Below are 144,179 nucleotides of genomic sequence, written 5' to 3'. Positions count from 1 at the left end.
TAACAGATAGTAGATACTGACAGTGTGTTCCCTATGTCCCACAGGTCTCCCACAAGACACCCCCACCAGCCCAAGCAGCCAGGGGCCACTGGTCAGCCAGCAGACACACGAGGGAACAGGACCAGCCACCACTGCGACCTGCACCACCAACACCATGTCCCCTCACGAGACACCAGTTGCAATATTGGTGTGTGAGCCTGCACCAGGTCCCAGCCAAAGTGCCACGGGAGACGTCACAGGGCATCCACCGCGTCGCAGGCTGTAGGAGGCTGGACTGGCTTGTAGTGAGTACCAAGGGGTACTTACACCTTGCACCAGGCCCAGTTATCCCTTATTAGTGTATAGGGTGTCTAGCAGCATAGGCTGATAGATAATGGTAGCTTAGCAGAGCAGCTTAGGCTGAACTAGGAGACGAGTGAAGCTCCTACAGTACCACTTAGTGTCATATGCACAATATCATAAGAAAACACAATACACAGATATACTAAAAATAAAGGTACTTTATTTTTATGACAATATGCCAAAAGTATCTCAGTGAGTACCCTCAGTAGGAGGATAGCAAATATACACAAGATATATGTACACAATACCAAAATATGCAGTAATAGTATTAGAAAACAGTGCAAACAATGTATAGTTACAATAGGATGCAATGGAGACACATAGGGATAGGGGCAACACAAACCATATACTCCAAAAGTGGAATGCGAACCACAAATGGACCCCAAACCTATGTGACCTTGTAGAGGGTCGCTGGGACTATTAGAAAATAGTAAGGGTTAGAAAAATAGCCCAGCCCAAGACCCTGAAAAGTGAGTGCAGAGTGCACTAAAGTTCCCCAAAGGACATAGAAGTCGTGATAGGGGAATTCTGCAGGAAAGACACAAACCAACAATGCAACAACGATGGATTTCCAGTCGAGGGTACCTGTGGAACAAGGGGACCAAGTCCAAAAGTCACAAGCAAGTCGGAGATGGGCAGATGCCCAGGAAATGCCAGCTGTGGGTGCAAAGATGCTGCGACTGGACAGTAGAAGCGTAGGTTTCTGCAAGAACGACAAGGGCTAGAGACTTCCCCTTTGGAGAACGGATCCCTCACGCCGTGGAGAGTTGTGCAGAAGTATTTTCCCGCCGAAAGACCGCCAACAAGCCTTGCTAGCTGCAAATCATGCGGTAAGGGTTTTTGGATGCTGCTGTGGCCCAGGAGGGACCAGGATGTCGCCAATTGCGTCAGGGGACAGAGGGGGTGTCGAGCAAGACAAGGAGCCCTCTCAGCAGCAGGCAGCACCCGCAGAAGTGCCAGAAACAGGCACTACGAGGATGCGTGGAACGGTGCTCACCCGAAGTCGCACAAAGGAGTCCCACGTAGCCGGAGAACAACTTAGGAGGTCATGCAATGCAGGTTAGAGTGCCGTGGACCCAGGCTGGACTGTGCACAAAGGATTTCCGCCGGAAGTGCACGGAGGCCAGAGTAGCTGCAAAAGTCGTAGTTCCCAGCAATGCAGTCTGGCGTGGGGAGGCAAGGACTTACCTCCACCAAACTTGGACTAAAGAGTCACTGGACTGTGGAAGTCACTTGGACAGAGTTGCTGGATTCAAGGGACCTCGCTCGTCGTGCTGAGAGGAGACCCAAGGTACCGGTGATGCAGTTCTTTGGTGCCTGCGGTTGCAGGGGGACGATTCCGTCGACCCACGGGAGATTTCTTCGGAGCTTCTAGTGCAGAGAGGAGGCAGACTACCCCCACAGCATGCACCACCAGGAAAGCAGTCGAGAAGGCGGCTGGATCAGCGTTACAGAGTTGCAGTAGTCGTCTTTGCTACTATGTTGCAGTTTTGCAGTTTTGCAGGCTTCCAGCGCGGTCAGCAGTCGATTCCTTGGCAGAAGGTGAAGAGAGAGATGCAGAGGAACTCGGATGAGCTCTTGCATTCGTTATCTAAGGAATCCCAAGAGACAGAGACCCTAAATAGCCAGAAAAGAGGGTTTGGCTACCTAGGAGAGAGGATAGGCTAGCAACACCTGAAGGAGCCTATCAGAAGGAGTCTCTGACATCACCTGATGGCACTGGCCACTCAGAGCAGTCCAGTGTGCCAGCAGCACCTCTGTTTCCAAGATGGCAGAGGTCTGGAGCACACTGGAGGAGCTCTGGACACCTCCCAGGGGAGGTGCAGGTCAGGGGAGTGGTCACTCCCCTTTCCTTTGTCCAGTTTCGCGCCAGAGCAGGGCTAAGGGGGTCCCTGAACCGGTGTAGACTGGCTTATGCAGAAATGGGTACCATGTGTGCCGATGAAAGCATTTCCAGAGGCTGGGGGAGGCTACTCCTCCCCTGCCTTCACACCATTTTCCAAAGGGAGAGGGCGTAACACCCTCTCTCAGAGGAAGTCCTTTGTTCTGCCATCCTGGGCCAGGCCTGGCTGGACCCCAGGAGGGCAGATGCCTGTCTGAGGGGTTGGCAGCAGCAGCAGCTGCGGTGAAACCCCAGGAAAGGCAGTTTGGCAGTACCAGGGTCTGTGCTACAGACCACTGGGATCATGGGATTGTGCCAACTATGCCAGGATGGCATAGAGGGGGCAATTCCATGATCATAGACATATTACATGGCCATATTCGGAGTTACCATTGTGAAGCTACATATAGGTAGTGACCTATATGTAGTTCACGCGTGTTATGGTGTCCCCGCACTCACAAAGTCCGGGGAATTGGCCCTGAACAATGTGGGGGCACCTTGGCTAGTGCCAGGGTGCCCTCACACTAAGTAACTTTGCACCTAACCTTTACCAGGTAAAGGTTAGACATATAGGTGACTTATAAGTTACTTAAGTGCAGTGGAAAATGGCTGTGAAATAACGTGGACGTTATTTCACTCAGGCTGCTGTGGCAGGCCTGTGTAAGAATTGTCAGAGCTCCCTATGGGTGGCAAAAGAAATGCTGCAGCCTATAGGGATCTCCTGGAACCCCAATACCCTGGGTACCTCAGTACCATATACTAGGGGATTATAAGGGTGTTCCAGTAAGCCAATGTAAATTGGTAAAATTGGTCACTAGCCTGTTAGTGACAATTTGAAAGAAATGAGAGAGCATAACCACTGAGGTTCTGGTTAGCAGAGCCTCAGTGAGACAGTTAGGCATCACACAGGGAACACATACCTATAGGTCACAAACTTATGAGCACTGGGGTCCTGACTAGCAGGGTCCCAGTGACACATAACAAACATACTGAAAACATAGAGTTTTCACTATGAGCACTGGGCCCTGGCTAACAGGATCCCAGTGAGACAGTGAAAACACCCTTTCATACACTCACAAACAGGCCAAAAGTGGGGGTAACAAGGCTAGAAAGAGGCTACTTTCTCACACAACCCCCCGCAAACGAAGGACAATAAGGCTAACCTTGGCCAGTTGAGACTTTATTGTCTAAGTGGTGATAAGTAGAGAGTAGCTCTGCAATAGACTGGTTACTCCCTTTATCATCCACTATATGGTTACTTCCCTGTGGGGATGTAAACCACCCTGTTTGAAGTTTTTTAGCTAAGCAGCAATGTGAAGATGTATTTTCAGAGTTTCTATCAGTAAGTTTTAGTTTAGAGCAGTGGGAATTGTCCACTGAACCTATTTGTAGTGATGAAAATGCCAGACAGGGATGCTGTCTCAGTAAAGCCATAGCTGGGCAAAAACTTTGTCCATATGGCTGGAAGAGAGAACAGGGATGCTGTTTCTCTTGAGTTGGAGCAGGGCAGTGATGCTGTCCTATGAGCTCCACACTAGGGCAGGGATGCTGTCCTAAGTGTTGTGAGGCAGTGCAGAGTTTCTGCACTAACGTTTCTCTGGGAGGGTTGGAGGGATGCTCCATGTTAACTAAAATGGTGCTCTTTTTCTCACCAATGTTAGTTATCCCACAGAGAGGTACTTCTACCTCAGGGAGTCCTGCTTTGCCAGCTGATGATTCCCTTGGCACAGGTGCCACCCCAGGAGAGGTTTCTCCCACCACAGGAATGGTATCCTGAATGGTAGGGTGGTTAGGGGATACTGTGATACCCTTTTTATCTGTTGATGGAGAGGGATCCTGAGTTTTCAGGCCTTCTCTCCTTTGCTTTTTCATTTCAGTAGAAATGAGAGGGAACAATTCCTCAGGGATGCCCAGCATGGCTGCATGGGCATAAAACTCTACATCAGCCCAACCTGAGGCCTCTAGGTCATTACCTAAGAGACAGTCTACAGTTAAGCTAGGTGATACCACCACCTGCTTAGGGCCTGTAACTCCACCCCAACTAAACTGAATTATAGCTAAGGGAAGAAACTTAGTGGAGTTATGGACATCAATAATCTTATACTGTTGTCCAATGATGTGTTGATCAGGGTGCACTAGGTTTTCAGTCACCAAAGTGATACTGGCACCTGTGTCCCTGTAGGCCAAGGCCTCAACACCATTTATTGAAACTGTCTGCCTGTACTTATCCATTGTAAGGGGACAAGCAGCCAGTGTGGCAAGGCCAATGCCACTAGGTGTGACAGAAACTGTCTTGGGACTGACTACCCCAGTTTCTATGATGGACCCATAAGTGAACCCAACTACACCCTTTGCTTGACTGTTGCCAGCAGTCCCAGCACCAGTACCACTACTGCTAGGGGCACTAGAGCTTGATGTATTAGTGGTGGTAGGCTCAGGGGGTTTACCTGGACAGGACGTATCCCCTGGCCTATGACCTCTGTTTTTACACACAAAGCACCAAGGCTTTTTAATGTGTGCAGGTTGAGAAGAAGAGGAAGAATTAGTTTTATCCCCACCCTCTGAAGAGTGTTTAAGATTTGAAGTGGGATCTTTGGTTTTACCCTTATCCCCATGCTTATCTTGAGATTTTTCCCCATCTTTCTTCTTATTGCCATCTTTGTCACCCCCTGTATGAACTTTTCTGTTCACCCTTGTTCTGACCCATTTGTCTGCCTTCTTTCCCAATTCTTGGGGAGAGGTCAGATCAGAGTCTACCAGGTACTGGTGCAACAAATCAGACACACAGTTATTAAGAATATGCTCTCTCAGGATCAAGTTATACAGGCTGTCATAATCAGTAACTTTACTGCCATGTAACCACCCCTCCAAGGCCTTCAGTGAATGGTCAATGAAATCAACCCAATCTTGTGAAGACTCCTTTTTGGTCTCTCTGAACTTTATCCTGTATTGTTCAGTGGTTAAGCCATAACCATCCAGGAGTGCATTCTTAAGAACTGTAAAATTATTGGCATCACTTTCTTTCACAGTAAGGAGCCTATCCCTACCCTTTCCACTAACTGATAGCCATAGGATAGCAGCCCACTGCCTTTGAGGGACATCCTGTACTAAACAGGCCCTCTCAAGTGCAGCAAACCACTTGTTAATGTCATCCCCCTCCTTATAAGGGGGAACTATCTTGTGCAGATTCCTAGAATCATGCTCTTTTGCAGGATGACTATTGGGAATACTGCTGCTGCCACCATGGGTTACTAAACCCAGTTTCTGTCTCTCCTTCTCTACTTCTAAGGACTGTTTATCCAAATCCAGCTGTTGCTTCTTGAGCTTCAGTCTGGTTTGTTCCACTCTCAATCTATTGAGCTCCCTTTCTAACAATCTGTCATCAGGGTGGGTGGGAGGGACATTCCTTGACACAGAAGTGTGGTGAGAATGGACAGAAGGAGACCTGTCCCTTACAGAAGGCACCCTAACAGCTTGGTTAACAGAAACATCAGTTCTACTGTGGTGAGAATGAATGCTCTTGCTATGATGTGAGACAACACTATCTGTATGGTGTGACTCTACATCAGTACCAACTATGCTAGACTGTCTAGTAATGGGCAGGCTTTGAAGTTTCTTTCCTGAATCTTTTCCTAGGGGGGTCCCTGTATCAGATTGGGAACCATTAGCTGCTTTTTCAACAGATGGGGCCCTTCTGGCCTTATCTTGTTCTCTAAGCATGTTAAGCAATAATTCCAAGGAAGGATTCTTCCCTACACTCAAACCTCTTTCTATACAGAGACTCCTTGCTCCTTTCCAGCTAAGGTGGTCATATGCAAGTTTGGACAGATCAACATTTTGGCCTGTGCCAGACATTTTAGAAAGAGTTTAAGTGACAGAAAAAGTGTGAAAACGTTTTTAGAGCTTTTAGAAAGACAGAAAAAAAAAACTTTTTAAACTTTTAAGAACTTTTAGAAAGTTTAGAAATACTTTTCAGCACTTTAGAAAAGAGTGAAAAGAGGAAATGCAAAACCTTTTAGTTATGTGTACATACACTGAACTTGTTTTGTATATTTTTCTCTTATGAAAAGTACAATGACAAGAGTGGTAAGTAGTCTCAAAGCACTTATCCCACCGCTGCACAACCAATGTAGGAGGCTGGACTGGCTTGTAGTGAGTACCAAGGGGTACTTACACCTTGCACCAGGCCCAGTTATCCCTTATTAGTGTATAAGGTGTCTAGCACCATAGGCTGATAGATAATGGTAGTTTAGCAGAGCAGCTTAGGCTGAACTAGGAGACGAGTGAAGCTCCTACAGTACCACTTAGTGTCATATGCACAATATCATAAGAAAACACAATACACAGATATACTAAAAATAAAGGTACTTTATTTTTATGACAATATGCCAAAAGTATCTCAGTGAGTACCCTCAGTAGGAGGATAGCAAATATACACAAGATATATGTACACAATACCAAAATATGCAGTAATAGTATTAGAAAACAGTGCAAACAATGTATAGTTACAATAGGATGCAATGGAGACACATAGGGATAGGGGCAACACAAACCATATACTCCAAAAGTGGAATGCAAACCACGAATGGACCCCAAACCTATGTGACCTTGTAGAGGGTCGCTGGGACTATTAGAAAATAGTAAGGGTTAGAAAAATAGCCCACCCCAAGACCCTGAAAAGTGAGTGCAGAGTGCACTAAAGTTCCCCAAAGGACATAGAAGTCGTGATAGGGGAATTCTGCAGGAAAGACACAAACCAACAATGCAACAACAATGGATTTCCAGTCGAGGGTACCTGTGGAACAAGGGGACCAAGTCCAAAAGTCACAAGCAAGTCGGAGATGGGCAGATGCCCAGGAAATGCCAGCTGTGGGTGCAAAGATGCTGCTATTGGACAGTAGAAGCGTAGGTTTCTGCAAGAACGACAAGGGCTAGAGACTTCCCCATTGGAGGACGGATCTCTCACGCCGTGGAGAGTCGTGCAGAAGTGTTTTCCCGCCGAAAGACCGCCAACAAGCCTTGCTAGCTGCAAATTGTGCGGTAAGCGTTTTTGGATGCTGCTGTGGCCCAGAAGAGACCAGGATGTCGCCAATTGCGTCAGGGGACAGAGGGGGTGTCGAGCAAGACAAGGAGCCCTCTCAGCAGCAGGCAGCACCCGCAGAAGTGCCAGAAACAGGCACTACGAGGATGCGTGGAACGGTGCTCACCCGAAGTCGCACAAAGGAGTCCCACGTAGCCGGAGAACAACTTAGGAGGTCATGCAATGCAGGTTAGAGTGCCGTGGACCCAGGCTGGACTGTGCACAAAGGATTTCCGCCGGAAGTGCACGGAGGCCGGAGTAGCTGCAAAAGTCGTGGTTCCCAGCAATGCAGTCTGGCGTGGGGAGGCAAGGACTTACCTCCACCAAACTTGGACTAAAGAGTCACTGGACTGTGGGAGTCACTTGGACAGAGTTGCTGGATTCAAGGGACCTCGCTCGTCGTGCTGAGAGGAGACCCAAGGTACCGGTAATGCAGTTCTTTGGTGCCTGCGGTTGCAGGGGGACGATTCCGTCGACCCACAGGAGATTTCTTCGGAGTTTCTAGTGCAGAGAGGAGGCAGACTACCCCCACAGCATGCACCACCAGGAAAGCAGTCGAGAAGGACGCTGGATCAGCGTTACAGAGAGACAGTTAGGCATCACACAGGGAACACATACCTATAGGTCACAAACTTATGAGCACTGGGGTCCTGACTAGCAGGGTCCCAGTGACACATAACAAACATACTGAAAACATAGGGTTTTCACTATGAGCACTGAGCCCTGGCTAGCAGGATCCCAGTGAGACAGTGAAAACACCCTTTCATACACTCACAAACAGGCCAAAAGTGGGGGTTACAAGGCTAGAAAGAGACTACTTTCTCACACAGGCGACGTGGAACTCCATCCTCACAGCAGCAGGCAGAGTCAGGGGATGCCTCCATTTCACATACTGAGGCCGCACTCCTACGGGGTCAGCGCCTGCAGACACAAGAAATCAGGAGGATTACCGGGGCATTGCGGCGCATGGAGTGCAATCAAGGAAACAGCACGCAGCTTGTACATTCTGAGTTGCAACTGATAAGTTCACACATGGGCGACCTTGCACTCTCCATGCGTCAACTCGTGGCAGCACTGCTAACGCAGACAGAGAGTGCACGGCGTCAGGACAGGCAGCTGCTGAACCGCCTAGACAGGATGTCATCATCAATTGTAAGGCTGGCCGTGAACACTACAGGTCTTGCTAGGCGCACAGTCAGCCTCCAAGTGGACATGGGCCACTTTGCCAGTGATGTGGCACGTGGACTGGGCCGTCTCAGCCACGCTGTAGACTTAATGGAGGCACAGCAGGTGGCCAGGGGCACAGGCGACACGCCACAAGATAGTGAGGAGGGCTCTACTGTCAGCAGTGTCTCTGCCGGTGACACCAGGGTGCTTCGCAGTGGAAGCACAAGGCAGGGCACTGCTGACCCCCCTAGTACCAGCCATGCTGGCCGAGCCCGCCGTAGGGTTTGAGCTCCACACAGTCCTGGGGTTAGGGCACATGAAGTCAATGTGTCCCATGCCAGGTGGACTTTTAAAGCCCCTGACCTGTTCCAAATGTATATAGTTTTTTTGTTTGCACTTATTAAATCACTTGTTCTTTCCACTTAACACATGGACTCTTTGTGTGTGGCATTGGTGAGTATGGTAAAAGTTAGCACGTACCTTCCAAAATATTGGTTTGCGATGTGTTCCCGTCTCAGTCTGCCTTGATTTGCGATGCTCCTATCCCCATGATGGCAATGTGGTAGCTCTTGCTCTTCATCCTCAGAATCAGGGTCTTCAGGGGTGAGAGATAGCCCACATCTGGTGGCAATGTTGTGCAGTATAGCGCATGCGACAACGATCTTGAAAGCTGTTATTGGGGTATACTGGAGGGCACCTCCACTTCTGTGGAGGCATCTGAACCTTGCTTTCAGCAGTCCAAAGGTACGTTCGATGATATTCCTGGTCCTCTCTGACTCATTGCTGGGTGTTAAGTATGGGGTAAGGATCCATGGTCGTAGTGCATATGCACTGTCACCTGTTTGGCACAAAAAGTACAATGTTAGCTGGGCATGGATGGTTTCCACATTGATCTGTGTGTATGTCTGCAAGGTGTTTTCAGCTCTACCTAGGAGGTATCCGTCTCCAAACTCCCCACGTTCTAGGCGTTGGTGTATCCCACTGTGCCTAAAAATGTAGGAGTCATGAGTACTGCCTGGAAATTTAGCAACCATGTCAGTGATGACATAATGGGCGTCACATACCACCTGAATATTGAGTGAGCGGGTACACTTCCGATTGCGGAACAGATATTCCAGGTTTGCAGGAGGGCATATTTGTATATGTGTCCCGTCTACACACCCTATGACATGGGGGAAGTTGGCAATCCTGTAGAATTCCAACTTGGTGCTGTTGATTTCTGCCTCATTCCTGGGTAGGTAAATGTATCTGGACATGTGTGTGAGTAAGGCGTCTAGGAATGCCCTAAAGAACCGTGAGAGTGAACTTTGGGATACCCCACCTGCCACAGCAATGACCCCCTGATAGCTACCCGAGGCCAAGAAGTGCAGTGAGCATAGCACTTGCACATGCGTAGGGATGGCGCAGCCGCGCACAGTCTGGCGTTGTAGCTGTGGTTTGAGTAATTCTATTAAATCTAGTATAGCTGCACTGCTGAGTCTATATTTATCATAAATCTCCTCCTCAGTTTGTTGGAAAAGTGTCTGCCTTGTTCTGTATATCTTCTCCTGTCTCTGGCTCCTCCTCCTCCTCTGCTGTGCGGCGTGGGCTCTCCTCCTCACTGCTATCACATATATCTCCGCCATCTTGAGTAACCCAGATGCCTTCTGGGTCTCCTTTTATACTTTGGTAATGGTTACCACCTGCTCTGAGTTAGTGGTAAATTGGAAGTGCAAAATGGGCTTTTTGCGACTAGTCGCAATTTGCGAGTTGCTATTGCATATGGTTTGCGACTCGCAAATTGCGACTTCCTATTTGCGGGTCGCAAAATGGGGTCGCATATTTTGCGAGTCCGTAATGGCTCGCGTCGCATTTTGCGAGTCGGAAATGGGATTTTTGCATCCCATTTCCGATTTTGCGGGGTCGCAAATTGCGAATCGGGCCATTTGCGACTCGCAAAAGTATGCTACATGTCACCCTTAGTGTTGCTTTTGTACAGCACACTTCATTAACTCACATATTTGAAGGTGTTCTCGTGTGTGAAAATGAAGAAAACAACAGCATGGTGAAATAAAACATTTGCGAAGGATCACTCAATTTGGTCAGGTGAAGAAGCCGGGATTCATTCATGTTTTATAGTTTCACAGTTTAGCCACAAGCTGAAAATCTTTTTCCCTTATTTTACTTGAAAAGTTAATGCATTGACTGTATTTCTTTGTGAATGAGCCTAAAGCATGGGTTGCAGGCAGAAGCCACTTTAAAAGTGGCCTTGTTTTGAGTTGGAGGGGCTAAGAAGACGCTGAGCTGAGCTAGACCAGGCATCTGGTTTGAAATGTCAGTGTCTCACCAAGCGCTACTTTCTGTTATGTTAAATAATGTATATTTGTCTAGCGCAATACTGACTCCGGAGGGTATGCTTGTTCTGAAGCAGAAGCTGTATTGGCTGAGTCAGGGTCGGGCTGTTGAAGAGCCTGGTCTTCAGTTCTCGTATGATGAAAGAACTTAAGATGAGGATCCGATGTGTCAGACATGTCTTTCCAGACTTTAGAAGTGAGGTAGAAGGTGCGACCACCGGATCTGATTCTGAGTCTGTAGGAAGTTTGTGCGAGTAGGAGTCCAGCTGAGCGGAGGTGTCTGGTAGGTTTGTGTAAGATTATGCGGTTGGTGAAATTCATGGGGTCAATACTGTGAAAGGCTTTGTATGTGTGATTAAGAACTTTAAAGGGCACTTTTTGTGGTTCGGAGGCAAATGTAGCTCTTTGAGGTGTACAGGTATGTGATTGTGAAGTGGAAGAAGGAGGATTCTCCAGGCTTCTAAGTTTTGTAAGGTCTGCAGTCTTCTGGTCAGTTAAGTGTTGATTCCAGCATAGGATGCGTTGACGTAGGTTGCTGGTGATGAGGGCTTAGTTGACGGTTCTGCTAGTGTTTGCGGTGTATCATTTGAAGACCTTGTTGAGCATCTTGAGAGTGTGGAAGCAGGTGATGGAGCCTTCGTTCACTTGGTTGGCCATGGTGAGTTGTCTTGTCTGTGTTGAGCTTGGGCCAGTTGTTTTTCATTCCTACGGTGATTTCATTGTCTTGTTGGAGAGAGAGAAAATGAGTTGGGTGTCCTAGGGATAGGACATGATGTTAATTATTTGGGTGTAGATGATGCTGGTGGGTGAGGTCAGAGGGAGGCTGAGTGAAATGAGGCTGATGGCCGAGTGAGATGAGGCTAACAGTGTCCAAGGTGAAGGGGACCAGGCTGACTGACTAGGTGTGACCTGCCAGGAAGGAGCAAATCCGGTGAAGTGCTGAACTTTGGGTGCCGGCTTCATTCAGTCATTAGATAAGGATAGGGTAAGAGACTGTCAAAGGCTTGCTGAAAGATCCAGTAGCATGATGATGGCAGTGACACCTTTGTCCATGATCATCCAGATGTCTGTGGTAGTGATGAAGTTAGTCACAGTACTGTGATAGTGCCTGATTCCAAATTTAGTGGTGTTGTTGAAGTGTTTGGCCAGGCGTTTGTTCGTTATCTTATCCATAAAATTCTTGGGTAAGGTAGCAAGGAGGAAGCCTGGTTGTTGGCTACCATCTTCATGTCTGCTGAGGGTTTCTTGATGAGGAGAAGCACTATGACATATTTCCAGGCAGATTACTATGATGACTGAGTTGTGCAGGATCGGTGTTAGGGCTGCATTGATGGGGCCCTGTTCTTTTATAAAGCCGTAGTGAGGGCAGGAGTCCAAGGGTGCTCCGGAGTGTATGGACTGCATGATTATTGCAGTTTCTTGAGTGGCGATGGTGGGCAGGGTGGTCCTGTAGGTGTTCGCACAGACAGGAGGGCTGCAAGCGTGGAAAGGTCCAGCTGGGCCTTGAAGTTTTCGTGGATACTGGTGATCTTGTTACTGAAGAATAGCAATAGCTGGATGTACAGCTCCTGGGAGGGGGTTGAACTTGTGAAGCTTGTTGCCTGAGGGGTGAAGTCTTTCACTATTGTCAAGATTTTTTGATGCTACTTTCACTGAGGTTGTTGAGCATGGAGCATTTGGTGGCTCTGATTTGCTGATGTTAGCACCTAAGGGATTTTAGTTTTTTTTGTTTCCATCTTTCTCACCACTATAACTAGAAGGTGTAGGTAGTGTCACTGAGTTGGTTAACCAAGTCCAGTCTAACGATGGCTTGCTCTGCTGCTTGTTAAACTAGCACCATCTTCAAAATGCTCAGAAGCTATTATGTGGTGTGTAGAGTTATACAAGTTTATTAACATTAAGTCTATGCAGTAGGTGAGGGAGGCATTGCTTTAGTATTAGGAGTTTGCCTGTCAGTTGAAGACCGCATTTTATTTATGTTAATTGTAGAATGACCAGATTTTGAAAGCCAAAAACCAGGACATTTTGGTACATGTAGTCCTGGCATTATAATGGTAAAAGCAAGACTAGAAGTAGCAAAATACAAGGAAATAAAATGAGTATGTTCACCTCCACAAATCTATATACAATGTAGAACAAAGCACATACATATGTCTTCTATATTCACCTGGTACTGGCCCTCTTGCCCTCTCAGGTTATAAAATGCCTTTCTAGTTACAACACCCAGTTTCAGGAAATCTAGAATAGGGGGCTCATGAGCATTGATTGCATCCAAAGCTAAGAATCATTTACCAACGCACCCCAGGAGATTGTTGCTTGCTTCCACCTAATTGGCCAACCTGCTGCTGAAACTAGTTGATTGACAAAACATATATTATACCCCAACTGTGGGTTTGTTTGCTAGTGCCAGTACACTTAATTCTGGAGGTAACTGTGCTTCAGAAACTCTGTCATCAATAAATCAATCAATCAATCAATCATGTATCTTTAACTATTCCAATATCAGTGTTTTTGTGTTGGTGCCCCAGTGTCAGTATCCATGTGTCACTGCCCCCAATAGTGCTACTGTGCAATTATTTTTGCCCCAATGAATGGCTCCCCTGATAGTTTCCCTGTGCCAGTTCAGGTGCTCTAGTTCCAGCAACCCACTGTCAATGCCTTCATGCTGCTGCCTGTATCACATTAGTATCCATGTTTTGGGGCATTCCTCGTCATTGTCCCAGTGCTTGTGTCCTTGTGTCTGTGACTCAGCATTAGGGTTTGTGCACTTCTCAGTGTTCCTGGGTAAGTGTTCCTGGGTAAGTGCCCCAATATCAGTGTTGGTACACATGAGCCAGTGTCCTTCTGTTTGTTTCCCCCATCAGTGTTCCAGTGTCAAGGTCAGTGCTCCTATTTCTCTGTCTACCCAGTGTAAGTGCTCTACCATTAGTGTCCTAGGATCAGTGTCCCCATACCAGTTCTTTCAGTTCTTTCTTTAGTTTACTTTATTCGGTGCAAAAAGACCATAAAAGACATAAAATAAATAAATAACATACAGAATTTCACAGTCATAAAAATTTCTAAAAGCATTGTTAATACATTTTCCGAACACCAAAAGCAGCATGTATAAAATTTAGCACAGCCTGGATTATGTCCATATTTCCCAAATCATGTAAGTGGGAGTAAGCAAGTTGGCTAGTTCTAATACTGTTAGACTGGAATAGCGGACGTAAAAACCTTTTTCTTGGAACAGTATATAAAGTGCAGAAAAGCATAAAATGTAATGTACTTTGAGATGTCTTTCCATCGCAGCAACAGGGAGGGAGGATCTTAAACCAGGTTCCAGCAACTGGGAATGCTACCAGATAATGTAAGGTGTTTAGACGTAGTCTTGTGAGTAAAAACCTTTGTCGCTCATGATTAATGATGGTCAAGTACAACTTTGGTTGAGGTTGTTGTGTCTCATAGCTTGTCCGTTGACTCATTAAACTAGAGGCTGGGTCCAGATCCTGATTTTTCTGCCAGAATATGTCTTTAACCTTCTTAATGTCCTGTCTTCTTAAAGTATCTGGTTTAAGGAAAAAATCTCCTAATCCTAATGATAGGAGAGAAAGATAAACATATCTAAGCCAGGGTATATCTAGAAATCGTGACAGAAGGAGACAGTCCTGTATCACCTTTCTACATAGAAGCGTTTCAGGCTTAGTCCAGATTTTTATCCACAATATAAGAGGTTGAAGTTTTATATAGCTAGATATGTATCTTAAACCTACTTCTTTGTGACAGAACTTTATTGGTGTAGATTGGGGGACTGATAGTAGCCTTCTTAGAAATGTATTTTCTATAATCCGGAGCCCTGTACATTCTGCAAGCCCCCAGACTCCAGCTCCAAATGTCGCGACGGAAAGGCATTTAGAAGTGAAGACAGTCATCATTTCCTTAACAGGTTTATGTCGAAGTCTTCTTGCAAACCTAAAAACAGCTTCAATGGTTTTTTGGAATTGTATTGAGCGTGTATTAACTAAAAACTTCCAATTAAAATCTACATCAATAGGGACCCCCAGATACGTAAAATGTGGGACCTGAAGCATCTCATGCCCATTTAAAGTAAATTTTTTCGTTTTTGCTAATTTAGGACCACACTTCATAACAAATGACTTGGTTCTGTTAATTTTAAGACCAAGATTCCTCATAAAGGTATTAAAAGCATTCAATAAAATCTGGAGGCCGTTCGCTGTCCTTGAAATTAGTACTGCATCATCTGCATATAAAAGTACAGGGATTGGAGTGTTATTAATAACTGCGGAGTCTTTTACCTAAATCGCAAAGAAATTTCTCCAACCCATTTATATATAAGAGAAAGAGGAAAGGGGCAAGAACACAACCCTGTCTGACCCCTTTTTGTGAGGGGAATTTCTCTGTCAGGCCTCCCTCCCTAGAGTAACGGACCTGAGCCTCTGTGCAGGCATGAAGTTTACTGAGTGATATAACTATGTGTTTATCCACGCCCATACCCAGCATTACCTTCCACAGTTTCTCCCTGCTGACTGTATCAAAGGCGCAGGAGAGATCCATAAATGCTAAGTGTATACAGCCCCTTTTGGCTTTAGTGTATTTCTGGACTATAAGTGTCAAATTAAGAGTTTGTTCGACTGTGCCCACCCCTCGGCGAAAGCCAAATTGTACCTCTGAGAGGGAGTGAGTATCGGTCGCCCATTCTTCTAGCTTATTGAAGATTACTCGGCCCAAAATTTTGACTGAACTGTCCAGCAAAGAGATTGGGCGGTAGCACAGAGGGTCTGCCCTATCTCCCTTCTTGAAAATCGGGACGATGATCGCTTCTTTCCAAGAATCTACTAAAGGGCCTACCACAGCCGATCTCATGACATTGGTTAACAGTGGGCCCCAGAAGTCTGGAAGTGCTTTATATAAGTCAGCAGGAATTCTGTCTGGACCCGGGGCTTTCTCAGATGGACTATCTTGGATTGCCTGTTTAACATCATCCACACTTATAATGTTACTAAAAGCCAAGCTTAGCTGATCATTTCCTGGAGGTTTTAGACAATTTAGCATTTCTGATTGGGTATTTGTATCTATGGCGAAAGTTTTTTTAAAATAGTCCACCCAGGTCTTGGCTGGAATGACAGTGTCCATGGGCGTCTCAAAGTTATCGCTCAATAGAGTTAACCACACGCCAGAATGCAGTTGTATCTTTGAGTTTGCTTGCAGCCATCAGTTCCTCCCACGCAGATTCACTTAGATCAACTTTCCTTTTGGCAAGAACTTCTTTATAGTTTTTCCTGGCAATCTTAATTGCTTGTAGATCTTTGGGAGATGCATTGATTGTTTTTTTTTAGCTTGGTTAAAGATGAGGTACATGCGTGGTTAAACCATCTTGGGCCATGGACTTTATTAGCTCGTTGAGGCTGTAGTTTCTCCACCATATAATTTGTCAGAGAGGAGAATGCACGAATAATTTCATGTGGGGCCTTATTTTCATCCAGGGATGTCATAACGTCTGCCCATTTATTCAAAAAAACATCTCTAATTTTTTGTTTTATTGTTTATCTTCCCCCATTTGATTGTAAGCCCTTTTTGGGATGAGTGCTTCATGGCAGGGTGTCGCTTCCCTCTTCTTGAATCATTTATCAGATCTAAATTAATCATAATGGATAAGGGATTATGATCACTAAAACAGGTCGGGGTAACCCTGAATTGACCTGTAATAGGGGACAATTCTCTAGAATAAATAATATAATCAATAGTGGTGTGGGTGTCCCCCCTTACAAATGTTGGTATCCCTCTGGTAGCGGGTGTGGGAAAGGAAAGGGAGTTTACTGTTATCAAAGAATTAAGGGCGTTCCCATACGGGGAATGTTTGAAGTGTTGAATGGGAATGTCATTCTCATCCAGGAGTCCACAACAGTCAAGGAGTTCTTGCTCGCAGAGATGGGCATTAAAATCACCAACCCAGACTATTCTTGTGTCCTTTTTACTGGATGCTGTTACCTTATGTATTAGGGTCTCCAAACTACTGACGCTACTACACGCTAGTGTCTGAGTTATCAAAGGTGTTGTTGTAATAGTTTATCAGTAGTATATCGAATGGTTCTTCTAGTGTCAGAGATAGGGCCAGAAAAAAAGGCGATATACCTACAACACGTGCTTCCATCCCTCCAGCCTCCACAGATAAAAAGATGGCCAGACCGCCCTTAGCTCGACCTGCATGGGCCTTAGTTGCAGGGACATAATATGTGGTATAACCATTAATATGTGGTGACTCTGTGAGCCAGGTCTCCTGACAACAAATAATAAAATTTCCCATCACTAAATCTATCCAATCGGGGTTTCCAATTTTTGATTTTAGACCTGCAACGTTCCATGAAATGATCCCTAGGGGTGTCATACCCTGTATATCACGTATATTAGGGACTCCTTTAGATTCTAAGGGGGACTGTGAGAGTACATATGTCTCCAGAGGATCTTGCGAGGATGGCTCAATTAGTGATTGTCAATCTAACTGCTCTAGTGAGGTCAGGGTCTCATACCTATTAGATAATGTCAAAGCAGTGTCAGAGGGGTTAGAGAGACCAAGGGTATTGGGATTCTGAATCCCAGAGTAGGTTGAATCAGGATGGCATGGGTTTTATAACGGATGGATAAACTTAGTCAAACGTTGGACTCTTATAGGCCCTACAGATGATCTCATAGGTGAGAGATGGTGAAACAGAGCATTAACGGTCCGGGGGGTCCTAAAATTTATTATAATACAATCCCCAGGTGATGTTTTAGGGGATGAGCCAACCCAAGGTACCCTTCTTACAGTTAAGATGTCCCTATGGAAGTCAACCCGCCCTCCCGTGTGTTTTCCTACCCAATGAGTCACTTTATTCAGTAGAGACATATGGGATTCGGGGTGGGTGCTTTCCAATATAGGGGCATTTTCCAAGATTAAAACATAGGGGTTACATGCCAAAGGTATCCTTGGGCAGGCTACCTGAGTACTTATAGTTTCCTGGCCCCGGCGGCCTTCCCGTTTATTTGTGCCCCACTGATATTGTGGGTTTGTAGAATGTTGTGAGGCCTCTACATTGAGGGGTTTTTGGATTGGGTTCTGGGCAGGAGATATTCTAAAGTTCTGATGCTGATGAGTAGGTGGAGCTGGTAAATATTCAAGAATGGAATGAATGTTCTGAGATTCTACCTTCGGTGGTTCGGGTTTAGATTCAACCTTGTGTTCAAGAACGGCCACTTTCTCCAGAACTGACGAGCATAGCTTTTTAATGTCTCTAAGTTGGTCTTCAATTTGCAAAAAACAGGTTTTAATTAAATCCAGATTTTTACTGTCTTTTGGTTGTTTCCCTATAGTTTGTTTTATTTTTTGGGTTTTAGAAGGACATTTTCTCTTGGTCTTCTTAGTTCCTGATGAGGACTCTCCAATGCCTTCCCTATCTACAGGAAGTCCGACTTGGTGTATGGGGGTTACTGCCGTTTGGGAGGGGATTATTTGCCTGCTTTTTTTTTAGGGTGGACTCTCTGGAGCTGTAGGAGTAATTAAATAGATTAAATCAATTTCTGTTATTACACAAGGGTTTCTTTTCTGGGTCTTACTCAGCAGCAGTGTTGCCGACGGGTTCCGTCCCCCCTCCCCAACCTTTCCTGCTTTCTCAAGAGACGACTCCAGGGAAGCTTCCACCCTCTCTATCTCTGTCTCAATGGCACCCATTACAGACGTTAGGTAGCTTGTTATTAGCCTGGGTGGGGGGGCCTCCTGGGTGGGTTCCCTTCCCCCATTATCTCCCTTACGTTTTCCCATTTTGACAGGCTAGTCCCTTTATCCAAGATAGGGCACTGTAAATTACTTTAACGGATGTATCAAGCTCAGATCCCCTGACTGGAAGATTATAGTCAGACCCTAGTTGGTTCAGATGTCCAGACACGGCCTTTAACCACACCGAGTCCCCTGCAGTTATGGGGTTATAGGCCTGACTTACGCCTTACGCGTAAACCGCCCATGTCAGTCCTTGCGTGAGAGGGGGCGCGTCCTTCAAACTAGAAATCAGTGCTCCTTCACAGCAGCACCAAAAGCGCGCTTCCTGAAGACCCTCTTTTATTTTAAGGAATAATCACCGACACAGTACCTTTAGGTAGCCCTGTCCATTGGGCTAACTGATCCAGACTTCTTTTGGGTGGATATCAGGGGGGTGGCCCTGCCCTTGGCCCGGGCTTTGCCCGGGTGCCGCCCGCGCAAGTCCCGCGACGGCGGGAGCTCGACCAGTGTTTTAAAGGGCTCCTGCCCCTCCTCTCCACAACAAACGCGCTTCCCGCGACGGCGGGAGCGCGACCAGTGTTTTAAAGGGCTCCTGCCCCTCCTCTCCACAACAAACGTGCTTCCCGCGACGGCGGGAGCGCGACCAGTTTTTTAAAGGGCTCCTGCCCCTCCTCTCCACAACAAACGCGCTTTTTGTGAGTCCTTTAGGCCTGGTGGCTTCCTGCATGGATGTAGGACAGACATTCCATATGAGAACCTCTCAATGAGGGGTGTCAACAGCTATTTTATATTTATGTAGAAAAGCACAGATTCCTGGAACGTAATTAACAGATGGCAATATTGCCAAATGGTTGGCACTCACTTATTCAATCTCTCAACATGTAGAACAGGTGGTAAATTGTCTTTCAGACTTCTAAATGCGCCGCTCCATTGGCGGTAAACCGACAGCACCCACAAGCATGAAGCAAAACGTAGCCTTTTCCAGCTCCCCAACTGAGTGCAAAGCGATCAACGTTTCACTCAGACCGCACCCCGCGCAGAAACAATTTACGAGCCTCTCCTAGACCAGAGCGAAGTTCAATTAACAGGTTCCAAGCCTCTACAACTGGAAACCAAAGAAAAGAGTTGGTCAATGTTCTGATTTTGTTTTCCTCGGCCACTCCTATAGAAAGACAAATTTTCTGGATGTTCTGTTAACTGAAAGGGTGAACAAGACATTCACAGAGAAGAGCTTCTGACTAATGAAACTTACAAAAGAAAATAAAAAAGTTCTTTCAGTTGTATCACTGTGGTACTAACCCTTGACACTATTCGAGGACCCATTGCCAGTATCAATGCTTGTGTACCTATGCTACTGTCTCCCATGTCAGTGTCCTTTTGTCAATTTCTCAGTGTCAGTGACACATGTCAGCTACCAAAGAACAATGCCTCAACACTGTGTCCCTCCAGTGAGTGTCCTGGTGTTGTGTCATAGCATCAGTATTTCAGTGAGTGTCCCAAAATCCCCTTTTCAATATTGCAGTGTCACTTCTCCGCACCTTTCATTGGCCCAGTATCGATGTTTGTGTCCCCGTCAGCATTCTAGTGGCACACCCTGTACCTGTGTTTCAGTGACTGTATCCTTGTATCGGTAAGACTGTGTGATTGATGTGTCTATATGGCAGTGGCTCACAGTGTCATTGTTGGTGCATTGAATTCAGTGTCAGTGTCAAATTTGTGTCCTGTGTCATTGTTCCAGTTTCACTTTTCCTCACCAGAGTCCCTGTGTCAGTGTTGATGTCATTACGTCAGGTTTCTAATATCTGTGTCCTAGTGTCATTGTTTCCATGTTAAAGAGTTGTAGTTAGCGGTCCCTGTCAGCATATACATGTTAGTTCACTAATGTCTTGTCCTTCAAGCCACTGTCCCAGTGCTGTGAACTGGTATTGTGTCCTAGTGTGCACACCTCCATGCCCTTATGTCCCTTTGGCAGTGTCCCAGTAAAACTCCCCCATGAAAGTTTCCCAGCGTTAGTGATTGTGCCCCATGTCCGCAGTCCAGTGTCACTGTTCCTATCATATGTAGTGGTGCTCCTGTTTTGGTGTCTCCTGTGCATGTACTGTCGTAGATTGATTCTTTCTCTAGACAAGACTGCTGGTTTAAGGATGACAGTACTTATGTTTGTAGGTGACTAGGCCAATCATACAAGTCGCCACTGTTGTCCCAACTCTCCTGGCTCACAGGCGTACCTCACCAAAAACCTAAATAGTAAAAGGTGATTTGTGGCAGCCTTTACGCATGGACTCAAGAGTGCGACACCTCAGGAAAGTCGTGGTTAAACGGAGATTACCCTTTTCTCACATTAAAAACATGGCTCAATCAAACAGAGGCAATGAAAGAGATGCAGTAGATTTTTCAATAGGTTTTACTAACAAGACTGCAATAGACCCCCACCATCTTGCAAGAACATAAAGGCCCTCATTATAACCATGGTGGTAAATGCCGCTTACCGCCGTGCAGAAGACCGCCAACATACCGCTGCAGCAGCGGAATTCCGCTACAGCTATTACGACCCACAGCTCGGAATCCGCCATAATCCAGACACCCACACAAGTCCGCCAAACCAAAGGTCAGTGATAAACTGGTGATGACAAAACCTCCACTGTCACATCAACAGGAATACGCCCACACTATCATGACCCACAAATCCACGCAGCAGTCTTTCAACCGCGGTATTCCATTGGCGGTACACACCACCGCGCTCAAAATACACACACATTTATAAAACACAACCACATTGAACAATTCAAAATACACACACCTGACACACATACACACACCACACCCACACACCCAATCCAATATAAAGCACACACCCACCTCACCCACAAACCCTTACTACCAGATTTCTGAAACCACGCCAGAGAGAGACACCACCATAAACAACACCAGCATCCACAGACACACAACACCATCACTTACACAACATCCACACACCTCAAACAACACACAACAACACATCCCCTCACACATCACAACACACACCACCTCACACATCACCCACACCACATCATGGCACCTCAACGACACCCCAGGCTCTCTGAGGAGGAGCTCAGGGTCATGGTGGAGGAAATCGTCCGGGTACAGCCACAGCTATTCGGATCACAGGAGCAGCACACCTCCATTGCAAGGAAGATGGAGCTATGGCGCAGAATTGTCGACAGGGTCAATGCTGTGGGACAGCATCCAAGAACTAGGGATGACATCAGGAAGAGGTGGAACGACTTACGGGGGAAGCTGCGTTCTGTGGTCTCCAGACACCAGATTGCTGTACAGAGGACTAGCGGTGGACCCCCACCTCCTCCCCCACAACTAACAACATGGGAGGAGCAGGTCTTGGAAATACTGCATCCTGAGGGCCTCGCAGGAGTAGCAGGTGGACTGCATTCTGGTAAGTCAAATCTTTACCACCTCATCCCCCCCCTACCTGCAAGCCATCACATACTCCCAGCCACACCCTTACCCCCATCACTCCAACACCTCACGTCTGCCCCACTATCACAACCCACCCATCCCTATACCAAGCCCTGCAAGCAACACCAAAGCATGGACACCCATCACCAAAGCATGTCCACTACAGATACCCACACAGACCCCAAACCAAATATCACACAAGGACCAAGACAAGAATGCAAGCACTGGAGTACAGGGTCACTCACCCATTGCGCACGATGGCACACACAGATGCAATAATCATGCCTTTACACCCCTGCAGGACCTCAACCCAATGTCACCGGACAGGAGGTACCAGACATATCCAGTCCCCCCACAAAAGAGACCCACAGTGATGACAGCAGCTCTGCACAACTGGATCAAGATGACCAGCCCGGCCCATCAGGGACCTCGGGACTGTCGTTTCCCCTGACACTGTCACAAGCCACCACAGAGCCTCCCCCCTCAGGAAACATCAGCACAGCACCCACCCAGCGGGCCCATCCCTCTGTCCCCAGGACACGTCAATCAGCAGTGTGTCCACCACTACAGGGAACCCAGGCAAACACACCAACCCAAGAAAATCAGGGACCTGGGGGCAGTGGCAGTGGGCACACGGGAGGACTGCTGTGCGACAGGGGGAGGACAGGCCCAGGGAACCCACTCTCCACGAGGCCCTCTTCAACATCATGGGAGCTTACCATCATTCCCAGGAGACGATGGCAATGGTACTGGCCAAGTTTCAGGAGATCCAGCGGCTGCAGGAGGAACACTATCTGGGGATCAGGGAGGACCTGAAGTCCATAAACAACACCTTGGTCACCATTGCAGGGGTGCTGCAAGACCTTGTCAACACCAGGAGGGACACTGTGGCACAACAAGGGGCCCTTGACACTAGCCAGGACGATGAACATTGCCAAGACCCCCGCCAGGAATAGAGACCCTCCTAAATGTTACCCTTCTGTCCCACTTTGTCACTCTGTCCATCCTTCAACTGCCATTGCTCCACTTCCTATGCCCCTTTGGACAATGCACCTGTGTAACAAATAGACTGGACTCTGCCATGGACATTCCTCCACCCTCCCCCCTGCCCATTTTACAACCCCCCCTCACTTATTTGCACAGAAATAAACACACTTCAATAACAAAACAATCAGGAGTCAGTCTGTGCTTTCACAAACGTATAATTGCAATAACCATGGAATATAGCAATGTCAATTTACCTGTGCACATACCGATGTAACACAGCTGTAGGCCAGGAGGAAATATAGCAGGGGCCACAAAGTGGGACCCACATCTGTGAAATGGAAAGGCAAAGTGACAAGTCAGGGTCCATACACTGAGTGAAAATGACAGACTTATGCTAGCTCCAATAATAGTATGAGATATGGGAGGCAGTGACATCTTCTTACCTGTGTGTCACTGGAAGTATTGCATGATTATGTTGTTCCTGTTGTCGATATCCTCTTCTTCTGCCTTCTCTTCTTCACTGTCCACAGGCTCCACAGCTGCCACAAGACCACCAGCTGGCCCATCCTCCTGCAGAAAAGGCACCTGGCGTCGCAAAGCCAGGTTGTGCAGCATACAGCAGGCCACGATGATCTGGCACACCTTCTTTGGTGAGTAGTAGAGAGAACCACCTGTCATATGGAGGCACCGGAATCTGGCCTTCAGGAGGCCGAAGGTGCGTTCAATCACCCTCCTAGTTCGCCCATGTGCCTGATTGTAGCGTTCCTCTGCCCTTGTCCTGGGATTTCTCACTGTGGTCAGTAGCCATGACAGGTTGGGGTAACCAGAGTGACCTGCAAATATGGAGGGACAACTGTTAGACACACACTAACCCAAAGGGACAACCCCATACTCAGACACCTATTCACACTGTATAGGGTCCTTGGCCTCACCTATTAGCCACACACGGTGCCTCTGGAGTTGCCCCATCACATAAGGGATGCTGCTATTCCTCAAAATGTAAGCGTCATGCACTGAGCCAGGAAATTTGGCATTCACATGGGAGATGTACTGGTCTGCCAAACACACCATCTGCACATTCATAGAATGGTAGCTCTTCCGGTTTTTGTACACCTGTTCACTCCTGCGGGGGGTACCAAGGCCACATGTGTCCCATCAATGGTACCAGTGATGTTGGGGATATGTCCCAGGGCATGGAAGTCACCTTTCACTGTGGGCAAATCCTCCACCTGAGGGAACACGATGTAGCTGCGCATGTGTTTCAGCAGGGCAGACAACACTCTGGACAACACGTTAGAGAACATTGGCTGGGACATCCCTGATACAATGGCCACTTTTGTTTGAAAGGAACCACTTTCCAGAAAATGGAGTACTGACAGGACCTGCACTAGAGGGGGGATTCCTGTGGGATAGCTGACATCAGGTCTGGCTCCAACTGGGCACACAGTTCATGGATTGTTGCACGATCAAGTCTGTCGGTGACTATTATGTGTCTCTCTTCCATTGTCGGCTGGTCCACCAGCGGTCTGTACACCGGAGGATGCCACCATCTCATCACCTGCCCCAGCAGATGTGCCCTATGGAGGAGAACAGCGAGCAGAGAGTCAGCCAACACTGAGGTATCACAAAATGTCATTTGCACATATTTATTAATCCGCAATGTGCCTGTAACTGTGTGTATTCAAGGCCTACATTGTTGTAACGCAGTTAATATTAATGCCATGTGGCCCCCTGAAATGGCGGCTGCCTGACCTGTAAGGTGGGACAAGGGGATATGAGGCAACTGCGCTGGCATTGTACACCGTTGCGGTGGGCAGTCGAAGACCGCGGCGCAATCCAGCATTGGTTAACATGGGACTCTATGGGTCCGAGGAGCCAATGACGATGAACACCGGCGGTGACGGTACGCACCGCCGCGGACGTGACCGCCATTTTCTGTCTGTTCACTCACTTGATACCTGACCTTCAACAGGAGGGGACCTACACTGCAAGTGCTGCTGTGTCTGGAAGCGACGATGACTCATGTGTCTGGGGAAAGGGCCCCTGCCTTCACTTCGGAGGAGTTGGAGAAACTAGTGGATGGGGTCCTCCCCCAGTACACACAACAGGTGAGTACACTGTGAGCATGCTGCATGGACAATGCCTGTTTGGAGTTGTGTGGATGGAAGATAAATGGGGGGGCTGAGGCCTGCATGTGCGGACAGTGAGTGTATGTGCGTCAGCAAGGGTGGGAACGTGGGTCAATGAGTATGACGGTCCGGACGGGTAATGGTTTTCCTTTCCCCCTGTACTATTCTTCTAGGTCAGCGCCCACCCAAAGAAGGCTATTTGGCGTGCCATCGCCAAGGACTTCTGGACCCTGGGAGTCCACCACAGACGGAGCACCCACTGCCGTAAAAGATGGGACGACCTGCGCTGCTGGAGCAAGAAGATGGCAGAGGCCCAGCTGGGGATGGCCTCCCAACGTGGGAGGGGTGCTCGTCGCACCATGACCCCCCTAATGTTCCGGATCCTGGCGGTGGCGTATCCAGAGTTGGATGGACGCTTGAGGGCATCACAGCAGCCACAAGGGGGTGAGTACACTCTCATTCAGCTGACTCTGCGCGCATTACGAGGTGTCTGGGTGGGGGAGGTGGGCAGTGGGTTCCCCTAGGCCAGGGCGATATTGGTAGGCAAGGTCCCTTGTGAGGCAGGCTCTGTGGCACTCCAACCCCACTAGTGGTTAGTGCCATCTACACCTAGTCAGGCTCCTGTGACTTCCAGGTGTGCAGCAATCGGGCTTAGGCCTTGTACCCCATGGGCATGTGATTAATCTAGGAACTATAAGTGCATGGCGTAGTGCAGAGGGCTGCTGTGTCTGTTGTGTCCGCCAACTGTAGTGGTGTTGCATGCACTGAACATGTCTTTCTCCTGTCTCCCCCCCCCCTTTTTGTGGTCTCCCTGTTCTTGTGTGCAATAGCATCATCAGGCGGAGGAGCATTGGCACCGGAGCAGGAGGGAGCTGCATCCCACTTGGCTCTGGAGGGCGAAACAACCAAGTCTGAAGCCACCAGTGGGAAGGAGGGCAAGGGGAGCTCCACGGCGTGGACAGGAGCAGAGACCAGCGACAGCGACAGCGACTCCTCCTCTGATGGGAGCTCCCTTGCGGTGGGGGCCACCGCATCAACCGGTACAGCCGCCACGCCCCTGCCAGCACCACCCTCCCAGCAGCCCCTCAGCGTGTGTCCCGTGCCCGCTCACCCAGAAGGGTGGGCATCTCCTTCACCCCAGGCACCTCAGGCCCTGCCCCAGTCAGCCCTGCTGCCCTCAGTGAGGAGGCTATTGACCTCCTGAGATCCCCCACTGTTGGGCAGTCTACCATTCTGAATGCCATCCAGGGTGTTGAGAGGCATTTGCAACAAACAAATGCATACATCAAGGGCATTCATTCTGGCCAGGCAGCCCAACAGAGAGCATTTCAGGCTCTGGCCTCAGCACTGATGGCAGCCATTGTCCCTGTGTCCAGCCTCCCCCCTCCAACTTCCTCGACCCAGACCCAATCCCCTGCACCTCAGCCTATCACAAGCACACCGTCAGACCAACATGCACACACATCAACACACAAGAGTGGCTCAGGCAAACATAAGCACCACAAATCTCACAGGCACTCACACAAGCATCATACCCATGCACACATACCAACATCCACTGCCTCCACTGTGTCCCCCTCCTCCACGTCTCCCTCCTCCCTCCCTGTCTCGTCTCCACTCACACCTGCATGCACTACATCCTCAGCCACTACTTCCCTCACCAGCATGCCTATCACCACACACCGCTCACCTGCACTCACCACCCCCACTACCATTCACACATACCCAGTGTCCTCTCCCAGTGTGTCTGTGAGCCCTCCTCACAAAGTACACAAACGCAGGCACACACCCACCCAACAGCCATCCACCTCACAACAGCCTCTAGACCATGCACCTTCACCCAAATTCAGCAGACGTACACCTCCTACAACCACTACCTCTACCTCCACTCCCAAACCCCCTCCATCCACCCGTCCCAGTGTGTATAAAAAACTTTTCCTGGCTAACATTGACCTCTTCCCCCTAGGGCCAGGCTTTCCAGGTCCCAGCCCAGCACCTCAGCCACCACATCCCCAGGCATAGTGGTGCCAGCAACTGCAGGGTCATAGAGTGCGCCAACCATGAGGGCTGCCAGTGTGCCACGGAGCGAGGGCAAGGACATTCCGCCACCTGACAAGGTAAAAAAGGTGCCCACATCCCGGAGGGAGAAGCCGAAAACACCTGCCACCAAGGGGTCACGGAAAACGAAAGGGGATAGTGGCAAGACAGCTGAACCACCATCAAAGGTGGGGAAGGGCCAAAAACTGAAGGGCAGGTCAGAAGAGGGCATGGTGGCACCCACTGAGGGACCAGTGTCACACATTCTGTCCACGTCGACGCCAACCTGTAAGGCGGAGAACACCGCCACCTGCACCGCCACCTGCACCACCACAGACCCCGCCGCCAGCACCGCCGCCACAGACTCCGCAGCCAGCACTGTCGCCACAGACCCCGCAGCCAGCACCGCCGCCACAGACCCCACAGCCAGCACCGCTGCCACAGACCCCGCCGCAAGCACCGCTGCGACTGACACCGCCGCAAGCACCGCCAGCGGCCTCGCAAAGTCCTCAGACGGTGGCACCACCGTTGACATGGCTACCATCCCCAGTGGTCAGTCGTCCGAGGCTGGTGGTGAGTTCCAGGAACCTGGGCAGCTTCCATGGAGGATCACTGTCATCACAGTTGTCAACTGCATATGGAATGTGAAGCTGCAGCAGTGTTGGGTATGTCTCTGCCTCTATGGCGTATCATGCTACCTGTACCTCGGCAATCTTGTGGCACACACACTCAGGCGAGTGTATTGTTCCGGCCACACTGCACGTGGAGCACTCTGGGCCCAAGCCCCCTCCAGAACCCGTGGAGAGATACATCCACTACCTCAGTCTGTGGCAGGATGAAGCACTCTGGGCACCAAGCCCCCTCCAGAACCAGTGGGGAGATACATCCACTACCTCAGTCCTTGGCAGGATGAAGCACTCTGGGCACCATGCCCCCTCCAGAACCAGTGAAGAGACACATCCACTACCTCAGTCCTTGGCAGGATGAAGCACTCTGGACACCATGCCGCCTCCAGAACCAGTGAAGAGATACATCCACTACCTCAGTCCTCAGCAGGATGAAGCACTCTGGGCACAAAGCCCCCTCCAGAACCAGTGGAGACTGTTATCCACTAGAGAGACTGTGGCTTTGCACTCCCCAGGATAAAGTAGTGGGCAACCCACCCACTGGAAAGACTTGAGAGACTGTGGCTTTGCACTCCCCAGGATAAAGCAGTGGGCAACCCACCCACTGGTAAGACTTGAGAGACTGTGGCTTTGCACTCCCCAGGATAAAGCAGTGGGCAAACCACCCACTGGAAAGACTTGAGAGACTGTGGCTTTGCACTCCCCAGGACCAAACTGTGGGCATGGAGCCCCCTCGTGGAGGAGTGGCGTCATGCGTTCATCAGGCTGAGGTGTCCCCCCTCCCCCCGAAGTGCCTGTATATTTTCTATCTGATGCCCCTCCAGTGTTCTCTCCATTTGGAGTCAGGTATCTAGTGTGGGCCTCGCCCATGCATTTTGAGCCCAGTGGTCCACGGACAATGATTGGTGCACTATCCGGACTTGTGTATTTGGTGTACATAATTGTATATACTGGATTTTGCATTTTGATAATTATATTTCACTTGATTACATTCGTTCAAATCATTTCCTTTTGTCTTGGCGTTCTTCCAGGGGGGTGGGGGGGTGTATATGTGATGTTGCTGCATGTGTTTGTGTGTATGGTGTTGTGAGCGACGGTGGGGATGGGGGTATTGCATCTTTCATGTGGGTGTCACTCTCTTTTCCCTCCCCCCTCCCCTGTATTGTAGGAGCAGTACTCACCGTGGTCGTCGCCACCATCGTTGGAGCTCCTGATAGAGGAGCAGGAAGACCATCGTCGGCATTATGTGCAATTTGGGCTCCATGGCGTCCTGGTTCCTCGCGGGATGTGGAGGGGTGAGTGTTTTCCCTTCTGTGTACTGTTTCCACCGTGTTTTTATTCGCGTTGGCTCCACCTCGGAAAAGGTGGCGGATAGGCGTGTTGTGATAGGGTGGGCAGTACATTGTCTCCCGCCTGTCTGTTGGCGGTGTCCGCTGCTCTGTTTGTTTGTACCGCCTTGGCGGTCGGATTGTTAAAGTGGCTGTCTATGTTGGCGGTTTCCGCCACGGGCGTAATCCCATTTTTTTTCCGCCAGCCTGTTGGCGGTATTACCGCTGCTTTAACACCGACCGGCAGGTTGTAATGAGGGCCAAAATGTAGAATAGTTGTGAAATAGGCCCCAATACCCTAGCATGATGAACCTAATCTCTAACTTGAGAAGAGCTAGGTGTGTTAAACCTAATCTCCCAGTACTATGTCCATGAGAAGAGCCCCCAACCCTCGTTACCTTTGAATGAGGTCTCTAGATCAGACTCCGTGGTGACACAAAGCCTGGGTCAGCATCAAGGCGACGTGTAGCAGAGATAGCGTTGATGGAATCTGGTAGGAATCCCTCTGATTATCTTGCCTTTGTGAGATGTATTTATACAGATCTTGTAGGACCCCTGATAAACGTATGTTCCCAAACAATAGATAAAAAGGCATGCTTGGGCCAGCAATTATATAAACAATTCCCTGAAAAGGTACATTATGTTACTGTCACACGAAAGTGGGAAAGTACATGATGTGAATACATACGTATCTCATTTATCTTTGACGTTGATAGTGACGCCTTTACAGAGTGGCACTGATAACGTGAAACTAAAACATCTTCCTAACTATAAACATGGCAGCCATCTTGGAAGAAATAATTCAATAAATGTGCTAAAACAAAGCAAGCTAAGTAGGTTAAAAGTCACTAGGTGACTGGGGCACAGGCCTGCAAGCCAAACGCTACACTAAACTCCTGATTCCCATTAAAACTAAATAGAATCCACTACACTCTCCCCATTGCCGGAACAAGTAGGATGCCATAATCATGACACCAGAGAAAGTGAATTGACCCAAGCTAAAATGCTCTGGACTAAAACCAAGCTAAAACCATATTAAAATATAACTAAAAGCAAATAAAAACTTGTTAAAAATAGCTAAAACATACAAAGAGACATAGACCCTCTTTTTCTCATTGACGTTGAATGCCGAATACCGCTGCAGTGACTGCCGCCAACATACCACCATGGAGGCGAACATCAGTCTGCCAGATTATGACAAATACACACAAAACCGACAGAAACCAGCCACAACCACAAAGCCCCCAGGTCCACTGAACACAATAAACTGTCCGAAACAGCACCCATACCGTTACACCACCAAAACAGCACCCTCCAAATAATGATCCACCAATAACCACAGCTGACATACAACGGCGGTAAACCATTGTTGGTGAACACTGCCAAGTCAGGAATGGCCACCCAAATATAAAACAATACAAGATTGGCCAGAACAAAAAAAAAAAACTTGTCACAAATACACCCACCCCACACACACCCACCAACAGCACTATAAAACACACCCCCACAGCATCTATAAATCTTTGCAAACACAAGAAGACTGCCACACCTTGCCATGTCAATCCCAGAGACAACTGCACACAAATACCACAACTACCCATGCATCTGTCACGCACCACACAACACACACCCCACCACTTCACACATCACCCTCTGCAAAACACACGCCATACAACACCCATATCCCTACAAAGGCATCCCCGTTTCACTGATGAGGAGTTGCGGGTCATGGTGGAGAAAATAGTCAGGGTAAAGGCTCAGCTGTTTGGAGCACAGGTACAGCAGATCTCCATTGCCATGAAGGTAGAGCTATGGTGGAGAATCGTGGACAGGGTGAATGCTGTGGGACAACATCCATGCACAAGGGACAATATAAGGAAGAGGTGGAATGGCCTACGGGGGAAGGTGGGTTCCATTGCAGCAACGCACCAGCTCTCCATCAGGACTGACGGTGGACCTCTACCTCCTCCCCCACAGCTGACAGCATGGGAGAAGAAAGTCTTGGCAATACTGCATCCTGAGGGACTCACTGAAGTAGCCAAAGGACTGGACACTGGTGAGTCGCCATTTACAACCTATCCCCTCCAAACCTGCATGCAATTTCACCCCCTCACCCTGACTCCCTTCACCCCACTCCATCCCACACAGTGCTCCACCCCAATTACCACACCAAAATGTCAACCCCTGTGTGCCATACACACTGCAGGCACATTCCTTCCAGCTATGCATGCACACCCGCCACCAATGCATGCACAGCATGTAGAACTACCAATCCCACAATCCATCACCACACACTACCAAAGATGGGAGGACAACACCAAGAGCATTAGGAAAGCCAGAAATGCGGAATATGTCACAGACAAGTACCCTAACACATCATTTACATCCCCATAGGTGCTACAGCCAATGTCAGTGGCGAGGAAGTGCCACGGCTACCCAGTCCCCCACCAGAAGATGCCCCCAGTGATGACAGCAACTCAGGAGGTCTGGATCTGGATTAACTCAGTGGCCCATCTGGGACCACTGGTCAGTCAGCTACCCCATCCCAAAGCCAGTCAACTACAGCGTCAAACACCACAGCTGCCAGCCAACAACCCCAAACCTCTGTCCTCAGGACACATCAATCAGTAGTGTGCCCACCTGTACAGGGACCCAAGTCCACACCACACAGGCAAGACAATGAGGGTCCTTGTGTCAGTGGGCACACCATTCAGGGGACACAGGCACATGGGGGCAGGGTTAGTTGGTCAGGAGGACAGCTGTGTGCCAGTGGGAGGACAGGCCCAGGGAACCCTCCTGCCCAGGAGGCACTCACAAATGTCCTGGGGGCATACCAACAATCACAGGACATGATGGGTCAGGTGCTCAACATCATGCAGGAGAACCAGCGGCAGCAGGGGTAACACTTCCAGGAGGTCATGCAACAGTTGCAGGCCTTGAATTCCACCATGGCCTCCATTGCAGGGGTGCTGGGTGACATGACCAACATCATGCGGAAGTACACAGCACATCAGCGAGCCCCTACCACTAGCCAGTGTACTGACCAGCCCTCCACATCTGAAGCAGATAGTGGACAGGAGGCCCTGCCACAGGTCTCACAGGCCACCAGCACCCCTCCCCCTGCATAAGGTGAACCACCCCACAAACGTTCCATGTGACCCAGACAGACACCAGGGACAGTTGCCAAGACAAAGACCACCGCCAGGAAATGAGCCCCTTCAGAATGTCCCCCTTGTGTTTCACTTCACCCAGCGCCTTGAGACCCTTGCGGGTGAGTAGCGCACTATACAAATTGTTGATTGACTGTGTCACCTTGTTTACTTTGAACTGCCATTGCTCCTCTTCCTATGGCCCACTGGACCTCTACTGCTAACAGACTGGCCCACTACAGTGGACTTTTCCCAACCATCACCCCACCCTATTACACTTTGCATTGTATACCTAATTTATAAATAAACACCCTTGGACACAACTTGTTTAATAGTGCTTTATCAGAAAGAAATGTACAATGTATTGTGCTGTAATGAACTGCATGATCCTGTGAAATTGTCTTGCAATGTGTGAATCCATGCTACATATGTGTCTTGGTAGTATGTACACATCACAGCATTACATTGTTGTAACCACACCAACATCTGCAATAAGAGAATGCATAGGTGACAGTCAGTTGGGATGCAAAGATAGTGACTGGCATTGTACTACAGCCACATAGCACAACAGTGAAATGGAGAAATGTATAGTTCAACAGTTTTACCTGAGTGTCATTGGAAGTACTGCTGAATGATATGTGTCCTGTTGTCCACATCCTCCTTCTCTTCCTCCTCCTCACTGTCCTCAGTGTCCAATGCTGCCACAGGTGCATTGTCACCCCCTCCTCCTGCAGATAGGGCACATGGCGTCTGAAGGCCAATTATTGCAGCATGCAGCACTCCACAATAATCTTGCAGTGGAGTAGCATAGGGATCCACCTGTCAGATGGAGGCATCTGAATCTGGCCTTCAGGAGACCAAAGGTTCATTCAGCAATCCTCCTGGTACGCTCATGAGCATCATAGTACCTATTCTCAGTCCCTGTTCCCAGATTCCTAACAGGGGTCAAGAGCCAGGACAGGTTTGGGTGACCGGAGTCACCTGGAAAAAGTGAGGGACACACATTAGCCTTGCACAATGCAAGGGGTATGACTCCTGTAGGCATAAACAGACATACATTGGGTGGGGACTCAAGCCCACCTATGAGCCACACTCTGTGCCTCTGTAGTCGTGCCATCACTTGTAGGATGCAGCTATTACCCAGGACATAGGCATCATGCACAGATCCAGGATACTTGGCACTGACACAGGAGATGTACTGACCAGCAAGGCACACCATCTGGACATTAAGAGAGTGGAAACTCTCCCTGTTCCCGTACACCTGTTCATTGGCCCTGGGAGGGACTAAGGCAATATGGGTCCCGTCAATGGCCCCAATCACATGTGGTTTGTGTTCCATTGTGTAGAATCCAGACTTCACTGTGGGCAAATCATCAACCTGGGGGAATGCGATATAGCTGCACATGTGCTTGAGCAAGGCAGCCAAAACCCTTCCAAGCATAATAGAGAACATAGGTTGTGACATTCCTGTAGCCAAGCCCACAGTCAGCTGTAAAGAACCTGTTTCCAGGAAATGGACCACTGATAGTACCTGCAAATGGGGAGGGGATTACTATGGTGCAACGGATAGCAGGTAGCAGATCATGCTCCAATTGTGCACACAGCTCTGTGATTGTGGCCCTGTCCAGACAATAGGTGAGTATGATGTGCCTGTCCTCCAATGTAGCCAAGTCCACAAGGGGTCTGTACACGGGTGCTTGCCTCCTCCTCCTATCCCTCTGCAGTGGTTGGTACCTAAGTGAGCCAAAAGTTAAAAGGGTGTGACAGAAGAACCTATGGAGTACACAGAGCATGTATGTATGTTGGACACTAGCATTGTCTAGGTGTGTACAATCGACACCAATGACCGCATGCAGGGACAGGTGGAAGTGACCTCACTCCACCGGCGTTACGCGTCATGGCGGAAGGCGGTCTGCACCGCTGTGCAATTCCTCATTGGCTACCATGGGGCTCTATGGAGTACAGGAACCAATGACGATCAACTTCGGTGGTGACAGGGTTCACCGCCGTGGAGGTGACCGCCATTTTCTTCCTACTACTTCACTTGATTCCTGACTTTACACTCAACGACATCTGTACTGCGTGTGCTGCTGTGACCTGTGTCTGGAACCTTACATGGCCTATGCAACAGGGGGAAAGGGCCCCAGCCTTCACGTCGGAGGAGTTGGAGAGGTTCGTGGATGGGGTCCTTCTCCTGTATGGTCAGTTATATGGGCCTTCAGACCAACAGGTGCGTACATCATGGGTTTGTTGCATGCAACATTGTGGCATGGAAATGTATGTGTGTGCTGGCAGTGTGTCTTTGGGGGGGTATGACTGCAGGCAAAGTGAATGAAGAGGTACGGGTCATGTGTGTGTTTGATGAGGGGCAAATGCAGTATGTAGGCCATATGTGTGACAGGCTGGATTGTCTGGTTCATGGTGTCCCTCTGTGTTTCCTCTGCAGGTCAGCGCCCATCAAAAGAAGGGGTTGTGGCGTGCCATTGCCAAGGACGTGCAGACCCTGGTGGTCCATAGCCGGCGGAGCACTAACTTCAGGAAACAGTGGTAGGACCTGAGACACTGGGCCTGGAAGCCTGCGGAGGCCCAGCTGCAGACGGCCTCCCAATGAGGGAGGGGCACCCGTTGGATCCTGACCCTTCTAATGGCCTGCATACTGGCGGTGGCCTACCCAAAGCTGGATGGGCACTTGAGGGCATCACAGCAGCCACAAGGGGGTGAGTACAGTGTGTGTAATATTCATCATTTGTTGCCTGGCATGGGATATGGGTGTAGGGTTCTAGTCAGTGGATGCCCCCATATGCCAGTTTGGACATTGCTGCCTGGTCCTGCTTGGGTATGTAGGGTGGAATGCATGTATAGAATTGCCAGGTAGCTAACTTTCCATGGCAGACAGGGCTTAGTTAGTCCCAGTAGGTGTGCAGATGAAAGTGTTTGGGTCCTACCTGCTGTTGTGCCTAGCCAATGGTATGCCACTGTGGTCCATACTGCCCATTCTTAGTCTCAGTGAGTGATAGTGATGTGTATGCCATCTGTGCTGTTGGTGCTGTAATTGACCCTGTGCTCCCTTTCTCTCCTCCCCGCTCTCTCCTTTTGTCATCCTGTCCATGTGTGAATTAACATCATCTGGCGAAGGGCCAGGGGCACCAGTGAGTGCAATGCATTCCTGGAGGGCATTCACGGTGGCTTGGCGGCCCTGCAGAGATTGTTTCAGGCTCTGGCCCCCTCTCTGATGGCAGCAAGTGTCCCTGTTTCTTCTGTCCCCCCTCCAACTACCTCTTCCCAGTCCCTGTCTCCTCTCCCCAACCCATCCCACGGACACATTCTGACAATCATGCACCCAAAACAACAGACAGGACTTGCACAGGCAAACATAGGCACCACACTTCAGTCCACAAGTACACCCACAGCCAACACACAGATGCACACACAACATCAGCCACTGCCTCCACTGTCTCCCCCTCCTCATCCTCCCTCACAGTCACATCAGCACTAACACCTGCATGCACAGCATCAACAGTCCCAGATCCTGCCACCTGCACAGCCTTTCCCACAGTCACAACAGCAGACCTGCAGACATGTACCCCACACATCACATGTGCAGTCACCACCATCACCACCTGATGCAGCACACTCACCTCACTTGCAAACACCACTACAACATCCATACACACGTCCTGTTTGTCCTCCTCCACCCTGTCTGCCCCTCCTCCAAAGACCCACAAACTCTCCCACTCAGACCCCCAACAGCCATCCACCTTACACACGCACACTGTCTATGCACCTGCACCCAAGTCCAGCACACCTCCTCCTCCTACAACCACCCCCTCTACCTCCGCTCCTGTATATCCTCCCAGATCCTACCCCACTGGTCCTAAAAAGCTTTTCCTTTCCCACCTTGACCTCTTCCCTACCCCACCCCCCCATCCTGCCCGTAAAAGGAAAGTCCCACCCCCCAGCACCTCCAGCTCCAAACCGACTCCTGTTCCTCACCCTAAGTGTACTCCTGCCACTAAGTTGAAGAAGGGTGGCACTCCGGCCCCTCATCCCAAGGCCACTCCCCCCCTCAAGCCGGAAGGGCAAGGACCCGCCCCCTCCCAAGCACAAGTACCGCCCTGCAAAAAAGAACCCCCCCACTGCCGACTGTCCTATGAGGTGCCTGCCTACCATGACAATCTCCCTCACAGGAGCTTTTGCTTCATGTTTAACAGGATATTGTGGCTGATGCTGGGGTGGAGACCTAATAGGTATTACATGAAAAGGAGAATCCTTGTCAAAACCTACTGACTGCGGTATAGCACAGGTGCCTGTGCTAAAGCCCAGTTGACAGCGTAGGGTTGTTTTACCGCTTCTGGTCAAGATCTGAGAAAGAAGGCAAAATTACATCTTCTCCATGTGGGAGCTTACAGACGTGCTCAGGGGGCCAGTCCTTCTCGGCCAGCAGGATATCACAACTAAGTTCATGCCAGAATATCACACTAATAGTGCTCTCTATGTTTCTCTCATTTTGGATGTTTAAATCATAAAGCCTGTCGGGTGGGAGAGCGCTCCCATCCGCAGTCTCGACTGTAATAAAGTCGCTAGTTACTGTCGCATCCAGACGATCTTTCAGACTCTAGCGACATATTGTGACCTCTGCCACGCTGTCTAGCAGTGTCACTACACATGTCTTGTTCTTCAGCAATGTTCTCAAGTGTACTGGCATTTTTAATTGACAGTGTGTCACCTTTTTCTTTTTAATCTGTGGCTTTTGTTGTGGGAACTTATCTTCTTTTTGGTCTGAAGACTGCGGTGAGTCATTCTTCTGTTTCACGTAATCAGGACATCGCTCTGACCGGCCCACTCTCTCGCTACGTCTATCTGGTGCATCCTGAAAGGAACAAGAGGGACATGAATCAGTATACTTATCAAGAGCTTTTATATTCTCATTGAGGTATGTTTGCAATTCTGTATGTATGGAATGTGAATGATCTTTGGTCTTCTTGAGGAAAGGTGACCCATTAGTAGAATGTTTCTGTTTGGGAAGCTTCATTAGCTTCTACGATGAATGTGACATCCCCACACTCGTCTGTTAGGCCATGCGCTACTAGGTGTAGTGTTAATGCCTGTCTGGCATTCTCAGGAATGTCAATGGCATTAGCCATATTGTGTAATAGGCAAAGATATGGAACACCGAGTGGGGATTAAGTCCTTTTAATGAGTTGACCTCAAACAACCTACAGCCTAGTTAGGTGCTCCCTGTTGAGCTGAGGAGGATTTTCTGCAAGTCCACGGACGTCTCCGTATAACGGTTCTTAGGGTACCTGTTATGTGTGTGTGACAGTGATAGTCAGGGTATCCATAAATTAGTGCCTAAACACTATCGTTGGTGGCGCCATGTCGTAGTTTGACTCTTGCTCTAGGCAAGACTGCTGGTTTAAGGATGACAGCACTTATGTTTGTAGGTGACTAGGCAAATCCTACAAGAAGTCACAACTGTTGTCCCAACCCTCCCAGCTCACAAGCAGTACTTCACCAAAAAACCAAACAGTAAAAGGTGATTTGTGGCAGCCTTTACGCATCGGCTCAAGATTGCGACATCACAGGGAAGTCGTGGTTAAACGGAGATTGCTCTTTTCTCACATGAACAACATGTCTCAATCAAACACAGGCAATGAAAGAGATGCAGTAGAGTTTTCAATATGTTTTATTAACAGGCTGCAATAGACCCCACCATCTTGCAAGAACATAACATAAAATATGTAGAATAGATGTGAAATAAGCCTTAATACCCTAGCATGATTAACCTAATCCCTAACCTAAAGAGAGCTAGGTGTGTTAAACCTAATCTGCCAGTACCATGTCCATGAGAAGAGCCCCTATCCCTCGTTACCTTGGAATGAGGTCTCTAGACCAGACTCAAAGACTGGGTCAGCATCAAGGCAACGTGTAGCATAGAGTTGATGGCATCTGGTAGGAATCCCTCTGATTATCTTGTCTGTGTGAGATGTATTTATATAGATCTTATAGGATCCCTGATGCACGTATGTTCCCAAACAATAGATAAGAAGGCATGCTTGGGGCAACAATTATATAAACAATTCCCTGAAAGGGAATTTATGTTACTGTCACACAAAAGTGGGAAAGCACATGATGTGAATACCTATGTATCTCATTTATCTTTGACGCTGATAGTGACGCCTTTACAGAGTGGCACTGATAACGTGAAACTAAAACATCTTCCTAACTATAAACATAGCAGCCATCCTGGAAGAAATAATTAAATAAATGTGCTAAAACAGAGCAAGCTAAGTAGGTTAAATGCCACTAGGTGACGGGGGCACAGACCTGCAAGCCAAAGGCTACTCTAAACTCCTGATTCCCATTAAAACTAAATAGGATCCACTACAGTACTTTAGTGTCAATGTTGATTTGCCTGTGACATTAACCTAGTGGCAGCACCTATTTGTGTTTGTGTCCTCCTTTTAGTGTCCTAGTCTCATTCTACTTTTGTCACCATGTCAGTGTTCCAATGTGAATGTTGCGACTCTTGTGATAGTGGTACTCCTGAGTCAGTTTTCTGGTGTTGGTGTGTGCATCTCCTTCCAGCCCCCGAGTCAGAGGTTTACAATAAAGCTGATTTTGTTAAAGCGAACTACCATAAATAAACATAGTTCTCGTGGCATTTGCCTTGTGGTTTAAAATGTCATCAAAAACTCTTGAAAACAATATTTGACCCTATTAAATCCTTGCCAAATATATTTATGTAAATAACTACTTATGTGTGTGTATTTATATACATATATATTTATGTATGTTTGTCTATAGCTCTTGTGTAAGACCCTATATCAATCAATCAATCAATCAATCATAACATTTATGGAGCGCTCTATGTACCCGTTAGGGTTTCAAGGCGCTGAGGGGGGGGTGGAGGGGAGAGCTGCTATTGGTCGAAGAGCCAGGTCTTGAGGAGTCTCCTGAAGGTGAGGAGGTCCTGGGTCTGGCGCAGGGGGGTCAGGAGGGAGTTCCAGGTCTTGGCGGCGAGGTAGGAGAAGGATCTGCCGCCGGAGGTCTTGCGTTGGATTCGGGGAACGATGGCGAGGGAGAGGTTGGCAGAGCGGAGTTGGCCGGAGGGGACGTAGAAGTTGAGTCTGTTGTTCAGGTAGGCGGGTCCGGCGGTGTGTAGTGCTTTGTGCGCGTGGGTGAGTAGTTTAAAGGTGATCCTTTGTTCACGGGGAGCCAGTGGAGGTCTTTCAGGTGGTGGGAGATGTGGCATTGGCGAGGAATGTCGAGGATCAGGCGGGCGGATGCGTTCTGGATGCGTTGGAGTCGTTGGATGTCTTTTGCTGGGATGCCTGTGTAGAGGGCGTTGCCGTAGTCCAGTCTGCTCCCCATGTCTCCCTTTCTCTATCTCACATGCCTCTCCTTGTACACCCCTCACTCTGTCTAACTTTATATAAGTTACCAACTGCCCTAGCGCCTTAGTTCTGGGCACAATCAGATTTCTGTCCCCACCCCAGCAAGGACTGTAATCTTGATCTATTAATATAGATAAGGAAAAGAGGTGAAGTGAGAAGATGACGATCTCCCATGTTTGAAATAAGCTCCTTCCAGTTTAATCTACTGCATGCAGTGCAGTCTGGATTCAGTGTCATGTGCTTAAAGCCCAATCGGGGCAAGTATTTGTTGAGTGTTAAGAGACCACATCTAGCATTTATGTTTCAGTCGTTCAATCAAACCACCTTCCTGTTTTTGTAGTACTCATCTGGCGTGTTGTTTCAAGATATGGGTACACAAATGGAGTTTTTGTCAATTCCTAGACTTACCTAGATTGTGTTTTGTCTGGGGATCCTCTGAAGTCTTGTTTCAAGGGTCTGCTATCGTGCCTGCAGCAACTAAAGAACGGTTAGTGACTATAAATATTTGAGGACGGTTTGTGTGTAGCAAATGAATACTAAATGGTTGGATGCTTAGTCGTGGGTGGTGTGTAGGTGGATTGTGCACAGCCACCTGGAGTAAAGCATGGGCCATTAGTGAGATAGCAATGCTCGAAGCGTGACCAGATATTGCTGATTTGTTTGAATAGTCCCTTTTGCATTACCTATGTCCAGGTGTCCTGGTATTTTTCTTTAAATGAAATACATTGCAGTTTTGCAAGGTCAGATGAGCACAAGCATGATGTGTAAAATGTTGCTTATCCTCACACCTCTATTTTCTCAACTTAGAGACACTGGAATGTGTTTACCTTGCAGGATTTGCTGGGCGGGGTGGGAGATTTCTTGAGGCTGAGGGCTAAAGTGGCTGCTGTGTTTGTAAGATCTGACCTTTGTGGAACATGTGTTTTGGTAATCACTCTAACACAGGGGTCTCCAACTTTTCTGTAGTAAGATCTACTTACAATCAATGTAAATCACCCTGAGCTATTAATATTATTATCGTTGTAATAGCGACCACTTCAGATAAATGACAATAGTGGCTCACCAAATGCAAGATTACCAGCAGTGATCACCTCAGTCCAGCATGCAAAATTACTAGTGGTAATGTAAAAAGACTTTGTCAACATGAAATCCCTCTGCATGTGTGATACATAACCATATCTGCAATTCTCCAGGACCAAGATAATACTATAAAATAATAAATAAAAAAAATGCTGCATGATTCACCTTTCAAATATCAGATTTAAATATACTTTGGAAATTCACCCATTTTTCTACAAACTTCAGCTTCTGAGTTCTGAAAATAGAGACGTGAGTTCTACTACATACTTCAATTTTGGTACACCTATTCTAATTTAACCAAGCAAAAGTGTTTAATTTAGTAGGCTGGTTTGCACACAGGGCAGCTACTTATAGGTAGCTAGAAAGTTACCAGTAGCTCACACGCTACACGTTGGAGACATCTGCTCTAACAGTTGATTCATTCTTCTTGCAATTTTACACAAGGGATTTGCATCATCTATTTGAGAGAGTTCTTAAAATTAAGTGCAGTTTCTTTAGTGTTTTTTGTAGCTTGAGGATAAACTATATATGATCAGCACAACTATGGATGAAAACTCAAAAAGATTCTATGAGGTGACTCAGAGGAGCCATGTATAATTTAAAGGGTGTGGAGTTTAGCATGGAGCCCTGTGGAGCACCAAACAGTATTGGCTTAGGTGATGATCTATAAAAGCCCATCAACATCAGTTGGGTCCAGTTCTATGTAAAGGATGTAAACCATGCCAGGACTGTACCCAAGATTCTGTCTACCTCAAATCTTTGGAGTAAAATGGAGCAAGTGATAGTATCAAGGTTGCTGATATATCTAGTATAATCAAAGCCACCATTCCATTTCTATTCATGGTGTGTCTGATGTCTGCAGTGACTTTGACGAGGACTGTCAATTGTGAAGCCCCGATTGAGCTTTTTGCAATAACTTGTAGTATTTAAGATGGCTAATGAGCTAGTTACAGAACTCTATCTCAGTCATTTTAGCAAACATAGACAGAAGTGAGATCGGCTGATAGTTGGGTAAGATTTCAGGGTCTAGAGAACATTTCTGCAAAAGAGGTAAAAAGAATGCTGTCTTCCATTTGTCTGGTACTATGCCTGAGAGTAATAAATAATTGCAGGTTTGCGTAAGATATGGCAGGATGATAGAGCTGCTGAATTTTTTAAGTTGTATTGGTCAAGCATTAATAAGTGAGGAAGAGACAATTTTGTTAATCTTTTTTGATGATTCTGATTCACCAATGGGGTTAAAAGTGTCTCAAAGAGTCTCATAGGCTGGGGAGTATTTTAACCCCAACAGACTCTGCCTCTAGAGCCTGAGGGATGTTTTTCACAAGGTCAAGACTTTATGTGGAAAAAGGAAGATAAGATGTTGCATAAAAACTGTGATAGGCTGGAAGAGTTGTGTCTGGGTGAGGTTTTTAAAAAGTTTAAAAACTTCTCTTGTGGGGTTTTTAGATTCTAAAATGTGTTTTTGAAAGAACGTTGCCTTTGATTTCTTAATATATTTGGATTTGGGATGTAAATGGGCAGGCTGTATTTCTTTCTGGTGTGATTCGTAGCCTTTCATCCATAATCGTTTAAGTTTTTTGCATTCCTCTTAGAAATGGAGTCTCTAGTTGGCAGTCAGTTTGCACCCTGTCCAAGTAGGGACCCTCACTCTAGTCAGGATAAAGGAGATACCCACTCAGATAACCCCTGCTTACCCCCTTGGTAGCTTGGCACGAGCAGTCAGGCTAATCTCAGAAGCAATGTGTAAAGCATTTGCACATAACACACAGTAATAAATGAAAACACTACAAACGGACACCACACCAGTTTTAGAAAAATAGCCAATATATATCTATATAAAACAAGACCAAATACGATAAAAATCCAACATACAGTAATAAAAATATGAATTCTGCAAGATTTACTCAAAAAAACAATTCCTTGAAGTCGATAGCTCCACCTGGGGCAATCACGGCGTCGTGATCAACAAAACCAACAGTTCAGACCGGCAACTGCATTGCGGGCAAGCTAAGGTGTCGGGAAGACCCGCAAACAGTATCTTGGATTTGCAGGGTGTCGTGATCCTCGGGGTGAGCTCCGGAGAGCAGCGTCTCTGATGTCACGGTGTCAGTTGCGGAGTCGGTGCAGTAGTCGTCGGGCCCTTGAGGTCACACGTGCTGCAGATTGAACTCCAGGCTAATGAAGTCAGGTGCACCGACGTGGATGGCTTCGGGGCTGCGGTGCGAAGTGGGACGATGCGACGTGCAGTGCCCACAGGTCACGGGTCAGGCACCAGCTTGGTCACCGTGTCCAGCGGCGTCGGTGAGACCAGGGCTGCGGTGTGTGAAGCGGGGCAGTGCGACGTGCTGTGTCCCCAGGTCACGGTGCAGGCAGCGTTGTCGTCATTGCTGACGCACTGTCATCGGTAGGCCCGAGCCAGCGGTGTGGGATGGGACAGTGCTTTGTGACCCTCACCAGCGGTGTCCACAGGCCACGGTGCAGGCAGGATGCCTGGTGATGACACAGGAGTCGATGGTGCTGGCGTCGGTAGACCGGGGCTGCGGTGCGGGATGGGACGGTGCTTCGTGTACCTCACGACCGGTGTCCACAGGCCATGGTGCAGGCAGCAGTGCTGGTGTCAGCAGGAGGGGCGTCGTCGGGGATGCCCACGCTGTGGTGTGAGCTGGCATTGCCAGAGCGCGGGGCCCACAGGTCGTGATGTGAGCAGCGGCTCGGTAAAGTCGTCCGATGACGGCGTTGGGGAGACCATAGTTGGCGGTGCGAAGCGGGGCAATGCGACTCCAGGTGGCATCAGCAGATCACGGTGCAGGCCAGCAGCATCATTGGCAGCGTCGCAGTGGTTTCTCCTCTTGAACAGCACAAAACACACAGTTGCCAGTGCTGCAGGTCGAGGAAACTGAAGTCTATGGTGTCCCTGAGACTTCCAACAGGAGGCAAGCTCTACTCCAAGCCCTTGGAGAATTTTCTCAAGCAGGACACTCAGCAAAGTTCACCCTTTGCACTCTTTACAGGCAGAAGCAGCAACTGCAGGCCAGTCCAGCAAAGTAACACAGCAAAGTGACAGTACTCCTCCTCCAGCTTTTCAGCTCTTCTCCTTGCAGAGGTTCCTCTTGATTCCAGAAAGATTCTAAAAGTCTGGGGTTTTGGGTCTTCTTTTTATACCCAGTTTTGCCTTTGAAGTTGGCAAACTTCAAAGCAAAGTCTCAAGTGTTTGCAAGATCCTTCCTTGTTTAGGCCAGGCCCCGGATGCACATCAGGGGGTCAGAGACTGCATTGTGTGAGGGCAGGCACAGTCCTTTAAGTTGTCAACAACCACTCCTCCCTCCTTTCTAGCTCAGACGGCTCATCAGGATATGCAGGCTACACCCCCGCCTCCTTTGGTGTCACTGTTTAGAGAGGTGCAAAACAGCCCAACTGTCAAACTGACCCAGACAGACAATCAAAAACAGACAGAGTCACAGAATGGTATAAGCAAGACAATTCCTACTTTCTAAAAGTGGCATTTTCAAACAGACAATTTAAAAACCAACTTCACTAAACGATGCATTTTTAAATTGTGAGTTCAGAGACCCTAAACTCCAGATTTTAATCTGCTCTCAAAGGGAATCTGCACTTTAAGGATATTTGAAGGCAGCCCCCATGTTAACCTATGAGAGAGATAGGCAGTGCACAGTGAAAACCAAATTTGGCAGTATTTCACTGTTAGCACATATAAAAAACACTAGTATATGTCCTACCTTAAACATACACTGCACCCTGCCCCTGGGGCTACCTAGGGCCTACCTTAGGGGTGCCTGACATGTAGTAGAAGGGAAGGTTTAGGCCTGGCAAGTGGGTACACTTGCCAAGTCAAATTGGCAGTTTAAAACTGCACACACAGACACTGCAGTGGCAGGTCTGAGCCATGTTCACAGGGCTACTGATGTGGGTGGCACAACCAGTGCTGCAGGCCCACTAATAGTATTTTATTTACAGGCCCTGGGCACCTCTAGTGCACTTTAATAGGGACTTACCAGTAAATCAAATATGACAATCATGGCTAAACCAATCAACAGTACACTTTACACAGAGAACATATGCACTTTAGCACTGCTTAGCAGTGGTAAAGTGCCCAGAGTCCTAAGGCCAACAAAAACAGGTCAGAAAAAATAGGATGAAGGAGGCAAAAAGACTGGGGTTGAACCTGCTAAAAGGGCCATTTCCAACAATTCCTATTTTGTGTTTTCAGTTCTTCAGAATACCAGAAGGCTGAGGGTATGGCCAGTCTGGAATTAAATGTTTCTATTGGTATCTTGATCCAGCAAGAATGGTCTCCAGTTCTATATGGCACGAGAGTTGTGTGTGTGATTGTCCTGAGCCATTTGGACAATGATGTGGAGACACTGATATCTGGAGCTTGTGATTGATACTGACATTGGGAGTCACATATCGACTCTGAAATTGGACATGGGGATATAGACACAGAGTGTCACTGAGAAGGGCAGTTAAAAATATACAAGGTCACTGACACTGGGACATGAGGACTGTAGGAAGTTGGCTCTGTATGTGCTATTTCAAAGTAAGGAATAGCATGCACAGAGTCCAAGGGTTCCCCTTAGAGGTAAGATAGTGGCAAAAAGAGATAATACTAATGCTCTATTTTTGTGGTAGTGTGGTCGAGCAGTAGGCTTATCAAAAGAGTAGTGTTAAGCATTTGTTGTACATACACATAGACAATAAATGAGGTACACACACTCAGAGACAAATCCAGCCAATAGGTTTTGTTATAGAAAAATATCTTTTCTTAGTTTATTTTAAGAACCACAGGTTCAAATTTTACATGTAATATCTCATTTGAAAGGTATTTCAGGTAAGTACTCTAGGAACTTTGAATCATTACTTTAGCATGTATACTTTTCACATAAAACACAATAAGCTGTTTTAAAAGTGGACACAGTGCAATTTTCACAGTTCCTGGGGGAGGTAAGTTATTGTTAGTTTTCACAGGTAAGTAAGTCACTTACAGTTTTCAGTTTTTGGTCCAAGGTAGCCCACCGTTGGGGGTTCAGAGCAACCCCAAAGTTATCACACCAGCAGCTCAGGGCCGGTTAGGTGCAAAGGTCAAAGAGGTGCCCAAAACACATAGGCTTCAATGAAGAGAAGGGGGTGCCCCGGTTCCAGTCTGCCAGCAGGTAAGTACCCGCGTCTTCGGAGGGCAGACCAGGGGGGTTTTGTAGGGCACCGGGGGGGACACAAGTCAGCACAGAAAGTACACCCTCAGCAGCGCGGGGGCGGCCGGGTGCAGGGTGCAAACACGCGTCGGGTTTTCAATGGAAGTCAATGAGAGATCAAGGGATCTCTTCAGCGTCGCAGGCAGGCAAGGGGGGGGGCTCCTTGGGGTAGCCACCACCTGGGCAAGGGAGAGGGCCTCCTGGGGGTCACTCCTGCACAGAAGTTCCGTTTCTTTAGGGGCTGGGGGCTGCGGGTGCAGGGTCTTTCCCAGCCGTTGGGAAATGGAGTTCAGACAGTCGCGGTCAGGGGGAGCCTGGGGATTCCCTCTGCAGGCATCGCTGTGGGGGCTCAGGGGGGACAACTTTGGTTACTCACAGTCGTAGAGTCGCCGGAGGGTCCTCCCTGAGTTGGTTGTTCTCCACCAGTCGAGTCGGGGTCGCCGGGTGCAGTGTTGCAAGTCTCACGCTTCTTGCGGGGAGTTGCAGGGGTCTTTAAATCTGCTCCTTGTAACAAAGTTGCAGTTCTTTTGGAGCAGTGCCGCTGTCCTCGGGAGTTTCTTGTCTTTTTCGAAGCAGGGCAGTCCTCAGAGGATTCAGAGGTCGCTGGTCCCTTGGAAAGCGTCGCTGGAGCAGGTTTCTTTGGAAGGCAGGAGACAGGCCGGTAAGTCTGGGGCCAAGGCAGTTGGTGTCTTCTGTTCTTCCTCTGCAGGGGTTTGTTAGCTCAGCAGTCCTTCTTCTTGTAGTTGCAGGAATCTAAATCTTTAGGTTCAGGGAAGCCCTTAAATACTAAATTTAAGGGCGTGTTTAGGTCTGGGGGGTTAGTAGCCAATGGCTACTAGCCCTGAGGGTGGGTACACCCTCTTTGTGCCTCCTCCCAAGGGGAGGGGGTCACATCCCTAATCCTATTGGGGGAATCCTCCATCTGCAAGATGGAGGATTTCTAAAAGTTAGAGTCACCTCAGCTCAGGACATCTTAGGGGCTGTCCTGACTGGCCAGTGACTCCTCCTTGTTATTCTCATTATTTTCTCCGGCCTTGCCGCCAAAAGTGGGGGCCGGGGCCGGAGGGGGCGGGCAACTCCACTAGCTGGAGTGTCCTGCGGTGCTGTGACAAAGGGGTGAGCCTTTGAGGCTCACCGCCAGGTGTTACAGCTCCTGCCTGGGGGAGGTGTTAGCATCTCCACCCAGTGCAGGCTTTGTTACTGGCCTCAGAGTGACAAAGGCACTCTCCCCATGGGGCCAGCAATATGTCTCTAGTGTGGCAGGCTGCTGGAACCAGTCAGCCTACACAGATAGTCGGTTAGGTTTCAGGGGGCACCTCTAAGGTGCCCTCTGTGGTGTATTTTACAATAAAATGTACACTGGCATCAGTGTGCATTTATTGTGCTGAGAAGTTTGATACCAAACTTCCCAGTTTTCAGTGTAGCCATTATGGTGCTGTGGAGTTCGTGTAAAACAGACTCCCAGACCATATACTCTTATGGCTACCCTGCACTTACAATGTCTAAGGTTTTGCTTAGACACTGTAGGGGCACATTGCTCATGCACTGGTACCCTCACCTATGGTATAGTGCACCCTGCCTTAGGGCTGTAAGGCCTGCTAGAGGGGTGTCTTACCTATACTGCATAGGCAGTGAGAGGCTGGCATGGCACCCTGAGGGGAGTGCCATGTCGACTTACTCATTTTGTTCTCACTAGCACACACAAACTGGTAAGCAGTGTGTCTGTGCTGAGTGAGGGATCTCCAGGGTGGCATAATACATGCTGCAGCCCTTAGAGACCTTCCCTGGCATCAGGGCCCTTGGTACCAGAGGTACCAGTTACAAGGGACTTATCTGGATGCCAGGGTGTGCCAATTGTGGAATCAAAAGTACAGGTTAGGGAAAGAACACTGGTGCTGGGGCCTGGTTAGCAGGCCTCAGCACACTTTCAATTCAAAACATAGCATCAGCAAAGGCAAAAAGTCAGGGGGTAACCATGCCAAGGAGGCATTTCCTTACACAACCCCCCCCCCCCCAAACGAAAGAGGATGAGACTAATCTTTCCTAAGAGAGTCTTCATTTTCTAAGTGGAAGAACCTGGAAAGGCCATCTGCATTGGCATGGGCAGTCCCAGGTCTGTGTTCCACTATAAAGTCCATTCCCTGTAGGGAGATGGACCACCTCAACAGTTTTGGATTTTCACCTTTCATTTGCATCAGCCATCTGAGAGGTCTGTGGTCAGTCTGAACTAGGAAGTGAGTACCAAAGAGGTATGGTCTCAACTTCTTCAGGGACCAAACCACAGCAAAGGCCTCCCTCTCAATGGCACTCCAACGCTGCTCCCTGGGGAGTAACCTCTTGCTAATGAAAGCAACAGGCTGGTCAAGGCCATCATCATTTGTTTGGGACAAAACTGCCCCTATCCCATGTTCAGAGGCATCTGTTTGCACAATGAATTGCTTGGAGTAATATGGAGCTTTTAGAACTGGTGCTGTGCACATAGCTTGCTTCAGGGTGTCAAAGGCCTGTTGGCATTCTACAGTCCAGTTTACTTTCTTGGGCATTTTCTTGGAGGTGAGTTCTGTGAGGGCTGTCACAATGGATCCATATCCCTTCACAAACCTCCTATAGTACCCAGTCAAGCCAAGGAATGCCCTGACTTGAGTCTGGGTTTTTGGAGCTGCCCAGTCCAGAATAGTCTGGATCTTAGGCTGGAGTGGCTGAACTTGGCCTCCACCTACAAGGTGTCCCAAGTAAACCACAGTTCCCTGCCCTATCTGGCATTTGGATGCCTTGATAGAGAGGCCTGCAGATTGCAGAGCCTTCAAAACCTTCTTCAGGTGGACCAGGTGATCCTGCCAGGTGGAGCTGAAGACAGCAATATCATCAAGATAAGCTGCACTAAAGGATTCCAACCCAGCAAGGACTTGATTCACCAACCTTTGGAAGGTGGCAGGGGCATTCTTTAAACCAAAGGGCATAACAGTGAACTGATAATGCCCATCAGGTGTGGAGAATGCTGTCTTTTCTTTTGCTCCAGGGGCCATTTTGATTTGCCAGTACCCTGCTGTTAAGTCAAAGGTACTTAAGAATTTGGCAGCCCCTAATTTGTCTATCAGCTCATCAGCTCTAGGAATGGGATGGGCATCTGTCTTGGTGACAGAATTAAGACCTCTGTAGTCCACACAAAACCTCATCTCTTTCTTTCCTTCTTTGGTGTGAGGTTTGGGGACTAAGACCACTGGGCTAGCCCAGGGGCTGTCAGAGTACTCAATTACTCCCAATTCCAGCATCTTGTGGACTTCCACCTTGATGCTTTCCTTAACTTGGTCAGACTGTCTAAATATTTTGTTTTTGACAGGAATGCTGTCTCCTGTGTCCACATCATGGGTACACAGGTGTGTCTGACCAGGGGTTAGGGAAAAGAGTTCAGCAAACTGCTGCAGGACCTTCCTACAGTCAGACTGCTGTTGGCTAGAGAGGGTGTCTGAGTAGATCACTCCATCTACTGAGCCATCTTTAGGGTCTGATGAGAGGAGATCAGGGAGAGGTTCACTCTCAGCTTCCTGGTCCTCATCTGTCACCATCAACAGATTTACATCAGCCCTGTCATGGAAGAGCTTAAGGCGGTTTACATGGATCACCCTCTTGGGGCTCCTGCTTGTGCCCAGGTCTACCAGGTAGGTGACCTGACTCTTCCTTTCTAGTACTGGGTAAGGGCCACTCCATTTGTCCTGGAGTGCCCTGGGAGCCACAGGCTCCAGAACCCAGACTTTCTGCCCTGGTTGAAATTCAACCAGTGCAGCCTTTTGGTCATACCACAACTTCTGGAGTTGTTGGCTGGCCTCAAGGTTTTTACTTGCCTTTTCCATGTACTCTGCCATTCTTGAGCGAAGGCCAAGTACATAGTCCACTATGTCTTGTTTAGGCTCATGAAGAGGTCTCTCCCAGCCTTCTTTAACAAGAGCAAGTGGTCCCCTTACAGGGTGGCCAAACAGAAGTTCAAAGGGTGAGAATCCTACTCCCTTCTGAGGCACCTCTCTGTAAGCGAAAAGCAGACATGGCAGGAGGACATCCCATCTCCTTTTGAGTTTCTCTGGGAGCCCCATGATCATGCCCTTTAATGTCTTGTTGAATCTCTCAACAAGGCCATTAGTTTGTGGATGATATGGTGTAGTGAATTTATAAGTCACCCCACATTCATTCCACATGTGTTTTAGGTATGCTGACATGAAGTTGGTACCTCTGTCAGACACCACCTCCTTAGGGAAGCCCACTCTGGTAAAGATACCAATGAGGGCCTTGGCTACTGCAGGGGCAGTAGTTGAGCTAAGGGGAATAGCTTCAGGATACCTAGTAGCATGATCCACTACTACTAGGATGTACATATTTCCTGAGGCTGTGGGAGGTTCTAGTGGACCAACTATGTCCACACCCACTCTTTCAAAGGGGACCCCCACCACTGGAAGTGGAATGAGGGGGGCCTTTGGATGCCCACCTGTCTTACCACTGGCTTGACAGGTGGGGCAGGAGAGGCAAAACTCCTTAACCTTCTGGGACATATTGGGCCAGTAGAAGTGGTTGACTAACCTCTCCCACGTTTTGGTTTGTCCCAAATGCCCAGCAAGGGGAATATCATGGGCTAAGGTCAGGATAAACTCTCTGAAACTCTGAGGCACTACCACTCTCCTAGTGGCACCAGGTTTGGGATCTCTTGCCTCAGTGTACAGGAGTCCATCTTCCCAATAGACCCTATGTGTTCCATTTTTCTTGCCTTTGGACTCTTCAGCAGCTTGCTGCCTAAGGCCTTCAAGAGAGGGACAGGTTTCTTGTCCCTTACACAACTCTTCCCTTGAGGGTCCCCCTGGGCCTAAGAGCTCAACCTGATAAGGTTCCAGTTCCATAGGCTCAGTTCCCTCAGAGGGCAGAACTTCTTCCTGTGAAGAGAGGTTCTCTTTTTGGTGTTGTGTTGCAGCTGGTTTCCCAGCTGACTTTCCTTTCCTCTTGGTAGGCTGGGCCATTTTTCCAGACTCCAGCTATACTTTTTCACCCTGTGCCTTGCACTGTGCCCTTGTCTTGACACACACCAGTTCAGGGATACCCAGCATGGCTGCATGGGTTTTCAGTTCTACCTCAGCCCATGCTGAGGACTCCAGGTCATTTCCAAGCAAACAGTCTACTGGGATATTTGAGGAGACCACCACCTGTTTCAGGCCATTGACCCCTCCCCACTCTAAAGTTACCATTGCCATGGGATGTACTTTAGTTTGATTGTCAGCATTGGTGACTGGATAAGTTTGTCCAGTCAGGTATTGGCCAGGGGAAACCAGTTTCTCTGTCACCATGGTGACACTGGCACCTGTATCCCTCAGGCCCTCTACACTTGTCCCATTAATTAAGAGCTGCTGCCTGTATTTTTGCATGTTAGGGGGCCAGGCAGCCAGTGTGGCTAAATCCACCCCACCCTCAGAGACTAATGTAGCTTCAGTGTGACACCTGATTTGCTCTGGGCACACTGTTGATCCCACTTGGAGATTGGCCATTCCAGTTTTAGTTGGATGGGAGTTAGAAGGGGTATCTTTCTTGGGACAGGCCTTGTCTCCAGTTTGGTGTCCAGACTGACTACAGCTACGACACCAGGCCTTTTTGGGATCAAAGTTTTTACCCTTGTACCCAGAATTGTTTTGTGAAGAGGCTCTGGGCCCACCCTCCTGTGCAGGTTTTTGGGGGCCTGTAGAAGACTCTTTACTATTTTTGTTTTTGGCTGTCTCACCACCTTTCCCCTGGGGAGGTTTTGTGACCCCTTTCTTTTGGTCACCCCCTGTGGAAGTTTTGGACACCCTAGTCTTGACCCAATGGTCCGCCTTCTTTCCCAATTCTTGGGGAGAAATTGGTCCTAGGTCCACCAGATGCTGATGCAGTTTATCATTGAAACAATTACTTAATAGTTGTTCTTTCACAAATAAATTGTACAGCCCATCATAATCATTTACACCATTGCCTTGAATCCAACCATCTAGTGTTTTTACTGAGTAGTCTACAAAGTCAACCCAGGTCTGGCTCGAGGATTTTTGAGCCCCCCTGAATCTAATCCTATACTCCTCAGTGGAGAATCCAAAGCCCTCAATCAGGGTACCCTTCATGAGGTCATAAGATTCTGCATCTTTTTTAGAGAGTGTGAGGAGTCTATCCCTACACTTTCCTGTGAACATTTCCCAAAGGAGAGCACCCCAGTGAGATTTGTTCACTTTTCTGGTTTCACAAGCCCTCTCAAAAGCTGTGAACCATTTGGTGATGTCATCACCATCTTCATATTTTGTTACAATCCCTTTGGGGATTTTCAACATGTCAGGAGAATCTCTGACCCTATTTATGTTGCTGCCACCATTGATGGGTCCTAGGCCCATCTCTTGTCTTTCCCTTTCTATGGCTAGGATCTGTCTTTCCAAAGCCAATCTTTTGGCCATCCTGGCTAACTGGATGTCCTCTTCACTGGAGTTATCCTCAGTGATTTCAGAGGTGCTGGTCCCTCCTGTGAGGGAGCCAGCATCTCTGACTATTATTGTTGGAGTCAGGGCTTGAGAAGCCCTGTTCTCCCTAGATAGGACTGGTGGGGGGGAATCACCCTCCAAGTCACTATCATCATCCTCTGGGTTGCCATCCACAGAGGGGTTGGCTCTATCATACTCTGCCAACAGCTCCTGGAGCTGTAGTTTGGTAGGTCTGGAGCCCATTGTTATTTTTCTTATTGTACAGAGTGACCTTAACTCTTTCATCTGGAGATGGAGGTAAGGTGTGGTGTCGAGTTCCACCACATTCATATCTGTACTAGACATTATTCTTCTAAAAGTTGGAATACTTTTTAAGAAACTAAAACTAGTTCTAGAATCTAATTCAAACTTTTAACAAACTTTTAAACTTCCAAAAGCAATGCTAACAGGGACTAACACAAGGCCCTAGCAGGACTTTAAAGAATTTAGAAAACTTTTCAAATTGCAAAAATCAATTTCTAATGACAATTTTGGAATTTGTCGTGTGATCAGGTATTGGATGAGTAGTCCAGCAAATGCAAAGTCTTGTACCCCACCGCTGATCCACCAATGTAGGAAGTTGGCTCTGTATGTGCTATTTCAAAGTAAGGAATAGCATGCACAGAGTCCAAGGGTTCCCCTTAGAGGTAAGATAGTGGCAAAAAGAGATAATACTAATGCTCTATTTTTGTGGTAGTGTGGTCGAGCAGTAGGCTTATCAAAGGAGTAGTGTTAAGCATTTGTTGTACATACACATAGACAATAAATGAGGTACACACACTCAGAGACAAATCCAGCCAATAGGTTTTGTTATAGAAAAATATCTTTTCTTAGTTTATTTTAAGAACCACAGGTTAAAATTTTACATGTAATATCTAATTTGAAAGGTATTTCAGGTAAGTACTCTAGGAACTTTGAATCATTACTTTAGCATGTATACTTTTCACATAAAACACAATAAGCTGTTTTAAAAGTGGACACAGTGCAATTTTCACAGTTCCTGGGGGAGGTAAGTTATTGTTAGTTTTCACAGGTAAGTAAGTCACTTACAGTTTTCAGTTTTTGGTCCAAGGTAGCCCACCGTTGGGGGTTCAGAGCAACCCCAAAGTTATCACACCAGCAGCTCAGGGCCGGTCAGGTGCAAAGGTCAAAGAGGTGCCCAAAACATATAGGCTTCAATGGAGAGAAGGGGGTGCCCCGGTTCCAGTCTGCCAGCAGGTAAGTACCCGCGTCTTCGGAGGGCAGACCAGGGGTGTTTTGTAGGGCACCGGGGGGGACACAAGTCAGCACAGAAAGTACACCCTCAGCAGCGCGGGGGCGGCCGGGTGCAGGGTGCAAACACGCGTCGGGTTTTCAATGGAAGTCAATGAGAGATCAAGGGATCTCTTCAGCGTCGCAGGCAGGCAAGGGGGGGGCTCCTCGGGGTAGCCACCACCTGGGAGAGGGCCTCCTGGGGGTCACTCCTGCACAGAAGTTCCGTTTCTTTAGGGGCTGGGGGCTGCGGGTGCAGGGTCTTTCCCAGCCGTCGGGAAATGGAGTTCAGACAGTCGCGGTCAGGGGGAGCCTGGGGATTCCCTCTGCAGGCGTCGCTGTGGGGGCTCAGGGGGGACAACTTTGGTTACTCACAGTCGTAGAGTCACCGGAGGGTCCTCCCTGAGTTGGTTGTTCTCCACCAGTCGAGTCGGGGTCGCCGGGTGCAGTGTTGCAAGTCTCACGCTTCTTGCGGGGAGTTGCAGGGGTCTTTAAATCTGCTCCTTGTAACAAAGTTGCAGTTCTTTTGGAGCAGTGCCGCTGTCCTCGGGAGTTTCTTGTCTTTTTCGAAGCAGGGCAGTCCTCAGAGGATTCAGAGGTCGCTGGTCCCTTGGAAAGCGTCGCTGGAGCAGGTTTCTTTGGAAGGCAGGAGACAGGCCGGTAAGTCTGGGGCCAAGGCAGTTGGTGTCTTCTGTTCTTCCTCTGCAGGGGTTTGTCAGCTCAGCAGTCCTTCTTCTTGTAGTTGCAGGAATCTAAATCTTTAGGTTCAGGGAAGCCCTTAAATACTAAATTTAAGGGCGTGTTTAGGTCTGGGGGGTTAGTAGCCAATGGCTACTAGCCCTGAGGGTGGGTACACCCTCTTTGTGCCTCCTCCCAAGGGGAGGGGGTCACATCCCTAATCCTATTGGGGGAATCCTCCATCTGCAAGATGGAGGATTTCTAAAAGTTAGAGTCACCTCAGCTCAGGACACCTTAGGGGCTGTCCTGACTGGCCAGTGACCACTCCTTGTTATTCTCATTATTTTCTCCGGCCTTGCCGCCAAAAGTGGGGGCCGGGGCCGTAGGGGGCGGGCAACTCCACTAGCTGGAGTGTCCTGCGGTGCTGTGACAAAGGGGTGAGCCTTTGAGGCTCACCGCCAGGTGTTACAGCTCCTGCCTGGGGGAGGTGTTAGCATCTCCACCCAGTGCAGGCTTTGTTACTGGCCTCAGAGTGACAAAGGCACTCTCCCCATGGGGCCAGCAATATGTCTCTAGTGTGGCAGGCTGCTGGAACCAGTCAGCCTACACAGATAGTCGGTTAGGTTTCAGGGGGCACCTCTAAGGTGCCCTCTGTGGTGTATTTTACAATAAAATGTACACTGGCATCAGTGTGCATTTATTGTGCTGAGAAGTTTGATACCAAACTTCCCAGTTTTCAGTGTAGCCATTATGGTGCTGTGGAGTTCGTGTAAAACAGACTCCCAGACCATATACTCTTATGGCTACCCTGCACTTACAATGTCTAAGGTTTTGCTTAGACACTGTAGGGGCACAGTGCTCATGCACTGGTACCCTCACCTATGGTATAGTGCACCCTGCCTTAGGGCTGTAAGGCCTGCTAGAGGGGTGTCTTACCTATACTGCATAGGCAGTGAGAGGCTGGCATGGCACCCTGAGGGGAGTGCCATGTCGACTTACTCATTTTGTTCTCACTAGCACACACAAGCTGGTAAGCAGTGTGTCTGTGCTGAGTGAGGGGTCGCCAGGGTGGCATAATACATGCTGCAGCCCTTAGAGACCTTCCCTGGCATCAGGGCCCTTGGTACCAGAGGTACCAGTTACAAGGGACTTATCTGGATGCCAGGGTGTGCCAATTGTGGAATCAAAAGTACAGGTTAGGGAAGGAACACTGGTGCTGGGGCCTGGTTAGCAGGCCTCAGCACACTTTCAATTCAAAACATAGCATCAGCAAAGGCAAAAAGTCAGGGGGTAACCATGCCAAGGAGGCATTTCCTTACAAGGACAAAGAGACATTAAGGCATAAACACAAAGACTAGGCCAGTGCGACAAACTTGAATACCATAGACACTTGGACCGGGGCATAAGAACAAACAAATCTACAGTCCCAACTAAACAACATTGTTCTTTAGCAGTCCTTATGTCAGAACCCCTTTTGGGGGCCACTGGGCACGCAAGGGCTACTTGGCTCAACCGTGGAGGTTGAGAGCATTAACTCTTGATGCTAGGACTACTTACTAGTAATCTTCAATACTCTGAGTCCTAGTATTCTTGGCCACAGGCCTGCAGCCCATCTCTTACCCCAACACCCATGGCATGATCTTTCTATTCTTCATGGGATTGTAACAAGACATGGTGGGAGGGGGAGAGTTATGAACGAGCAACTATAAAGATAAGAGAGAGCCTATCAATTGTGCAATTGTGGCTTATGGTGGGTAAAAGTACTTTAGGGGTATATTTATGATACAGTTGCATCTCTCTTGCACCATGCAACGTGGTGCAAGAGCGACACAACTCTTAAGTGAGATTTATCAAGCTAGGCAAGGCCACCTTGTGTGGCTTGTCTAGTTTGATAAATCTAGAGTAATGCAGGGCTGCACAAATCACTGTTTTGAATTACTCTGCCCTAGGGGGGCGTTACATGGGTGGAGCGTGGGTGTTCCCAAGCATCCACCCATACATTTTGGTGCATGGCCAGATTTCCCATTACTGGTGGAATGGTGTCTGCAGTGGCGCTAGGCAGCATATTGTGCACCAGTGCTGGGAAATGTCAGGAATGTGCTGTGCAGTGTTAAGTACGGCAGATTCGTGCCCTTTTCCTTTCACACATAAAAGAAAAGTGACTTGTTGCGCTGCATGACAGTTTAATAAATGTACCCCTATAATTCCACAGTATAAACTTCTGACCTACGTTCTTTTTATCATGATATTGAACTCCACCTTATTTCACATGCCTTCCTCAATGAATACGAGCATAAGGGACTTATCCAGAAACAAGTTCAAGTTTATTTTTCAGAGATTTATGTTTTTAAATTTCACCAGCTGAATTAAAATATACAGCTTGTTAAATATCCTTTCATGTCCACTGTGTACCTAAAAACTGGAAACGGGTTTGCAATTTAATGAGTTAAGCAAACAATTGTAAGCATACAGCCACAGAAACGCAGCCAACAACATAAGTAGCAATTTGGGGTCACTGACCTTCAGAAGATTAGCCTTAAGGGATAAATATAGATATATTGTGCGTGGGTGTCCACAATTAAGCTTACACATGCTGTGTATAGGTACAAGGTAGCCTCTCAAGTGACAGGCTACCTTATGAAAAGGATTATGGAAGCAATCTATCATGCAGCACTTGATGATATATCACGGTAATTCGTCTTTATTATTCAGAAGTAATTGATTCTTTCTTGTCTTTCCTTTTACTTTGGATGGGGTTCGCTGCACCCACTGTCTATCAATCAGTGTTCATAGGGTTACCAAGATCACTTTTTGTTACAGTTTAAATTACGTCTGTACTACGTACATTTTATGCACTATTAGAATTATTGAGAAAGTGTAGACTTCAGGATGCCATTTCATGCTGCTTCCAACATGATTGGTGATAAACCTCTTCTTTCATTTAAGAATGATGCCTGAGGTGGATATTAGTCCGCCACAAGCAATAATGTCACTATTCTTGCTAGGTTCAGTAAAGGTTTCAGTAAAGTAAACATGAGCTCAAGCCCTGGTAGCTATGGCACAGAGTGGACAGTCTTAATTTAACAAAATGTGTAAAGCATTTAGAAGTAGCAAAATAGTTAAAAATTCCAAAGCATAACACAATTAAAATCCCCCTTCAGAGTATTAAACAGAGAATAATTTAACAAACAAAATAATACCAAAATGACACAATTCCAGTAAGAGAAACCAGATACATGATTCTTAAAGTTTTAAATGAAAATACCTCTATCGGATTGGCTTGGCTGGCTTGTCTGGGTCCTCTGACGGTATTGTGCCAAAAACATCTCTAAAACCCAGGTTTTTTCCAGATGGCAGGAGAAGTTCACTTTGACACAGCCAAGGGTCCCTAAACCTCATTAACTCTATTTGGAGTCAAGACTCACTCCAACCGAAGCGACCAGCAGGGTCGGGGTCAGATCCAGCTGGGACTGTAGAGCTAGACTTTTTAGGTAAAAGGCTTGTAGTAACTTGTGTACCTGTAGTTTAACAGGAGGTCAGCCAATTGACCCTTGGAATCCATTTATTTGTCGTGGGTACAAGTGGGAGTAGATTTAGCTTTTCAGGATCCTCATGAGTGAAGCAGCTTTACCATGTAGTCTTTACATTGTGTTGTGTTTACAACAAAGGGCCTGATTACGACTTTGGCTGTCCGTTGACCGGTATGGCGGCAGTCTGACCTTTTCAGGTTGGCGGTTGGCCCACAGTATTACAATGCATGTGGTTCCATAGACCAAAGACCGCCATGCTCCGGGCAGCACTGCCAGACAGTGCAGACTGACGTGGTGGCGAGATAAGCCAATGAGGCCATCGGAGCCAGTGTATTCGCCAGACAGATTATGATGTTGCCTTCTGCCAACGTGACTGTGGTAGTCCAACCTCCACATCCCAGCTGGCAGAAACTGAGGCATAAAAGGCAAGAACTCAAGTGCAGGCAGCGTCACATGTCCTGTGCTGCCCTGGAACTGATCACACGTTATGCAGTTGCTGCTCATAGATGAAGGCCAAAATACACATTGCCGTGGACGCAACCGATGGTAAGATCACACACCTACCTGTGTTCAGAAACTCCACAACACACCGTCACGCCTCCATAGACCTGGTATTTGGGTTACGCTATGTGGATGAAGTACACTTTTTATGTGTCCCAGATCGGAATTGACAACAATGAATGACCCATACACAGCCACATGACACCCCTTTCAGGCAGGTCACTGACACTGTACTGTACACTTCACAAAATCACACATGTCTACCCATCCTAGTTTCAGGGACAGTGAGGTGTATAAAACATTGTAACACAGCAGTAACACCACATCAACATCACACATTATTAAACTGACACCCTCACATTGCTCACATGCCATGGGCTGTTGTGATATTGAAAACACATATCTATGGATGTGTCATTTCACCCAAACACACCTTCCATGAAACATCCTTGTGATGGACCCACATGTATCACCCACATTGCAACAAAATTGAAGATAAATGGATACACAGTATGGTAGGGGATGAAAATCCAAATCACACAACATAAACAATACCTGCACAGTAGAGATCGGGGCATCAGGGGCACTCCAGGAAGGATGCTGCTTTGGGACATATTTCACTTTGCACATTCCCCTAAACCACCAATTGCACAGGAACTGGCCCTTCATTTATTTCACGAATAACCAATATTAGAGCCAAGTGACTTGCCAATCTGCATAATGAGTAAGTGCAAGTCAGGAAAGCAAACACAACAGCAACAGTATGGGCCACATATTTAGACGAAAAAGCTGGACACACGGTTAGTCAAATGTAAAGGAATATAGCACAATTGAACACCCTCCAGGTGTGGACAAAGAAAACTCTAGCTTGCACACATGAGATGGATCTCCAATCTACATCAGGGGGTCAAATTCCAACACAATACATGCTGACGTTGGCCAACCCAAGATGAAATACTTAGCGTATCAAACAAAACACAATGCAATGACACCCCAATTATTTTACCACCCACATATCCATACAGTGAACATGGGTTTGGGAGAGGTGGGCTTTTTCTTAGGATGGGTGGGCTTCTTCTTAGGAGGGGTGGGCTTCTTTTTCAGGGTGGGAGGGGTATGTGAGCTTGCAGGGGGGCAGGTGTGACAGGGGGGGACTTAAATGTGGAAGGGATGGGCTGGGGTGTGGGTGGGGTCTTCTTGGGTTTGGGAGGGGGTAGAGGTCACAGGAGAAAGGTCAAGGTCAAAAAGGAAACTTTCCTTGGGAAAATGGGTAGGGTCTTCAGAAGGGTTAAGGGAGGTTAAGGGAGTGGTTGTCTGACGTGTGGGTGTTGATGCTACTGGTGTGTGCGTGGCTGAGGCATGCTTGGGTTTGGGTGCTGTCTGTTGTGTGTATGAGTGTGGACATTTACATTTCTTGGGTGGCAGTGAGGTGGAGGTTCTGGGTAATGTGGAAATGGATGCTGTGTTTGTGGGCATTGGAGTAGTGTGTGGGGGTATAGTGGATGTGTTGTCTGTGTTTGTGGGTGTTGCGGTGGTATCTAGGGGTATGGTGGAAGTGGTGTCTGTGTTTGTGAGTGTTGGAGTGGTGTCTGGGGTATGTGGGTGGGTCTTTGCACAGGACTTTGACTTATCCTTGCACAGTAAAAATGGTATTACATTCTTAACCAGGGGGGTATGGTGGATGTGATGGATGCATCATTGGGTGCTGTGGTGGTTTCTGTGGGTATAGTGGTTGTGGTGTGTGGGTCATGGGGGTGGTGTCTGTGGGATTGGTGCTTGTTGTGGTCTGTGTGAGTGACTGTTGAGTGCTTGTGTGCCGGTGTGTCTTGTGGTGCTTGTGTTTATGTGTGCTGCTTGTGTGTGTTTAGGAGGGTCCATGCGAATATGTCTGTGTGCTTGGGACAGGTAGGGGAACACGGAATTTGGATTAGGAAGGGGAAGGTGGTGGGAAAGTGGATTGTAGGGGTTGGATGGCTGCTGTCAGTGAGGAGGCACCAACCTGAAAAGATCTCTGTAGGCCAGACATGGCACTATGAATGCCTCCCAGGCACGCAACCATCTGCTGGAGTTGGCTGCCCTGCACCTGGATGGCATTCAGAATGGCAGTCTGCTCCACAGACATAATCAACAGAAGGTCAATAGCCTCCTTACTCAGGGCAGCAGGGGTAATGGGGGCAGGGCGTGAGGTGCACCCACCCTCTTGGGTGAGCAGGCACGGCCAACTGGGTGGGGAGCAACAGGAAGGGTGGATATGGAACTGGGAGTGGCAGACAGGGATGGAAGAGGAGCAGGTCCTGATGGGTCCACCAACACTAGAAAGTGACCACTGGAGGAAGAATCAGATGATGAAGTCAATCCTGTGTCCTCTATGGCACTACCCTCACCCTCAAGGCCACTGGGTCCCTCCGTGTCAGTCGTCTCATGACTGGAGGTACCGTGGCCAGCTGCTTCCCCACTTCTTTCTTCCCTGTCTCCTCCACTTGCTTGGGATGATGCTGACATTACAAAGACAAATAGGGTCCCTACATGTTCCTGATTACATTGAACAACAGCTGTGATTAGCAAACATTACCATGATGTACAGTAGCCCCCAGCTACTGCAAAGTGGTTCCACCATTTGCCACACCATATGCATGCATGCTACATGAACTGTCAACAGTTGGCCACAGTAAATTCAGAATGACAGGCAACTCCAATTGCATGGGTGAAGTTGTGCAATCCCAGTACCCATTGGACAAGTAGGAGACTGTCAGGGAGACCAGATCCTCGGGGCCTGTGCACGTTCTCAACATGACCACCACAAAACAGCTCCAAAACTCTGATAGGAATATCACAGAGCCTAAGAGAGTCCAATTGGGGAAAGGGGGATTAGGTAGGGAACAGCTGGGAAGGAGACCTGTAGGAAGCAAAAGGTTATACAACACAATATCAGAATCTAATCACATTGACTTTCACTAGACTATGGTTCTAAGCATTGTCTTACTGTAACCATGGATAATCTAAGAAGTGACTTAAATTAGACCTCAAGAACTCTGGGTACTTGGAACAAATCAAGAATGATTAATGCAATGTTTCATATGAGCTTTTCATAAAATGTCACATAATGTCTAGAAATACATGAACCTTCTAGAATACTTTTTCAGAACAAACACTGCTTTTTTAACATGAGAATAAAAGACAATCGGAAATATTCCCTGGCAAACTATTAGAATTGTACTAGGGACCTAATATGCACAAAGAACGTCACATTTTGAATTTAGCATCTTCACAGGAAATCCATAGGCTCAGGATAAATGTGTGCACTTCAACAAACATTACACATCAAAGTTTTTAGTTGCCGTGAAATGATCGCGCACACCTTTGCCGATCTGAACACTAAGTTTACATGCTGGAAATTAATCCCGCACACTGTCGATTCTAACAAGACTATGTAAATGCCATGAAATGATCGCGCAAGCCTTTGCCGATCTGAACATCAAGTTTTACATGCAGGAAATGAATCGTGCACACTGCCGATTCTAACAAGAATATGTAAATGCCATGAAATGATCGCGCAAGCCTTTGCCGATCTGAACACCAAGTTTTACATGCAGGAAGTGAATCGCGCACTCTGCCGATTCGAACAAGAATATACAAATGCCATGAAATGATCGTGCAAGCCTTTGCCGATCTGAACATCAAGTTTTACATGCAGGAAATGAATTTCACACTCTGCGGATTCGAACAAGAATATGCAAATGCCATGAAAGGATCGCGCAAGCCTTTGACGATCTGAACACCAAGATTTACATGCGGTAAATGAATCGCGCACACTGCCGATTCTAACAAGAATATGCAAATGCCATGAAATGATCGTACAAGCCTTTGCTGATCTGAACATCAAGTTCTACATGCGAGAAATGAATCGCACACTCTGCCGATTCGAACAAGAATATGCAAATGCCATGAAATGATCGCGCAAGCCTTTGACGATCTGAACACCAAGATTTACATGCGGTAAATGAATCGCGCACACTGCCGATTCTAACAAGAATATGCAAATGCCATGAAATGATCGTACAAGCCTTTGCCGATCTGAACATCAAGTTCTACATGCGAGAAATGAATCGCACACTCTGCCGATTCGAACAAGAATATGCAAATGCCATGAAATGATCGCACAAGCCTTTGCCGATCTGAACACCAAGATTTACATGCGGCAAATGAATCGCGCACACTGCTGATGCTAACAAGAATATGCAAATGCAATGAAATGATCGCGAAAGCCTTTGCCGATCTGAACATCAAGATTTACATCAGAGCAATGATTTGCGTACTCTGAAAGTTTCAAGAGTAGGCCCAAAAACTCAAGAGACTTTTTAGAACGGTGACGGGGGCCCAGCCCAAACTCCGCCTTACCACCCTGCACAAGGATCACCAAGATAATGCGGTGCAGGCCTGGAATGTCAAGGTAGGCCTCAGGAACAGGAGCTCAAGAAATTGCTGCTGCTCTGCACCGGGACCTCTGAATAGTGAGCACGTGGAGCTGGGCTGGCTCCCTTATATAGAGTCTGGCCCAGCCTACAAACCACACCCAGTCATGCTGCAGAGAAAGCTTCTAGAAGGTCCTAGAAAGGGACCACACCCTAACACATTCAGTCAGTCTGCAGCAATACCTTACAAATGAACAGTTGTTGCAAACATCATTAATAGTGTTTTTCAAGGTTAAAGTCTGCAATTCAAAAGGTTAACATACTGCATATAAACACAATGCATGAATTATGCTCTTGCATAAAGGCTGTTTTTGTGCATTTTTGTCGCCCGTAGAGCGCGCACTGTCGTGATGTTGACAGAGACCTCTTCACCTTCAATGGTTTGCCTCATGCAGCATCCCTCAGTTAGCTGTAGTCATACACTAGAATGCCAATGCCAGTTAAGTTACACAGATCCCAAACAAGGTCATGCATCCAGCTAATCTTCATATACCCAATTTTGTCATGCAAACAGATTTCCTTGTATGAATGGATGTAGACACCCACATATGATTACCACATAACTGCAAGTCAATCCTTGATGCATGTCAACAGTTAGCTATTTCACATGTGCAAAGCACTTTGCCATATGATTCTACATCAATGGCATTGAAATGCACATTGTGGGTGAAAACTGTAGTCCTACCTGTCATTTCCTTCATTGCTACTGCAGTTGTACCTGTTAAATTACATGCAATGACAGGTCAGGGTATGTGTGAGACACACTCCTGTCTGTGGCACAAGAACTGTAGCCCAATCACATATGTTCAGTTCCAAACACATATGCATCACATCATGCACACATATGTGAGGGAAGTCAGACATCATCCCATGAAGACAGGTAGACCTTGCATGAAATAGCAGTGAAAATGATTTGGCAAAAATGAAAGGAACCCATGCTAACATGTAGGCACAAGGAATGATGCAAACAGTGATGTAATTAAGTTCATGTTTATTGACATTCACCACTTACCAAGGGAAAGTATTGTTTTGTGATGCTTGTGATGCAATTTGTGCTTTGTGACAGATATGATGGCCACCTTCACATGACAGACATTAGTGAGGCACCAGAACTTGTGACACACTGAAGACAAGGGGCTTGTGGGGCAGATGCCAATATACTTACTTGAGCAGACACATGGCGGAGGACAGTGAACTGGTATTTCATGTTGTTTGGGCTGTCACACTGAAGAGTAGAGGACCGTTGTGTACAAATTACACTCACAACAACAAACAACATGACCTGATTGACTTGGTTATGGACTGTACCCTCTTGTGTCCTATGTCACTGGGCTAATAGGCAAAGCACATCAGCATGCACCAACTTCCATACCTACACTGTCACTCATCTTATGTGTCACGCATGGCCCATTCCCAATCTTCAGGGGGAGAAGACAGAACCTAACATATCAACTTGGCAATGTTTTTTGCAGGAATATGCCATGGACTTACCCCCTGTACCTGCTGTGCTCACCTCAAATGCCCATCAAGCTCCAGGTAGGCCACCGACAATATACAGGGTCATTAGGGGGGTCACACTCAGACGTGTGCCCTGCCCATGTTGGGAGGACAGCCTCAGCTGGACCCCACCAATCTTCCAGGCCCAGCGTCTCAGCTCCCACTTCTTACAGTGGACACTCTGCCAGGTATAGACCCACAGGGTCCGCACCTTCTGGGCAATGGCTCTCCAAATCCCTTTCTTCTGGTAGGCGATGACCTGCATGTACACAAGAGACAAATCTAAAGGTTACAAACACAAGTATTTGCCCAAATGGTTGTGCCACACCTGTCAGAAACACCAAGTACAAAATATTTAACTTGTCAACACACCACAAGTGTAAAGCACACATGCTGATGAGTACGGGGACACGACTACACTCTTTTGGATTCATCTCAGACTAACCCACTAGCCTGCTCATGTCCTACACTGACTAAGCAAGCCTGCTGACATTAGATAGCCCAGGCTCAAGCAAAATGTACTGTAATGTGAGCCACAATGACCCAGCACACCATTGTGGCCTTCTGAAGGGTAAACATCATGGGCCTGACTGGACAGACACATTTACACCCTGCAACATTGAATCACTGTATACAGTCCCGAAAGGCAACTACCATAGTACAGATTTTACCCTAAGATTTGAGCGACAATGTAAGGGCTGCTATGGTGGGCAGGGAAAGTCTCTACCAGTGCATGTGTGGACATGTGGCCTACCTAATGTAGACTCATGCCACTTCAGGATGGGTTTGTGTGGTATGTACTTGTACCACAGAGGATGATTTTGACCATATGTTGTCAACCTACAGAGATAGCATCTAACAAACAAAGGTATATTTAGTCTATTTTTGGCATGTAACCAAGCTGCTGAGTCACATGCCTTGGCATCCCTGGAATCTACAAACTATATGCACTGTGCGTTTGTCATTTGTGCAATATGCCTGTACTGGACAAATATGACTATTGTTAAGGTGTCAACAGAGCTGTGGGAGTAAAGGACCTGTTATAAGTCAATGATACACATTGACAATGATGTAAAATGCACATATGTACTAGCTCAGGGATTTACTTCAGTACCCATTCCTAATCTAGCCAATGGACTAAGGCATTTAGGTCAAGTCTTGCCATTAGAGCCTCATATTGGCCACATGCCAGGATCTCCAGGTCTTCAGGGAGTGGGCACAGTGCCACAGTTGCATCTCTACAGTAACTCTACCCCAGACTGGGAGATACATCTGACAGGCCCTAGTCTCTGCAGGCTAAGCATATAGAATCTACATGACACTCACATCTCCATCACTTCCATGAATGACAGTACATCAGGTGGCCATCATAAATGTGACTTGTGTGGCACTTTTAAGGGCACAATGAGTCATGATATGCCTCTCATACAACATTTTAGCAAGGCCAGATGTGGGCTAAATGATCTGTGGCACAATAGACATTGCTTAAAAGATCCTCAAATGACTCCAATAAGATGCATACACAGCTCATGCTGTCGTTCACATACATGTTGTTGGACATTTACCACCATCATAGACAAAGAGAAGTCATTGTATGGCTGTAAAGTCTCCTTGCCTGGGTATATGAATGCAACACAAGGAGGATCGAGGCGTCAAATCACACAACACAATGTGAATGTGCAATACATGTAGTACTTTTCTCCAACACCTGAACCATGTACATCCCATTTATGTCACACAAACTGCGACAACAGGGACACAAGAAGTCAAACTGGCACACAGGGGTACATTGTAGCGTGTGAGAAGGAAAAGGATGGTGTTGAACGGAGTCAGTTGTGCCTATGCGGTTCTTACCTGCTCCTCTGGTGAGCCATAGAGCTGTCTATACAGGAGAAGGACCTCGTCCACAAGCTTCTCTAGCTTCTGTGGAGAGAGGGTAGGGGCCCTTTCACCTACTGGCCATGGCATGATTGCTCCCAGAGGCAGCACACAGCAGCTGAAGTGGTGGAGGTGTTGATGGCAGCAGTGTCAGGAGTCAAGTGACTTATTTTGTAAAATGTGGTGCACACGTACGCCACGTATGCAGTCATCAACGCCGACAGGCACAGCTATTTTCACGTGACTGCCGCAGGAAACAACATTAGCCTATGTCTGTGTCTGCTGTGGTTGGTACCACCCACCACATCGATGACTTCTGCTGCCTGCCGCGTGCGGTTCCTAATGTCCAGTGAAGTATGTCAGGCATCCCCTATTTTGGCAGTTGGAAATACAGTATTGGGCCCTGATAAATGTGTCACAACACCAATATATGTGTCTGATCATCACAAACACCCTAAAGCAGCCTTGCTGTGTAGGGTTGTAGTACACAATAACCAGTGTAGTGTGTTGCTGGGCACAGACGGCATATGACAGCGGTGCACTGTCCACCGCCACTGATGGTATTTTGGTCAGTCGGAACTGACTGTTAAATTTGGAGGGGCAATTGAGGAGCGGATAGTTGTGTGTTGCCCAAATCCATGTTGTGGACACCTGTGTTGACAACCATGGGGGTCACACTTGACCATTGTGTAGTTGACAGCTGTGATGTGTACTGGGTGTAGTGAATGTCTAGTCAGAAATGCTTTGTCACATGATTTTGCTGGTATACATCATGTATGTTGGTGTGGACACAGTGTCTAGTGCTCCACCTCATGTATTTTCATACATAGCTACCCTGGGAGAGGGAGGAGGCAACAACCTTCAGTGTAAAATCCATTGCAAGACTTTCAAACCATGGAGGAACTCTACATCATAAAACTGCACCGTCTGACTAGGAATACAATAGTGAATCTATGCCATCAGTTGGAGCCAGATCTGATGCCTGCAAACAGTAATCCACCCTGCGTACGTCCCCACTGTTCATCTCATGTCAGTACTGCACTTCCTGGCCACAGGGCCCTTTCAATATACAGTGGCCATATCTTGTGGTATGTCCCAATCTACGTTCAGTCTTGTGTTGAGAGATTTCCTATCAGCAATGTTGAAACACTTTTACAGCTATATTAGATTCCCCGACGTGAGGAATCAGTCAATATGAAGGCTGATGTCTATGTTTTTGCTCATCTCCCACTTGTGCGGGGAGTCATTGTTTGCACACATGTTGGCTTGGTGCCACCTGTGATCAAGTGAACAAGTCTATCGCTACAGAAAAACCTTCCATTCTATCAGCGTGCACGTTGTCTGTTTGTCGGATATCTGCATCACAAACATCTGTGCTCGGTTCCCTGACTCAGCCCATGTTTTCTTTGTATTGTTGAACAGCACCATACCCCAGCTGATGTCACAACTGCAACCAGAGAGGGTCTGGCTGGTTGGTAAGTCACATCAGTCCTGATTGTGTGTGAGCAATGTCAGGTGCTACAATCATGAAGTGACTGGCTCATTGTTGCACTATTGTCTCATTCCTAAACAGGAGACTCAGCATATCCAAAATGTCCTTGGTTAATGACGCCGCTTAGTAATCCAACTACACCAGGGAAAGTCCACTTCAGTGAGGCCCATGGAAGAATGCGCGGCCAGTGTATCTGGCTTTTGGGCTCCTGAAGACCAGATTTCGCTGTCTGGACAGACTGGTGGAACCCTCCTCTACTCACCCCAGAAAGTGTGTCAGTTTACTGTGGCATGCTGCATGCTCCACAACATCACCCTGCAGAGGAATAGCCCTTACATCCCAGAGGAGGGGGAGCCTGCAGTGCCACTGGTTGAAAATCCTGAAATGCCAAATGAAGATGACAGTGGTGAAGAGAAAGAAGCTGACTTGCATGTGATGTCATGACTTTGACTGTATAAAGTACTGTAGTTGTGATAATGTGAGTAGCAAATATTTAGAAATAGGTAGGTAATACTCAGGCAAAATCAGCCAAAGGCTGTTTGATGAGATAGCTTTTCACACATCCACACCTTGATGATATTGCTTTGTTTGTTTTAGATTTATTGCAATGCACTTTGTTTTCCAGGTGCTTGCTATGTGCCTTGTTTCACATGTATGGTTTCATACCTATACTCCTTCACCATGACATCTTCATGTGGGTATTCCAGAGTTGTGACATTGACAGGTATCTGATGCTGTTGTGACATACGCAGTGGACATGGATTGTTCCAGGGAATGTAGGTCACAGACTTTGGGTGTAGGAGACCTGTGTCAAGACAGCTTGCACGTCGATAGGATGAAAGTTTAGGAGACTCCATTGGACCTATTCCTCATTGAGTGGTGGCCCTGATGCATCATGTGTGTCATCATGTAGTCAGAAAATATGTAGTTGTAGGCCAAAAATCATGTTAGTTACCCTTCACATTGGCTAAACATTCTTTTTTTATAACCGATATTAAGCTGTTGATGTCATCATTGTTGGCCAAAGTGCCTGTGCCATATCACTGACATTTGCTTGTATCATACCACCAGATGCATGCGCACTGGACTGTAATGACCCTGTGATCAGAATTTTTTGTACTGCCATCTGTCTGAGTCTTGCATGATATGATGTTGGATTACTTTTGTGTGGTAGGGGATCAGCTGCTGCAGAATCAGGGGTGTCTGTGGCTGTTGTTGCCTCTGGCAGGGCCTCCCGTCCTGTGTCTGCCACAGTTGTAGTTTGGCATGATGTACTTGCCACACAGAAAGGGGTAGATGTTGGAAGTAAAACCCTGCTCAGGGTTGTGTTAATTTCTCGCACCACCCTTATTAGAGTGCCCATTTCATTATTAAGGGCATGCATGTTGTCAATCATGACCCTCTTTAACTGCTTAATTTCCTGGAGTTGTGTTAACACCTGGCCAATCTCACCTTGGGACTCCTGATAGTCCCCCAAAATGTGGCTGATGGTGCCCTTGCTGACAGCAGCCCCAGTGGCCTCACTCCTCTGGCCCACGGCATCCCTCCCTCACACCCTAGCCCCACGAGCCTATGCCCTTGGCACTGGGTGCCTTCTCCACCTGGGTGTCTGTGGCTGTTGTTGCCTCTTGCAGGGCCTCCCTTCCTGTGTCTGTCACAGATGTAGTTCGGCATGATGTACTTCCCACACAGAAAGGGGTAGATGTAAATAAAACCCTGCTCAGGGTTGTGTTAATTTCCCTCAGCACCCTTAATAGATTGCCCATTTCATTATTAAGGGCATCCATTTTGTCAATCATGGCCCTCTATAACTGCTTCATTTCCCAGAGTTGTGTTAACATCTGGCCAATCTTGCCTTGGGACTCCTGATAGACCCCCAAAACATGGCTGATGGTGCCCTCGCTGACAGCAACCCCAGTGGCCTCACTCCCCTGGCCCACGGCATCCCTCCCTCACACTCTAGCCCCACAAGCCTTTGCCCTTGGCACTGGGTGCCCTCTCCAACTGGGTCATGGACCCACAGTGTCCGGAGTATCGAGTTGCACCTTAGGATCCAGGACTGGGAGGTACAAAATGGTGGAAACTGTGCTAGGTACACAGGTTGGAGGCCACATGGCTGCTTGTGGTGTTGAAGCAACAGGGATGGGAGGTGACGTTATACTCACAGTGAGACTCACACTTGCCATCTGACCAGGTTGCCCAGATGGCCATGACCTTCCTCCTCATCCACAAGTCAAGGAGTGTTGTCATCACTGAGGGCTTCATCCAGGGAGGTAGTGGTAGTCTGTTAAGTGGCCTCTGAGTGCCCAGTGGCAGCTTAACCTGTTGATGAAGGAAGTACACTGTTACTGATTGAAGTATGAAATCTTCCTCCAAAGGTTTTGTTTTAAAGGAAGCAGATACATTGGACATTCTTTTTGTAGGTTAGCCTATTGTGCAATGTAACCATGGTGTTGGAGTATTTGACATGACATGTGCCAAGCTTGCCTAAACTATTTGACACAAGCAGCTCATGAGATGTGCAGATTAGTTGCACTTTTGGATAATGGAATAAAAATGGCATCTTACCAACAGTGAATCCAACACAGTAGAGAGGCAACATAAGCCTTTGACCATTTGGAGGCCTAGTTGAGTGAGCTACAGCAAACACAGAGCTCTGTTGTATATGTGACTGCAGTCAACATGTGTGCAGTGCTGTGTCCATGTGTTTGCTGCCGATACCAATCTGATGATGCAGCTTGAGGCCTTAGGAATACTTATTGTTCATACTTGGTAAGGTGCCATTCTTGTCCTCAGTAGTATCATTTTGGGTTAGCAGTTCAAGATGGAGCTAGGTAGACAGATATGTCCCTGAGTTGAGCATGATCTGTATATTGCTCACTCCCAGGTGAGTACATATCTATCAAGAGTTAACAAACAGGGGTATGTGGGCAAGTGACCACTGGACTTGTGGTTGGAATTACAGACACAGTGCCTCCAAGGAGCTGCAGTCAGGCCACTCCCTCTACTTCCCAACACTTAACAAATAGTATCCTCCCAGGTAAGTGCATTTCATTTGAGAGTCAACAAACAGGGGTCTATGGGCAAGTGAATACTGGGCTGGTGGTTGGAATTATAGACACAGGGCCTCCCGGGAGTTGCAGTCAGGTCGCTCCCTCTACTTCACAACCCTTGGCAAATGGTATCCTCCCGGGTGAGTACACTTTAATTGAGAGTTAACAAACAAGGGTTTATGGGCAAGTGAACACTGGGCATGTGGTTGGAATTAAAGAAACAGGTCCTATTGGGCTTTGCAGTTGGGTCACTCCCTCCACTTCCCAGCACTTGACAAATGGTATCCTCCGAGGTGAGTAAACTTCATTGGAGGTTAACAAACAGGGGTATATGGGCATGTGAACACTGGGCTGGTAGTTGGAGTTAGAGAAACAGGGCCTATTGGGCTTTGCAGTCAGGTCACTCCCTCTGCTTCCCAACACTTGACAAATGGCATCCTCCCAGGTGAGTACATTTCATTTTAGAGTTCACATACAGGGGGATATGAGCAAGTGAACACTGAGCTGGTGGTTGGAATTCTAGACATAGGACCCTCTGGGAGTTGTGGTCCGGCTACTTCCTCTACTTCCCAACACTTGACAAATGATATCCTCCCAGGTGAGTACACTTCAATTGAGAAGTAACACACAGGGGTTGTTGGGCAAATGGACATTGGGCTAGTGGTTGGAGTTAGAGAAATGAGGCCTAATGGGCTTTGCAGTCAGGTCACTCCCTCTACCTCACAACACTTGACAAATGGTATCCTCCCAGGTAAGTACACTTCTTTACAGAGTTAACAAACAGGGGTATATGGGCAGGTGGACACTGGACTGGTGTTGGAATTACAGACACAGGGCCTTCTGGGAGTTGCAGTCAGGTCATTACTTCTACTTCACAGCACTTGACAAATGGTATCCTCCCAGGTGAGTAAACTTCAGTTGAGAATTAAGAAACAGGGGTATATTGACAAGTGAACACTGGGCTGGTGGTTGGAGTTAGAGAAATGGGGCCTAATGGGCTTTGCAGTCAGGTCACTCCCTCTACCTCACAACACTTGACAAATGTTGAGTATTACATATCTGTAGGCAGACTGCATTTAGTTTTGAGCACACATTTACATGTTGAGACATGCCATGAGTCCTGGGATGAATTTATGATATTGAAAGACTTACAGGCACCATTTAAACTTATGGCATGTGATGGGCCTTTGTAGCTGTGATGTTAGGTCCAACATTACACATTGACAGTCTTATTTTCCAGATACTCTGGGCATGGAATGTTGGTGAAGTACATGAACAACACAGTGGCAAAAGCTGAGCTGTGGGCATGCAGGACATTGCATGTTTGTGACAGTTTTTGTGTGGTAACTTACCAGACTCTATTCCTCCAGGAATTCCTGTCAAGCTCTTGGGATGTAGGATGGCCAAGACCTTCTCCTCCCAGGGAAAGAGTCTTAATAGGACACTCAGAGGGCCACCACCAGTCTTGTTGACCTCCATCTGTTGCCTGGAGGCCAGGTCATTCCACCTTGCCCTTCAGGTCATTCCACCTCTTCCTAATGTCCTCCTGTGTATGCAGTGTGGTGCCTACAGCATCCACTTTGTCAACGATCCTTTGCAACATTTCCATTTTCCTACTGAGAGGAGTATGCTGGGCTTGGACTCTAAACAACTGTAGTTCTACTCTTATGATTTCATCCACCATGACTCTCAACTCTTCTGAGAAACTGTTTTTTTTTTTTTGCAACATGACATGGTGGATAACTAAAGTGGGTGACAGGGACTTAATTAACAGAGGAAGTGCAATAGGCAGTGAATGGACAAAAGTGTGTGCAAGGTGTTATATGGGATGTTGAGAAAAGGGGAATATACTCTTTGAGAAATACAAAAAATGCTGTCTGGGGTTCTTCGGCTTCCAGTGGTAATGCAAAAGATTGTGGTCTGTGAAGGGGTGTGTTTTAAACTGTGATTTGCAGGTGTCTCCTCTGGACCAATTTGTGTTGGCTGTGTTTGTTTTAAATACATTTAATGTGCACTTGTCTGTTAGTTTGCTGGAAATATACAGCATTGGTTGACCTCCATTGGCAAACCGCCACAAAGAGACTACCACAGCGACTGTGGGTTTGTAATAGGCTCGGTGGTTGGCTGCGGCACTGACGGCGATGGAGGTCAGACAGCTAGATACAAGACCACTGCACCGATGGCCGTCTGCCTTTTTGCTTGGCGGGCGGCGATTATGCCTGTTCCTGTCATAATACAGTGGGCTAGGAACCGCTGGCGCAGTGGTCCTTTTAGGACACCCAGCATGGCAATCAGGCTGTCTAACAGCCAAACTCGCAATCAGGCACAAAATCCTTACCACACATGCATTTAACACCTATAATGTGAATAATGTAAAGTATAATTAAGTTTAATAGCAGTATTGTTTAGTAATATTATCATATTATTAATATGTTATTATTTAGATTTCTATTTATCTATCTTTCTATATAGAGAAAAGATACAGATAAAGTAGTATATAATAAAAAATGTATGCCAAAAGTATGTATTTCTATTTTTTTAAATACAACAATTAAAATAATTTTAGGAATTAATTTAAATGATATGGGATTAATATATTAGATTATTAATTTAATCATTGATTTAAATTAAAAATATAAACAAAATGAGATATTGATTTTTAAGGGCAGGATGTAAGGGTTATGAGGTTAATGGTTAGGAATGTGTATTAATATTAAGGTATTAATTGAAATACTCAAGTGTTAATATTTTCAATTAATTTATAATTGAAATAAATTGCATATTTTGTTTCAAATTGTACAACAATCTTTTTATGGACAGGATGTAATAGATCTAGGGGTAGTGGGTGAGGAAGTGTCTTAGTACTCAGGTTTTAATTTGAATACTTGTGTGCTATTATGTTCAAATAATATATAATGAATTAAATTATAATGCACTTTTTAGAACTATTTAAAATAAGTGTTAAGGGATAGATGTTAGAGATCTAGATTTAGTGGATGAGGAAGTGTACTACTATTGTTCTTATATTCAGATATTAATTAACATGCTTGTGTATTCATATTTTTAAAGAACTAATCATTGTGTAAAACATGCATGTTTGCAAAATTTGCGAAATAGTTATTTAGGAATGGGATGTAAGGGTTCTAGAGGTAGTGGGTGGGGAAATTTAATAATACTCAGATATTAAATTAAAGATTTGTATGATAATATTTTAAAGTATTTATAATTATTAAATTGAAATGAATGTGTTATATAAAAATACGCAAAATAGTTTGCATCGGGGGGATGTAATGGACCTAGGGATATTTATTATTTATTTATTCAACTTGTACAGCTGTGAATCTGCAGTGAACACTGCTGTCTTAAACACTAATACAACTCATTAAAATCAGATAGCCAGACCTAAATAGACATATTTAGCTATAATAAAAAGATTGTTCATCTAACACCAATCAAAATTACAACAGTAAAAAAGGGGTAGTTGTTACAGAACTGTATTAATACTCAGGTATTTAACAAAATTCTTGAGTATTAATTTTTTTAAATGAGTAAACTTAAAATTAAACAATTAATTATTACAATTTAAACAACAAATATGTATACAATAAAAAATATACACACAGCAATTTTTAATCTTAAAATATATTTAGCAAATTCAAATATGGAAAAAATAATTAAAACAGAATACCAATAAGACAACATTTTAAAAGGATTGACCATGATTTCCCTTTTATTTCTGTGGAACAAATAGTCCTTATTGTAAGCATAACTTTGCAGCTTGAATTTGCCAGTTGTACATCTGGTTCGGAAGCCGGTGGATTGTTGTAGTCAAGACTGGAAGCAAGGAGAAGCTGCTGTCGGGTATGAGCAATCTAGTTTACTTAAAATAACATATATGTTAGGAACTTTATTGTAAGGAGAGTGGTAATGAAAAATTATGTTAAATTAAAATTTATTTTATGTATATTGTGTTCTGATCAGATTTAAATCCCCAAACAGGCACATCCAGACAGTTGGTATTAAAAATAGTTAACAAAGAGTGTTTTATCCAAATCATTTTGTAAAAAACAAAAGAATAAGACAACCAAAAAATTTACATTGGGTTTCAAATCAGTTTTTCTTATGAGGTGAAGAAAGAAGGTTCAATGAAGAAAGAGATCCAATGAGAGGGTTATTTTACTCCTGGTTTAAAAAAAAACAATTTTTGGGCTACTACAACAATGGAGCAGATGTGACGAAAGAAGACTGAAACTTGGATTTAGTTGTGGATTTTTTCAGAAACACTGATATGTTAGGGTTACATTTTGAGGTAGTATATCATGAGTCAAAAGTTGGTCTGGAGAAATACAATTTAGTACGTTGATTAAATTTCCATGTGTAAAATTAGTTTCTTTTTTTTTTTTTTTAAACCCTCTGAAAAGTTTTTTTTTTCAGTATATGCATTGGGTAATACATTTGTGACTGTTGGTGTAAGATTTTTAAGAAATCACTAACAGTTGAAGGAAAAAACATGAACAGCTATGACTAATCGAATTTTAATTTTGGAACAAAGTGTTTTAATTAAAAAAGCCAATCAAATTAACTGTGATAATGAAAATATGGGAGTGATGCAATATTATTAGAAAATATATACATTTCCATCACATATTTCTTCTGGATCCTTGATGATGCAGACTACCCGTCAATAATTGTGCCTGACGCATTTCCTATAAACTTTGATCTTTCTTTGAAATTTCCAGAAAAGTATATAGATTAAATGATGTTTTCTAATTGAGCTGTTAATTGAGTTCTACCAACCCTCAATGGTATTGTTGGTTTTTGCACCTCCTTCTGAACAGGTCCACCACTCAATTGGAAAACAAGATTTCTTTGTGCGACTTGACCTCTTTAGAGGGCTAGTCCACATCTCTTCAAAGTAATTTGGAAGTGGGTCAAATTTTTCCTCATTCTGCATAGAAATATTTGTACAATTGAAGTGTGGAAGCCACCCACACAATTAGGAGGTACAAACCACAAAACAGTTAGTCTTTTTTCAATTCACATTGCAATTAACCATAAATAATCCTTAGCTGAGGATGTTTTGGGGATTTTTTTCCAACAGTCCTGGTAAAATGAAAAAAAAACTTGAATTTGTGTACTGGGATACATTTTATTTAATTGTGTTAATCATCTGAATTTCAAAGCCAATAATGATTTCCTAGGACTTTTATTACTTGTCATGTATTTCATCACTGATGAAAATTCAGTGTAATTGTAGAATTATGAGTTAGTATGCATTAAAAGAATTGTGTTTTTAATGTTAACATGAATTGCGTAATTTGGGAGAACTGATCAGGGCTAGACTTAGAAGTACCATCCATCTTCCAAATGTCACTGTTTACAAAGTTTGTAACATAATACAGAGTAACAAAAATGAGTATATTGTTCTGATGGTGTTTATTATCATAGAGTAGGGAATGTTCGTGTTTAAAAGATTCAAGGTGATTCAGGAGGTGTTAATGTGAGAATACATTTTAAAAGCTTTAAGATGTGGATTACCCACCTGTTTTTTGTATTCTTCTTAAATTTAGGATTGTTGGCATACCACTGACAACATGCATGGGGATGTACTGCGCTACTTCCACAAAATTGAGCAACAATTTTCATTGGAGATGGCCCCAAGGACCTTGGGATGCTGTACACTACACTAACCCTTAGCTCCTTTCCAGAGGCAGGCTGATTTGCATACGGCTTGGTCCAAACTGGGGTGACATGGTGAACAAAACAATGATGGATTTAACCCAGGTCTGTAACTGGTGGTGAATGTTTGACAATGTTCAGCATTCTGACCATCATCTTCTTGTGTCTCTACAGTCATCCTAAGTGGTAAGAGTATGCCCAGAAGTGAGTCCTGTGCTCAATGTGCCATTGGATTCAAGATAGCCTGGCTGATGAGGGTGATACTCCAAAACTAGTACCAGGATGCTTATTTCTGGTCAAAGGAAGAACTGGCCTGGCAGTTCAGGCTGGAATGTTCATATGAGGTGCAGGGTCAAAACGGATTTGCATATGGCTGAGTCAAATCTGGGGTGGCATGATGAGCAAAGAAACAATGGATTTAACCCAGAGCTGTGACGGGGGATAAATGTTTGGCAATGTTCAGCAAACCACCCATCATCTTTTTGTGTTGCTATAGTTGCCTTTAGTGGTAAGAGCATACCCAGACGTGGGTCCCATGCTCACTGTGCCATTGGATTCAAGCTAGCCTGGTTGATGAGGGGCAATACCCCAAAAGCAGTCCCAGGTTGCTTGCTTCTAGTCCAGGGAGGACCTGACCTGGCAGTTCGAGCTGGACTGTTCCCATGGGGAGCAGGGTGAAGACTCATTTGCATATTGCTGGGTCCAAACTAGGGTGGCATGGTGAGCAGAAGAATGATGGGTTTAACATAGATCTGTGACTAGGGGTGGATGCTTGACAATGTTCAGCATTCCGTCCATCACATTTTTATGTTGGTATAGCTTCAGGGAACTGAGTGGAATAGTCCACCACCACAAAGATGAACCTGTTCCTTGAAGCTGTTTTAGGATCTAGAGGCCTGACCATGTCAAGCTCAATCCTCTCAAAAGACAGGTTGATGAATCGGGGGAGCTTTGGGTTAACGTCCTGTTTTGCAATTGGCTACACAGGTTGTATAGGAGCGACAGACCTCCTGTACCTTTTCCGACATCTGGGGCCAGTAAAAATGGTTGACCAGCCTGCCCCAGATTTTAGGCTGCTTCAAATGCCCAGCCAAGTGGATATCATGTGCTAAGTTCAAGTGGAATGCCCTGTACTGCTGGGGTACAACGAATCTCTTGGTTTCTCCTGGTTTTGGGGCCCTAGCATTGCTATGTAAGATGCTGTCTTTCCAGTATATCCTGTGGGTTCTACTGGCTTCCACTAGCTCATGGACTTCAGCCTGGCACAGAATGACTTCAAGCCTTGTTCATTCTCTCTGTGCCTGACAGAATTTCCCCCGGAGGATACTCCTGCACCATACAACTCAGAGATGTCTGGCAGGCCTCTCAGGTTAGGCTCTTCCTCTTCTATAAGCTACAGATATTCTGCCTCGGGGTCAGATTCCTTCTTCAATGAGGAAAGTTTGGAGACTGGTTTCCCATGCCTCTTGCCCTTCCTCATGGTTGTGGGAACCTGGACCATTGTTGCAGAGTCTTGCCTCCCTTGACTTCCATGATGGATGGATGTGTGGGGCCTTGGGGTCAAACATAATCACTCAGGCAGATCCAACTTTCGTCCATGAGCCTTTCTTTCACTTCAGCCCAAGCAGATGTTTCTAGGTTGTTTTCCATCAGTGACTTAACTGGAATAACAGGGCTTGCAGCTACCTTTTTTAGGCCTGTAACCAATCCACTCTCAAATGTGACTGTTGCTATGGGGTGAAATTTCACCTCATTGTCAGCATTGACTACCCAATGAAGGACATCACTGTAGACATGGTGACCAGAGAAATGAGCAACCCTTTTCTGTAGTCTCTCAAAACCAGTTCTAGGGGCAGCCCTTCTCCCACTGGGATTGGCACCTGGCTAATTAGAAGGTCAAAGGAGTAGGAAGGTCCAGGTTTTAGCTATATCTGCCTGGGACTTGGTAGTTTTTTTTATATTTAATGAAGTTCTTGGGCACAGGCCAGGTGGTCAGCCTGTCAGAGGAAAAGAATACCTTCCAACACCCAAGGTCTTTGTCCTAGCTGTGGGAGCAATTTAACACCTCATCAAGAGGCTTCTTCAGCTCCTGAGTAAATAGTTGGAAGCCCATACAAATGGCTTCTAGAGGCTCTAGGCAAGGAGCAGGTTTCTAAAAGTACCTTTTCTAAAATATTCATTACATATCTGCCTTTAGAACATTTTAAATAGTCCACAAACCTTGTTGGGGTTTCCTAGGTGGAGATAACATTATAAAATGTATTATTCTAGACTAACGCTTTCCTATGGAACGGCTAACCCTGCTACCGTGAAAACTCTGCTCAAGTGCAAATAAATTTGGGGCCTTGTCACTGGACATGTTTAAAAATAAACTTTTACATGCCCTATTTTCAAATGGACCCTGCACAATGGGCAATAACATCTACTTAGAAGTGACTTAATAATATATAAAAGGAGGGTTTAGGGCTATCAGAAGGGGTTATGTTGACAGGTTGATTTGCAGTTTTAGAACTGCATAGGCAGTCCACAGTGGTAGGCCTGCAATCATGTTTGCATTGTCACTGTAGTGGGAGGCACACAGGTTACTACTGTCAACTGGTGACATTTAAGGCCAGATTTATACTTTTTAATGCAAAACTGCACAAACGCAGTTTTGCGTCAAAATATTTAGCTCTGGCTACTGCCATTTTTTAACACCACCCAGGCGTCATATTTATACTATGACACTGGATGGTGCTAAAAGTCAAACATTTTTACGTTAACCATTGTGCCTTGTTGTAAGGCAAAATGACGTTAACGCTGGAAAAATGACTCTAACCTGTTTTACGACACGTAAACATATCACAAAACAGAAATGCACCATTTTTACCCGCATTAGGGTCAAATACAAACACTAATGCAGAAAACAGTGCAAAGGAGATGCAAAATGGAGCCAGAAAGCCAGGAGAGACCCCAGAGTGACCCCAGACAACCAGGAACCAGCCAGGAGGACACACACAAGTCCCAGGAAGGGAAAAGAAAAAGCGAAAGTGTTGTTTCAGTGCGGAGGTGCATGAAATTCTTGTGAGAGAGGTGAGAGAGCACCAGCAACAACTATTTGTCACCTCCACATTGCCAATTGGCAGGAGAGAGGCAATCTGGCAGCAGATAGTTGACAAGAGAAACAGTGTGGCAGAGGCGAGGATAACTGCAACTGAGTGCAAGAAATGCTGGCATGACTGCAAGAGAAGGGCAAAGGGGAGAAAATGGCAAGGAACAGGAAGGCAGCACTGCAAACCAGAGGTGGAAGTCAAGCACCACAAGACGACCTGGACGAGTGGAGGAGATGGTTGCAGCGGTCATCCTGGAGGAACTGATCACTGCTATCCCAAGACAGGACAGCGCAGACTCCCAGGAAACACCACAGTTTGCAGGGTAAGTTGCATGGGGCAAAATATTGCACAATTGTCAAGTGCAAGAAGGGGGAGGCACATAGGACACACTCAATGAATGTCAAAGAACTGCAGAGGGACACATTGCACATAAAGCAATTTGCACCATTCAAACGTAAGCAACATATGTACATATGCCTTGGTAGTGCCATGCACCACAACATATACACAACCTGGACTTATGTTAAGCACCAGGAATATATACCTACATGTACATATGCAGCACATAGGATGGGAGGCATGTCTAATGACTGTGCCCCTGGTTGTGTCACCACAACATCCCTTGCATATAGTCAAACAAACCCTACCAACACGACCAAGACATCAGAGATAGGAAGTCAATCAATAATATTCTTTGGGTTATGTCATGGTGGTGTCCCTTGCAGAAATACCTTGCAACGGCCTTGTCTTATTGCCAAAACACATGTGTGCTGCATCTTACAGGACACAATACATTGAAACCTTTCCCAACAGAACCCAGACATGTGCCAGAAGCACCAACACCCCACACATAAAAACACATCCTCATAAGGCAGCCACTACTCCATCATGCAGTAAGGATGCCACTCTGGGTGGAGGGAAAATTAATCTTGGCAGGCGCTGGGGAAATAGCACGGTGGTCCTGTATCACAGGAAACGTGCCACTACCCAGCGTAACTAAACTGGTGTAGTGTAGAGCCACACATTTTGACGCTGATTGGAACAGTGCCACTAAAGAAAATATGTACTACAGACTGCAATCTGTCGGTCATGACAAAAACAGGCTGAGCCCACAACTACTCTTACACAACCATGTGAGACACATAGGAATGGGGATATAACCACACAAATACAACACATGGTGTATGATTGTAAACATAATGGTTTACAATTTCACATTGACGGGCAGGGGGTGGTGCATGGTCAAGTCTGGGGTTGGTAAGACTGCCAGTGCAGTGTACCCTTTGCGGTTGGCAGTATGAGTCACACATTGGGATGGCGAGTGGAAACCTGTCTGCTCATGGTAGCACTGTGGGGCACTTAGCACAACATTGTTGATGGATCAAATAGAGTCAGTGCCACTCTTGGGGTGCATCAGGTGTAACAGGACATGCTGCACTTAGCCCTGCAAATCAGACAGTGCAAAGGGCAAAGGAGCAGGGCAAATCACCACCAACCTTTGCCTGGGGGTTTCACTGCCATGCAAAGGCTGGTGGAAAAGAGGGAACATACCTGGAGGGTAGGCCGATCATAATACTGGTCTGGTGTCACAAGACAGGTGGCATTGCCAGTCTGTAAGCTGCCGGCAACCTGCCAGTGCCAGGCCATTGGCCCCTGGAGCATCCCCCATTGACAACATGTGCCACTACCACCTGTGCTGTTGGGGGTGGTCATATAGACAATGGCAGTCAGGTGGTCATAGGAATGCCTTACTTGAAATGAGGGTCCATATATGCACCAGTATGACTACCTTAAAAATCACCATCAAACTAGCTTGAGGCCCTGACCTAAGTTCAACTCCAATTAACTGGCTATGTCTATGAACTAATTTACCATCAGGCACTGTCATATACAAAATGATGTACACAGCAACAAATGATGTCTATGCGGGCTATCCCTGGGTCCACCCCTGTGCCTGTGTCAATTTAACTGCACTGCCACTATACTGCATCGCTTACATCATAGTACAAGGATGGCTGCATTGAGGGGGAGATCATAGTTGTGTAGGAAGGAGCACCTTCCAGCACAGACAGAAGATGAAATGGAAATCTGCTAGGTCCATGTTGACTGTGCAATGTAGCACACATCCACATACATCAACATGAGGAGCTATCAAAGAAACAACAGCATAGTGTCTTGGCAATGCCATCCCTGGGGTGCTGCAAGGTTTCAGTACTACCCGGGTGTATGTGAAACATATAGGACTGAGACAGGGGCATATTGCCATGTGTGTTCCTGTGGCTTGACCACTGCAACACCCATTGCAAGGTCCTACCATGCAAATGGATGCATAGGGAAGGTTGACTATAACACAATGGTGTCATCCACAAAAAGGGTATACATCACACCTAGTAGATATGATGCAGCCAATTGGACCACCCGAGCTTCTCCTCATGTGACACTCAGGTGGGGCAAAGGGCTGATAGACTGCAACCATCATAGAGTGGAACAATGTTTGGGAAGTAAGATGACAAAGAGCCTCCAATAGTAAGGCATTGACGTGACATGTCAACTGCCAAAACACAGAAAGACTGATTTTACATCATCTCATTGCAGAGGATGATGGCTCTCCTGCTGATCGGCTTGTCCTTGAGTACTCCAATGACCTGGATGACCAGCTGACATCCATCAACCAAGAGACCCTGCAAGAAGTCCTGGTATCTCTCCAGACACCACCTCCAGTCGCCCTAAGGACAAATAATGTAGCAGACATCGAAGACGCCTCGCCCAACACCCCAATAGTATGACCTGCCAGCACCGACACAGCTGAAGACTCCGAGGACCCAGGGACCAGCTTTGAGAGGACAGTGGTAGAAGTCCAGCGGAAGCTGGCCAAGCAGGTGCCGGTGGGAATGGAGACTGTGGCAGCCAGTCTAGAGGGTATGCGTACGTGTCTCGTTACGGCAAATGAACATACTGCAGCCAAACGTGGCACACACTCCCCACTGCATGGTTCCAGCAGTGTCTGAGGAACATAGCTGATGCCATGAGGGAGAGGTCACAAAAACTGCTCTCCCAAACTGGCAGCAGCGTGCTTGAGAACAAGATGGACTCCATCACCGGGAACTGACCTCCCTCAGGGCAGACATGGCTGCCTACAACCGGGATGTTGCTGCTATCCTGAAGAATCAGCAGCTCCTGCTTGCTGCAATGATACCATATGTTGTTCCACAAATGGCAGCTGCCGAGAATTAGGATTCCACATCTCCAAACACTGAAGTGTGTGTGGCCCCTTCTACCTCCCCACCACCACCATCAAGGGCAGAGGAGACACCACACACATCAGAGGATGAAAATGTGGAACAGTTTATCTTCACTCATAAGAGTTCCCGGTAGCACCAGCCCACGCCACATGGGTAGTGCTCTCCTTTGGCCTGTGCTTGAGATCATGCCAGTCTTAGCACAGTTGGATTTGTGCATTCTTCACCCACACACTGTTGACCTGTCTGCTATGGACTGTCGTTGTCTCTCCCTTACCTGTTGGCAACGATTGTTCCTCTGCACTTAACAACACTTAACCCAAGCATGTCCCATGACATGACCTCAACCCTGGACTTGTGTTGTGTCACAAGTGTATGGATTTCACAAATGGGGTCACTGACCTAGACATTGTAAATATCACAGTACAACACTTGGAAATAAACACCTCCTACACAAACAGCATGTCTTTGTGTATTGTTATACATCTACTATGCTTAGTAATTGTGATGTGTGTAACCATTTCATTAGTCACAGAGTGTCAGTACAAGAGTGCTGGACTATGGGGGCACAAACCTACAAATAAGGTCCCAACATGACAAATGTCAATGCTGGTCTCATCCCCTACAAGCAATTCACTGAGTATGTCAAAAATGAAGAACACATGCATGCTTCACTCACTACAAATGGCAGGAATGGCTGTATACCAGTTCTAGGGTAATATCGTCATTAGTGATTGCCACTGGTCAGTTTTTCAGGCTAGATTTTAAATGTAGGCTGTTGTCAGATGTGCCACAGTTCCCAACATTCCTACACAGGACCCCAACATTGACAGCTGAATTACTACACTTACCTGTCCATACAAAGTAAACATAGTCACCTTGAGTGCTGGGTACACTGGAGGGCAGATGCATGGACTACTAGATGTGACTGCTCAGTTGTCAATAAGTAATGCACATGTCAAAAGAGGGATTTGGAGGCAAGGAGGAATCCCTAGGCTGACACACAATTTGCAATGTGCACTCATGGGAAGACCCTGAGACACAAGCATGTGACACGAAATGTATATGACTACCCAAAAATGTTTATTAATTATTAAACTAAACTAAAAATATTAATAAAACCTACCCTATCCTAAACTAACCTATTTTAACTACACTTAACCAACAACTAAAGCTAACTACTCTATGCTAAATGTAACTAACACATTTAACACCACACTCCAAACATTGGCCCCCCACACCCTTTAAGTTACAAGACACATGCAGGACAACATATACTAATACTACACATATACTAACTAAATCAAAACAAATATATATTTTTTGTATTTTTGTATTTTTATTTTTATAGAAAACACATAGGCCCACATTACGATACTGGTGGTAAAAAACGCCTACCGCCGTGGTGACGGCCGCCAAAAGACCATTGCCGCGGCTACTAGCCATCTGCCTTAATATGACCACAGCCAAATTTCCACCAGAAGGATGGTGGAAATCCGGCTGTGACCATGCTGGCAGATGGCGGTAAGGTGGCACTGCTGCCACTAGCAGCGCCACGCCAGTGGACTGCCGCCAGCCATATTATGACCCATAATAATAGCCTGCCGGTGTTCTGGTGGCAGCAGCGCCCCATCCTGTCTCCTGTCAGAGGACCCCCTGAACACAGGTAAGTGGGTGCTCTGACAGGGGATGAGGGTGGGAGTGTTGTGTGTGTGTGGTGGGGTGAATGTTTGTGTGTGCGTGTATGCGGGTGTGTGTTTCGTGTTGAATGCATGTGTGCATGTATGGAAGTGTGAGTGCGTGTATGTTGTGTTCTGTGAATGCATGTCTGCGTGTATGTATGAAATTGTGTGAAAATGTGTGTGTGAACGGATGTATGTATACGTGGATACATGTGGGAATGGGTGTGTGTATGCATGTGTGTGTGTGTGAAGGAGTGAATGTAGGGGCAGATTTGGAGAGGAAGGGAGGGATGGGAGTATCTGGAGAGGGGGTAGGGGGGTGAGTAAGACCTCTATCAGTGACAGGGAAGGGATTCCCTGTCACTGATAGTGCCTACCGCCATGGTTTTCGTGGTGGTAATGAAGCCACGGAAACCATGGTGGGAGGTGGGGTCATAATCCAGCAGGCGGGACAGTGACGTCTGCCGGGCTGGAGATTGATATCTCCAGCCCGGCGGCTGTTACCGCCGTGTCAGTCGGTGTGCTACATTGGCGGCTTGGCTTCAGCCAAACCACCAATGTCATAATATAGTGGAAAGTAGTCTGCCTGTTGGCAGTACTTTCCGCCATATTACCGCCGACCGCCAGGGTTGTACTGAGGGCCATAGATAACCCAACATGACCCCCACCTACCTACCAATTAATACATAATAAGTAAATAACCCACCCCCAAATCCACTTATCCTATCTAGACTACAGACCTACACTAACCTAACACTAACCCCCTAAAACCCAAAATAAAACATACATTAAAATCAGAAGGGAGGGAACAGACCTTGGAGGTGGCAGTTCATAGTTTGGCCTACTTGAGTTTTTTCTTTATGAATTTGAGCCTTTTGGTGTTGGCAGCCACCTCCTTCTCCAAACTGTCCAAACATTTTAGGACCAGAGAAACGTCCCTCTGCAGATCCTGCAGCAATTGCCTGTCCAAAGCAGCAGTTGGTGTGGGCTGTTGAACTGATGTTGAATCTGTTGCAGCTGTGGTTGTGGTGCAAGCTGTGCCCCTCTGCATTGCTGAAGAGGTGGGTGACTTCTGGTCCATCTCAGCCAGTGTGGAAACCCCTTGGGGGAATGCCTGCCATTCCCCCGTTGCCTGCTCTGCAGGGTAGCTGCAAGCCATTTTTTGGAACCCAGATTCCACTGCCAGGATACGTCGATATCTCACTGCCCTCTTTTGAAACACACGCAGCTCATCATTGGTCATGTTGGCAGCTGTTAAGTGGAGACAGGCAATCATCAGGGTCAGGATTGTGTAGAGTCTGTACAGATCAGTAGCTTACACTGCTACATCTAATTACACATCCACTCCAACTCACATTTCAGAAAAGACAATGGCCCTGATCAATGTAACTACAACGCTGCCTTAGCATAATTTTATTGACACTAAAGCGACGCAAAACGAGAAAATGAACCAAACATATGGAAGTGTGCATCGCTTTTGTGTAATAAAGAATAATGCAAAGGCAGTGCAAACTTTACATAGATCAGGCCCAAAATTCCTCATCATCTGTGTCTATTTCCAACCATACATCACCAGTAATTTGGACATCTTATTGGGAGGCTGGGATGCTGTTGGTAACCATGAGGGGTCAGAGCTGATAGGTACACATGCAAGCCTGATCAATATGATTGTCACCTGCACTGTGAGCATCACATTTACCTACAAATTTGGAATTCCTCTCCCCATGAGCCTAAGAGGGGATGACCATGCAATCCATCATGTCAACTGTCCTGGTCATCCACAAAGGCATGCCCACTCATACATGGAGTCAAGGAGCGGACCATATCTTAGGAGGGCTGACAACTAGGAAGCTGGTATCCATAGGTCTATCAACACTACATTCATGTGTCCAGGGTTAGATACCCATCAATACCTGATCTGCCACTACTATTCCTTACACACCCATTTCCATGCCAGTACACGCTTGGCCTTGACCTGCATGCAGGTCAATTACATTCCACATAAGTGTAACATTAATGGAGTGCAAAAGACGGAGCGCCATTCTGGGGGACAATTGCCAGCCCAGTCTTCCATCTTCACGGCAATACAGGGATGCACCAAATTGGGATAAAATATGATGCATCCCTGTGTTGTGAGAATCACGGAGTCTGCTACTACAAATATTCTCACAGCATTGCACTCTGTCATTCTTAGTCACATATGGCTCTACATGTGGCTTGCCATCACCTTGTGTACACGATGCTGGCCATTGTGCACCACAAGCCTCACAAGATGTGACCCTCTGGTGGTGCATGGGGATCCTTTAAATGGACCATAATGTCACCATCCAGCCTACTTTGATATCTGATCATTGGACAGCTTATCACATCTGGCATTGCATTCAACACACATGACTCACTCACACCAAACCCTGGATTACTTCACAGGACACGCATTATCACACTTACTGGATACATGTGGGTCCTAAAATCGTGCCACTTCGCCGATTGTGTAGGGGGTAGGTCCACCTTTAAGGCATGAATGGAAAACCATGCTTAGTGTCATATCACAGTCACTGTGAGTGGACAACAAATTTCAGTGTGAACTAGTTGAGAGGAGTGAGCTAGTTATCCTAGTGGAAAACAGTGCAACAGACACACCACTATGTTCACACGACACAGACACTCAGGTGAGTTACAGCCACACATCTGAACACTAACACTGGGCCAAAGACTCATGTAGTGCTACACCCTGCAACAACCATATGCGTACCATCTATAGAAGAAGGAACAATATGGTATAAGGGGGAGTTGAGTAAAAAAACATGACACTACCCTGGCGCTTTGCAAGACATATGACTCAGGTACTCAAGCTTGTCCTGCAAGGCACTCAGTGGCGCTTTGTGATAGACATGCCACTCAATTTTAAGTCTGAAATGATTATACGTTGATTAATCCATGACTGATTTGGCAAAGTTGTCTAATGGTATCAAATGTCCCATATGCATTGCCCCCTAAGGTGGGTAAACCCCCTTTGCTAACATAATGGCAGGGGCAGAGGTCATGTGCATGAATTGATTGATGACAAAGTTGCGCTATACATGCATTGCCCAACTTTGTTGAAACAATCCAGGGAAAATATGGTAGGCTGGCGGTGCCTTGGTGTTTCATACATGACACTATGCCGGGGCACAGGTGTCGCCATGGCCTCTAAAATGTGTGCCTTCGTGATGGTTGTACAGGACTCACCAGACATCCGACCTGCACTGGTATCATGGTTGGACATGTGAACTCCAGGACTAGACTTGCGCAGATACACTTCATTCTAGTTGCATACAACCTGTCCACAAGCATTGCATGCAGCACTCCAACTCATCTGCTACTGTCATTCAAGAGCAGTGAACAGTAAATAGTATGGCAATTGGAGACTCACCAACAGGCCTGCTGATCTCAACACCAAGGTGATTGAGCAGATCCTGCTCCCTGGCCACCAGATCTGCCCAGTGATGCTTGAGCTGGTGCTCATTCCTGCCGCTCCTGTACACTCTCTTTAGGTGGTGGCACACCTTGACCCACCACAGCCGCCTGATCTCGGTCCGGTATCCCTGGATGACCCGGTCACCCATCTCTAGCATCATAGGCAGGTAATGGGATACCAGCCACACAAATCCACCTAGATCATCCTCTGATGTCCTCGTCAACCTCCATGTCATATATGGTCAAAGTTGACCTCAAATACCAAGAACGAAAATAAAAAATGGAAACTTAACCCCTCTAACTAATCCCAACTATCCCAAATAAGTAACTACCCTGGACAGACACCCCACAGTAAAAATACAAACATATCCAAAAGAACACAAAATCGCAACTACTGGGACACAAAATATAAAACAGGACAAGACAGGAGGGACATCACAAACTTCAATACACAACCAAGACACAACCACCAGCTCCAAAACACAACCCCACAGCTAAAAGGCACAGACTATAAAGAGAAAGTGAAACTACACCCACTGTACCATGATTGTAGACAGGATTTCCTATTACATTTCTTCCTGTCCCCGTGAATCATGTTTTTCAGTTATGCGTGTATTTATTTGACTCAGTTGACGTTTGAGTAGGTTTTTTTAGACGCATAACCAACATGCATTGTTTATATTGGCGCATGATGGTTATGCGTTGATTTAATTGAAGGCAGCATTGAGAGGAGTGTGAAGATTGAATTCATGCTAAGGGCTCATGTGTCATTTTCTTTGCATTTTCTGATGTTTTAGATGCATTTGCGTCATATTTTTTGACTCAATTCCTGATTGCGTGGTTTTGTGCATTGTCCTTAGGTACACCCTGAAGCAACATACATATGACGTGCTGTGCTGCAGTGTGGGAATGGCCACATGTGGTAGTCCATGCATCAATGTGATAAGGGTGTGATTTGTCTGTTCAACAAATGTGTGTGATACAGAGTCAACAGTTTGCAAATTGTTGCACGTCGTGCATATATATGCATGTGTGACAACAGTGTATCCACATATGTTTGGCATTCAGTACAATACAATAGCTCTGATTTATGATTGTGTTTTTGTCTATGATGTGTGATGTTGTCATACACAGCATAGCATCTAACGCTACATACACAGGTCAGGCATTGTTGATGATGGGTGAACCATTGCTACCTAGGGAATATTACCCAACAGCTGTGTCCGTATGTAGATTTTGAGTTTCAGGAGACTTGTGTGAAGCCTGCATATTTGTCTGACATGTGTACATCTTTGGTGCATAGTGTGTATGACACTCTGCCTACATTCTACCCAGAATATGTTTTGATCACAAAAGTTTGATTAAACTCGTTGCAATTACCAATGGTTGTTGGTTTTGTGTGGTGGACCTGCAGCCCTAGCTACACATGGTCTCATCCATACTGATGTGCATTCCACAGACGTGTCCGTGCAATGTGCAAGGTCATGTGTGCCCTGTGTCAGGATTGGGCCCTATGGCAGTGCAGGACAGATTACCATGGATATTCTGTGCAGGCCCAACTTCTACCATTTGTTGTTATACCTGGGCAAATCATGATGAACATAGTTACCAATGATGTCCCCTCCTTGTCACACATGTTCCATGCAGCCATTGCAACTCCCACACTGAGTTGTGACAGTGTTCAGTTCCAACATGACTTAATTTCTATTTTTTGACATCCACTACCTCATGTGTGGGACCATTGCATACTTCCTATTTGGACATGATGTGGTTGTGTCTGATGACCTATTTATTAACAAGTTGGCAATGTGGATGTACAAAATATGTTCCGGTCCATAGATTGTGTCCTTCAGTTGTCACATGCCAGGGTTGAGGCTGTTAGTGATATGTGTGATGGTTGCAGTACAATCTTACACATCAGGTATGATGTTGCAAACGTACTTGTCAGATTCCTATTTGTAACATGATCCCTGAGGTTTGACTCACATTCCTATGGTATATGTAGTGGAGATTGCATAGACAAAAGCAGGATTGGTTGTATTAGTGAAGTGTTTTTTACTAAATTAACAAGGTGAATTCAGTGATTCTTAAGAGTAAAAGTTGTCTACTATGTGCTGTCGCCGGCGTACCCCAGCAGCTGTGTTGTGCTGTTCACCCTCCATATTGTCACCAACATCCTCCTCCTCCTCCTCCTCAGACAGGTCATCTACCTGGTTATGGATAGGAATGTTCATCCACACACATATGTTGTGCAGAATAGCACATGTCAGGATTATTTTGCCTACAATGTGTGGGGCATATAGGAGGCTGCCTCCTGCGAGGTCCATGCACCTGAATCTTGTTTTCAGTATGCCAAATGTCCTTTCCACAATATTGCATGTCTTACGGTGTCTCTCATTGTATGCATGCTCTGCTGCTGTGCTTGGGTTTGCAAATGGGGTCATCATCCACAGCAGTATGCCATAACCCTGATCCACTGCAAAAGATAAAAGGTGTAAGTTGTTGTTTAGGCATGCAACAGGGTTGTCATGTAGCATGGCAGTTGTTATTTTGAGTTGGTGGTGACTCATATGTGTTTGTGGTATGGTGTGAGTTCCTGGCCTTGTGCAAAGTTTTCTTAGCACTGTGTTGTTGAACATGACAATTTTGGGTATTGGCTCAAGGACCTGGGACATATATTTTGGATTCCTGACTGATGCTCAGTATGTATGTACCATGTGTTGTGTAGTGCACCTTTGTATCAGTGTGCTATCACTAGAGGGGACTTGACACATCCTCACAACAGAATGGGGTCAGATGTGTTGACAACGTTGTAGCCATACAGAGCCTGGACGTCCCAGCCATTTTGACATGTGTCATTAGAGATGAAGTGCAACACTTAGGCCCATTTTAATGAGTAAGTGACAATGCACAACATAGCTCCAACATTGGCAGCACTGTGCTGCAACATTTTCACTATGCAGGAATGCACCATGTGTGACATGTTACTAGGCAACCCTTTATTGTCTCCTGCGCTGGTGCCTAATATGCAGCCGTGTACCAACAACACTGTGTACCAACACTACCAACCTTGCACCAGGGTGCTTGGATAGCTGCCCTGTGGTGGTGGATGTATCTATGCAGGAAGGGACACCTTACTATACATTTACAGTTTTAATGGACAATTGGCTCTTTCTGTGTGTGCAGCATTATGCAGCATTCATAGGTGGCACATTCATATGAGGTCAAATCACAGTCTATTTCCTTATTGCAACCTGCAAACGGCACCCCTGGGGTGGTGTTTGATGTTGGCACTGTCTAAGGTTTTAGGTGACACCTACATCCGAGTCAGCATCATCATCATATGTATCTTGTGGTGACAGACCTGCAGCAACACACATTGCAAGCTCCTTCCACGCTAAGTGCTGTGTGGGATGGTGGCCAATTTACAATGTGGCTTCAAGTCACAAAAGAGTGGTCATCCGCAAATATGTACATTTAGTGCAGGCCATGACAATGGCACTGGAGGCTCTTACATAGGTCTGTTAGTGATCCTGAATGGCAGCTGATGTTTGTGCCAGCCATTAGGTGTCCAAGAGTGTGTACCCCATTGTTTCAGGATGATCAACATTACTACCAGTGTCTCTACTATCTTCCAAAACATGAATCCGCATTTATGCTGTTCACACATGCGCAGTGCAGGCTATGGGATGGAGCTAGCTACTTAGCAAATATGTCCCTTAGCACAGTGCATATAAGGTCAGTGATGTCCTAAATACTCCTACAGGGTCTCACTATGGCATCCATGATCTGCACTAACAGTGACTCTGCCCCGTGGTGGGCCATTTATTGCTTATGGTACAGACATGATAGTGTTGTGGGTCAGTAAGTGGTGCAAGTGAGGTGGCACTACAGTAGGTGTGGTGTCACTTCTCACAAATCTGGCACATGGTATGCGATCGCCATTAATGTTGTATTCCTATATGTGTGACCCAATGCATCAGGCAGATGCATATGCATACTACAGGTAAGTCAGGTATGTGTTGATGAGATGTAGTTGGTATTGGCACCAGTTGTCTGGCATTTGATGTTTATTCTGGCAGAGACATGCATGGCATGATTTGAGGAATCTGTGCCTATTTGTGACTTACATCACATGACCAGGATGTATTCCATTGACATTGCTGTGCTATTCTTTGTTTGGCGTACTGTATGTGTGAAGTGTACATAGTAGGCAACCTGTGGGCACTTGTAGTGGTTTGTGTACATCTTCTGTTTGCAAAGGGTAGATATCTCCACCTGTGTCTGTCAAGTTCTGGGTGTGTTACGTACATGAGGGTGTATGTGTTTATGGTGTGCACTGATTATGCTGTACTGCAGCACAGTGCATATATGTTGTTAGCTGCACATCTGTGTAACTCTAGCCATGTGTTTTTGGAGTGGTGTATGTCTTGTGTGTCCTACAGGGTTGGTGTGTTGTGTGTAAATTGCTAGGTTTGTTGACTTACCCACAAGTAGGCCGTTTCCATATTGGCCATCCTGGAAGTGTTTGTTGATCCTGCTGTGCCTGAATATGTAGGTGTCATGGACACTCCCAGGATACTTAGCCAAATTGTTTGTGAATAGTCCCCAGTGGTCCACTATGGCCTGGACATTTATGGAATGCGTGTGTTTGCAATTCCAGTATAATTTCTCTGTTTCTGCATGTGGAACAAGTCGAACATGGGTGGAGTCAATTGCAATGAGCGCATGTGGAAAGCCATCTAATTGGTGGAACCCCTGTTTTATCTCCTGCTGCATTTGCTGGATGTTGGGGAAGCTGATGTGGCGGGGTGTCAGGGAGATAATTGCGTCTAACACCTTTGGGAGGAACACCGAGAATGACAGCTGTGACACACCAGCAACTAGGGCACCCGTTGTTTGAAATGAGCCACTTGCCAACATGTGCAGGACAGCTAGCAGCTTTGTCACAGGTGGTATATTATGCGGGGTCTGTAGGCTGGCTGTGATCTGTGGCTCAATGTGGTCCAGCAGGTGTAGTATGGCTTGCCGGTTGAGCCTGTATGTCCTTATAATGTCTTGCTCCCTTAGGCCAAGGAGGGTTGTCCTGTTTCAGAATATTCTCTCCTGCCTTCGGCGTTGCCTTTGTGGGCCCTGTTGTCGTCGTGGTGGTTGCTGTTGTTGTTACTGTCCTCTGCGTCATCTCCCAAGCTGGAGCAGTAGCACTTCCATCTCGTCCTGTGGGTTGGTAATCTTGCTTTTCTGTGTTTTCCTTAAGTAGTGGTGTGTGGGCCTCATTTTAACACCTGGTCTGACATAGGCGTTAAAATTTGACGCAAACAGAGCTTACATCATTTTTTGGGTCCACCTCCCACTCATGAGTCATTTTTGCCTGGGTGGATAAATATGGCACTAGGTGCTTCGAGTCATTTTTTTGGACAGGAATACTTACCTTGCATCTCATTGACGCAAGGTGGTTTCACACATCCAAAAAATGATGTCAACTCCAATATTTTGACGCTAGACATGTCTAGCGTCAAAATTTAAATATGGAGTTAAGTTTGCGCTGAATTAGAGTAAAATAAATTACGCTAATTCAGCGCAAAGCAAGTATAAATATGTACCTTAACTTACAAGCCGTTGGTGCACTTTGTACCACATACTAGTAACATACAGGAAAGTTAGACATTCTAATTAGGGGTATAGAATAATTTGACATGTTTTATGTGTCAGAACACATGCACTGGAGCCTGTTTAGCAGGGTCCCAGTGCACAGAGTAAAATAAAAGTCCTACCAGTACAAAAAATGGGGGTAATCATGGGAAAGAGGCATCTTTCTACAATGGTAATGAGGAAAATCAATAGTTGAAACGTCTTTATTAAACAGCACTACAGTTGACTCTAAATGAAGTAAATAAATGTCCTGGTTAAAAAGCAATAATCACAGTTATGTTATGTGACATGAACTTAATATCGCGCATTGCTCACTTTCGAAGGAGTATCTCGGTGCTTAGCGATACAGGAATAGAGGTAGGTTTATGAATTAGTTTAACATACACTATTAAACAACCACATTTTTAGCAATGTTACAAAGTTTGCAAGCTCAACACAAGAGTGAATAGAAAGGGGTAATGGAGCCAGATAAGAAAAAGATCTGCCGCTCTGTGTGGCAGGACAAATACATGAAATACGTGGCCCAGTTCTTTCATAAAAAGTCAGAAATCCAGTCCTGTAGGCTTAAGGCTTTTTCTGCAGTACAGTTCTCACTGCTTTGAGATTCTCTAACAATTCAAGAAGTACTCCTGGGAAGCTGTGGCTGTTCCAGCTCTCAGAAGTACTCATATGCATACATAACAGTATATAACAGAGGTGCATTAAGTGAAAATATTCTTCCTCATGGAGTAGCCACTCCAAATAAACCCCAGACAATTTTAGGGGTGTTCCCTTATTTTCACCATGGCTGGATGAATATTACTGGCCTTGACAAAAGCAAGGGTCTCATTTACAATACGAGCCACCATGGCGTAAGGTCCCAAGGATGAGTCAGAAATTCCGACACATCCAAGAGAACTCTGCCACAATGCATCAGCCCCAACAGTGGTGCATTACTGAAGTTGGCCTTACAACCGATGCAACTTCAGCAATGCATCAAAAATCAGAGGTGATGCGTCAGTTCTGACTGATGCAAGTAGACTATTGTGTGGGGACCATTATAAAATATTGCAAAATGGTTGATTAGCACCTTGTACACTCTTATAATGGTCCTAGATGTAATGTATGCAGTAATGCTATGTGTCACATTACAGTGGGCATAGTCTACTTATGTGTATGTAGAGAACTGAGTATGTGTGACATAGTGAGTGACAGTGTAATGTGAGTGAATGCAAGTATTTGTTGTAATGTTAAGTGGCAATACATGCATTTCCCACCTTATGTGTGTACTTATCTGTTGTCCTTTGGAGTACACATGGCCTGGACTTGGCAACCCATTCCTCCATGGAGAAGTTACAATCATGGGCTGTCCTTTATAGGGAGTACACAACATCACATAGCCTTGCTGCATTGGATAATGATATCATAGGTGCCATGGTCCCAGGTTGGTCATGGGGTCCTACAACATGATTGTCATGTGTAGACCCACTACTAATAGATGGTATGTGAAATGCAGACATATTCCAGTGTGTAAAGTGACTTCAAATGGTCAGATTTCTGTTACACATCCACTGTATCAGTTCCTGCAATGCCTGGGTTGAAAAGGCATATGAATATTAATTTTCTGTGCATTCCAGGCTGAGTGCGACGGATCTCAATGATGCGTCACTCATTGAAAAAATTGTAAATATCACTGCATCAGTTCTAAGTGGGTTTTTATGACGGAACGCCTACCCTGCATACATGATAAACTCTGTGACACAGCAGGTTCCAGTGCACAACATTTTGACACAAGCCATCAGAAACCAACCCATTGGGCCTAACGCATTGTTTTGTAAATATGGGGCATCATGGAGCAGAGAATGTGCTGCTGATTCGTCAAAAGAAATATGCAACAGTGGGGCAAGCTCCTTGTAAATAAGCCCTACAATTTTCCACTACATCCAGTGCTGACAAAGTGTGTTTGAATGTCAAAAATGTGCAGGCTTCTGGGCGTGCACTTATATAGGCCAGCATCCCTGAAACACTAAAACTTACCCTGTAAAAGGATTATTTTTCATTAATGCAATTAAATATGTGAGTTCATCCATTTAGAAACATAAATTCACATTTTATGAAAAGAAAACTGGTATAAACATTTAAATAAAGGTATTAGATGCAGAAATACATTTAGGAATTGTACCCAGAATTTTAGATTACCAATTACATGTTCTGATGTTTAACTAGCAGCAAAAAGAAACATAAAGCAATCTACACTTCCCATAGCACAGAATTAGACATGGGTGTAACGAGAAATTCAGGTAACAGACAGATAATGCACAATAACATTCATTGCCTTGTCAGTGTTATATCTTTATTAACAAAATATGGGCCAGATGTGCAAAGCAACGATCCCAAACATTGCAATTGGCAAAATCACGGGGTTTGCAATGGCAAAATGATTGTTTCTTATGTATAAAATGCATTTTATGAGTCAAAAAAGATTTCCAACTCAGAAAATAAGTTGTGCAACACACATCAAATCGCAATTTGAAAGGAGAATACAAGGGGAGTTCCAAATTGCAGTTCAATATGCAATGTATCAATAGTTTACAACTCCAATTCCAGGTGCAAACCATTGAACACAACACCTCAAAGGGGGTTTCAACTGATTTGAAAGAAGGGTTATACTTAGGACTACTCCGTCTTTGAAAATCGTTTTCTCATACAGACAACACTTTTTTATGCAGAATGTTTACAGAACACAAGCTGCTTAAAAAAGGTTTTCTCTTTCGGAAAGGAAACAAAGTCATGGTGGTCTGCTGTCCCTTGCAGGTCATCATCACTGTCCTTGGAGCCAATTAAAGCAATTAAAGGGGGCCGCTAACTGTGACCTGCATAACAAATATTCACTAAGCAGGTCTTTTTGCGATCTCCTGAGAATAGAGATTTTTTTGAAGCAACCTAATACTACGTAGGTCACTTTGCAAAATCAAATACTGGTCGCAACAAGTCAGTACACAATGTGCAGCCAGTATGATTGTGCGTCTAGCATTTTATGTTTTCTTTCTGTTGCGCTCTGCTGTTTCTTAACCCCTTTTTTTGGCTATTTGGGGCAGTTCGCGCTTAGGCCCTCATAACTTTTTGTTCATATAAGCTACCCACGCCAAATTTGCGTCCTTTTTTTCCAACATCCACAATGTGCGACCCGTATGATTGTGCGTCTAGCATTTTATGTTTTCTTTCTGTTGCGCTCTGCTGTTTCTTAACCCCTTCGCTGCCAGGCCTTTTCCTCCTCCTGTGCCGAGCCTTTTTTTGGCTATTTGGGGCAGTTCGCGCTTAGGCCCTCATAACTTTTTGTTCATATAAGCTACCCACGTCCAATTTGCGTCCCTTTTTTTCAACATCCTAGGGATTCCAGAGGTACCCAGACTTTGTGGGTTCCCCTGAAGGAGACCAAGAAATTAGCCAAAATACAGTGAATTTTTAAAAAAATGAGAAAAAAGGGCTGCAGAAGGCAGCTCGTGGTTTTTCCCCTGAAAATGGCATCAACAAAGGGTTTACGGAGGCAAGATCACCATCTTCCCAGCTTTCAGGAACAGGCAGACTTGAATTGGAAAACCTAACTTTTCAATACAATTTTGACATTTTACTGGGACATACCCCATTTTTACTATTTTTTGTGCTTTCAGCCTCCTTACAGTTAGTGACCAAAATGGGTAAGAAACCAATGCTGGATCCCAGAAAGCTAAACATTTCTGAAAAGTAGACAACATTCTAAATTCAGCAAGGGGTCGTTTGTGTAGATCCTACAAGTGTTTCCTACAGAAAATAACAGCTGAAATAAACAAATATTGAAATTGAGGTGAAAAAAACAGCCATTTTTCTCCACGTTTTACTCTGTAACTTTTTCCGGCGATGTCAGATTTTTTAAATCAATATACCGTTACGTCAGCTGGACTCTTCTGGTTGTGGGGATATATAGGGCTTGTAGGTTCATCAAGAACTCTAGGTACCCAGAGCCAATAAATGAGCTGCACCTTGCAATGGGTTTTTATTCTATACCGGGTATCCAGCAATTCATTTGCTGAAATGTAAAAAGTGAAAAATAGGTATCAAGAAAACCTTTGTATTTCCAAAATGGCCGCACGATAAGGTGTTGAGAAGCAGTGGTTATTTGCACATCTCTGAATTCCGGGGTGCCCATACTAACTTGTGAATTACAGGGCATATCTCAAATAGACGTCTTTTTTACACACTGCCTTACATTTGGAAGGAAAAAATGTAGAGAAAGACAAGGGGCAATAACACTTGTTTTGCTATTCTGTGTTTCCCCAAGTCTCCCGATAAAAATGGTACCTCACTTGTGTGGGTAGGCCTAGTGCCCACGAAAGGAAATGGCTCAAAACACAACGTGGACACATCAAATTTTTTCACAGAAAACAGAGGTGTTTTTTGCAAAGTGCCTACCTGTGGATTTTGGCCTCTAGCTCAGCCGGCACCTAGGGAAACCTAGCAAACCAGCGCATTTTTGAAAATTAGACACCTAGGGGAATCCAAGATGGGGTGACTTGTGGGGCTCTGACCAGGTTCTGTTACCCAGAATCCTTTGCAAACCTCAAAATGCGACCAAAAAAACACTTTTTCCTCTCATTTCGGTGACAGAAAGTTCTGGAATCTGAGAGGAGCCACAAATTTCCTTCCACCCAGCGTTCCCCCAAGTCTCCTGATAAAAATGGTACCCCACTTGTGTGGGTAGGCCTAGCTCCCACGAAAGGAAATGGCTCAAAACACAACGTGGACACATCAAATTTTTTCACAGAAAACAGAGGTGTTTTTTACAAAGTGCCTACTTTTGGATTTTGGCCTCTAGCTCAGCCGGCACCTATGGAAACCTAGCAAACCAGCGCATTTTTGAAAATAAGACACCTAGGGGAACCCAAGATGGGGTGACTTGTGGGGCTCTGACCAGGTTCTGTTACCTAGAATCCTTTGCAAACTTCAAAATGTGGCCAAAAAAACACTTTTTCCTCTCATTTCGGTGACAGAAAGTTCTGGAATCTGAGAGGAGCCACAAATTTCCTTCCACCCAGCATTCCCCCAAGTCTCCCGATAAAAATGGTACCTCACTTGTGTGGGTAGGCCTAGCGCCCACGAAAGGAATTGGCCCAAAACACAACATGGACACATCTCAATTTTTCACAGAAAACAGTGCCTACCTGTGGATTTTGGCCTCTAGCTCAGCCGATCCCAGGGGGGGCAGAAATGGCCTAAAATAAATCCCCCCGAGCGACCCTTGCATACGGGGTCGCTCCCCCTGCGTGACATTGGCGCAAAAAAAAGATCCCCGGTGCCTAGTTGTCCTCAAATCGGCTGATTTGCCCCTAAGGGGGACAGAAATGGTCTAAATACAATTTGCGACAAAGGGGAGCGACCCTTGCCTAATGGGTTGCTCCCCATCTCTAAAAAAACAAACAAACAAAAGAAATTAGCCCTGGCGCCTAGAGGTTTCTGCCCGCCCTGGGGGCAGAAATGGCCTAAAATAAATTTGCCCCCTCGCGTGACGTTGGCGCAAAAAAAATATCCCTGGTGCCTAGTGGTTTCTGCCCCCTTGGGGGCATATTGACCTAAAATCGGCCGATCTGCCCCCAAAGGGGGCAGAAATGGCCTAAATACAATTTGCCCCTCCAAGGGAGCGACCCTTGCCTAAGGGGTCGCTCCCCATCTGTAAAACAACAACAAAAAAATCCCCGGTGCCTAGTGGTTTCTGCCCCGCTTGGGGGCAGATCGGCCTAATTAAAAGACTGATCTGCCCCCCAGGGGGGCAGAAATGGCCTAAAATAAATGTGCCCCCCAGGGGAACGACCCTTGCCTAAGGGGTCGCTCCCCTTGCGTGAAATTCCCGGAAAAAAAAATCCCTGGTGTCTAGTGGTTTCTGTCCCCCTTGGGGACAGATTGGCCTTATAAAAATAGGCCAATTTGCCCCCAAGGGGGACAGAAATGGCCTAAGTATAATTTGCCCCTAGGGAAGCGACCCTTGCCTAAGGGGTTGCTCCCCACCTCTAAAAAAAAAACAAAAAAAAACAAAAAAAGATCCCTGGTTCCTAGGGGCAGAAAAGGCCTTAAAAAAAATGCCCCCCCTGGGAGCAACCCTTGCCCAAGGGGTCGCTCCCTTATGCCAATTTCCTTTAAAAATTTAAATCCCTGGTGTCTAGTGGGCGTTTTAGCAGCCGGATTGCTTTACAATCCGGCTGCTAAAACGCTGAGAGAGACTTCAAAGGAAAGGAAATTAATTTCCTTCCCTTAGAAGCCTCTCCGGCCTCCTCCACGTGATCGGAAGAGAAATGCAAAGCTTCCAGCGCAATGGGAGGAGGCCTTGTGACAATCAGCGCGCAATCGTGTGCTGACGTCACGGGGGTGGGGGGGTCGGGTGGAAGGGGAAGGGCTTCCCCTCCTATCCCTGCCTTGGGGGGTGGGGTGGGGAACCCCACAGAGGGAGCGCTAGCGCTCCCTCTGGGCTCTGTGCCCAGGACGTAATGGTTACGTCCTGGGCACACGAGCACTGTGCCTCAGGACGTAACCATTACGTCCTGGGCACAGAAGGGGCTAAGCATATAATAGCACACAATTCTCATCCCAATGGACTACAAACAGCTAAATACCTCTTTATGTTCTTCATATCAGCTGCATTAGCGGAGGCACAACAGAGCATGTCTGAGCATGTAAAAGGCATCCGAAGTGCAGTGTTTGATTTGGGCAAGAGAGTACAAGTTGACACAGTTCTCACTGCACAAATATTGGTTGAGAGTAAATTTAGACACCATCTGGCTCTGGAACTCTGGTTTAGTATTGGGTGAGGTGATTATGTGCAGCAGTTTGGAAAGTAAGTCGAGCTGCACCAGAGGTTTTCTCAGTCTCTTTGTACTCTTCAGGAGTGAAAAAAACATACTGGCATAGACCACAGTGAGTAGGTGCAGAATCTGAGGTCTGTGACCCTCATGGCACAGTGGTCTGTCAGCAAAGCTCTCATAAATGGGCTGTGGAGATGCAGCTACAGAAGAACAGTGTGATCAGTGTTGGTCGGGCCAATAGTGTTGCATGTCTGGGGGAATCAGAGGCCGGCAGTACGTCTGGATCCAAACACAATAGGTATGAACAAGCATAGGGAGTCTGTGTCTTCATGGAGTCTGCATCTTCACAGAGTTCTGCGCCAATGGTTCCTTGACTTTTCCCCAATTGGCCATGTCACTCTGAATATGCTGTCCATCAGCAGATTATGGGCAGATAGGAAAGGCATGCACTCTCCATATAAATTTTTTGGATAGTAGTAACATGGCTCACATCTCAGCAATACTTTGTGATTGAAAAGTTCTTCACTGCAGTATGTGGAGCCATTGGGACTGCATGTGTGGGCTTCAACAAGGCAGATGTCACCATGGAAGGCAGACTTCCTCTATCATAGAGGCCATAGTGGCCACAGGTTGTTTCCTCATTTTTTGGAGTACATTCCTTACTCTTAAGGGAAGACGGACAAGTGACCTGTCTTTGGCCTTGCCCCTTGCTGCTGCTGCACCCACCGCACAGCGGCATTGACGGCGGCTCCATGTGGAGCTGTCGTCAATGTCCTGGCCCAGCAGAATATTCTTTGTGCTGCCAGCAGGGTCTCAGGGGGGCTGGCGGTCTATGGAAAGACCGCCAGCATGAACACGCCGGTGTTTACCGCCGTGTTCATAAAGACCCCATAATGCCTGAATGTGAATTTGTCAGTCCGTGCGCCACTTGGCGGTGGCAGTCCAACCGCCATCGGCTTGGCAGTTGGACCATCATATAACGAAGCTGGTGAGCCCATAGAGCAAAGACTGCCACGGTCCCGCTGGTACCACCAGGCTATGACAATCGCCACGGTGATGAGGCAGACGGAGCCAGTGTTTCCACCAGAAACATTATGATGTTGCCTTCTGCAGACATGACCGTGACGGTCCAAGCACCACGTCCCAGCAGGCAAAAACAGAGAGTATAAAAGAAGGAACTCACCTGCAGGCAGCAGTGCAAGCCTATCACACATGTTCTGCGGCTGCTGCTGATTATCCATGGACGCAACCAACAGAAAGATAAAGCATCTACCTGTGTCATTAAGCTCAACAAAAGATCGTCACACCATCATCCACATGATATGAGGGTCATGCTACAGACACCAAGTACATGTGTCATTGTGTCCCGGGTTGGAGTCATTTACAAATAATTACACATTCACAGCCATTAAACACTCCCTTTGGGCAGGTCATTTACACTGCACCACCACACTCCACAAAAACACGTTTGCTCATCTTAGACACAGAGACAGTGAAGTGGACAGAACATTGTGTCACACAAAAGCAACACCACAGCAACATCACACATAATTCAAATGACACCCTCACGTTGCACGCATGCCATGAACTATCATCAGACTGAAGGCACATATGTGTGGATGTGTCATGGAACACAAACACCCCTCCCATGAAACAGACCTGCAATGAAACCAGACATCACCCACATTGCAGAACAATGGAAGGGCAATGGAATGCACAATATTTTAAGATACAAATATCCAAAGCCCACAATGCAAACCTGCACAATAGGGATGGGGCATCAGTAGCCCTCATGGAAGGATGCTGGACTGGGACATATTAAACTTTGCACATGCCCCTAAAACACACAAATCACAGGAACTAGCCCTTCATGTACCTCAGAAACAAACAAACAATAGTAGAGCCAAGTGACATGCCTATCTGCATAATGTGTATGTTTAAGTCAACAAATCACATACAACAGCAACACCATGGGCCATACATCTAGATGAAGTAGCAGTAAGGTACACGGATCAAAATGGACACACGGTCAGTGAAATGCAAAGGAAGTTAGCACAATTGAACACCCTCCAGTCAATCAGGATTTATAAAGCATTGCTAATCACCTGATAGTGTATCCATGTGTGGACAAACAAAACTCTAGCTTCCACACATGAGACAAATGTACAATCCATATCAGGGAGACAAGTCTAACATGGTACATGCTGACATTGGCCAACACAAGATAAAATACTTACCATAGCAAACAGAACACAATGCAATGACACTCCAATTGGAATAATGAACACATATCCACACAATGTACACCTACCTTTGTCTCGGATAACACTAGCGCTGCCCACAAAATCAGATATTGAAAACAACAGCAAATGGATCAGCAATCAAGGTTAAACACACACAGCTGTAGGCATACAACGTAAATTACTCAGGAACAACATAAAGATAGAAAGGTAATTGCTGGAGAAATGTGTATCCAACAAAATAACAATCTGGATTTATTGAATATAAATGCTGAAAAACAAAGGCCATTGGCCAGTGCACATCAGTTCGTGCACATTACTCTGCCCATGAGAAGGCACTGGGGATTTGGAGGGTGAGGGAGTGGTGGGCGTGGCTGTGGATGTAGATGCCTTTGGTGTATGTGAGGTAGTGTCTGTTGTGTGTGTGAGTGTTTGCATTAGCGTGTCTTGGGGGCTAGGAGGAGGAGGTGCTGGGTGATGTGGGAGTGGTGGATATGTTTGTGTCTGTGGGTATGGTGGATGTTGTGGATGTGTCTGTGTGTGTTGGGGTGGTGTCTGGGGGTATTGTGAATGTGGTGGATGTGTCTGTGTGTGTTAGGGTGGTGTCTGCAGGTGTGGTTGATGTGGTGGATGTGTCTATGAGTGATGTGCTGGTGTCTGGGGCATGGTGTCTGAGGCGTGTAGGTCAGTGGGTTGTGAGCTGTTGTCTGAGTGTGGTGGATGTGTCAATGGCTGTTGTGGTAGAGTCTGTGGGTATGCTGCATGGGGTGTGTGAGATGGTGAGGGTAGTGGGGGTGTCTGTTGAAGTGGTGGCTGATATGGTGTCTGTGGGTGAATTTTGAGTGCCTACGCGCTGGTGTGTCTTGTGTCAATGTGTGCTGCTTGTGTGTGTTGAGTTGGGAGGGTGCGGATGTGTCTGTGTGTTTGGGGCAGGTGGGGGAATAGGGAATTAGGACTGGGAAAAGGGAGGTGGAGGGGGTAGGAATGCAGGGAGTGATTGCCTGCCTTCAGTGAGGAGGCCAGAGTGTGAAAAGATTTCTGTAGGCCAGACATGTCACTATGAATGCCTTCCAGGAAAGCATTGGTCTGCTGAAGTTGGCTTTCCATCCCCTGGATGGCATTCACAATGGCAGTCAGCCCCACAGAGATACTCCTCAGTAGGCCAGTAGCCTCCTCCCACAGGGCAGAATGGGTAACAAGGGCTGGGACTGAGGTGCCTGGGGCAAAGGAAATGCCCACTCTCTTTGGTGAGCGGGCATGACCAACTGGGTGGGGAGCTACAGGGAGGGTGGCGATAGAACTGGGAGTGGCAGGCAAGGATAGTTCAGGAGCAGGTCCTGATGGGTCTGTCACCACTGCAGAGTGGCCACTGGAGGTATACTCTGATGGTGTAATGACTGGAGGTGCCATGGCCAGATGCTTCCCCACTTGTCTGTGCCCTGTCTCCTTCGCTTGCCTGGGATAATGCTGAAAATACAAAGAGGAAAAGAGTCACCACATGTTCCTGATCACACTTGAACAACAGCTGTGATTAGCAAACATTACCATGATGTCAAGTAGGCCCCAGCAAAAAACTACATCAAAGTGGCTCCTATATGTACCATACTATATGCATGCATGTCACCTGAACTCTCAACAGTTGCCCACAGGAAAATCTGGATCTCAAACAACTCCAATTGCATGGGTGAAGATATGCAAACACAGTAACCATTGAACAAGTAGGAGACCACATCACCTTCAACGCTTTGCCTTATGGAGCATACCCCAGTTACCTGTTGTCATACAATAGTAGGGCAATGCCAAGTTCATTCCCATAAATCCCACACAAAGTCATGCAGACATCTATTTGTCACATACACAATAACACAACAATAAGAAATGATGCTCCAACATCCTGGCATGTGGCTGACAGAAGTACAGTAGCCTGAAGAAGTGACATGGAAATACTCATGTCACATTGGAAACATATCAACAATGCACACTTCACCATGTGTAATGTGTCCTAATGGAGTCATGAAAGTAGTACTAATGCTTCTCAGATATACTACACATTTGGCATGGGAATGTACACTGTTGACAAAATGTGCAAATTGTCAAGGAGCTATGGGCCATATGTACGAACACTTTTTCCCATAGACACAGAATGGGTAAAAACCTTTGCTACATCTGGCCCTATGTCAGTAAAATCCACAACAAAATGAATCAGCAAGCCCCAGGAAAATCACCACTGCTATATGACACCCCTGACAATGACATACTCTGATTGCATCAGTAGAAGCCATTAGTCCTTTGTATGTTGGAGAGGCCCAGAGATTTGCAGGTACTTGTACAAGGCCTTAGCATGTTGCCTAATGGAAAGCTACATCACTGCCTCCATTTTGTTCATGGAAACCCAAAAGTCTGTGGATTAATGGCTGTACCCAACCACATGCGATTCAAACATAACTGCAGGTCACTCCATGATGCATGCCAACAGTCAGGCAACAAACCTTCCTCATTACACATGTGCAGTGCACATTTCCACACGATGCCGCATCAATGGCATGGAAATGTAAATTTTGTGTAAAAACGTAAGTCCTACCTGTCAGGTCACTCATTGCTACTGCAGTTGTGCATGCCAAATAACAGCAATGATGGGTGAGGGTATGTGTGAGCCCGCAATCAGTGGTGACACACTTCTGTCTGTGGCAACACATGAAACAGCCCCATGGCATATGTCAAATTCCAAACATGTTAGCATGCACATATATTTGAGAAAATACAGAAATCATCCCATGAGCACAGGTAAACCTTGCATGAAACAGCAGTGCACACATTTTGTCATAAGAGGAAGGGACACATGCTAACAAGTAAGCACAAGGAATGTTTGCAACAGTCATGGCACATAAATCATGTCAATGGACATTTCCCACGTACTAAGGGAAAGTTTTGATCTGTAGCAGCACCCAAAGAACAAAGTATGCTCTGTCACATGTATAATGGCCACCTTCTCATGACAGACAATAGTGAGGCACCACACTGAAGACAAGTGGCGCCTGGGGGGCAGATGCCAAATTATGTCACTTGAGCAGACACATGGCTAAGGACAGTGATACATCACTTCTTTTTCTTTGGCCTGCAACACTGTAGCATAGACTTTAGACCCACTACAACAACAAACATCACTTGATTGATCAATGCACACAGCCACGTGTTGTCACTGAATAGCAATTTTTTATGGATTGTACCCAGTTGTGTCCTAGGTCCTGGGCTAATAAGCAAGGCACAGCAGTATGCACCATTTTACATATCTACACAGTTACTCATCTAGTATGTCACACACAGTCCATCTCCAATCATCACACATCAACTTGGCTGTGAGAGGCAGGAATAGGCCCTGTACTCACCCCCTTGAGGCTGCTGTGCTCCCATCAAATGGCCATCAAAGTCCGGGTGTGCCACTGCAAGAATGCGGGCCATTAGAGGGGTCATGCTCTGATGTGTGTCCCACCCAAGTTGGGAAGACTCCCCCAGCTGGACTGTCGCGATCTTCCGGGCCCAGCGTCTCAGGTTCTCCCACCTCTTTCGACAGTGGGAGCTCTGCCGGCTGTGGACCCTCAGGGTCCGCACCTTCCGGGCTATAGCTCTCCAAATCTCCTTCTTCTGATGGGCATTTACCTGTATGAATGCAAGAGACAAATGACGTGATTACAAACACAAGTTTTTGCCCAAATGATGTGTCACACACATGCCAGACGCACCAAGCAAAACATTGTCAATTTGTCAACATATCACAAGTGTAAAACACACATGCCAATAGGTACAGGGACATGACTAAACATTTTTGGATTCATCTACAGACTAACTTCCTACCCTGCTCATGGCCTACAGTGACTAAGCAAGCCTACTGAGATCAGGTAGCCCATTCTCCAGTAACGTACTGTGATGTGTGCCACAAAACATCACTACACATGAATGTGGCTTCTGAAGGGTAAAGTCTCAGACCTGACTGGTCCATCACATTTACACTCTGCAAGATTTGCTCATTGCATACAGTCCTTACAGGCAACTACCATAGTACAGAGTTCGCCCTTACATTTGAGTGACAATGAAAGGGCTGGCATGGTGGGTACAGAAAGTGTCTTCCCTGTGCATGTGTGGAGATGTGGCCTGCCAAATGGTACATCAGGGTGGGTTTTTGTGCTATGTACCTGTACCACAGAACACTCCTTTGGAGATATGTTTCTAAACTACAGAGAAGACATCCAACATACAAAGGTATGCAATGTACAATTTCTGCTATGTAACCAGGCTACTGAGTCACATGTCATGGCCTCCCAGGAATCTACACACTGTCTGCACTGTGAGGTGGGTCTGTTGTTATTTTGTACAGGGCAAATATGACTTCTGTGAATGTGACAACAGAGTTGTGGGAGTAAGGGACATGTCATGAGTCAAAGACACACATTACCAATGATGAAAAATTCACATGTGGACTGGTTCAGGGATTTACCTCAGTACCCATTCCTAATTTAGTAAATGGACTGAGGCAGTCAGGGCAAGTTTTGCATCTAGAGCTTCATAGTGGTCAAATGACAGAATCTGCAGGTCTACAGGGAGTGGGCACAGTGCCACAGTTTCATAGCCACAGTGACTCTTCCACAGCCTGGACTATGACCCGTACTGGGAGTTACATTTGACAGGCCCTAGTCTCTGCAGGCTGAGCATAAGGAACCTGCATGACACTCACATTTCTATCACTTCCATGCATGACAGTACATCATGTGGCCATCAGCAATGTGGCTTGTGGATTGTGTGGCAATCTGAAGGGCACAGTGAGTCATGATATGCCTTCCAGACAACAGTTTGGCAAAGCCAGATGTGGGGTGAAAGATCCGAGGGACAATACACATTGCTTGCAAGATCCTCAGATGGCTCAAACTAGATGCATACATATCTCATGCTGTCATGCACATACATTTTGTCTAACATGTACATCCAGCATAAACAAAGAAAGTTCAATGCACGGCAGAAAAGTTTCCTTGCCTAGTTATGTGCATCCAACACAAAGAGGATCTAGGACCTCAAAACACATCACACAACATAATGTGAATGAACACAACATATAGTACTGGGCACCAATACCTGCACCATGTACATCCCATTGATACCACACAGACTGCAAAAACAGGCACACAAGATGTCTAACTGGCACACAGGGGCACATTGTAGCCTGTGAGGAGGGAAAGGATGGTGTTGAACAGAGTCAATTGTACCAGTGAGTCACTTACCTGCTCCTCTGGCAAGCCATAGAGCTGTCCATACAGTGGAATAACTTCACTCACAAGCCTCTCCATCTCCTCTGGAGAGAAGGCAGGGGCCCTTTCACTTGCTGGATGTGGCATGATTGCTCCCAGAGGGAGCACACAGCAGCTAAAGTGGTAGAGGTGTTGCTGGTAGCAGTGTCAACAGTCAAGTGACTGATTTTGCACAACGGGTTGTACACGTACACCACGTACATGGTCATTACCGCCGACAGGCACAGCCATTGGGCTACGACTGCCACAGGCAACAACATTATCCTATGGTTGCATCCACTGCGGTTGGAATTGCCTATCATGTGAACAACTTCCGCCGGTGGACGCAGGAGGTTCCTGATGTCCAGTGGAGTAGATGAGGCATCCGCCGTTTTGGTGGCTTGAAATGCTGTATATGGCCCTGTAAAATGTGTCACAACAACAATATACGGTTTATATTCTCACAAACATCCTAAATCTGTATTTTTGTGTAGGTCCCACTACACAACCAACTGTGTAGTGTGTTGCAAGGCACAGATGGCACATGACGGCGGTTCATGGTCCACCACCGCTGACGGTATTTTTGGCAATCGGAAAATACAGTCAGGTTCTGAGGGGTAATCGTGTAGCAGATATTTGAGTGTTGCCCAAATCCATGTTGTGGACACACGTGTTGACAGCCATGGGGCTCACATTTGACCATTATGTAGTTGCTAGCTGTGATGTGTACTGGGTGTCATGTCTATACAGTCAGAAATGCGTTGTCAAATGATATTGTTGGCATGCATCATGTATGTTGCTGTGGACACAGTGACTAATGTTACAAATTATGGGGGTCATTACAACCCTGGCGGTCGTTGACCGCCAGGGCTGTTTTGGAGGAAGCACCGCCAACAGGCTGGCGGTGCTTCCAGGGGCATTACGACCGCAGCGGAAGCACCGCGGTCGCACCGCGGTCGCACCGCCGGGACCTGTGGTTTCCCGCCACATTGGTCCCGGCGGTTTAAATCCCCCAGGGCAGCGCTGCTGCCTGTTCAGTCTGGTACTGAAGGATTTCCTCTCAGCAATGTTGAAACACATTGAAGCTATATCAAGTTCCCCTGACTTGAGGATTTAGCCAATGTGAAGGCTGACTTCTATGGTTTTGCCCACCTCCCACATGTGGTAAGGACCATTGATGCCACACATCTTGGCTTGGTGCCACCTCAAGCCACTGAACATGTCTATCGCAACAGAAAGAACTTCCATTCCATCAATGTGCAACTTGTCTGATCTCAAATGTCTGTGCAGATTTTCCAGGATTAGCACATGATTCCTTCATAATGATGAACAACACCATACCCCAGCTGATGTCACAACTGCAACCAGAGAGGGCCTGGCTAGTTGGTAAGTCACGTCTGTCCTGACTGTGTGTGAGCAATGTCAGGTGCTATGATCAGGAAGTTAGTGACTCCTTGCACTTATGTCCCATTTGATAATAGGAGACTCTGCATATCCAAAACGTCCTTGGTTATTGACGCCTCTGAGGAATCCAACTATGCCAGAGGAAGTTTGCTTCAGTGAGGCCCATGGAAGAACATGTTGTGCAGTGGAGCGGGCTTTTGGGCTCCTGAAGGCCAGATTTCAGTGTCTGGACAGGACTCGTGGAGCCCTCATATACTCACCTGGGAAAGTGTGTCAGATCACTGCGGCATGCTGCATGCTTCACAACATCGCCCTGTGTAGAAACACCCCGGACATCCCAGAGGAGGGGGAGCCTGCAGTGCCACTGGATGAGAATCCTGAAATGCCAACTGAGGATAACAGTGGTGAAGAGGAAGGAGCTGACTCGCGAGAAGATCTCATCCACACCTACTTCTCATGAATGTAAGTATGTTATGTGTTGTTATGACTGCGATTGTACAATGAACAGTAGTTGTGAGCATGTGTGGAGTTGAGTGTTTTGGAAACAGCCAGGGAACTGATACTCTGCAATAATCAACCAAGGGCTGATTAATAAGATAGCTTTTGACACATACCCAGCTTGATGATATTGCTTTGTTCGTGTCAGATTCCTGACAATGTACATTGTTTTCCAGATGCTTGCTATGTGATGTGTCATATGTATGGTTTCAAGCCTATAGCCCTTGTTTTGTTCATTGTACAGGTACCTTCACCATGACATCTTCATGTGGGCATTTCAGAGTTGTGAAATTGGCAGGTATGTGATGCTGTTCTGACATACGAAGTGAACATGGATTGGTCCAGGTAATGTAGGTCACCAAGTTTGGGTGTATAACACCTGTGCCAAGACAGCCTACACAGTGTTTGGATAGAAGGTCAGGATTGCCCATTGGACTTGTTTTGTGTGCTGTGGTGGGCCTGATGTACCATTTGTGTCATCATGTGGTCATAAAATATGTAGTACTAGGTTACAACAAAGTCATTTCCCTTCACATTGGCTGAACACTCTTTCTGTATGACCTGTATATAGCTGTAGATGTGTTTCATCATTGTAGGCCACTGTGCCTGTACCACAACACTGACATATGATTGTATCATACCACCAGATGCATGAGCATCGGATTATGACTGCCCTGTGATCAGGGCCTGTTATACTGCTGTATGTCTATATCTTAGATTATGTGATGTTGAATTACTTTGGTGTGGTATGTGATAAAGCGCAATCTGATGACATCAGCCACTTAATTGTTTGCCTATTCCACAGGACAATGTCTGACAAATTCCTTCTCCCATGGTCTGGAGGTCTGTTCCTGTAAATAAGTTCATTTAATCAGTATGAGTCAAACATTTTTGATTTACAATAGATCAGACATATTGACAGTCTATGTGCTGAACACTGTAATAACATTTTTACTTTAAGAAGACAATTGTATGTATGTGTTTGTGTGGTGTGGATGTAATCCTGAGCTGGACTCTATTTACATGCAACATATCTCATCTTGAAAAAGTACCTTGGATCATCATCACATCGTTCACATGGTCTGGCATATCTAAATGGCTAGATATGAAATCAAAATCAGCAGGTAATGAGTCAGTGATGGGTGAATCTATTGTGAAGATACGTCTAACAGAAAATATATGTGACATGAATCAACATAAAAAAAGAAATGTGAAGGGGCAGTCACGGTGAATGAAATCATTGAAGTGGATGCCACACCATTGGGATTCCACGTTTCATTGGAAATGGAAGGTGGTTCAGGATCAGTTCAGAGTGAATGTGTAACACTCCTAAAGAGGACCTTAAGGAAAAGGGTTATTGCTTGCAGTGGTGGGTGCCTTGCCATCCACACTTCCTGGATTCTTTGCAGATGATCCTGCTTGTGGGGGGAAGAGGATCAGCTGCAACTGAGGCAGGGGTGTCTGTGGCTTGTTGTTCCTCTGGCAGGGCCTTCCTTCCTGTTGCTGGTACCAATGTTGATGGGCCTTCTGTTGATGAGCCTAAGGAAGGGGTAGGCTTGTTTTGACAAGCTCTGCTGAGGGTTGTGTGTATGTCCCTCAACACCCCTGTTAGAGAGACCATGTTGGCATTGTGGGCCTCTATCTGTTCATGCATGTCCCTATGCATGTCCTGTAGCTTGTTGATTTCCCGGAGTACCGTCAACACCTGGCCCGTCACACCTTGGGACTCCTGATAGAACCCCAAGATGGGGCTGATGGTGGCCTGGCCGAGAGCAGCCCCAGTGGCCTCACCCCACTGGCTCCTAGCATCCCTCCCATCCACCTTAACCCCCATTAGCCTGTGCCCTTGCCACAGGATGCCCCCTCCGACTTTTTCCTGGACCCTCACTGCCAGAAGTGTTGCATTGCAACTCAGTATCCAAGTCTGAGGGGCACAAGATGGTGTTCACTGCGCTAGGGACACAAAGGGATGCTGGAAGGAGTGCTGAAACCTTTCAAACACCCCCCGTCACAGATCTTGGTTTAATCCATTGCTCTTTTGCTCACCATGCCACTCTGGTTTGGACCCAGCCATATTCAAATCAGTCTTGACCCTATTCCCTATGGGAACAGTCGAGCCTGAACTGCCAGGCCAAGTTCATCCGTCCATCATCCTTTTGTGTTGCTAAAGTCACCCTAAATGGCCAGGGTATGCCCAGACTTGAGTCACTCACTGTGCCACTGGATTCAAGCTAACCTGGCTGATGAGGGGTGATATCCCGGAACCAGTCCTAGGATGCTTGTTTCCGGTCCATGGGATGGGCCTTGGTAACTGTGATGTTGGGTACAACGATATACTTTGACAGTGTTACATCTCAAATACTTTTGGTATTGAACATTGATGAGGTACATGAACAAGACAGTGGCAAAAGGTGAGCTGTGAGCATGCATGACATTACATTTTTGTGACTTTTTTGTGCTGTAACTTACCAGACTCCACTACCCCAGGTATTCCTGTCAGGTCCTCAGGTTGCAGGATGGCCAACACCTTCTTCCAGAGAAAGAGTTGTAATGCGGCACTGGGAGGACCACCTCCAGTCTTCTTGGTCTGCAGCTGGTGCCTGGAGACCAGGGAACAGACCGTGCCCCTGAGGTGATTCCATCTCTTCCTAATGTCCTCCTTTGGGCGCACGGTGGTGCCTACAGCATTCACTCTGTCAATGATCCTGTCCCACATTTCTATTTTCCTACGGAGAGGAGTGTGATGGACTTGGGCTCCAAACAATTGTGGCTCTACTCTTATGATTTCATCCACCATGACTCTCAACTCATCTTCAGAGAAACGGGGATTTTTGGAACGTGACATGGTGAACAAAAAAAGGTGACAGGGACTTACTTAACAGGGGAAGTGCAATTAAAAGTGTTTTCTATTGGATGGTGGTAAAAGGGATGCCTAGTCTATGTACAAATTTATAAATGCTGGTCACGGTTCTTTGGCTCCATGTGGGAATGTAAAGGATTGTAGTCTGTGAAGGGGTGTGTTTTATAGTGTGCTTTGCAGGTGTGTCCACCTGGCTAATGTGTGTCAGCTGTGTTGTTTTTGAATTCACCCAATGGGCACTTGTCTGTTACTTTGCTGACTGCAACACGCAGTAGTCAACTGCCATTGGGTGAACTCCCTAAGGGGACAGCCACAGCGACTGTTGATTGTCATATGCTCGGTGGTTAGCAGTGGCGGTGACAGCACAGGACGCTGCTCCACCTATATGCAAGCTGCCGTGCCACTGGCGGACTGCCTTTTTGCTTGGCGGTCCTGCTTGTATAACTGGTAATACTGTGATCTAAGAACCACTGGAGTGCCGGTCTTTTTAGGACAGTCAACATGTTGGTCTGCCAGTCCAACCACCAAAATCATAATCAGGCCCGAATACTTTATAAACGACCGCCAGCTTGGTGGTCCTTTATAAATCTGGCAGGCAGTCCCTCCATCAGGGCGATGGAAGGATTTACTCCATCGTCCTGGTGGAACAACAGGCTGTCTGCAAATATATAAATGAAGCACAGAGTTTAGAACTCTGGCAAGGAGCAAAATTCAAATCATGGAGCCGAGCTGCCTGTGGACTCAAGACATGGGTCATCTGTACATGGAAACATACAGGATTAATCAGAATGATGAACTGAAGAGCAAGGTGGCACATGTAGAATGCAACATCGACATATGACGTTCGGCCACGCACATGCCAGTATGTGAGGTACGGATCACATCACACGAGTAAAAGAGGCAAGGAGGCATCAAATGCATCCTAACTCAAAACAAGCATAGTGCATGCATATGTTGAGTGCTACACCATACTATATATTTATTACGTTAAACAGAACATCTGTGTTATCCAGGGAAAAGTGTGCTAGGGAACAAAGAAAGGAAAGAACAAACTGGGGAGAACCTGTCCTTTCTTTTATGTCAACCTCGAAAGAAATTTTGAAGTGTAAGTCTCTCTTCATTTTCTTGATAGCACTGTGGCCCTGGGGTGCTATCAATGGCAATTGGAGTGATGTGGTTGTATGATTACTTAAGAAGCATCCCTTCAGGTCAATTCAGACTTAGCGGGACTTTACGAATTCATCCATGAAATCAACAAGCGACAACGTTTAAACATAAACATCAATAAATAGTTGATAAAAACATACACATTATTAAAGTAAATTAAAATATTTCTAAAATCAAATAGCCTTAGAGCCAATTCATAAAAAAGTAATGACTTTACAGTGGTAGTAGTACTCCAACGAGCGAATACATTTTTATTACTTTTTGCAATTCACAAACATTGCATGTATTTAGCCTTGAAAGTGTCCAATCCCAGGTTTCCACGCGTACTATGGCAATGACATGTGACATTTTCATATGTTGCTAATTCCCCAGTGCGTAAATACGCACAGTACCATTCCGCACTGGTGAAAGACATCCTCATTGTGCACAAGGTCCACCACATGTTTTTCATTGTTTTTCTCTTCATGGGAAAACGTTTTATCAACCCTTTCCCCTGCGACCTATGAAATTTGGGAGTATTTATATTCCCCTCCCGTCCTTGAGAGTGATTTATTGCGATCCTTGAGTGCAGCACATTCCTGACTGGTAGGTGTTAGTGAATACTCACAAAATCACAAGTTACACCACACCTTGATCTTCCCACTCATCACTCCGTGCATATGGTTTATTACTGTAGTAGTAAATTCATTTACAGCTGTTAGTTATCCTTTTCTTTTGTGAATACCTGGATTTGGTGTCACGCTTGGGCCTGATACATACCAGAATTTCAGGGTATGTACATGAGATACATTTACACACAATGAAACTAAATAGAAATCATTTCCATAGAGTTTATCCCAAAAATGTGACAACGTTAGCTGTTTTGCTAGTTGTAGGGACCAGTTCTGATTAATGCCAAGTTATTGATATATATGGCCTCGTTCAGTAGGAAATGGTGCAACGTGGTGGTGCTGTGAGCAATATTGCTGCATCAAGCTGCACCTTTTCCAAAACACAGGGATGCGCCTTATTTGCAACAATACGGCGGATCCCTATTGTTGTATTGATAGTTCTTTTAGAATGTTACTGTTTCATAGTTCCTTTAGAATGTTACTGTTTGAGAGTGGGAGATGATTCCACAGGCCGGTGGGTTGAGACTAGGAGGTGCGAAGGAGGTGCGGAGGCTGGGATATTTCTTCTGTTATAACCTGACTTCGTGTAATCTTTAATAAAAGAAGAGATCCTGGGCCATATGTACCAAAACATTTTTTCATTGACACAAAATGGGTAAAACCCTTTGATACATCTGGCCCTCTGTTTTAATCATGTTTCAGAAGTCCCGAGTGATGTTTCTTCGATGTAACACCTATGTTTTCCCCTGCATGAAATCAGCTGCCTCGTGCCAACGCAGCCACCCTTGTGCCATGGCGCAAGGATGCCTGTGTTGCGGGGTGATTGTTTATGTGTAGGACAGGACACCTTCCTGCACATAAACAATCATTAATGACAATTTGCTCCTTCTATGTGTGCTGCAGAATACAGCACACATAGAAAGAGCAAAAAAGAGAAGAACTAAAGATATGTCTCCTTGTTGCGCCACTCTAATGCCACCCCTGGGGTGGGGTTATTGTTTGTTACTGCCTTAGGTTTACCGTTTCTTGTAAACCTGGAGCAGCGTCAAAAAGCAATGCGTGTTGTCTGGGTATGCCCAAAGCAACACTCATTGCATGTCCCTTTGCCACAGAAAACTGCATTGGGCAGCCCATGTTTACAAGGCCACTTTAATCCACATAAAGTGACTTAACCCCACTGTGTAGATATGGAGCAGGGCACAGTGCCACCGGAGCATCGCTAAAAATGACGCTCTGGTGACGCAAGAGCCTCGTAAATGAGGCCCATCGTTTTCTGGACCACTGGTGATTTTCTACCCATAGTTTTAGCCTTCAAATTACACTACTTAATGGATAAGACTTTAGATTTTGGTGCATTTACAATCACAAAAAAGGTAGCCATTATGTCCGACCTGCTGTAAGTCTCTAGCTAAACTGGACAATAATACCGTGTCATCGGCTCACATAAGACAATGTAAGCCATTATTAGCAAATTCAATCAACCATCTTACATTAACCCAGTGCAGTGTACATGGTAAAAAGAAAGTGGCTGCCATGCATCCTTTCTTCACTGGATTTGTGAATAAGTCTGTACATTCCGTTTCTGGGCCAAACCTAACCTAACAGAGGTAAACTAATGGCTAAGTAGTCTCGTTAGCAGCGGTAGCAGCTGGCCATCTAGCCTTACATCAGCAATGCACACCTGATTTGATCCGTTAACATCATGAAAGGTATAGAACTGGTCCATAAAATTTCATATATGTATTGTATTTTTCCCTTGCCCAAAACCTTGTGTTAGGCCATAATGGATATTTATCACTATTCCCATATGAAGCCCTACTTAACCACTCACATGCATACATATTATGATGACTCTTTCCAAAGCTTATTGGTGTAATCAACCAATCATTCAATCAAGGATTTATAGAGCGCACTAATCACCCGTTAGGGTCTCAAGGCGCTGGGGGGGAGCAATTGGCCGTAGAGCCATGTCTTGAGGCGTTTCCTGAATGTCAAGAGGTCTTGGGTCTGGCGACGGTGGAGCGATAGGGAGTTCCAGGTCTTGGCGGCTAGGTGAGAGAAGGATCTTCCTCCGGCGGTGGTGCGGAGGATGCGGTGGATGGAGGCAAGGGCGAGGCTGGCGGAGCGAAGATTGCGGGTGGGGGTGTGGAAGGTGAGCCTGTCGTTGAGGTAGGCTGGGCCTGTGTTGTGGAGGGCCTTGTGTGCGTGGATGAGGAGTTTGAAGGTGATCCTCTTTGATACTGGTAGCCAGTGAAGGTCTCTGAGGTGGGGGAAAATGTGGTCACGGCGTGGGATGTCCAGAATGAGGCGGGCGGATGCGTTCTGGATTCTTTGCAGTTTTGTTAGGAGTTTGGTTGTTAGTCCTGCATATAGGGCGTTTCTTTAGTCCAATCGGCTGCTGACCAGGGCGTGGGTGACAGTTTTCCTGGTTTCGACGGGAATCCACTTGAAGATTTTGCGGAGAGTGTTGTAGCAGGAAGAGGAGATGGCATTGACCTGCTGAGTCATGCTGAGTGTAGAGTCCAAGATGAAGCCTAGGTTGCATGCGTGGGTGCTGGGTGAGGGCGCGGTTCCTAGGGAGGTGGGCCACCAGGAGTCATTCCAAGTTGTGGGGTTGGTGCCAAAGATGAGGATTTCTGTCATGTCTGTGTTTAATTTGAGGTGGCTTGATTCCATCCTGCTGGCGATGGCGTGAAGTCCATTGTAGAGGTTTTTCTTTGCAGTTGTAGGGTCTTTCGTGAGGGAGAGGATGAGAATTACCAAAATAATTGCTACAGAAATGTATGATTGCTATATGCAAAGAGGAATAAATAATGCTATGCCCCCATGAGAATTATCTGAGGGGGGAATCCAAGCTTGGATGCATAATAATCTAATAGAAACCCAACATTTGTACCCCCCCTTTGCCTCACCCAACTCCATGATGGTCACAGTTTGTTGTATAGGAAGCTCCAGTATTAACAAAATAGCAACAGATAACATGCCAGCGGCCAGATTTACAAGGCCCTTGCGCCAATTTGTGGCAACATTTGTGCTGCAAATGTGACGCTAACGGGCCCCTACCATAGCGACATAGTTACAAGGTGGAGCAGACTAGGTTTGCGCCACCTTGTAAACCCTTTGCGTCACATCATGCATGATATATGCATGATGTATGCAAAGGGGGAGTTCCCTTGTTACAGGGTCGCAAAAAAGTGCGCAGTGGAATCCAAAAAGATTCCACTGCCATTTCTAGCATAATTTTTAACATCTTCTTAAAGCAGGTGTTAAAATGAGGCTCTTATTGATTTCAATGGGCCTCTTAACACTATACTGGACTAGCTCATTTTTTTACACTAATCCAGTATAGCGTTACAATTGCATCAAGAAAATTATGCTATTGCCCCTAACATGCGCCATGGTGTGCCGTATTGTAAATACAGCACTACCATGGTGGCATTAGGGGAAGCTAGGGGGCTGCAACAAAAGTGGCGCATCGCTAGTGATGCGCTATGTTCTTATAAATATGGCCCCATGTTTGGTGAAACAATTGCATATCAAGCAACTTTATTACATTCACCCATACTGCTTTGAACAATTTACTCCCTGTTCATTTTCCATGAAGCCAATTATATTTAATAAATCAGCAAGCTGGTCTGAAGAATGGGAAGACATAGGACTGATAATGTGAGTCTGTGGTATCTGCATTGCCGAAATCTGCAAAGATCCATGTGAAGCACTAAGGACCAGATTTACAAGGCCCTAGGACCACTGAGTGTCACTTTTGCCAACTCTTTAGTGGCACTGTGCAGTGCACCACTTTTACAAGTTGGCGCTAAGCCACATTTTGTAGCTTAATGCCGCCTTGTAGATGTGGGCCCCTCTGATGCAGTTTTCTGAGTCACAGTTACATGTTATGTGTGTTGCTGTGGGCATACCACCGCAACACCCATTGCCTTTGACGCTGTCACAGATTTACTAGACGGCGCACATCTGTGGCATTGCCAAAAACTAACGCCACCTCTGGGGTGGCGTTAGCATAGCACAATGAGAAAGAATACTTTCATTCTTCCCCTTTTTTTACTTTTTCCATGTGTGGTGCATTCTGCAACACACATAGAAAGAGCAAAAGGCTATGAATGGTTGTTTATGTGCAGAAAGGTGTCGCTTCCTGCACATAAACAATCATTCACAAATGACAATTTCTGCAGCACACATAGAAGTGCCAAATCTCCATTGTAGATTGTTTATGTGCAGGAAGGGCACTATGGTTCGAAGGTGCCTGGATTGGTGCAGGCTGCTTAATTTATCGCTGGCGCAGGGGGAAACACAGGGGTGCGCCATATTCTTGTAAATACAGCGCATCCCTGCGTTATAAATCTGTTGCAGTGTGCGCTGCTATTTTTGGTGCAGCACCACGCTGTGTCAAATTCTTGGAGACCTGGCCCTAATTTTTCTAAAATTTTCTCCATTATAGCTTAGTCTAATAACTCTGCATACTATGCAAACTACTCCATCACTTGTTATCCTCAGGTGAGGCTGTCACTTGTTACTCCATCCCTTCTTTCACTCTTAGACATCAAGAGAGAGTGAGCTTTATAACTGGAGCAGATGCTTCTCGTAAGAGTTGTGGCTGAGGCTCTCAAATGCTCATTGCAGGAGGCAGTGGTCAGAGAAGGCCCCCACACCATCACTGCATTAACGGGGTGCATATATTGCCTACCCAGTCATAAAACCAAATAGTGTCCCAGATGAAATCAGTGGTTAGGTCCATCAAGTTGGCTGATGTCAAATGGGTGTGAATGAGTACACTAACAAATCAGAATGCTCTGACCAGGTTTCCAGCAAACCAGTGTTGTGGGGAGATATAATGGCTAGCAGACATCTCTCACACCAGCACTGCATGCACAGAATATTTAAAACACACCCGGTAATCCCTCCAGAAAATATTAGCAAATAGGCCCCTCCTCTTGCTCAGGAATCAGGTGTGTGAACATCAGATGAGTTGGTATTCAACAGGAAAGACTGAGCGAACTATTGTTCCAGATCATTCTGAATTGAGTTATGATCAGAGTCAGGGTTCCTTCAAGTCCTAGTTGTGGGAGGAAGAAGAAGAAACATTATTCATGTGACCCACAAAGCTCTGATAAAATGGAACAAGGATACTGGGTTGGCTTGGTTTTTTCAGGTACAAATTCATGGAGCAGAGAAGCGCATGCAGCCCAGAAATGGGAAATCAAAAGAGAGGGGGAGACGTGAGAGAAATAACATATGTGCATGGAGTATGCCAGGAAGTAGGCATTATTGGCACACAAACAGAATAAGTATATAGTCTACCCTGCAGTGATCAGAGGTAAAGCAGGCAGGAAATTAGGGAATTTAATTGAGAATGGGTATCAGTGGAAGTGCCTGCGAATGTTTCTCTAAGGTAAATATTCCCCTGAAATTTTAAAATGTCCTGGAGAATCCTATACAATGTCCAAAGGAAATCATGATGAGATTAAAGTGGCCTAGAATGGATTAATAGCCTCCTATGGGGCACACTCAGCAGATATGAAATTGAGACCAAGGATTTGAACATACCCAGGTGTTATCAACGTTTTTGCTGGTGTTTTGTTCAAACTTTACCCTGGGATTGGACCCTTGACACAACCCAATCCCACATGCCAGAATATGGCATAGTGAACCTTAAATTTCAGGTATCTTGTGACAAGAGACTAAAGGCTCAAGAGGTACAGGATTACCTCCTCAAGGGCAGAGAGTGGTGGGAGAGAGAGTGGAAAAGTTCCTCTAGAACAGTTTGGCATTTTTCCTAGTCCAAATTTCAGCTAAAACATCCCTCCATTCCCTCTATGACTATTGCACATTGATGCCATATCCCCTGCTCCTGGTCCAGTTTAGTTGTGAAATATATACAACATTTTAGGGCTGTTGCTGCCTACAAGTGTTCATATGGTAAAAAGCTTTTACTTCTCATAAAATGGACAAATCCACTTTTAGTCCTTTAAACAGTTGGTTTAAAAAATCATTAGTATCAGACACCTGAGATCCAAAGGTGTTGCATCAAGGACTAATTCTGCCAGGCTAATAGAGGCCAGAATGAACTAAGTAGCACACATTACTTAATGGATTGCTTCTTGCGTTCATATAGCTTACCCAATTCAGGGCATTACAAATACTTTAGGACTTCTTTTCCACGTGGTAACGGCTAAAAAATCATAGTTTGGCTTTAGCAACATGTGCAGGGAAAGTATGTTTTCCTTAAGGACTAAGGGTTGGATGTTAGACAGTGCTTAATTTCTTTTAAAATAAATAAGTGCCAGGTCCCTCGTCATAAGGCCACCCCAGCTTGCACCTTTGATTGTCACTGACAGTGCTGCCAATGACAGTACATACACAACTACAAGGCATGACACTGCTACAAGTGTGAAAATTCAGACTGTTTGAGGCCCCCCCAGAACTATAAGAATGGCTTGGGAGGCAGGTACTAGTTATTTTAATGTCTATTTGATTAGTAAACAACTGTTGTTGTGCTCATTTTTATATTACAGAAACAGCACCACCATGTGGCAGCTGTCATAAGTGCCAGTGTTGACAATTAAGTGCTGGTGCTGAGCACCAGAAACCACAGGCTCAAATTAAGCACTGATATTAGATTATGAATTCCTTCATTATTTAGTCAGACCACCTTTCCCATTACTGTGGCGGAAGTGGACTGGGCAATGACATGAATAAATAATAGTCTGTGGGTTTCACTATGATGAGTAGCATGCACTTTATAAATAATTTATACCAGTCCATTCTGCAGGGACCTGTAACAGTGAATGCTGAATGTATTACTAGTAATTTTATGTGCTATAAGTTATGCATTTGCATAGAATTTGACTAATATAGAAAATAATGTGGAACTTGGAATCACCCCCATAGTGTCTATATTAAATGCTTATTAATATTAATTGAAGTACCTGCATTAAAGAAAGAAATGTAGCAGCGTGTTACATTAATGATTACATGTTATGTATTTGTCTTATTAATTGTAGGCCTTAAGGTATCAAGGTTTGGGCCTAGTCTGCACAGCCTCATATTAAACTGCACTTTTTAACAAAATTGTGGGAATGTGTGTCTAGAGACACTGCGCTGACCAAACATTAGCAGATGCCTTTAACTTTCTCATGAGAACTGCTTGCTCAAGCATTCTGTATTAGTATTTGATACTTTGTTAACTTGAGGCGTGAGACAGCGATGTTCCGAGGAACCAACAATGGATGCATAGACTGGCGTACAGAGTGTCACAAAATTGTTACCTGATGAGTCAGACAATGGGAACAGGAGAAGAGGGAGCAATCATGAATGTGTGAAAGATAGTTTAGTTATATCTTTGATTTGAGGTGTAATTCTAATTGGGTTGACTGTAAACGTTTGATTTTCTGACCAATGGTAATGTGGGAAGTACTTTAGGTGATTCTAACTTAGCACGACTGCACCGAGAGGAGCGCGCCGTTTCCTCATTCGGTTTCCTCGGTAGAGGTCCATTCTGTTCTGTTTTGGGAGCTGAGCAGTTCCTGATGACTTTATTCTTAACTTTAACTTTGAAGCTTGATGGCTAAATAGATTTGATGCTGCCCCTTGAGACTGCTTTTTAAATGGTTCAGATTGGATATAGAGCCCTGTGTCTGAACCATCCCTTTCCACTGTCCTTTTGCTGAAGAAGACCGAACTGATGTCCAACTGACGAAGAGAATCGCAGCTTGCTGAGCCATATTGAAGAAAGGTATAAGAAAATGCTATTGTCTTAATGATAGGTTTATTTGTTTTTATGTGCCAGCCGCTGTTTTGCTAGAGCCATAGCTAGATGTTTTCCAAATTGCCTTTTGACTAATATTGTTTTGCATGAAGCCCAAACACGCTATTCTAATCTGAAGGTAGCGAGAGAAACACTGAAAATGCTAGCAGATTAATTACCAAAGGAGTTGATGTTATTCATTTGCTGAACCTAAATGTATGTCATTTCAAAAGTTCAGTTATTCTTGTTGTTGATTTGTACTGTGATCTTAGAATGTTTGATAGCCAATGCACTTGCTAAATTGAGATTCTTTAGAAGATTTGGTCAACCAGTGTTGTTTGTGTATGTATACTATGGTTCTGAGAATAATTTACGTGATATTAGCATTGTTAATCTAGGAAAATAAACACTCTAACTTTTATTAAATGGTGTGGTTATTCATGTCCAATTGGGACATGGTGCGTGACAATTAACGAGTCTAAAGAGTTTTGTTTGATATTTATTGATTAAGCAGATGTATTTAAAGTGAGAATAGAAACATATGGTGGAATTACTCTAAGCGTACTCAAAAGGTTTATCGACCATAAAGCGTCCCATTATCTAATAACATATGAAGAACAAATAGGGACTGACGCGCTAACAGAAATGGTAGAGGAGTAGGATGGTTAGGTCTTCTTAAGAGGCCACCATAAATTTCCCCTTATGAAATAAGTAAAACAGCAGTATGATTAGAGTCCTCAAGAGGATACTATAAAGTCGTTTTCTTAGAACTAGGTATAAGAGTAGCATGGTTTGTCTCCTTAGGAGGCCATCATAAGGTCCTCTTTGCTCTCTAGAAATGGTAAGAGGGTAAGACGGTTCGTCTGCTTAAGAGCCCATCATAAGTTCCATCTTTCCCAGAAATGGTAAATGGGTTAATGATCTGTCTCTCTAAGAAGCTATCATAAGGTCTTTTCCTAGAAAAGTGGTAAAAGAGTTGGATGGGTAGTCTCCTTAAGAGATCAAGATACATTTTCAGAAATTGGTCAGAGAAAATCGGTATAGGTTAACATTTTCAGATTCGATGATACAAAGGAGAGAGAAAATGTTTCCCTAAGAACCTGCTATTACTTTACCAGAACCTTGGAGCTTGCCAATGCTTGTTTAAGGATGTTCTTAGTGTTCTAGTGACAGTGTGGATGAAATAGGTTTTGCGCTTGCACAGCTTAAGCAAATCGCAGGTGAATTGTTTTGTTTGTGAGGATTTAGGAAGTTTGCGTACTCAAATTGAAATTGTTGAAGGAGTTTGTGTACTCGAAAGTATGAGAGTAGGGAAGTTGTTGAACTTCACATGTGTGTGGCACTTGGTGCTCTGAAGTAGTCCATGTGGTTGTTGGTATATGTATTCTGCATAGTCTAAGACTCCAAAGTATTGAATAAGTGTATGAGACACTTGGTTTATGTTGGAATTTGTCTGGTTTAGCAGGTCAATCGGGCATGGTTGACAAACTCAAGAGTGCATGATTAAGTTGAGAGTGAAATTTGCGGGTCAAATTTTGCTTGCGAGTCAGGGAAACTGAGATAGAAGGAGTATCTGCTAGAGCGAAATGCCACAGTGAAAAATCAGTAAGGTTTCTGAAGCAATTGTGTTACCTACCTGTACTGAGCAGACAAATTTGTGTATTGGTTTTTACTTAGTGCTCGCAATATTTTGCATTAGTTTTGCGCGGATCTGAGTTTGGGAGGGCAAGCCGAAGGGCTTCGTCAGCCGCTGTACGTGTGAGTGTGATGTAATTTGAGCCGCGCTGGGATAGGTTGGTTAGTGAGAAGGGTCGCGAACGGATTGGTGGACAACCGTGAAGCGTCATTGGTTGAGAAGGTCAGCGAAAAGGATTTTGGGATTGAAAGTCACTTCCTGATTTGATTGAAAGTAGCGTACATTACAGAAAATTACATTTTTCAAAGCATTAAAGAGTGCCCTAAGGGGAGATATGTTTATTCCAACTAGAATAGGAGAAGTTACTCCGCCAGAAGGTATACCTGCCTATATCGTATTTGAAGAACAGGGTGCTGCACCTTGTCTTTGGCTAAAACAGTGGTGCAAAGAAACAGAGAGAGACGGGAGCTTAGCATTTCCTGCTCATGGGACATTCAATTTGAGGATTTTGGAGAATTTGAGGAGAGTCCTTTATGATTTGAAACCTCCCCAGAGACCAGCACAGTTCGAAGCTTTAGCCATTTGGGAACTATAGCCAGACAACAACAGCAAATGAAGTTTGAGAGAAGAATTAGGAAAGCTGAAAAGACTCTAGCAGAGGCTAGATGGGAGAGTGATCAGAAATTTTGGAGAACTGAGACTTTACAGGGAATTAAGTTGTTTCCTGCAATTACCCAAGAGAACGGGAACGAGGCTAGAAAGAGTACTAGAAAGAGGGATTTTTCTCCTTCAGATGACAAAGAGCAGAGATCGACAGAGTCTAGGAAGTCTTTGACTTGCGAAGAAGACTTAGATGATGATGAGTTCATTTTACAGTTACTGAGAAATCGTCCCCACCATATGCCGCACATTAGAAAGGTTCAAGTACCAGTGTAGATCCTACAGCTCCGACACCAGTTGAGTACACCCAGAGCCAGATACATGTTAGCTATAGTGTTCTGAATACTTCTGCAATTCAAAGGCCTATGCCGCAGATGGACATAGTGAAAATTTACCCAGATATGCCAATTATAGATACTGCAACAAACTTAGTAGTTGCGACAGGACAAGTTTACCTGAAGCCAACTTTGATCCAGATAGAGTCCACACCGAATTTGGTGTCCCCAATGCAAGCACAGACTATTCCAAGATACACCCCCATAACAGGACCATAACAGGACCACAGCAAAAGTGTCTGCATTGATGAGTCAGAATACAGGAGTAATGTACCTAAGAGATTCAAATGTCAGATCCAGTCCAGATGCAGTGTCAGTACCAGTTACCGTAGGTCAGTCATACCATTCTTTTACCAGGGACATAACGGTAACAATGTGCAGAAAACCCTGAATCCGAGTGTAGAAAGGGAGAGATTCAATGAGAACGCAAGAATAATGACCCCCATGAGACCGACATTTGATGGAACACATCCGCTAATTGATTTGGGTTCCTTTAGGACTCTTCCAAATAGTCAAGGGAGATTCAAGACATGTCCCAACCCAAGCATGGTGACACCAGAGATCCAGAGTCTAATGCTACAACAAGGGCCAAGTCTAAGTAATAACAACATTTCCTTACAAGGTTTGACAGCTCAGCAGCTAACTGAGTGGTTGGAGAAGCTGAGTAGCACTCAAGGTAATTCCAGCGGAAAAAGTGCCCTGAATTTGACCAGGCGTAGATTGGAAGCAGAAGATCTGACTGAAGGAACTATGGGGTTAGACAGAATTGACTCATACAGAGAAGATGAGCTACGTTACTTGTGCAAATTGATTACCAACAAAGCAAGAATAGCCCATTAGAAATTAGCAGACTTGGAAGAGAAATATAACGTAGTAATTGAGAAAATAAAGCAGTTGAAGAGAAGTTACAGGTTAGAATTTGACTCAAAAGACTTCGAGGACATGAGGATACCGGGAATGAAGATTCCCATTAGGGAATTGGTTCAGAGCATTCAAACATGGGCAGTATTAGACAAGTAGGAAAGTAGATGGGTGAAGAAAAGAGCTAAAAGGAAAAGAGATTCTGGGAATTTTACTGTAAACGTGCAGCAGGTTGAAGACCCAGTGAAATTATTACCAATGAGAGAAATTCAGGGAGGAAAGTTTGTGCATGTCCCTTGGAGGAGAAGTGACATTCTGTCATTTACTAATGATTATCCCAGATTGAGAGAGAAACCAGTGAAATGGTACCAGCAAACAGAGAGGTTTGTGAAACTAACAAAATGTCTGTGGGAGGATTAGAACACCCTATTAAAAATAGTGGTTCTAGCAGACTTATGGGTTGAGTGCAAGAGAAGTGTAGATTGGCCGATGAAAGAACCCCAGAGAGATCCAGTAACAGGTGCATCATCTCCTGACGTAATGAAATATTACTAAAAGGTGATTGAATTTTTGAAAATGAGAATTTCGCCCAAGAATATTGACTGGCAGAGAATAGACAGAACAGCTCAGGAAGGCAAGGAGTCAATACATACATACTACAAGAGGCTATTACAGGCATTCAAACATTACAGTGGAACAGAAACAATTGAGCCAAAAGACATGATTCATTTTGTGTTCAGATTTGTTGAAGGATTGAAACCTGACATTAGCCAGATGAGTAAGAGTCATTTGATTCGTTGGCAAGCGAAACCGATTGATGAAGTATTGCAGCATGCAAAGTGCTGTAGTGACGAGATTGTGTTGAAGCAGAGAAAGTTGAAAGAGAAGGCAATGGTGATGCAAATAAAGCGGCACAAATGGGGATGCAGGGAAATTTTCCACAGCAGCAGCAAAGAAACATGGGCTTTCAGAATCAGGCGAAAGGTAGAGGTATGGGTGGAATGGGAAATGTGAACCGTGGTCCCAAATTGAGTACAGTTGTTGTTCAGAATGATGTGCAAGGAATGAAGAGATTGTTACCATATCACGTTTGCGTAGGCCTTGGACATTGGAAACAGGAGTGTCCGATGTTAGGTCAGAAAGGTGTTGTTCAGCAAACAAATTAAATCAATTCCTTTCCAAATATAAGAGGACCAAGAATGAGAGGTCAAAATCTGAATTTCAGAAATAATGTGAACCCGATGCAGAGTTATCCGCCCATGCAACAAGTGCAAATGCCACATTTGTAGATGCCCCAGTCACAGCAAATGCAACTTTAAGTGCAAATGGTACCTAGACAACAAATTCAAATACCTCAAGCCCCTGTGGAGCAGCAGCAGGTGATGCTTCCTCAGCAGTCACAGGTCAAAGGTTTATTCAGAGTAATAACACAGTACACCAATTCTCTCTACACAGTGAAGATGAAGCAAATGATGATTGAGTGAGTGAAAGTTCAGATGAAGAGGAATGTGTGTTGGCAGCTTCACTAGAAGTAGATCAGAAAGGTCCATATGTAAAGGGAAAAGTGATGGATCGCAAAGTCCCATTCTTAGTCGACACAGGAGCTACACACTCAACCTTGAGAACTGTAGAAGTTCCAAACTTGCCCAGGGAAAACTATGCAGATTGTTGGAGTTGCCAATCAGTATTTGACCAATCCAATCACAGAACCAGTTCAGGTTAAAATTGGCAATTTCAAAGGGTTACACAAATTTGTGGTTTGCAATTCAAGTCCTGTATCCCTACTAGGGAGAGATTTATTATGCAAAAGTGGATGTTCAATTACTTGCTCGAATGATGGGACTGCCATCCAGACAAAAAGTGACGATGAAGATGACTTGCCTACAGAAAAAGATTGTGACACATTAAGTGAAGAGTACCCTTTGATCAGTTTATTTCCAGTTTCACAGTGGGAGATCTTCCTTCTGACTTACAGGGAACAGTTAAAATGAAAGTGTGGGATTTTACAGGAAAGGACATTGGCAAAATCATAGGAGTTGAGCCAGTTAAGGTCCCGGTCAAGCCAAATGCGAATTTTCCCCAGATACCTCAATACTACATGACGAGGACACAATTGAGGGGATTGCTGCCATAACTGCAGAATTTTTACACCAAGGTGTTTTAAAAGAAGTGCTGAGCAGCCCATGTAATTAACCAATAATGGGGTTGCGAAAGCCCTGCAGGAAATTTTGAATTTTTCAGGATTAGAGGAAGATAAATGACATTGTGATCAAGTGTTGTCCAGTGGTGCCCAATCCAGCAATGATTTTGTTTCAGATCCTCCATTTTCCTTTTTGTTTTCCCGCCGCTGCCATCCCCTGCGGCCCCACCCTCCCAGCCTTCCCATTCGCCCAGCCCTCACTCCTCCCATTTGCCACTCCCTCCCTCCTCCCCATTTATGGCAGCCACGGCGCGGACGCAAGGCAAGCCCGTCTGCGCTCGTCTGCGCCAAGACCGTGCCCAGCGCCAGTCTCCCTGGCCCCCTCAGACAAATCTACTCCCCCCACACCCTCCACTCACTCAACCCAGACCCTCGCCCCACCTGCACCCTTTCCAGCCCCACACACACTCATGGCCTCTTCACCTGCCACACCTGTCATTTCTCCTGCTCCTCATCCCTCACACCACACACCAACCATGACGACCCCCTCGACAACAAACCCAACACCCCCAACACAATACACACCTGCTCTGCCCCCACCCCCACCAACCAGACCCACAGCAAACCACCCCATAACCAGAACATACCCCGCAACAACACCCTCATGCACCACACCAACACCACCCACCACAACCACCTCAACTGCCTGCTCCTCAACACCCGCTCCCTTCACAAACATGCCATAGAACTCTGGGACGTCATCACATCACACTCACCAGACATCGCCTTCCTCACGGAAACCTGGACCGACCCCATCTCGGAACCCGACATAGCCATCGCCCCCCCTAGGGATACAAACTCCAACGCAAAGACCGCCTCAACAGGCCAGGTGGTGGCATCGCCATCCTACACAGGGACACCATCAAAGTCACCAAGACACTATCAACAACACAGAACACATGCACTTCCTAATCCACATTAACAACAACTCCACCCTCAGAGGTACACTAATCTACAGACCACCAGGACCATGCCCCGCCTTCTGCAACACCATCGCCGACACCATCAGCTCGCACGCCCTCACCTCCACAGACTACATCCTCCTCGGTGATTTCAACTTTCACTTGGAGAACCTTCAAGACCACAACTCTACCTCCCTCATAGACAACCTCGCCAACCTTGGACTCAAACAACTGGTCACCGCACTCACCCACTCAGCAGGACACACGCTTGACGCAATCTTCACCTCAAGCCAACACATAGCCTACACCAACACCACCGAACTCCTCTGGACTGACCACCACTGCGTCCATTTCTCCTTCACCAAACCCCCCACATGCCACCATCAACACACCACACCCTACCGCATGTGGGACAAGATCCCCACAGAATGCCTGAACTCCCAACTGGCTCACAACCTCCCCCCCACACCAACGACCCTAACACAGGAGCACACAACCTCTCTAAATGGATCACTGCCTGCGCAGACACACTAGCCCCCCTCAGAAAACACATCGCCACCCGCAACATCAAGAACGCCCCATGGTTCACCCCCGAACTCCAAGACTCCAAGCGCAAATGCTGCCAAGTGGAGAAACTATGGCGACAAGAACCCTCTACAACCAACCTCTCCACCCTCAAAGCCACCATTCGGACCCATCACCAACTCATACGCACCACCAAAAGAGATCACTACAAGACACGCCTTGACAACAACTCTCTAAACAGCAAAGAACTCTTCACCATCATTAAAGAGCTAGCAAAACCCAAAGCCAGCAACATAGATCGCACACACACACAGCCCCTATGTGACGTCCTCTCCAACCACTTCCACCACAAAATCCTGGACATCTAAAACAGCTTCATACCACACACACACACACCACACACACCCCTCACTCACCCAACTCAACCCCCACTCATGACCTCCCCACCACACTCACCACCTGGGCCCCCACCACACACGAAGAAACCGAAAAAACCATGAACTCCATCCACTTCGGATCCCCCTCCGACCCCTGTCCACATCGCATCTACAACAAAGCCAGCACAACTATCGCCCCCATACTCCACGACATAATCAATTCCTCTTTCAACTCCGCCACCTACCCTGACCCCTGGAAGCATGCGGAAATCACCATGCTCCGAAAAAACCCAAAGCCGACCCGGAGATCCTCTCCAACTATCGCCCCATCTCCCTCTTCCCTTTCCCCACCAAGGTTGCCGAGAAACTAGTCAGCGCCCGCCTATCCCACTTCCTTGAAGAAAACAACACTCTTGACCCCTCACAATCTGGGTTCCGCAAGAGCCACAGCACGGAAACCGCCCTCATCGCATGCACTGACGACATCAGGACCAAAGTCGACAAAGCCGAGACCGTCGCACTCATCCTCCTAGACCTCTCAGCAGCCTTTGACACTGTCTGCCACCACACACTCCGCACACGCCTCCACAACATAGGAATTCGCCACAAAGCCTTAGACTGGCTCACCTCCTTCCTCACCGACCGGACCCAGAGAGTCCGCCTTCCACCTTTCCACTCCACCGCTCCCAAGATCATCTGCGGAGTCCCCCAAGTGTCCTCCCTCAGCCCCACACTCTTCAACATTTACATGATCCCCTTAGCCAACATCCTCCGACCACACGGAATCACTATCCTCTCCTACACAGATGACACCCAACTCATCCTCTCCCTCACCCGCAACCCCACCACTGCCAAAACCAACCTACACGCTGCTCTCCTCGACACCGCCCACTGGATGACAACTAACCACCTCAAGCTTAACTCCAACAAAACCGAGATCATCATCTTCGGCCCCAACAAAACCATATGGGACGACTCCTGGTGGCCCACCGCCCTAGGCCCCGCACCCACCCCTGCAAACCACGCACTCAACCTCGGCATCATCCTGGACCCCTCCCTCTCCATGACACAGCAAATCAATGCACTAACCTCCTCCTGCTTCCACACACTCCGCACTCTAAAAAAATCCTTCAAATGGATTCCCCCAGAGACCAGGAAGACAGTCACCCATGCACTCATCAGCAGCAGACTAGACTACGGTAATGCCCTCTACGCCGGCACCACACTCAAACTCAAACGCAAACTCCAGAGAATCCAGAACACAGCCGCACGCCTCTTCCTTGGCCTCCCCCACCACGAACGAATCTCACCACACCTCAAATCCCATCACTGGCTCCCCATAGACAAGAGAATCACTTTCAAGATCCTCATCCACGCACACAAATCCATCCACAACACCGGCCCGACCTATCTCAACGAAAGAGTGAACTTCCACACTCCCACCCGCAACCTCCGATCAGCCGACCTCGCACTAGCTACAGTCCCCCGCATCCATCGAACCACCACAGGAGGCAGGGCCTTCTCCTACCTTGCCCCCAAAACCTGGAACTCCCTCCCCACCAACCTCCGCAAAACCAAAGACCTCCTACTCTTCAGAAAAAACCTCAAGACATGGCTGTTCGAACAGTAACCCCCTCCACCCCCCCCCCACAAGCGCCTTGAGACCCTCACGGGTGAGTAGCGCGCTCTATACATTTTTTGATTGATTGATTGATCCCATGTGATGCTGAATGGTTCACCGTAGTGGACCTGTCACAAGCATTCTTTTCTGTACCTCTTCGTGAGGCTAGTCATTTCCTTTTCTTTTTCAAATTTTTGTATCGAGTTTACAGTTAGTGCAGAATTCCTCAAGGGTTTTCAGAGTCACCGCCCATTTTCAACCAGATCTTGACAAATAACTTGGAGTCATTGGAATTGCCTTTCCAATTGACATTGGTCCAGTACACTGACAATCTTTTAGTTGCGGCTAAGACAAAAGTGGCATGAAAGTATGATACCATTGTCTTGCTGAATCACATAGGGAAGAAGGGGCATAAAGTGTCCCCAGCAAAATTACAGTACTGTCAGAAAGAAGTGAAATATTTGGGTCACCGAATTGAGAAAGGAGCTAGAAGAATTTCCAGAGGGAGGGTTACAGCCATATTGCAGATTCATCCCCGGGCTACACAGAGAGATGTTAGAATGTTTTTGTTGACGGTAAGCAACTGTCGCCAGTAGATTCCCAACTTTTCAATTATTTCAAAGCCTCTACAGAAGCTGGCTCACAAAGAAATTACTGATCCCTTAGAGCTAAATCAAGCATGCATGAAAGCCTTTACTGAATTGAGAGAGAGTTTGTGCAAAGCCCCAGCTTTGGGAATGCCTGACTACACAAAACTCTTCATGTTGTTTTGTCATGAGCGTGATGCATGTTCATTGTTTGTTTTGACCCAGAGTCCATGGTGGTGTAAACCGCCCAGTAGCATACTTTTCAGCTATTTTGGAGCCAGTTGTAGCAGCCCTACCAGGTTGTCTGTGGACAGCTGTAGAGGCTGGATTAAGCCTCACTCAGAGTGAGAGCATTATGATGGGACATCCTTTAACTGTTATGGTCCCTCACTCCATAGAGGTTTTGCTTACCAGGTCCCAGACCCTGTACCTAATGAATGCCAGGTTGGCACATTATAAGACTGTCATCTTGGGGTCCCCAAACGTGTCGTTAAAAAGGTGTACAGTGCTTAACCCAGCAACCTTGCTCACAAAGGAGAATTTTGAAATTGACAAAATGAAAGAAGTTGACCATGACTGCCTGGAGGTAACTGATCTGTGCACAAAACCAAGACCTGACATTAAAGACAATCAGTTGGGAGAAAATGACCAAATTATTTTTGTTGATTGTTCCTGTTTAAGAGATAACATGGGAACACTGAGAGGAGGATATGCTGTGTGCACAATTTCTGGTATGCTTGAAGCGTCCTGGAGAGGAGTGTATTCTGCACAAGTGGCTGAATTAGTGGCTCTTACTAGAGCATGCCATGTTTCTGCACAGCTTAAAGTCACCATCTATACCGATAGTCAGTATGGATTTGGAATAGTCCACGACTTTGGTCAGCTGTGTTCACAGAGAGGTTTCTTGATCTCTTCTGGAATCTATGACTTGTTACAAGCTATTCAAATGCCTGAAAAAATTGCTGTGGTGAAATGCAGTGTGCACCTGAAATGTCAAGATTTGTGTCAATGGGAAATGGATATGCAGATCAAGTCACAAGGTTTTGCGCATTGAACTGTATATCTTTCAAGGACAAATGGTAATTGTTACCGGACGATGAAGACTGTGCTAGTTATGATTTGCATGTAATTGATACATTGGAAGAACTGAAAGCACTTCAAGAAAATGTTGACAGGGAGGAAAGGAGAAATTGGGTGAAGTTAAAATGTGTGGAACGTGAGGATGAAATATGGGTTTCAGGGAAGGGTCAAGTGGTTCTGCCTAATAGTTTGTTGACTCAAATTGCGAGATATTATCATGGTCACGCACATGCTGGAAGGAATGCGATGATTTGTACATTCAAACAGTACTGGTTTAATCCAAAATTTAGACAGTTTGCCGAAGCAATTTGCCAGTGATGCATCATCTGTCAGCAAATGAACATGGGGAAATGGACTGTGGTTAGTTTGAGCTACATCGGAAATGCGGGAGGTCAATTTATCAGAATGCAGATAGATTTTATTGAGATGCCTGTGTGTGGATAATTGAGATATGTGTTGGTGATTGTTTGTATCTTTAGTCACTGCATTATAGCTTACCCTGCATGAAGAAATGACAGCCTCACAGTAGCGAAGTTACTGCTTAGGGAACTGATACCACTTTTTGGTTTTCTGGTCTCTTTAGAATCGGATAGGGTAAATCACTTCAGCAATGAAGTAATTAATTTGTTCAGCTTTAAACATTGAGCAGAAGTTGCATTGTAGCTACTGCCCTGAAGCATCAGGACTTGTTGAGCAGATGAATGGTACCTTGAAATCAAGAATGGCGAAAATGCGTGCGTCCATGAATCTGAAATGGCAAGAAGCACTGCTGTTAGCTCTGATGAGTATGAGAAACACACCCAACAGGAAAACTGGATTGTAGCCGCATGAAATCTCCATGGGCAGAGCAATGAGGTTGCCAGCAGTTCCTGCAAATGCTCTTATGAACAAAACAGATGATATGGTCTTAGACTACTGCAGAGGCCTGTCTGATGTGGAAGCCACCACACTGCAGCCATCACAAGATCTAAGCCACAACCGGAGAGCAGGAGACTGGGTTGTGATCAGAAAACACATGAGGAAGACTTGCTTTGATCCTCGGTGGAAAGTCCCCTACCAAGTAGAACTGGTTACTACTACAGATGTGAAGTGCGCTGGAGTTCCAAATTGGATCCACGCAAGCCATACTCGGAAAGTGCCCTGTCCTTTGGACAATGAAGAAGGGTTGTTGGGAGCACCAATCACTTCCAGATGAACTCCAGAACTGGAGAGGGGTGAAGTAGAGACTGAATCTGAGCAAACTGAAAGCGGTTCAAACACTCCTATGAGAGACGAAATGGAAGAAATACAGGAGAGTGAAAGTGAACCAACCTCAACTGAGGTAGCAGGAGAGTCAGTTCAGAGGAGGGCATTCCCAGCAGCAGACGGTCTTGAAAGACAAATAAAGCAAATTACAGATCCCAAGGGGGAAGTAGTTGAGGTGAATCAACGCCAAACCAATCGGACTTCTCCTGAACCTGTAGCAGGTGCGTCAAGAGAAAATCCTGCAGAACCAGAAGAAGTTACAAGTCCAACATTGAAAAGAGCATTGACAAGAGGTCCACTGAAAGGTGATAAGTGACCGAAATCACAAGCCAAGAGGAAAGAAGCAGATTCACTGACAACAATCGAGGAAGAAGTAGACACTTCAAGAAAAGAAGATTTGAGTGATGAAGGGTTAATGGAGATCGAAGATAGAAAAGAAAGAGAATTGCAAGTCGAAGATACGCAGGTCCTGAATGGGCGTATGCAACGACAAGTGAATGGCAGAGTGAATGTTTGTCTTTTTGTTTTGATCGAGGAATTCTAGGTCAATATTTTGGTACGTGAAGAAGTTCAATTAACTGAACTGTTGAAAACAAATTAGAGTAACCGGAAGAGACTATTGAAATAACCTGATTTGACAAGCTGTTACACCGATTTTGACAAGCTACCCATTTTTGACAAAAAGGGTCCTGGAAGAAAGACTGGAAGCTGTAAATAACTGCTAAAAGAAGACTGAAAGTTTTTGTTTTTGTTTTATTTTTTGCTTCATAGTTATAATTTTTCCTTCCTTCTGCTTTCTGAATCTTTACCGATCACGAGTAACCAAAATCAGCAGGTTAGAAACAATAGGTGCTGTAGATACATAGGTATTGTTTTGGCGATTGCGTGCATGGTAGGGTGCATGGTAATGATAGTGAGCATGACTCTTTTTAACAAAAGTGTGGCCAACCATAACTTTGCTTCAGAGACAACTACAGCACTCACAGAAGTAGATAGGTTTAGGATAGATGAGAAGTACTTGCACGTAGATAGTACCCAAGGAGAAGTTTCTTCTAATGTTTTCTATTGTTTATTGCGTGAATATGTTGAGACAATGAATGCAAGAGAATGTTATGTGTGTACACAGATTTCTTTATCAGTTGAGGAAGGAGTTACTTACCATAGTTTGCCTCTTACTTATGGAATAAACTGTAAGCTTTAACTAACAAGAATATATAACCAGGAGTACATTCAATATTTATTTTCCAATCAAAATGTTTTGTTTTCATTGGTACTTATAGTTAAGTACTGGAGTAGAGTAGTGAAGAAAAATAGTGAGAGGATTCTTTGAACCTACCTTAACATTTGGTACAGCTTACGCGCACAGGAACAACCTGACATGCTTGCTGACACCTATAGAAAAGAACTTCTTAGATCAAACAGATGATAGGAGGATGGCATTAAAGGAGAAGATAGAGAAAGGCTTAGAGAAAAGGAAAACTTTGTGTATGTAGGCCGAACTCTAGAACTGATACACTGTTTGTGGGACGAGTGAATGTAGGCATGTGTTTCTGTTTCAGAGTAAGTGGACATTTATGTTGAATGGATAAGACCCAGCAATTCCAGGAGTTTATTACATCTATGGACCAAATGCGTATTACCGTCCTCGAAGAGGATGGAATGGCACATGTTACTTGGGCATAGTTTTCCCTAAGATATTTCAACTTGAGAACTTGAACAAAGTACCAAAAATGACTGAATTACATCATGTTAGACAAAAGTGAGAATCTTCTTCAGGCATAGTGGGAGATATTTTTGGAGCAATGGTTCCTTCAGTGGGAGTTATTCTAAAGTTAATGAACATTGGAAAGTTGTCTACTATTGTGGATAACATGCTGACAAAGTTTTGGGGAGCCATGATCCTAATGGATACAGAAATGGCTACGGTAAGATCTATGACTCTTTAGAACCAACTTGCGTTAGACATCTTTTTAGCAAAGGAGGGTGGAGTTTGTAAAATGCTGAACTCGGAACATTGTTGTACGTTCATACCTAATAATAGTAAGGAGATTAGAAGCTTAATTAACAATCTAACTAATGAGAGCACTAACTTAAATGAGCTGAAGGAAACTGGAGTTTGGGAAAAAGTTGGCAAAGGTTTTGCTTTTGTGGGAAATTGGCTTGGCAACATTGGAAAAGGGATCATTTTGAAAAAAAATACAAGTAATATTGATTATTGTGATCTGTCTATTTGGAACATGGGGAATTTATCAATTGCATCATGTGATTAAGACAAAGAGATTGAAAAATGATCAGAGGACGGAAGAAATTAAGATGTAGAAATTGTTTTGGCAAAATTCAAGAAGGGATAGAAGAAATAAAATTTATAAAGAGTGCAAATTTTAGATGAACAAACATTTGGGGAAATTGTGAAGTATGATGACATATTTAGTCATCAGAGGAGGGATTGTGAATGCTGAATTTATTACTAGTAATGATATGTACCATGAGTTATGCATTTGCATAGAATTTGACTAATATAGAAAATAATGCGCAAGTTGGAGAATGTGCCCACTTGAGTGGCCGTCATTAATCACGGAGTGTCTTTATTGAATGAATAATAATATTAATTGAAGTACCTGCATTACAGAAAGAGATTTAGCAGTGTGTTATATTAATGATTACATGTTATGTAATTGTCTTATTAATTGTAAGTCTTAAATTAGCAAGGTTTAGGCCTAGTCTACACAGCCTCATATTAAACTGCACTGTTTAACAAAATTGTGGGAATGTGTGTCTAGAGAAATCAATTAATTTATTGTGCACACTGCGTTGACCAAACATTAGCAGATGTCTTTAACTTTCTCATGAGAACTGCTTACTAGAGTGTTCTTTATTAGTATTCAATACTTTGTTAACTTGAGGCATGAGACAGCAATGTTCCCAGGAACCAACAATGGATGCACAGATTGGAGTGCGGAGTGTTACAAAATGGTTACCTGACGAGTCGGACGATGGGAACCAGAGAAAAGGAACCAATCATCAACGTGTAAAAGATAGTTTAGTTATATCTTTGATTTGAGGTCTAATTCTAATTGGGTTGACTGTGAACATTTGATTTTCTGACCAATGGTAATTTTGGAAGGTCTTTAGGTGATTCTAACTTAGCCTGATTGCACAGAGAGAAGAGCGCCTTTTCCTACTTTGATTTCCTCGGTAGAGGTCCATTCTGTTCTGTTTTGGGAGCTGAGGAGTTCCTGATGACTTCATTCTTAACTTTAACTTTGAAGCTTGATGGCTAAATAGATTTGATGCTGCCCTTAAAGACTTCTACTTAAATGGTTCAGATTGCGTATAGATCCATATGTCTGAACCATCCCCTTCCACTGTCCTTTTTGCTGAAGAAGACCAAACTGATGTCCAACTGACAAAGAGAATCGCAGCTTGCCGATCCATATTGAGGAAAGGTATAACAAAATGCTATTGTCTTAATGATAGATTTGGCATTTGTTTCTATGTGACAGCCACTGTTTTGTTACAGACATAGCTAGATGTTTTCCAGATTAACTTTTGACTAAAATTGTTTTGCATGAAGCCCAAACATGCTATTCTAATCTGAAGGTAGCGAGGGAAACACTGAAAATGCTAACAGAATAATTACAGAAGGAGTTGATGTTATTCATTTGCAGAACCTAAAAGTATGTCATTTCAAATGTGCAGTTATTCTTGTTGTTGATTTGTTCTGTGATTTTAGAATCTTTGATAGCCAATGCACTAGCTAAAATGAGATTCTTTAGAAGATTTGGTCAAATGTGTTGTTTGTGAATGGATATCATTTGGTTTTGAGATTAGTTTACGTGATATTAGCATTGTTAATCTAGGGGAATTAACACTTTAACTTTTATTAAATGGTGTGGTTAGTCATGTCCAATTTGGTCATGGTGTGTGACAATTAATGAGTCTAAAGAGTTTTGTTTGATGTTTATTGATTATGCAGATGTGTTTAAAGTGAGTTTAGAAACTTATGGTGGAATCACTTTAAGCATAGTCGAAAGGTTCATCTACTTACAATGCATCCCCTTATCTAATAACATATAAAGAGCAAATAAGGACTGACGCGCTAACATAACTAAACAGAAGCTTGCTATTTGCAGAGGTTTTCAATTACCTGTACGTCATGTGTATTCCACTCACAACTGGGTATTGCTCATAATGGGCTTTTCCAGGGATTAAGTAATCTGCCTTCTTCCACCATTATTTTCATATATTTCATCTGCTGTAACTCTATTTCTACTTCCTTTTCCATAGGGATTCTATGTGATAAGTTCAGCTTTTTTTAGTTTGTTGCACATCTAGTTCGATTCACATTGTTTGAATGCAAATGAGGTTAATAAGCTCTTTTGCATGGTAAACTTAATTTATTCCAATCATTTGGCTTCATAATACTTTTGTTTTTATTTATTTTTCCATTTCAATTAGGTCTCCTTCTCTTTTCTTCCCCTCCTGTTTTTGTGCTTTGTTCTCATACCTTCTTATGGGGCAATGTTACGCTCCCTCATTCTAGACTCTTATTTGACCCAAGAACCCTATGATAACTTTTACTTAATCTTTGAGTCCCGCAATTCAAGCGCTCACACTCATCTGCCTTTCTTGCTTTTATTGATCTGCCTCCTTATTCCCTTAACATATTTCCTTTTCTATTGATTATAATTCTAATTATTTATACACAATATCAGATCAGTTTTCCCCAATTTTAGGTGTGACCATTTGCATATTGCTCATATCATTTTGGTTCCACGCCAATACATTTAAGAGTTGCAATAATTAAAAAATTTAAACTGTGATGGAGTGAACGGAATATGTGGTTAATACCAAATTGTTTTCTTGTTCTACCACAATCAGTAAACAAAAGTGGTATTGAGATATGTCAATTAATATGCCTAAGTACTAATGAAATACCTCATGCATTTGAAATTCAAATAAACCAAATGGGTTAAAACGTATATCTGGCACTCATTTCAGATGAAATAGTTTGCTCATCTCTAGCCTAATGTATAAATTGCCATAGCTTGACCTACTCTAACGTAACAGAATTGAATGAAAGATTATTTTATCTGTCCTTTATTTGGACTTTATTTAAGATCCTGTAGTTTATACATGTCCACAAATTATCCTATCCCTTTAGTAGAAAAAGAAAGAGTAAGTTACTAGTGAAAGAAAATGACAAATGACACTATTGATAGGTGTAACAAATTGAGTTATTAATTTGGTTGAGGTGTCCCCCACCAATTTAATAAACACAATCCAAAACACAGCTTTTAGACGACCTCTGCTCCACGTTTGAAAGCTATGGAATAAACAGCAGGCAATGCCAAGAGAAATGCATGTTAAGTTCAATGCAGTACCATCAATTTTATACTAATGAGCCGAACACAGTTTAGAAAAAAAATATTAATGAGCAAACCGACCAAGTTGATTAACATTGGATAAATGGATGATCAGTATAGGGAAAGGTGCGGAAGACATTGTGACGCGAAGAGTTAATTAGCTTGAGCAGTGTAGATGAGTGTGATGCCTGCTGAAACCCGAACAATGTGGAAAAGTTCACAATGTTGTTTTCAAGCTTGTTTCCCAACATTCCATAGATAAAATTATTCAGCTGCGACTCCGTCTCAACCTTGAGAACGAGAGTACAGGGAGAAGATGGAATGAAAACAATGGCTAGGGAACGGCAGAGCAGCCAAGAGACAAGTACTGATAACATAGCTAGAAAATACCAGAAAGGGATAGAATCCAAGCTTCAAGTTATTTAAGCACTAAAGTGCGGGTGAGGGATTTGAAGCTCGCAGATGGGGTTGTGAAAGCTGCCATCGCCAGGCGCACAGCGCTGCCTCCCTGTTTGCTGTTCAGAGACCGTGACGCTTGAGGGGGAGAGAGGTCCAAGCGGGCGGTAGAGGGCTTCCCAGCATTTCGTGGACTAAATTAAGTTCCACCCAGGGATGAAAGGCCTTTGTTTCTCTGCTCTATTATTATGATTGATTATTATGCTTGCACTGTGTTTATAATCTGAAGTATTCAGCTCGTTTATATTTTGCTTCCTAAACATCATAGTGTGAGCTTGCTGCAGTAATTGAAACATGCATTTTGGTATGCAGTTAATCAAAGCTTATCTGAAGTATTCAGCTCGTTTATACTTTGCTTCCTAAACATCGTAGTGTGACGCATTTTGGTATACACTTAATCAAAGCTTATATCTGTCAATGAACGCTTTGCTCATATATACATAGATGCTCTTTGTAGTGTACTCATATATAAATAGATGCTCTTTACTGCTATTCTTATTCTACCACGTTGATGTGCCAAATGCATACATTTACCTGAAATTCTAGTAAAGCTAAATTGTGTTCATAATTGGCCTGTGGTCCTTCATTGAGAGTCGTTATTGACTTATACCGAACAGGTGTCAACCAGTCACCTGGATAAGACAATGGAACATACACCAAACATGCTATCCTGCTGAAAGATTTTACCTTTGGACTTAGTCTCTGAAATGGAAGCCAAAACCCTGTAGTCAGGCAAGGTTCAAGGCAGAGTCTGCAAGGGTCCCTTGAAGTCAGAAGAATCATCATTGAACTCTTGCTGAAGAAATTGGTTCTAGCACCAAAAGAGCTGAGTGTTACAAAGCTAGATTTTGCAATGCCGAGGTCACTTTGCAGGTCAGATAGATTTGCCACCTTGCCCAGGTTCACAGTTTTAAGATCTCAACATCGTCTAGCAGTGCAAGGATGGGATCTGCAACCGGGCCTTTATGATAAGGTCATGCAAAAACTTTTTTTGGCATGGCAAATACCCCTGAGCAGGATGAACCAAGATTTCTTTTGCCGCCTTGGATGTGATCTCCCTGGCCAAGCCTTCGCACCTTGCCCCGGTCTCCCGGATGGGTAAAAAATTACTAAGTTCCACTTTTCTCCAACTGCTGGCAAAGCTCCTCCTGGTTTGTCATTCATCCCTTAGCTCCTCAGAGCAGGCAACTAGGTGCCAGGACTCTCCCAAACGATGTCTCTGAGAGTGTCGAGTTCTCTGTGGTCACCTGGGCCCTCTTGGAGCAAAGAGCCTTGTAGAGCAGTTCCAGGTCCAGGCTGTTAGAAAGAGTAAAGTATTTGACGGATTGAAGTGCAGTCTAGACCAGGGCATTCTTTGGATTTTGCTGGACAAATCTATAATTTAGAGAATATTTCCCTTTTGGCCATGCTCTTTCAATCTCTGACTGAAATGAATTACATAGGGTAAGATGTCTCATTTGTAAAGGATGTTCATATTTTCTCTCAACCAGAGGACTGACCCTTACAGCTGCATAGCCTGCCAGATATTATATGGAAAGTCACTCTCTTCTGTGAAACTAGAAAAATCAATTACCTAGAAATAAAGTGTAATTTCACCAAAGTCAAAGGCAAACTAAATTTGACTAGTTCAGTGAAATATCTCCCTAAGGGTGCTAGGATAGTGCTTAAGGAATACGTAGCACTACTTATGAGAAGTGAGGTGGGTTCTGCTGAAAATGACTATGGTAGGAGCAGTAGGCAGGACTGGAGTCTGCATGTCTTATTTGTTTAAATTATTTATGTTTTGGGCCTTATTTAGAACTCGGCTGATGGGTTACTCAATCACAATAGTGACAGACATCCCAACTGCCAAAATCTAAATCCCATTAGATCAAATGGTATTTAGATTTTGACGGAAGGGATATCTGTCACCTTTGTGACAGAGTAACCTGTTTGCTGAGTACTAAATCATGCCTCATGCCTTTAGTGTGTTGTGATTATCTCTCATTGTGGAATTTAATGAAGCAAGGCTATGGAAGCCAAAGATTGGCGATGCTCAAGCTGTCTTGATTAATGATGTGAGGAATCCTGGTCAGAAGGTCCCAAGGCAGACAGAAATTATTGTACGACCACTGGGTCAACTGGGGTCTTTCACCTCAGGATGTGCTGGGACCCCCCCCTCCCCGTACTAAGGCCCCTCCAACCAAGGAAGAAGTACCCTTTTAGCACTTGAATCTCTGGGTAGCGAGAGAGTGCAATCCAAAGTTGGCGCAGAAAGATGTTGTGGGCTAGAGACTCAGACCTCAATAACGTATCAAATAACACTCAATAAATCATTGTCCAGTCAGTGCTTATATCTTTTATAGAAGGAAAATACCTTAATACAAACACAAGTGAAAACTACACAAAAATGATAAATACTAATAACATGGTAGGAGGAAAACCCAACGGGGTCCCTTAGATAAGGAATGTACCAAACACCACAGGGTGCAAAACACATACCCTAGAAAAGGGCACATTGAGCAACAGCCCCTAAACTATGGCTAAATAACATAGTTCTAAGCCAACTTGATCCAGAGCACACCTAAATCCCCCAAACCATCCAAACTCATATATGTGCCTATAACAAACCATACAAAGTTATGCAAATTTTAAATGTAAGTTGTACTGGGTTTATCAAGGGTGTTCATAATGGTCATGTTAGGCCTACAGCCTTTGGCAGTGTATGTTTTGTCAATAAAAACAACCAACCTTTTGTTGCCTGCTCATAAAAAATGCATTCATTATCAACAAGCCAGTCTCACACACTTTCAAAAGTCCACAGAATTAATATTTTAGTGAAAATTACGATGTTATATCATAGGCCTTAACACAATCATCCTTTGACAAAGTTTCAGTGAAAACAAAATATAATTAAATGCATATTTTTACATTAGGTTATCAAATAACTATTCAAGGCCAAAAATACAAAAGGTAAATGCTAGAAGCTATTAAAACTATCACTTTCTGCTGCCAGTCACCAAAGCTTTCTCCTGGAATATTTAGGGTTGTAGTTTTCTCCTGTCACATAAGGCCTGTGGTGAGTAGCTGCTGCCCCTGGGGAACCCCAGACCAACTTTTGAAACAATATGGGTGCTCTCTGTCCCTCAGAGGGCAATCTGGAAAAGTAGCCTAATATTTAATGGCCTTGTACCTTGTGTATCTCTCCTTTGCCTTAAGGTGTTCTTTTAAGAAGGCCACGGCCTAGCATCTACTTCGTTTTGGGACATCCTGGGCCCCAATGGCCCACTTTTCGTGGAAGTTCTTGCTCTTTGCTCCTGGTGACATGCTTCTGTCACCAGGTACAAGGATCTATGTCCTTCTGACCTCAAACTTTGATTTGATGATTCACAGCGCCTACTTACCACATACCCACCCTGTGGCACTGCTGCCTTCTCATCCTTAGCAGAACTTGGCTTCTGTCAGCAGCACCCTGTGCTTCTCCATGACAGACTACCACCTCTTCCTGCCTACACTGCACAAGCACCTGGGCCTTCAACTACTTGCAGTTTTCCTCTGTGCTACTTGGAGTCTGCAGTGCCACCTCCTAGTGAACCTCTAACACGACTAGTCCACAGAAGTCCAAGAAGATGTTCTTCCTTCGAGTTCCCCAGCAAGTCCACCCTCTACTTGTGCCAGGAGGCAGTGAGGGAGCAAGTGCCATTCGCCCTGGAGATAAAGTTCTGAAGAGTCCAGGAATACAAGCCCAGAGTAGGGTCCTTCAGAGTATAGACAGAAGTTCATTAACAGTGCATTTCCACCGCTGTTATGTTCGTCCTCGTCTTATCAGCTGTTTTTCTTGAGTAGGGATTAAAAAATGGACATTGAGAGTTCTAGAACAGTGGTTCCCAACCTGTGGTCCGGGGACCCCTGGGGGTCCGCGAAGCCATCTCAGGGGGTCCGCGAGAGCCTAGAAAATTAAAAAGTATTAAAAAATATTGACAAATTGGGTCCCCAGCTACCAGTAATGACTCAGGCGGGGGTCCCCGGATTCCCATGATGATTCAGTGGGGGTCCCTGGGTTCCATTAATGTTAAAGTGGGGGTCCACAGAAATCAAAAGGTTGGGA

The sequence above is a fragment of the Pleurodeles waltl genome, chromosome 1_1 (genome assembly GCF_031143425.1).
Source record: "Pleurodeles waltl isolate 20211129_DDA chromosome 1_1, aPleWal1.hap1.20221129, whole genome shotgun sequence".
Lineage (NCBI taxonomy): Eukaryota > Metazoa > Chordata > Amphibia > Caudata > Salamandridae > Pleurodeles > Pleurodeles waltl.
Note: the sequence above shows the minus strand (reverse complement) of the source record.